Raw genomic sequence first — 144,179 nt, forward strand, 5'->3', positions numbered from 1 at the left:
CGCAGGCACCGGCGCCCACCGCGGGAGGTTACGCTTCGCCCCTCGCCCTCCCCCTCGTGGCCATTGGGCTGCCCCGCGGCGCGCCCGCTGGACGGGGCGGGGCCCTCCCCTTTCCCCTCCGCTCCCCTCCCCTCCCCTATTTCCCGGGGTGGGAACGCCGGGAGGCGGGAGGCGAGGGGGCTGCTAGGGGCGTCCGGTTACATCCCCGCCTTCCTCTGCTCTGGCCGCGGGACCGGGTTTTGCGGGACCGCAGTTCGGGAACATGTTGGCCTCGAGCAGCCGGATCCGGGCTGCGTGGACGCGGGCGCTGCTGCTGCCGCTGCTGCTGGCGGGGCCTGGGGGCTGCCTGAGCCGCCAAGAGCTCTTCCCTTTCGGCCCCGGACAGGGGGACCTGGAGCTGGAGGACGGGGACGACCTCGTCTCCCCTGCCCTGGAGCTGAGTGGGGCGCTCCGCTTCTACGACAGATCCGACATCGACTCAGTCTACGTGAGTGAGCCCCGGGAGGGCGGGCGAGGGGCTGCAGGGCGCGGCTGGCCGGGGGCGCCCGTGGAGCCGGACGGACGTGGGCGTCGCAGGCGGGGACCGGGACCCACTGGCCACCAGGGCACCGGGCACGGCGCAGGGTCTCCCGCCTCTGCAGGGTCCACGAAGGTCTCCCCGACCCGGTCCCTGTCATCCGAAGAGCCGGTCGCGGGGGTCTGGGTGGCTCCGCGCGCCCCCGGCCGTGACCCCGGCACCTCGGTACCCCGCGGAGCTTCCTCCCCGGCGGCTGTGGGCTGCATCGCCGCAGGGAGGTCAGTCCACGACCCTCGGCTGTCCAGTGACTTCGGGGCTAGGACCCGGCCGGTCCCGGGTAGAGCCAGGTTCTCGCGCGGAGCCTCTGCAGGGCAACAGCCGGAGCTGGGTCGCAGCCTGCGCGCGGGCCCCGGGACTCTTGTGGCTGCGGGAGAGTTTCGCCGGCAGCCTCCTGTGTTTGTGTGCGGACTCCGGATGTGTCTTGGCAGTGATGCTGCTTTCCAGTTGGGCTCGTTTCAGAGTCCAGAGTCCAGAGCGGGAAACACAGGGCTCCCAGTGATCCAATTTCCTGTGGCCAGGCATTGTCACCACGGAGGCCCCAAACGAGGAGCGGGGCCAGATGACCTGCAGCTCCCTGGAGCCTCCCCAGGACTGGCCGGGCCTGGGGACGCTGTCAACTTGTTGAAGTCCTTTCGTGCCGCTGCCTTCCTCCGCTGCGCACCATGTGGATTTCATATAAGGCTTGTGTGCATTCCAGAAGTGCGGGGGGTTGGTGGGGGGGAAGGGGGTTGGAACTGCAAACGCGGCGGCTGCAGCCTGTCCTGCCCGTGAAATGGCTGTGCTCCCGGTCTGGCCTGGGCACACTGCGCCTTAGACAACACTCACGTGGAACTTGTAGGCTTTACCTAAAACGAATGAGCCCTTCAAGTCTGGATCCACAAAGAGCCCTCACCCTTGTTGGTTGACTGCCCTGGCCTCTTTGGACACTGATGAAGCCTGTAGATCCCTTTTCAGTATAACGCTTTTATTTCAGTTTTTAGAGAGACGAGGTCTTGCTCTGTTGCCCAGGCTGGGTGCAGTGGCGCCATCTTGGGTCACTGCAGCCTCCAACTCCTTGGCTCAAGCTGTCCTCTGGTCTCAGTCTCCTGACTAGCTGGGACCACAGGTGAGTGCCACCACGCTGGGCAGTATAAAGTTTTAAATGCATAAAATAAAATCCACAAGATGACCAAGGAAGGCACTTACGTTGAAATACAGATCAAAATATTAAAAAACACACATCTTATGTTCTTATGTACTATATATGCTTATATGCATTTTTTTTTTTTTTTTTTTGAGACAGAATCTTTCTCTATCCCCCAGGCTGGAGTAGTTCAGTGGCACAGTCTCAGCTCACTGCACCCTCCATCTCCTGGGTTCAAGTGATTCTCCTGCCTCAGCCTCCTGAGTAGCTGGGATTACAGGTGCCTACCACCACGCTTGGCTAATTTTTGTATTTTAAGTAGAGACATGGTTTCACCATGTGGGCCAGGCTAGTCTTGAACTCCTGACCTCAGATGATCTGCCTGCCTCAGCCTCCCAAAGTGCTGGGATTACAGGTGTGAGCCACCATTCCTGGCCCAATATATGCTTACCTTTTTTTTTTGTTTGTTTTTGTTTTTGAGACGAAGTCTCACTCTGTTGCCCAGGCTGGAGTGCAGTGTGAGATCTCAGCTCACTGTAACCTCCACCTCCCAGGTTCAAGTGATTCTCTTGCCTCAGCCTCTTGAGTAGCTGGGACTACAGGTACGCACCACCATGCCTGGCTAATTGTTGTATTTTCAATATAGATGGGGTTTCACCATGTTGGCCAGGCTGTTCTTGAACTCCTGACCTCGTGATCCACCCACGTCGGCCTCCCCAAGTGCTGGGATAACGGCGTGAGCCACCACACCTGGCCTATATGCTTACTTTTAACAACATTAAATAACAAGGTATAGCAGTGGATCCAAGGGCAGTTCAGGTAACGACTGAACTTTGAAGATCAATAGCAATATTCCAAGACACATGCAGCAACTATGATATGATACGAAAAGATCTGTGACTTCTATTAGTGACTGCTTTGTTGCCTGCATTCATAATTAAAGGAAATGCTAAATACCAGTTTTTGGTTTTTTGTTTTTGTTTTTTTTTTGAGACAGAGTCTCGCTCTGTTGCCCGGACTGGAGTGCAGTGGCTCAATCTTGGCTCACTGCAACTCGCACCTCCTGGTTTCAAGAGATTGTCCTGCCTCAGCCTCCTGAGTAGCTGGGATTACGGCACTCACCACCATGCCTGGCTAATTTTTGTATTGTTTAGTAGAGATGGGATTTCACCATGTTGGCCAGGCTAAGTCTTTAACTCCTGACCTCAGGTGATCTGCCCACCTTGGCCTCCTAAAGTACTGGGATTATAGGCATGAGCCACCGTGCCCGGCCAGTTTATGGTTTTTCTCATGTAGAGACCCACTGAATAAGAACCTCTTTTTTTGTTTTCTTTTGAGACACAGTCTTACTCTGTCGCCCAGGATGGAGTACAGTGGCTTGATCGTGGCTCGCTGCGAACTTTGCCTCCCGGGTTCAAGCGATTCTTGTGCCTCAGTCTCCCGAGTAGCTGGGATTACAGACGCTAGCCACCACACCCGGCTAATTTTTGTATTTTTAGTAGGGATGGGGTTTCATCATCTGTAGACAGGTTGGTCTTGAACTCCTGACCCCAGGTGATCCACCCGCCTTGGCCTCCCAAAGTGCTAGGATTACAGGCCCGCCTAAGAACCCTTTTGTTAAATTGAGACCTGCTCTCTTCCTTTACTTGTGACATCAGACTAACCGCACTAAATTCTAAAGGTCTAGAAAATCTGTTTTTTTTTTTGAGATGGAGTCTCGCCCTGTTGCCCAGGCTGGAGTGCAGTGGCGCAATCTCAGCTCACTGCAAGCTCCGCCTCCCAGGTTCATGCCATTCTCCTGCCTCAGCCTCCCGAGTAGCTGGGACTACAGGCACCTGCCACCAGGCCCGGCTAATTTTTTTGTATTTTTAGTAGAGACGGGGTTTCACCGTGTTAGCCAGGATGGTCTCGATTGCCTGACCTCATGATCCGCCCACCTCGGCCTCCCAAAATGATAGGATTACAGGCGTGAGCCACCGCGCCTGGCCTAGAAAATCTATTCTTACAAAACAATTCCTGTCAAAGACTTTCCTGTCTATTTGGGTTTGATCTGCGCTTCCATGAGAAAGGATCCCAGAGGTCTCTTTGCATCTTCTATCTGTCCTGTAGGTTGGGTTCCCAGGAAGCTGACTTTGACTATGCTGGAGATTGGGAGGCAGATTATTTCATTAGGGTGCTCCTTGGGTCCACACCTGTGGAAGGGTGGGAAATGAGGAAGGATTGAGCAGAGGAGAAGCCCAACTGCAGGGCAGTCCCAGCGAAGGTCTCCGCCAGCCCCTGGGGGAGCTCTGGAGCTGGGATGGCCTTGCAGAGTTGTCTCAAGCCTTGAGGGGACTGGGCCCCTGTGCCCTTGCATGGATCAGTGAGTCAGTGAATCACTAGATAAGAGCTGTCCTGGATGGAGATACACCCGGGGGTAAGGCAGGTTTCTCCCTGGAAGTAACCCTCAAAGCTGACAGTGGAGGGCTACATTTCCAGGAGCTGAAGGGGGAGCTGGTGACACACTGCAGTGTCCACCCCTATCTACAGCTGTGCAGATACTCTTTGCATATTGATGGAAGAAGGTGAATTGATAGGAAGTGTAGGCACGAAGGGATGGTCTTCACCATTCTAGGCATTAGGAAAGTGTAAGAGACACCCACTAAGAAAGAAAACAGTTATTGGTTGGGTATACCTCTGTATGTTAGAGAGATTTGCTAGTTTTATATGATGTAATCCTCAAAACATTCCTCCCTTTCTTCAGATGAAGAAACAACAATAATATCAATAATTAGTGATATACCCAAGGGCATGTGACCAGTCAAATACCAAAGCTTGAATGCTAACCCAAGTCTGTGTCTGACTCATAGTACTTTCAAGCATTAAGCCTAAAACATGTAGCAATGGATGTGAGGGATTGCTGTGAGCAAGAGTAGTAAGAGAAGACTTCACAGAGGAGGTGACATTTAAGATTTCGAAGACAGGTCCAATTGCAGTAGGTGGACAGGAAATGGAGAGGCCATTCCAGATGTACTGCAGGAGTAAATGCATGAGGATGGGAAGAAGTTTGGGAAAATGATGAGTATCATCTGATGAAAGCAGGTAGTTCTATTGGAATAGGAGGTTTCTGTCTGGACAGGCATGTGGGGGTCAAAAGATAGAATGCATCAGTTAGCTTTTGCTGTGTAACAAACAATCTTGGCTGGGCACAGTGGCTCACGCCTATAATCCCAGACTTTGGGAGGCCAAGGTGGGAGGACTGCTTGAGCCCAGGAGTTCCAGACCAGCCTGGGTGACATAGTGACACCCTGTCTCTAAGAAAAAAAATTAAAAAGAAACCAACCTCAAAAACCTGGGGCATGTAATAATAAGCATTTATTGCTCACATGTCTGCAATCCAGCTGTCAGTGGGCTGATCTAGGGTGACCTTGATGGGGTATTTGAGATGATTTTGTTCTGCTCCACAGGTCTTTCATCCTCCAAGCCCATTTTGGCTAATATGGTAGCCACTAGCCCTATGTAGATATCTAAATTTGTTTTTATTACAATTAAATACTATGAAAATTTCAGTCTTTCAGTCACACTAGCTGCATTCCAAGTGCTCAATACCCTCATCTCTAAAGTCCAATTTATCTTGGATCTCTAATATTTTATTTTATTTTATTTTATTTTATTTTATTTTAATTTGAGATGGAGTCTCACTCTGTCGCACAGGCTGGAGTGCTGTGGCGCAATCTCTGCTCACAGCAACCTCCGCCTCTCAGGTTCAAGCGATTCTCCTGCCTCCGCCTCCTGAGTAACTGGGACTACAGGCGTCTGCCACCATACCCTAATTTTTGTGTTTTTAGTAGGGATGGGGTTTTGCCAAGTTGGCCAGGCTGGTCTCGAACTTCTGACCCCAGGTGATCTGCCTGCCTTGGCCTCCCAAAGTGCTGGGATTACAGGCATGAGCCACCGAGCCTGGCCTCTAATATTTTTTTGATTGACTGAGTACATTAATTTTTTCAGGACATTGGGTATTATTTTTTGTAAATTGCAGTGCAGTGTTAACATCTGTCATATATTCATTCCACAGATGTTCAACTTCTTGCCTAACAGTGCTAGGCTTTGGGGATAGAGATTGAAAACACCATCAGTGTTGCCACTGCCCTCATAGAGTGTAAGGTCTAGTGACGAAGACAGACATTAAATCAATGATTATGCCTACATTGTGATGAGTTCAGGGCGGGGATATATTGGGGTGAAAGCTGAACTGATTGGAGAGATAGGTGAGCCTCCCCCAGGAGAGCTGAGATCAGGGGGTGAGTGGAGTTTCACTATGAGGAAAGGGGAGGAGGCAGGAGGATGGTTCCAAGGAGGAGGAGGAGGAAGCATGACCACATGTGAGACCCTGTCCCTTGAAAGGAACAGGAGCTTGGTGTGTCCTAGGAATGGAAAAGTGGATGGGAGCGCAAGGCAGTGGCGTCAGATGAACTTGGAGAGCTCAACAGGGGTGGATCCCGTAGCACCTGGTAACTCAGACCTTGCCACTCCCAGCCTAAAGCCCTCTAAGTGTTTCCTTTGTGCTTAATGAAATCCAAACTCCTCACGCTGCATGGTCCGCAAAGCCTCAAATGGCCCAGCCTCGCTGGTCGCTCCGCCCACATGGCTTCCCATGTCCGCCTCATGTGCCAGGCTGCAGCCACCCTGGCCTTCTTTCTCTTCCTTGACCATGGCCAGCTCATCCCATCCGGGTCAGGGCACCTCTCCTCTCCTTTCTGCCGGGGACACCCGCCCCCAGCTCCCTGGGGCTGCGCCCTCCTGTGGTCAGGCCTCTGCTCACATGCAGCCTCTTCAGGGCGCCCTTCCCCATCCACCCCCTCGCTGTCTCCTTCCCCTCATAGCATGTCTAATCACCTAACATTAGTTTGTTTGCTTTTTGTGTTTTTGAGATAGAGCCTCACTATGTTACCCAGGCTGGTCTCAAACTTCTGGGCCCAAGTGATCCTCCCACCTCAGCCTGGCTGATTCTTTAACATTTCATTTGTTTGTTGCCGGTCTCCCCCGTTAGAGTCTGAGCCCCATGAGTGCATGCCCACCATGTTCACCACCATCTGCTGGGTACTAAGGATCGTGCCCGTGGTGAGTGCTCTGTTATGATCTGTTGAATGAATGAATGAATGAAAGCCTGTTAGGATTTCAAAAATTTTATTCTATGAAGCAATGAGGAGCCATTAGACATTTCTTTCTTTCTTTTTTTTTTTTCTGAGATGGCGTTTCGCTCTTATTGCCCAGGCTGGAGTGCAATGGCGCGATCTCAGCTCACCACAACCTCCGCCTCCCAGGTTCAAGAAGAGATTCTCCTGCCTCAGCCTCCTGAGTAGCTGTGATTACAAGCATGTGTCACCACGCCCGACTAATTTTGTATTTTTAGTAGAGACAGGGCATGTTGGTCAGGCTGGTCTTGAACTCCTGACCTCAAGTGATCCGCCCACCTCGGCCTTCCAGTGTTGGAATTACAGGCATGAGCCACCGTGCCCGGCCATTAGAGATTTCTAAGTAGATGGCTGACACGATTTAACTTTAAAAGATTATCATTTTCTTCAACAAATAAATGGCATGGTGGGGAAGAAGGAGGAGACCTGGTGTGGGTTAAAGGAGACTTCAGAGACTTGTTGACCAAATGCAAGTGAGGACTTTGTTTCAGTCTGATTAAGACAAATCGGCCGTAAAAAGGTATCTTTGAGACAAACTGCATTTCCAGAAGAGGTATGCATGCAAATGTGTAGATTTCGTTTCTCTTGGGTACATACCTAGGACTGGAATTCCTGGGTCATATGGTAACTCTGTGTTTAATATTTTAAGGAACCGTCGAAGTGTTTTCCAAAGTGACAGCACCATCTGACATTCCCACCAAAAATATATGAGGGTTCTGATTTCTCGACATCCTCACCAACATTTCTTATTTCTGACTTTTTGATTTATAGCCATCCCAGTGGGTGTGAAGTGCTGTGTTGTGAATCTGATTTGCATTTCTCTGATGGCTAATGATGTCGAGAATCTTTTCATGCACTCATTGGCCATTTGTGTATCTTCTTTGGAGAAATGCCTGTTCAAATCCTTTGGTCATTTAAAAAAGTTGTTTTTTTTTTTAATGGTTGAGTAGGGCATCTTTCAACAAAAATACTTCATAAATGAGACCAGCCTGGTCAACAGGGTGGAACCCCATCTCTACTAAAAATACAAAAATCAGCTAGGTATGGTGCCACGCACCTGTAACCTCAGCTACTCAGGAGGCTGAAGCAGGAGAATCTCTTGAACCTGGGAGGCAGAAGTTGCAGTGAGCTGAGATCATGCCACTGCACTCCAGCCTGGGTGACAGAGTGAGACTGAGACTCTGTCTCAAAAAAAAAAAAAAAAAAAAGAAAAGAAAAAAGAGAGAGAGAGAGAGAAGAATCCTTCATAAATGAAGCTGTATTTTTCACATTGGGTAACAGCAGGCAAGTGATGTCTGATTATTGCTTGGCTTGCCATGCTAAGATTAATACCTGGTGTTAAGGAGATTACAGTGAGATCATGCCTGTCAAGTTATATTTTTCCCCACATGAGCAGCAACTGAGTTATGGGGTGACACTCACTTTGGCCTTATCATCTATTTCCTTGCCCACCAACCTTTCACCTAATAGTTTTAGCATCCATTGATGATCTTTGCCTGAAACAGTAATTAAATTAAAGGTTGCAGGATGCTGTTTTATTTTGTGTTGCTGGTTGCTTGTTTCTGTCATTCTTTCTGCATTTATTAGCTGGCATATTCTGTAAAGAGGTTTTCCTCATCAACCGTGACTTTTGGGTAACACTGATATACTGTTCCTTCTGGAAAGACAGATAAATACTTAACTCTTTTCCTGTAATTTTTTATGTTTAAGTTAAGGAATTTGTGTAATACAGTACTAGGCTCCAATTGCCACAGGTAAACTTCTGATATCTATATTCAGGTTGTTAAGGAGAAACGTGTCTCCCCAGAGATTGGGGGTCTCACACCCCAAGGCCCTTGGTGTGGCATCCTCAAGGGCTACTTCTTTGATAGACACACGAGTAGTTAAAATTTAAAGAACCCAACAATTTTTTTTTTCCCAGTCAAATTTAGCCTGGGGGGTTGTATATCAACTTTAAGGATACTAATACTAATGAGTTCTGATAACCCACTACCATCGGACAAGCCCCAATCATTTTTAAATGTTGGAAAGTAATCTCAGGTAGAAATTTTCTGCAGAAGAGAGGGGTAACTGATCCAAAGTCACTTGGACATTCACTGGATTAAGCTGAAAATGTTGACTCATCTCTATTACTCTTATGTCAGAGGCATGTGAACAAGAGCAACTCCATCTTGAACAGGGGCTGGGTAAAATGAGGCTGAGACCTATTGGACTGCATTCCCTGATGGTTAAGGCATTCTAAGTCAAAGGATGAGGTAGGAGGTCATCACAAGATACAGGTCATGAAGACCTTCCTGATAAGACAGGTTGCAGTAAAGAAGCCCGCCAAAATCTATCAAAACCAAGATAGCGATGAGAGTGACCTCTGGTCGTCCTCACTGCTACACTCCCACCATCGTCATGACAGTTTACAAATGCCGTGGCAATATCAGGAAGCTACCCTATATGGTCTAAAAAGGGAGGTATGAATAATCCACCCCTTGTTTAGCATATCATCAAGAAATAGCCATAAAAACGGGCTACTAGCAGCCCGTGGGGCCGCTCTGTCTATGGCGTAACAATTCTTTTTTTTTTTTTGAGACTGAGTCTCACTCTGTTGCCCAGGCTGGAGTGCAGGGGGACGATCTCAGCTCTCTGCAACCTCCACCTCCCAGGTTCACACCATTCTCCTACCTCAGCCTCCTGAGTAGCTGGGACTACAGGCACCCGCCACCTCGCCCAGCTAATTTTTGTATTTTTAGTAGAGACGGGGTTTCACCATGTTGGCCAGGATGGTCTCGATCTCTTGGGCCTTGTGATCTGCTCGCCTCGGCCTCCCAGAGTGCTGGGATTACTGGCGTGAGCCATGGCACCCAGCTGCTGTTCTTTATTCCTTTACTTTCTTAATAAACTTGCTTTCACTTTATGGACTTGCCCTGAATTCTTTCTTGTGTAAGATCCAAGAACCCTTTCTGAGGGTCTGGATCGGGACCCCTTTCTGGTAACCCTTAGATTGTTCCTCAGCTTTATTTACTAATCCTTTTGCTTCTATTTCTGTTTCATGCCAGAGTCATTTCTTCTGTGGAGTTAATGGGAATCACTTGCAATTTGTACTTGGAATTTTGTTCTGGCACTTATAGTGTTTGATCTTAGGCAAGTTACATAAACTGAAACTCACTTTTTCTCAAAGAGTGAAAATGATATTAATCTTTACTAGGTTTAATGAGATAACTACAGTAAAAATGCTTTGTAAACTGTAAAGTGCCTTGCAAATGGATTAGGCTCCAGGTCCACTTGTGGGCTCTAGGCTGAAATTAATCAGTCTCCACTTTGATTGTGTCCCGGATTTGCCTATTTTCTGGACTTCCTTTTTGTGTTTTACGTTTTTTTGGATTCATTTTGTTTTCCAGCTTTTCGTAGCTGCCCAGTCACTAACTTTGAAGCCATCCCAAAAAACATTGCAACTTGCATGACTTTTGCCCCCAGTGTGTCTAAACTAGGCAGCCAAGTGTAACAGAAAGAACATGGGTTATGGACTCCAGCAGATGTGGGTTCCGATCTTGGTTCCATCACTTGCTGGCTGTGTGACATTAAAGCTAAATTAAAATCTCTTGTCATTTCCTTGTCTGTTTCAAGTATGTGAAAACAGGGATGATTGTACTAAATGCCTGTTGTATGATATTTAAAAGATAAAAAGAGCCTTAGTAAAGGACCTCAACATTAGGTGACAGCCAATGTTTGCTGGTTTCCACTCTTTATGTTAAATTATTTTAAGTTCCCGTTGCCTCCCACCCATGGAGTTTGCTTTTGCAAGTTTCACTGTCTTCTCAGTACAGCGATTTGCATTTGTAAAAGGACGGTGTTTTTTTCTTATTTGTTTCTACCTCAAGTATTCTCTAAACACACGTTTTGGAGAAGGCTCCCCCCAAACTATTGCAGGCCGCTTTCTGCCCTGGGGACTGTTACTAGGCTCATTTAAGCCCCCCCAAAATGGCTGTTGTTTCACTTTTTCAGGGTGTATTTGGACATAAGAAATCTAACATAAATTATAAATTTTTTGAGCATCTGCATATAGACTTTCTCCAGTGATTCTTACTGTCTGAAAGTTCACGTGAAAGAAGAAATGAGACAGGAAATGCTTTCTAAGATGGCAAACGCCCTCCCATTATAAGTTAGGTGCTCTGTCCATCCCCTTCTTGTCAGTTGGGTTGAAACAATTGTACATAAGTGGTTCCAGCTGTTACCCATGTGGTGCTTGGCATTTTCACCCTGGGTTTTTTGTGATCTAATTGACATGCTCTGCCCTAGGGCAGCTGGATGAAAAGTCGTATTGTTTTCTGTGTTTTTTGGGGTGAGTGGGAAGACATGGTTCTGTAAAGGGGCATTAGTTTTACTAGCCGCATAGTGAGCTGAAGTTTTACTTTGCTAAAGGAACTTTTTCCCAGTGTGAACTGATATTGTAAGCAGTATTTCAGGGAAATATTTACATTGCTCAACATGTTGGAAATAGCTGTTTTTCAGTAAAGAAGTTTTTACTCCTTAATGCAAATTCACAAAGAGCCTCACCTCGGCAATATTTGGTTACCTTAAGTTACCTTAAGATGATAGTATTACATTATTATTATCAGCAGCACTCTCAGTGACTCAGACGGGCTTTCTCAGAAATGCATTCACCCCATGAGGGTTTTGCAATATGATCAATATAGCAAGGAATGTGCTGCTGCCATTGGGAGTCAGGGGTCTAAGATGCCAAGTGCAAACTTAGAGAGAGAGGCAGACAGAAAGAAACATGTGATAAACCCTGGTTGGGAGGTCAGAAAGCCTTCACAAGGGAAAATGAGACTTTGCCAAGCACATGAGCTGAGGATTATCAAGAAGGCTTTTCCCTTCCCTTCCCTTCCCTTCCCTTCCCTTCCCTTCCCTTCCCTTCCCTTCCCTTCCCTTCCCTTCCCTTCCCTTCCCTTCCCTCCCCTCCCCTCCCCTCCCCTCCCCTCCCCTCCCCTTTCTTTCCTTCTTTCCTTTCTTTCTTTCCTTCTGTCTTACTCTGTTGCCCAGGCTGGAGTGCAGTGGCGAGATTTCAGCTCATTGCACCTTCAGCCTCCCGAGTAGCTGGGATTACTGGTGTGCATGATCACGCATGGCTAATTTTTGTATTTTTAGTAGAGACAGGGTTTCACCATGTTGGTCAGGCTGGGCTCAAACTCCCGACCTCAGGTGATCCGCCCACCTCAGCCTCCCAAAGTGCTGGGATTACAAGCGTGAGCCACCACACTCAGCTGAGGAGGTTTTCAAGAAGGAGGGAATCGTAGATCCAAAAGCATGTAGTGTTAACTAGGAGAGACACCATGGAGAGTTTGGAGAATCAAAAGCAATCTAAAATTTTTTTTCTGGCACATTTCTCCTCTAGCCTTTTACTCACTAACATTCATAAAAACTAAATCGTGGTCTCATAATCCATGTACTTTTTTGAGACAGAGTCTTTCTCTGTCACCCAGGCTGGAGTGCAGTGGTGCAATCTCAGCTCACTGCAACCTCTGCCTCCCGGGTTCAGGCGATTCTCCTGCCTCAGCCTCCAGAGTAGCTGAGATTACAGGTGCCCACCACCACGCCTGGCTAATTTTTGTATTTTTAGTAGAGATGAGATTTCACTATATTGGTCAGGCTGGTCTCAAACTCCTGACCTCAGGTGATCCACCTGCCTTGGCCTCCCAAAGTGCTGGGATTATAAGCATGAGCCACTGTGCCCGGCCTGGTGTACTTTTTAAACTAGTACAAATGTAGTGAACAGAAAGTAATACTGGTGACTGCTGTGTAATAATTAGGTTTCATAATTTCTTTTTTCTGGACTCAGGGCACTGTATGGGGTCCCTCAGGCTCTGTAACTTTTGATTAGTTTTAATGACAAAATCTGCTTTCACCAGCACCATCTTCTGCTCATTAATGTGGTCTAATGTGCCCAGTGCAACTAACACTCCTGTGTCCCTGGGAGGGGAGTGGCAGTGGTAGGAAAGTCTGGGGAAGGAAGAAATTCAAAGATCATGAGGGATGGAGGTAGAGAGTGGAATGATGGTTACCAGATGCTGGGAAGGGTAGGGTAGGGGATGAAAAGAGGTTGGTTAATGGGTACAAACATCCAGTTCAATAGAAGGAGTAAGTTCTAGTGTTTGATAGCATAGTAGAGTGACTACAGTTAACAAATATTGTATATTTCAAAATGGCTAGAAAGGAAGCTCTGAAATGTTCCCAATGCAAAGAAATGATAAATGTTTGGGGTGGTTAATTTCCTAATTATCCTGATTTGATCATTACACATTGTATGCATGTATCACAATATATACTCCACATGCACCCCATAAATATGTACAAATATGATGCATCAGTACAAATAAAATAATAAAGTGGATCTTCACCGACACAAAAAGGACAGTGAAGGGGTCCCGCTTCTTCATTTTAGCTTTGTTGCTTGTGCTTTTGGTGTCATGTCCAAAATGTTATTGTCAAGATCAATATCAAGGGGCTTTTTCCTTAATGTTTTCTTCCAGGAGTTTTATAGTTTCAGGTCTTACATTTAATTCTCCAATCCACTGTGGGTTAATTTCTGTGAGTGCTATAAAATAGGGGTCCATTTTCATTCTTTTGCAGGAGGATATCCAATTTTCCCAGCACTGTTTATTGGAGAGACTGCCTTTTCTCATTGTGTGTTCCTGGTGACCTTGTCAAATGCTAGTTGACTGTAAATATGTGGGTTCACCTCTGGGCTCTCAGTTCTGTCCTGTTGATCTATCACGGCTATCTGTGATAGCTTTGCTAGCCAACTTGATTGTGGTATTCATTTCACAACATATACCTGTATCAAATCACGTTGTACACCCTAAACTTATACACGTTTGTTTGTCAGTTATACTTCAATAAACCTGGAAAAACAAAACCAAACAAAAACAAGGACAATGAGCCACAGGCCCCACTGACAGAGAATGTTAGTCTTGGCTTATCTATTAGAACCATTTGCCCTTCTTTGCTGAATTTCAGATCAATCAGGTTTGTTATATATATATATTTTTTTTAACTCTATTTTTGTTTTTTGAGATGGAGTCTCACTCTGTTACCCAGGCTGGAGTGCAGTGGCGTGATCTTGACTCATTGCAACCTCCACCCCCTGGATTCAAGTGATTCTCATGCCTCAGCCTTCCCAGTAGCTAGAATTACAGGTGTGGTTAGCCACCGCACCAGGCCTGTTATATGGTTTTTAAAAATAAACTTTTATTATGAAAAATTTCAAATATACTAAAAAAATATAATGAACTCCCCTGTATTCATTACCAGCTCCAACAAGTAGCAATTTGAGACTAATCTTCTTTCATTGATGTCCTCACTTATTCCTAATGTTCCCTCCCCATCCCAAACTGAATTATTTTTAAGCAAATTCCAAATACTTTATCTTTTTGTAAATGTTTCAGAATGTACCTCAAAAGAAAAGACTCTTTAGGCCAAGCCCAGTGGCTCATACCTATAATCCCAGCACTTTGGGAGGCCAAGGTGGGTGGATCGCTTGAGCTCAGGAGTTCCAGACTAGCCTGGCCAACATGGTGAAACACTGTCTCCACTAAAAATAGACAAATTAGCCAGGTGTGGTGACACACACCTGTAATCCCAGCTACTTGGGAGGCTGAGGCAGAAGAATCGCTTGAACCTAGGAGGTGGAGGTTGCAGTGAGCCGAGACTGCACCACTGCACTCCAGCCTGGGTGACAGAGTGAGATTGTCTCAAAAAAAGAAGATTCTTTAAAAAAACAAAATAGTAAAATCATGATCATACTTTAAGAAATGATAATAATTCCTTAATATTGTCTAATGGTGCAAATATTGTCTAATATTGTGCAAATGGTTTCATGAAATGTTTTATTTTGCTTTTCAGTTGATTGGTTTAAATCAGGGCCCAGACAAAGCCTACATATTGCATTTGGTAGATGTGTCTCTTAGGACTTTTGTTTTGAGATGAGGTTTTGCTCTTGTAGCCCAGACTGGAGTGCAATGACATGGTCTTGGCTCACTGCAACCTCCGCCTCCCAGGTTCAAGTGATTCTCCTGCCTCAGCTTCCTAAGTAGCTGGGATTACAGGCACCTGCTACCATGCCCAGCTAATTTTTGTATTTTTAGTAGAGACGGGGTTTCACCATGTTGGCCAGGCTGCTCTCCAACTCCTGACCACAGGTGATCTGCCCGCCTTCACCTCCCAAAATACTGGGATTATAGGAGCAAGTCACCTTGCCTAGCTATCTCTTAGAACTTTTAAAATCTACAGGTCCTCCCCCAATCCCCAGCTCTTTTTTTTTTCTTTAAAATTTATTTTTCAAGAAACTAGGTATTTCTCCATTTTAGTGCTTTATATTCTGGATTTTGCTGATTGCATCCCATTGTGTCCATTAGCATGTTCTTCTGTCTCCTATATTTCCTGTAAACTGGCGTTTAGATCTGGAGACATGACTGAATTCAAGTTGTGCACTTTTTATTTTAGTAATTGGCATTTTACTCCAGTGGCAAGAACGGCAGTAATGCATAGTTCTCTGACCCTTCTTATCACCTACAACTGAGCTCACCCTCAGGCCTTATTTCTAAAATAACCTGGGTACACAGGTCTTATCCTGCTTTGAACCTACCTGTCCCCTATGTTGGAGGAAGTCAAGAAGTGGGGAGACTCGTATATATCAGACCATGTGTAAGCTCTGGAACTACCGTGGTGACCAAGACAAATAGAGTGCCTGACCCTGAAGAAATGACCACATAGTGGGGAGAACAGCCGGAACCTACCAATAGGCAGGAAGAAGACATATCAGGGGCTGGGGGTGTGAGGGAAGGGAGAAAGGAGTGAGTGGAAGGAGCTTCCACTGGAGGGGATGCCAGGAAGCTCTGAGAAGGCACTATTTCAGCTGAGGAATAAGGATAAGAAGGGCCAGTCATGTGACTAAGGAGGTGGTGGGGTTGGGCGGGGGCGTGCTGGTGGTAGCTGAGATGGAGAAAGTGCCATATACAGTAACTTCTCACTTACCATTGTGGATAGGTTCTTGGATACTGTGGCTTTAAGCTAAAAATGCATAACTAAACCGATTTGACTGTAGGGTAATTGACAGAAACAACATTTAAGTTCCTATGGCTTATTTCTGGTCAGGAACACATCACCAAAATTCCCATAAAGCCCAAAACACTTCTAGTATTAAACATTGAAATAAATAAATGTGAGCTATACATACATTTAAGATGAATAAAAACAACCAAGATATTATTTACCCAATTTTTGATGAATCAGTGAATAATGGAGGTCATGGTGGTAGTGGGATCAGACAAGGAAGAAATGTTTGCAAAGCAACATTGTCAGCACTTCTGATCCATGAAGTTCAAAAACAAACAATCACAAATCCGACAGCTTGCTGAGTGCTTTTGTACAGCATAATTTATTGGTGTGCATTTGGGTGATTATTTGTACTTGATGCATTTTCATTCTGTGATAATTTGTATTCATTCATTCATTTTCCAGCTGCTTATTCCAGTTCAGAGTGGAGGGTGGCCGGAGCCCATCCCAGCAGCTCAGTGTGCCAGGCAGGAGCCACCCTGGACAGGATGCTGTCCTATCGCAAGAGGGCTCCCACACACCCACACTCATTCACCATCGGACAGTTTAGACGCGCCAGTTCACCCAGCTTTGGCATAGCTTTGGGATGGGGAAGGAAGCCAGAGTACCCAGAGAAAACCTACGCAGACATGGGGAGAACACGGACACACAGATGGTGGCTCCAGCCGGGAATAGATTTTTTTTTTTTTTTTCTCATCAATGTTATAACAAAACAAGGTTGAATGCAATGAAGTTATTTGAGGACCTGCTGTAGTTGGAGATAGGACATGCAGCGTGAGTGGTGAGAAAGCGGAAGGAACCAGGACCCACTTCCAGGTTCCCTGGCTTCACCAACTAAGCGAATGTTGGTGATGGCCTGGGCATCAGTGGCCGCACGGGCCTGAGGACTCCCCAGCCCAGTCCCCTTGGGGATTGTGCTCGAGTCTGTGCCTCCTTCCGCCTGAGTGCCTGTGTCCCTTCCCTTTTTGCTCCCTGCCCTTCTGCTGTTGAGTTGCCCAATGTTACTTTCAAAAGATGGAGAAAAGGAACAAGGCTGATAGGAGCATCACGCATTTGACAGACTTTGCAAAATGAGACTTGCACCCAAGTAGACGGGAATATTGTTCATCAACTTTGCTATTAACTGTTACTTCCAGGAAAAAGAAGTTTACAGGGTAGAAGGTTAAAGCTAAGAATTCAGTGAAACTTCTGGACATTCTGCATGTTATATTTATCTTTGAAGTCATCTTTCTTCATTATCACAGACGATTGAGCTGAATGTTCAGTAAAACCAGCTGAAAAATAATTTTCCAATGCAAATACTAATGAGAGTTACATGACCGTTGTCCAAAGCATTTGCAGTGCTGCAAGACATTTGTCTAAAAACCTGACTCTTAAAACACTCCTTGTGAAAACAGAAATATTCCCATGCCTAGAAGACACTGAGAGTGTTTTCAAAATTATTGGACTGATTTAAATTTCTTTCTTTCTTTTTTTTTTTTTTGAGACGGAGCTTCGCTCTGTCACCCAGGCTGGAGTGCAGTGGCGTGATCTCGGCTCACTGCAAGCTCCACCTCCCGGGTTCACGCCATTTTCCTGCCTCAGCCTCCCGAGTAGCCGGGACTACAAGCGCCCGCCACCTCGCCCGGCTAATTTTTTATATTTTTAGTAGAGATGGGGTTTCACTGTGTTAGCCAGGACAGTCTCCATCTCCTGACCTCGCGATCTGCCCACCTCGGCCTCCCAAAGTGCTTGGATTACAGGCATGAGCCACTACGCCCGGCCTGGACTGATTTAAATTTCACTGGAAAACAGCTTTGTAAAACTAAATTGTCTGGATGTGGCCTCCCTGTGATCACTTCCCACCAGCAGCTGCTCACTGCCAACTTCTGGCGGCTCAAGAGAGTGAGCCGTTTCCCACGCTCCCACACGGCAGCTCCCTGGGATGCTTGTGCTAGGAGATGTTTGGGTCCCTGGAAGGGAGACAGAGGAACCAGCTGGGAGAAGCCCCTTGTCTGACTCCCTTCTCCGCAGCCTGCCAGTATCTTCTAGAAAAGCTTTGCTGGTGCCTGGTGATGATGGAAAATATGTCACCCAAAGAGTTAATAACCCATAACATGTGGTTAAAAGAGAAGGTTTTGTTAAGTCTGCATTTCACTCTCAGAGCTCTGGTTCCAATCCTCACCTGGGAGCCAATCGGTTCTGTACATTGAACCTTTTTATTAATAACAAGTTTTTGGCATATTGAGAGTTTGCTCTTTAGTTCCTCTCTCTTTTTCTGCCCCTGCCCTCTCCTCTAGTAATGAGGTGTGAAGAGACTGAGGGATAAGACTCTGGGAGGAGGAGGAGGAAAGGAAGGGGGAGGGGGAGGGGGAGGGGGAGGGAAACAAGTGGCCTGGAAAATCCACTGGCCTTCTAACAACTGAGGGTTGCTATTCTGGACTCGTGTTTTTCCAATCTGTAGCTCTTAAAGTGTAAAATAAAGTACAGTTTGCAAAATCTCTCCCTTTTGATTAGGGAATCTTTTTCTTTCTCTTTTCCCTCCCTCCCTCCCTCCCTCCCTTCCTTCCTTCCTTCCTTCTTTCCTTCCTTCCTTCTTTCCTTCCTTCCTTCTTTCCTTCCTTCCTTTCCCTCCTTCCCTCCTTCCTTCCTTCCTTCCTTCCTTCTTTTTTTCCTTCTTTCTTTCCTTTTTTTTTTTTTGAGACAGTCTTGCTCTGTTGCCCAGGCTGGAATGCATCAGTGCGATCTCGGCTCACTGCAGCCTCCGCCTCCTGGGCTCAAGCGATTCTCCTGCCTCAGTCTCCCAAGTAACTGGGACTGCAGGCGCTCGCCACCATGCCTGGCCAATTTTTTTTTTGTATTTTTAATAGAGACAGGGTTTTGCCATGTTGGCCAGGCTGGTCTCGAACTCTTGCCCTCAGGTGATCCACCCATCTCCACTTCCCAAAGTGTTGGGATTACAGGCGTGAGCCACAGCGCCCAGCTAGGGGTTTTTTCTTTCAGTTCACAGATTATCTAAGGAAAATTATCACTGGCTTGGTCCTCCATGTCATCAGTGGATTGTGTACTAACAAGAAAGTGAGGGGTGTTAGACCTCGTTGGTGAGCCTGAGTGCCCCCACACCAAGGGGCGGTTTGCCATAATATCTCAGGGGCCCTTTTCCCATTTTCCCAAGGAGAATGGGTTTTAGCTGAGTATGAACACTGATATCGTTTTTTTTTTTTTTTTTTGAAACGGAATTTCTCTCGTTGCCCAGGCTGGAGTGCAATGGCGCTATCTTGGCTCACTGCAACCCCCACCTCCCAGGCTCAAGTGATTCTCCTACCTCAGTCTCCCGAGTACCTGGGATTACAGGCATGTGCCACCATGCCTAGCTAATTTTGTATTTTTATTAGACATGGGGTTTCACCATGTTGGTCAGGCTGGTCTCAAACTCCTGACCTCAGGTAATCCACCCGCCTCGGCCTCCCAAAGTGCTGAGATTACAGGTATGAGCCACCACACCCGGCCACTGATATCTTTTAATAGGCAGTTATAACTGATTTCAAGGAGGCAGTTCATGAAGTAATTAAAAGGACCAGTTTTGGAAAAGGACCAATTTTGCAGTCAGACTCCGTGGGTTCAAATCCCAGTGTTGCCACTTGTTACTTGGTAACTTTGGACACATTGATGAATTTGCCTAATTTTCCCCATCAGAAAAATATGGATATTAGTAGTTCTTAGTCTTTGTTTTTTTTTTTTTTTTTTTTTTTTTTTTTTTTCCTGAGACGGAGTCTTGCTCTGTTGCCCAAGCTGGAATGCAGTGGCACGGTCTCGGCTCATTGCAACCTCTGCCTTCTGGGTTCAAGTGATTCTCCTGCCTCAGCCTACCGAGTAGCTGGGATTACAGGTGCCTGCCACCACACACCCGGCTAATTTTTGAATTTTTAGTAGAGATGGTGTTTCACCATGTTGGCCAGGCTGGTCTTAAACTCCCGACCTCGTGATCTGCCCACCTCGGCCTCCCAAAGTGCTGGGATTACAGGCGTAAGCCACCACGCCCGGCCAGTAGTACCTAGTCTTAAGTTCTTCTGAGCATTAGATATTAGTAAAATGCCTGGAACATGGTGAGTATTCAGTAAATATTAGCTATTATCCTGACACATTAAAGTATTCAAAATAATTAGTGATACCATAATGCCCCATACAGATTTGCTTCTTGACACTATATTGTGTCGTCATCTCTTTGTGTCAGTCCTTTCTCTTATCCTTCTGGATTGTGGGTTTCTTAAAAGGTGGGGGCTGGACCTTAACCATTTTTTTCTTTCTTTTTTTTTTTTTTTTTTGAGACAAGGGTTCACTCTGTCACCCAGGCTGGCGTGCAGTGGCATGATCATGGCTCACTGCAGCCTTGATTGCCCAGGGCTTAAGCAATCCTCCCAGCTCAGCCTCCCAGTTAGCTGGGACTGCAGGCCCGTGCTACCAAGCCTGGCTAATTTTTGGTATTTTTGTGTAGAGATGGGATCTCACTTTGATGCCCAGGCTCCCAACCATTTTTGTACGCACACCAATTAGCAGTCCTGGTAGGGAGTGATTACTCCCTTTTTCGAGTAAATTCACTGGGATTTGAATAATGACTCTTGTTCTCTTTTCACACAGCCTGTTTTGCCTAGAAAAGAATGCTGGGATCTGCAGTTCAGGCTCATATCTCTCTCAGATTCTGTTGTATTTTACATAGCATGGGTACTGGTGACAGTATTCTGGGAGTGGGCACTCAGTCTTACTGAGAAAGGACCCGTTTCTGCATATTCCTTTTAACCACACTTGGTTTTCTACAGGTCACCACAAATGGCATCATTGCTACGAGTGAACCCCCGGCCAAAGAATCCCATCCTGGGCTCTTCCCACCAACATTTGGTGCAATCGGCCCTTTCCTGGCAGACTTGGACACGACGGATGGCCTGGGGAAGGTTTATTATCGAGAAGACTTATCCCCCTCCATCACTCAGCGGGCAGCAGAGTGTGTCCACAGAGGGTTCCCAGAGATCTCTTTCCAACCTAGTAGCGCGGTGGTTGTCACTTGGGAATCCGTGGCCCCCTACCAAGGGCCCAGCAGGGAGCCGGAGCAGGAAGGCAAGGTAAGCACTCCTCCAGGTCCAAATTGCAGGTGAGCAGACACACTGGCTCCATACACTTTGGTTTCACGGTTTGTGCTGCTTGGACATACATTATACACCACTGATAAAGACAGGAAATCCAAAGCGAAATCTAGTAGGCTGGTTCCTGCAGGTCCTAAACCTCCAAAAGCTTATCTGCAAGGTTGTATAACTATGTTTCAATGACAAGTAGACATAAAGAAAGCCAGCTCCTGGTAAGACAGCTACGTGGCAAAAATGGCATTGATAAATGGCATCCCCTGGCTGCTCTTACCTCAGGTGGCAGACAGTGGAAGGATAGTTTCTTTCCTTTCCCCTTTCCCCTCCCCTCCCCTCCCCTTTCCTTTCCTTTCTTTTACTTTCCTTTTTCTTTCTCCTTCTTTCCTTCCTTCCCTCTCTCTCTCTTTCTTCTTTCTTTTTCTTTTTTTTTTTGAGATGAAGTCTCTCTCTGTCACCCAGGTTGGAGTGCAGTGACACGATCTCAGCTCATTGCAGCTTCCATCTCCCAGGTTCAAGCAATTCTTGTGCCTCAGCCTCCCTAGTAGCTGGGATTATAGGCATGCGCCACCACACTGGCTAATTTTTGTATTTTTAGTAGAGACGGGGTTTCACCACATTGGCCAGGCTGGTCTCAAACTGCTGACCTCAAATGATCCACCCACCTTGGCCTCCCAAAGTTCTGGGATTACAGGTGTGAGCCACGGAGCCTGGCTAGAAGGATAGTTTCTGATTAGAGAAATTATTAATATGAAACAAAAGGTGAAAATAGCAAAGTACTCCTGAGGTATGCAAAGATAGAAAGGTAAAGCCCAGACTCTAGTTGGGGAGATAAGGATCATTTGGACCAGGTGAGTGGTTCAAAACCCAAGTATTATCATAACCCAGGGTTGGCACCTCCGTGGGCACAGTCATCAGGGAGGGCTTGAAGGACCAGGCTGTAGAGCACCGGCTTGCCCTTGAAGGAAGTAGGGCCTTTTAGTAGGTCAGGAACTCATTGCTAGACCTGAAGTGACTTTTTAGGGCGGCCTCAATTTTCCCTTGGAAAAATAATTTCTCTCTATCATAACTTCACTTTTATAGGATAATGAGGAAGAGAGAAACCTAATGGGTCCCAGAGCACTTCATATAAATGGGAGGTATTTCGGGCTGGTGGTTCTTAAAGTGTCTACCGCAAAACACCAGTCCTATAAGATAGTCCTTGAGGAAAAGGCCTTCTAGTTTGGGAAATGCTAAAACTGTATCTCCCTCTTGGTGATTCACCCTGAAAAGTCCTGCAGTCAGGAAACTTGCAACCTGCCTGATGCTGTTTTTTTTTTTTTTTTTTGAGACAGAGTCTTGCTCTGTCACCCAGGCTGGAGTGCAGTGGTGCCATCTTGGCTCACGGCAATCTCCATCTCCCGGGTTCAAGCGATTCTCCCGCCTCAGCCTCCCAAGTAGCTGGGACTAAGGGCGTGAGCCACCATTCCAGCCTTGCCGAATATTGTTTAACTGAGCAGTCTCCAAACCTGTGACCATACCTCTTCCCTTCCCCTGCTCCATAAAGGTTGCATTACATCCCACAGAGCACACTTTGGGAAAGTCTGTTATGGGCCTGCATGACACATTTTGCTTGCCAACTGTTATCTGTCTGAGTGCCAAATTTCAAAACAGCTTAAATGTTAAATGTCTCAACTGCCTCCCTTTCACTTGGGGATAAACGCCCAGCCCCTTGGTATGGAGCCCTTGCCTGCCTCTTGGGCCTAATCTGTTCCACCTCCACATACCCTTTGTGGCCGCTGTACCAGATTACATGTAATTCCCTGACCTTGCCCTCGCTCTTTTTTTTAAATCCACAGTATCTTGCACAGGCTGTCCTCTCTGCTTGGGACATCCCCTCTGTGACCCCCCTACAAGTGGCAGCTTCCTCCTGCTTGTTCATTCAGACTGGGCCCTCCCGTGAGGCCTTGACCAACCACAGCCTCCTGGCATGGGACGCACTCCCACCCCTCCTGGCATGGGACGCTTCCTCTTACAGCTCCTGCAGCGCTTTGCAAATGTTTCGATTACAGACTGCAACCTCAGGTTTTACAATGTTTTGTTCAAATGTCAGCCTTCCCATCTAGACCGTAGATTCTTGAGTGCAGGGACCACATATTTTTTTCTTCACATCCACAGAGCTCAGGACGATGCCTGGCATGTCGGAAAGGTACTAATATTTAAAGAATACTTTCTCTGTGTCTGATCTTTCTTTCTTTCTTATTCTTTTTTTGAGATGAAGTTTCACTCTTGTCGCCCAGGCTGGAGTACAATGGCATGATCTCAGCTCACCATAACCTCCACCTCCCGGGTTCAAGCGATTCTTCTGCCTCAGCCTGCCAAGTAGCTGGGATTACAGGCATGCGCCACCACGCCCGGTTAATTTTTTGTATCTTTAGTAGAGATGGGGTTTCACCATGTTGGCCAGGCTGGTCTTGAACTCCTGACCTCATGATCCGCCCGCCTTGGCCTCCCAAAGTGCTGAGATTTCAGGCATGAGCTACCGGCATGTGCCTGCTCTTTCATATGTGACCTCATGTAGTCTTCCTCATTTCTGTGAAGGAGGTGGTTTTATCTCCATTTTACAGATGCAAACATTGAGGCTTAGGGAACTCAAGTATCATGCCCAAGGTCACATAATAATGAGTAGAGCAAAGATTTGGATCCAAGTCTGTTTTCTCCCAAATCTCATGTTTTTCTTTTTTTTCCTACTGTATGATGCTTGGGTTCAATAAATGTTTGTTAAATGATGAATGTGGTTGAATATGTTAACAGCCATGGAAACAAATTCTGTGGGTAAAAATTTCCTAAATTGCATGAGATTTTAGGCCACCATCTGGAGGTACCATCTGTATAATTTTTCGTTAACCTTAGGGCCACAGTTACACAGAAGATATTTATGAATTAATCAGAAAATGTCATGTTGACCTAGTCTTAGGGATATTTCAGTGGAACTATCCCGGAATTTTTGGTTCTTGCTACAAAAGTTCTTCTTTTAGAATAAGGTGAAAATATTGCCATCTCTTTACAGCACTGTACACTTTATAGATAGTCTGGCGAATAACACATTTTAAGATCTATAGATATTTTTCCGAGTAACTGAATTTTAACTCATCTTCACAGAGAAACACGTTCCAGGCTGTTCTAGCCTCCTCTGATTCCAGCTCCTATGCCATTTTCCTTTATCCTGAAGATGGTCTGCAGTTCCATACGACATTCTCAAAGAAGGAAAACAACCAAGTTCCTGCCATGGTTGCATTCAGTCAAGGTTCGGTGGGATTCTTATGGAAGAGCAACGGAGCTTTTAATATATTTGCTAATGACAGAGAATCAATTGAAAATTTGGCCAAGTATGCTTTCTTTGTTCTTCAGTGGATTCTCCTCTTAATAATATTTTTTAATGTGGATAATGTAATGTGTATTATAGATCATTACCTAAAAATGTTCCTATGGATTTAAGTTTTACATATGTTTTGCATATAGTTTTTATATTATGAAATACTCTTTTTCTGATGAACTTAAGGAAATATATTTTTAGAATGAACAGATATCCTATTTTTTAGATATCATCCTCATTTAAAATAGTTTTTTTTTTTTTTTTGAGACAGAGCCTTACTCTGTTGCCCAAGCTGGAGTGCAATGGCGCGATCTCGACTCACTGCAACTTCCACCTCCCAGGTTCAAGTGATTCTCTTGCCTCAGCTTCCCAAGTAGCTGGGATTACAGGTGCACGCCACCATGCCCAGCTAATTTTTGTATTTTTAGTAGAGACAGGGTTTCACCGTGTTGGCCAGGCTGGTCTCAAACTCCTGCCCTCAGGTGATCTGCCCGCCTCAGCCTCCCAAAGTGCTGGGATTACAGGCATGAGACACCGTGCCCAGCCTTATAAGAGTTTTCACCATTTTGTCTGTAAATACAGTTAGAAATAAGGGTTATTCAAACCTATCTCCTTCTTTGACCTCAAGGCTGAGAAAACCTTTTCCTTCACATTGACTACAGGGAAAATTCTTACAAAAGAAATAGTGCTCTCAGGTTATGTTGCAGAATTTGACAAAAGGGGGAAAAGCCCAAATTGGTTTTTGAAAATTAAAACCTTTCCTTTCCCTTTATTCTTTGAAAACCAAGAGTGAATCCCCTAAAACCACCTTTTAACTTTATATCATCAAATCTAGCTTGAATTCCTCTGCCCTTCACTTAGTGGTGTGCTGTTAAATGCTTAACAACTGGTTTTATGAGGGCAGGGGGAGCCCTGATTTATAGCATTTGCCTATTTCTGTGATGTAAATACTCCTACTCTGGTCAATTTCAAGTTATTAACATCATGTCACTCAATGAAGAGTTCAGAAAACATGCACCATTATATATATTCTCACCATAAAGATACAATAGGCTTAATATATATAATTTCAAGAGCATGGATAGCAGTATAAGAATTAGAATATGACGAGTTTTGAATATTTTTTCCTTTTAAAAAATATAAATTGTTTAATTGGAAGTTCATATAATTTAATCGTTTAGAATGGCTGTGTTTAATAACTGGCTTGCAAGATTCCTAAAATTTTAACAGCCAGCTCTCACAAGTTAGTACAAATAAGCTCCCACACACCACTGTCTTTACTTGAATCCCAGGCAGATAAATTGATTAGACGTCCTAGTTATGCAGGACTTTGGTGATTTCTCATCCCCACCCCACCTCATTGTTTTGCTCAGTATTTTCCACTGAGTAATGTATGTCCCCTCTGTCCATTGTATAATATAATCATTTAATGTGATTTCTGATAGGAGCACTTCCAATTACAGACACAGAAGAATGGTAAAAATGGTGGAGGAAGAAGTAGAGATCAGGGATATTCTGCTATATTTTATAATTATAAAATGCTTTTGGATTTTGTATCTCATTTGCTTTTCACCACTTCCTTTAAGCACCAAAGGTAAACTGAGACTAGTCCAAGATCCCACAGCCAATGGAGATGGGATTTTTTTTGTTGTTGTTTTTGTTCTTTTTGTTTTGAGACGGAGTCTCGCTCTGTCCCCCAGGCTGGAGTGCAGTGGCGTGATCTCAGCTCACTGCAAGCTCTGCCTCCTGGGTTCACGCCATTCTCCTGCCTCAGCCTCCCGAGTAGCTGGGACTACAAGTGCCCGCTACCATGCCCGGCTAATTTTTTGTATTTTTAGTAGAGATGGGGTTTCACCATGTTGGCCAGGATGGTCTTGATCTCCTGATCTCGTGATCCACCTGCCTCAGCCTCCCAAAGTGCTGGGATTATAGGCCTGAGCCACGGTGCCCAGCCCTGGAGTTGGGATTTCTAAAAAACCATGTCTGCAATGTTTTCATTCACACTTCTGACACCAAATGGGTGGGTTTTTTCCCCCCCACACCAACCAATTCTCTGCCCACCAGCTGGGTGTCCTACACTTCAGTTCAATTCTAGCACTGGTGATAGTGCAGACCCCACAGGTTAAGGGCTCAGTCCCACAGGACTGCCCCCACTTCAGATGCCAGTCCCAAGTCCTGTGTTTCCACCTGTACTTCTGACCAACCAGCTATAAATGGAGGGTTTTCATGACATGCTCCTCAGATTTGATAATTTGCTAGAATGGCTCATGTAACACAGAAAAATGCTTTACTATTACCAGTTAATTCTAAAGGATACAATTCGGGAACGACCAAATGGAAGACAGGCATAGGACGAGGTATGGGGAAGGGGTCAGGGTTTCCATGCCCTCTCTGAGTATACCACCCTTCCAGCACCTTGATGTATTCAACCCAGAAGCTCTCTGAACCTCATCATTTTAGGGTTTTTATGGTGGTTTGCATAGGCATGGTTGATTAAATCACTGATCATTGGTGACTGACTCAGTCTCCAGCCCATCTCCCCTCCCTGGAGGCAGTGGGGAGAGCTGTACATTCCAACCCTTTAATCATGCCTTGGTCTTTCTGGCCACCAGCCCCCATCCTGAAACTGTCTAGGAGCTCCCAGCCATCAGTCGACTCATTAGCCTACAAAGTACACTCTTATCGCTCCAGAAATTCCAAAGGCTGTAGGAGCCCTTGTTTCAGAATGTGAGGACAGAGACCAAAATTGTATCATACCATGCCATGGAAAGAGACAGTGGAGAGCATGAATGACTTCAGTCGTAAAGCCACTGTCAGTCCTGTGAGCCACCTTAGCTCATAACATAGAGCATGTAACCAGCAATTAGGATGAGTAAGTTGAATTTTAAGTCCTTACAATGTCCCTGGAGCACACCTCTGGAATGGCTGGGACTGAGCTTGTGCTAATATTGTGCCCATTTGGACACAGTCTCACCAGTCAGCCCTAGACTGTCTCAGCTACGTGACGCCCAGACGTGACGGCCAGTGCCCTTCCACTCTCCAGTCCTAGCTGCAGGTGATGGCTTGCAGACCAACACAGATCCCCAGGCCTCCCTCTGCTTGGGTAGTGGTGGCTGTTTGTGGTTGCTGGCCTGTTTCTAAGAAGCCTGTCCTTCCTCCTAGGAGTAGCAACTCTGGGCAGCAGGGTGTCTGGGTGTTTGAGATCGGGAGTCCAGCCACCACCAATGGCGTGGTGTCTGCGGACGTGATCCTCGGAACTGAAGAGGGGGCAGAGTATGATGATGAGGATGAAGATTATGACCTGGTGACGACTCGTCTGGGCCTGGAGGATGTGGGCACCACACCCTTCTCCTACAAGGCTCTGAGAAGGGGAGGTGCTGACACATACAGTGTGCCCAGCGTCCTCTCGCCGCGCCGGGCAGCTACTGAAAGGCCCCTTGGACCTCCCACAGAGAGAACCAGGTCTTTCCAGTTGGCAGTGGAGACTTTTCACCAGCAGCACCCTCAGGTCATAGATGTGGATGAAGTTGAGGAAACAGGAGTTGGTAAGACCATTTAAGTTGCAGTCGGTAAGGTCTTGCATGTGTGGACTTCCAGACAGGCATACTGCTGGGGAGATGTCAGTTGTGAGCATTACGTGGTGGTTTGTAAGGATAAGAGCTTGGGAAAGTACAGGCTGAACTCTCACAGCCGTGGAGCCTTGGTGTTATATGCCCAGTGGCTTCAGAGATGCTCAGTGATCTTTTGGGATTAGGACCATGGTTTTGGAGACTGTTGAGTGTGTCTTCTTTCAAGTTTCCCAGTATTCCATTCCGTCCGTTTTAAAGAGAAAACGTCCATTAGAATTATTTTGAAAGTCAGATTTTCTTGTGATTTCTCAGATCAGAAATGTATTCATCCACCTGAAAAAACATTTTAGAAGTTCTTTTGGCTGTTTATGAAGCTTATCTTTGACATTTATTTCCTCTTGGTTTTGGAATTAGAATTGTTGATTATTTTTCTTCCCAGGTCCCGTCAGTTTCAGAGTTGGTTTGTGAAGATCGAAAAAAAAAAAAAAAAAGTAGATACTCTTAAAAAAAAAAAATAGGGCTGGGTGCGGTGGCTCACGCCTGTAATCCCAGCACTTTGGGAGGCCGAGACAGGCAGATCACAAGGTCAAGAGATTGAGACCATCCTGGCCAACATGGTGAAACCCCATCTCTACTAAAAATACAAAAATTAGCTGGGCGTGGTGGCGCACACCTGTAGTCTCAGCTACTCGGGAGACTGAGGCAGGAGAATTACTTGAACCCAAGAGGCAGAGGTTGCAGTGAGTCGAGATTGTGCCACTGCACTCCAGCCTGGCAACAGAGTGAGACTCTGTCTCAAAAAAAAAAAAAGTTTTACAGTACATTTTCTGGTCAACTATGTTATATCAGATTTTTGCTACATTTTGAGGGAAAATAGAACTCCTGGATGCTTTCATTTGTCTTATTAAAAGATGTTCCAGCCGGGCACGGTGGCTCATGCCTGTAATCCCAGCACTTTGGGAGGCCAAGGCGGGTGTATCACCTGAGGTCAGGAGTTGGAGACCAGCCTGGACAACATGGTGAAACCCTGCCTCTACTAAAAATACAAAACATTAGCCAGGCATGGTGGCACACGCCTTTAATCCCAGCCAATCTGGAGGCTGAGGCCAGAGAATCGCTTGAACCTGGGAGGTGGAGGTTGCAGTGAGCCAAGATGGCGCCATTGCACTCCAGCCTGGTTGACAAGAGTGAGACTCTGTCTCAAGAAAAAAAAAAAAAAAGATTTTCCAACTAAACTGTCCTCATTATTTTTTTTCACATTAGTTTGATACAGAATCCACTAAGACTCATATAAATGGGATAGTCCAAGCCTTTAGATAAGCTTATTGCGACTCTCTAATGCTTTTCTACTAAGGAATGATCAGAAAACCCTTAGAAAAGCCTGGCCCATTCCACACTGTTCCCTCATTTTCATTTGCCCTTACTTGTTCTGATTTATCTCACAGTAGTAGCCATACAATCTGGTTCTCACGAGTATCCCAAACCGTGGACGAGATGGGGTGCTTACTGGCTGGCGTGCTCACTTACTTCTGAGGCCCAGAAATGGAGAAGCTGCCGTTTGGTGGCAGGACAAGGACAGGGGCTCATGTCTTAGGGTTCTTCTACTGCACCCTGGGTTCCCGGGGTGATGCTCACATTGCTCAGCACATGCCACTCTGCCATGGGTTTTGGAGTCATCTCCCCCAGATGTGTTGGGTGTGTTTCCTTGCAGATGTTGGGTTTTGAGTCCCACCCTTTCTAGGTATCTCTGAAATTCTCATTTGTGAAGTCATCACATTTCAATGAGACCATATCTAGCCCAACAACTTGGGGCAGTGTATTACTTAAGACTGAAGAAAGCCTAGATTTGAACACAGATTGTGTCTAAAACAGATGTTTTCCTGTCCCTCTACCCCAGTTATTTCCCTATGTTTATGAGAAAGGTCAGTCTTCTGTGGCCGGTAGTGCATTCCTGGTGTTATTTGAATAGTTCACATACACACAGGCCATAATGACCCCTGAGAGCTCTGCCCACAGCTGGAGTTTAAGTAATCAGTAGCATCACGTGTTCAGTTCGGGGCTCAAGTGTGCTCGGCTCCAAACGCTGTCTTTATAAAGCCAGAAATTCCCTTCGGAGTATGTAGGACTCACAGAGTCTACCTGGGTTTAAACTTTGCTTTTCTCTTCACTCATAACAGTCAATTATGAATGGGATCATTATCCTCTCTAAAAGTTTACCCCTCTTGTGCTTTTGAATTTCATTCCAAATTAATTTGCTCTGGATTATTAAATATAATGAGCTAGTTCATGATTCTAATAAAATGAACGTGGAATGTGGAAATTTAAAATAGGGAGACATTCTTTTTGTTTCTTAGGTCAAAGGCTTTTTAGCCCAGGTGTGACTAGGGCATTATTTTTGTTCAGCTTTTGAGCGTAAGTGCTTCCAAATTACTCCTCAGGGAAAAGTGTAAGTTGGGGTGCGGTGGGGGGTGATTGAAAATTAAAAAGAATATAAGCCAGGCATGATGGCACCCACCTGCAGTCCCTGCCACTTGGGAGGTTGAGGAAGGAGGATAAAATATATGTACATATTTTAAGGTTGTTAAAATGGCAAATTTTATGTTATATATATTTTACCACAATAAAAAAAGTAAAAAAATTATATCGTATAATTATATGTAGTATATACTGTATTATACATACTATTATATAATATATAAATATATCTTATCTGTTATAATGTAATATAATGTAATATATTGTATATAATATAATGTAAATATATATTATATATAATTTATATATTATTATATTATAATTATATAGTACATATAATATACATTTACATATATGTACATATTTATAATTTATGTTATATATTTATATTTAATATATATTACATATATGTAATATATTTGTTACATGTCGTATATAACATAGATAATATATATTATATGTTTATATATATATATATATTTTAAGAGTCCCCCCCCAAACATGAAGCTCATTCTTCTCACTAGTTTAGATGGACACTGTCCTAAGATTGCTATTGGATAGCACTAATCTAATATTGATGCCAAGTACACTAGATTCTAGCAGTTTTCAATAATTAATAATCACCTTGTGATTTATCAACTCCTTTTAGACCTATTTGCCTCAGTGATGTGAGTTGGGGAGCCACATTACTATTATTATTATTATTATTTTCCTTTTTGAGACAGGGTCTGGCTCTGTTGCCCAGGCTGGAGCACAGTGGTGCAATCATGGCTCACTGCAGCCCCAAACTCCTAGGCTCAAGTGATCCTCCCACCTCAGCCTCCTCCAGTAGCTGGGACTACAGGTGCATGCTACAGTGCTCTGCTAATTTTTGTATTTTTTTGTGGAGATGGGGTTTCACCATGTTGCCCAGGCTCACATAACTATTTAAAGGCTACATGTAGGGGATTGTAATCTTCTGTAGTAAGCCTGGTCCCTTGAATTGCCCATGCAGGTGTGAGTCCCTGCAGTGCTTCAGGGTGCCTGGATGAGACAGCCCACTGGGCTAGAGCTGCGTGAAATGCTTACAGGTGTGCACTTGTTTTCTTGGACCAGTTTTCAGCTACAACACAGATTCCCGCCAGACGTGTGCCAACAACAGACACCAGTGCTCGGTGCATGCAGAGTGCAGGGACTACGCCACGGGCTTCTGCTGCAGCTGTGTCGCTGGCTATACAGGCAATGGCAGGCAATGTGTTGCAGAAGGTAATTTGCTTTTCTATGTTCATTTCATGCGGGAGAAGGCGGAGCGGAGTTTTTGTTTTGGTGCTCGTTTTCCATGTTGCCTTTACCCACATCTCCGGAGGTGTGTAGTGTTAGGGCAGCCATACGTGGTCTCTCTTTCCTCATTTTCTCACATATTCTCTACAGGCATCCCCCAGGAAGGCCCACTTTTCAAATATGGCAAAGTCTTTCTTTCCTGTGCTATTTCTCCATCTCAGGGGACAGCCACTGGGAGCCCATCTTCACAACTGCCTGGCGCGTGGCCACAAAGGCCGTGGTGTTAAAATTATGCAGCCTGGACAAAGAATTGTTTATACCCCTCACTTTCCTCCATTTCTTTGAAACCTCTTTCATGTCTTTTTCTCTTAGAGTCTCTCTAATTTTATGTGGTGTTGCTCACAGAACCATCTTTGTTTTTTCTTGAGACACAGTCTCACTCTGTCACCCAGGCTGGAGTGCAGTGGCGCAACCTTGGCTCACGGCAGCCCTTCATCTCCTGGGTTCAAGTGATTCTCCTGCCTCAGCCTCCTGAGTAGCTGGAATTACAGGTGTGCACCACCACACCCAGCTAATTTTTGTATTTTTTGTAGAGACGGGGTTTCTCCATGTTGGCTAGACTGGTCTCGAACTCTTGACCTCAAATGATCTGCCTGCCTCGGCCTTCCAAAATGTTGGGATTACAGGTGTGAGCCACTGCGCCAGGCCAGACCTATCTTAATGGTTGTTAAGCCCCAGCAGGGCCACAGAAGGCTGGCTTAGACCAAAGTCTATGGCAGGTAAAGTTTATTCCATCATCCTCTCCCTCCTGTCCCTTTCCTGGTGCTCCCGAAGTCATAGCGTGGTTATGATTGAGCATCAGAGATGCACCATGGTTAATGCTGGGGTGCCAATCCCATTGTGTGGCCAAATGGATTCGGCTACGGGCCAATGTCCGTTCTAAACTCTGCCCTCAAAAGGATCAACTGGTTTGGATGCTTGCAGATGGTCACGAGAATCCTTTCTGTGCAAATCTGGGGATCCTGGTAACATTCACTCAGTGCACCATCTGGGAGGCCGGAATTGGTTTTAATTCCAGAATTAACACAAAAACGGCAAAAACCCCACCATGTTAAACGCTCATCCCTTCAGATGCCGTCTTAGTCACTTTTCTGATGCTTCTAATAGAATACCTGAAACTGAGTAATTTATAAAGAAAAAGAATTTATTTCTTACAGTGATGGAGGCTGAGAAGTCCAAGATCAGGGAGCCACATTTGGTGATGGCCTTGTTTCTGGTGGGGCTCTCTGCAGAGGTGGCACAGGGAACTGAGCATCCTAGCTCAGGTCTCTCTTCCTCTTCCTATAAAGCCATCAGTCCCATTCCCGTGATAACCCATTCATCCATTAATCCACGACTGGATTAATTCATTCTTCAGGGCAGAGCCCTCATGACCCAATCAGCTCTGAAAGGCCCCATTTCTAAATGCTATCACATTGGGGATTAAGTTTCAGTATGAGTTTTGGAGGGGACATTTAAGCCGTAGAGATGCCAGCAAATTATCTCATTTGTCAGGGGTCATTTTCCTTGTGTGTTTAATGTGGAACTTCAATTGCTTTGCAAAATTTGACTAAGTAAAACTCAGCTGGAAGAATGGTTTCTGTTCTTCAGACCCCCTGCCTGCCATAGTTACAGTTAAATTCGTTATCATTTTAAGTTGCTAAAAACAAAAAATCATTTCCTTCTGTGTCCCCATTAGATAAAGTGAGGTTTTAAAAAAATACTACCTTCAGTGATGAAAGAAAATTGAGTATGCTTTACTTATTAATTTTAGGGGATGTTTTTAACTTCTAAACTGTTTTTGATTTTCTTCTAAATCCCATCACCCCAGGGGTGGTGTGCCTTTGCTTCTTTGTTTCAGGCTTGGCTTTTGTACCTTCCCCACCCCAGGAGAAGCTTCCAAAATCCACAATAAGAGCTTATTCTTAAAGAGCAACCCCTTAGCCTTTTCTACCCCAAATATCAGAGCTTGAAATGCTGAACAGTTTGTGTTTGGCAGCAAGCTCAGATATGACAAACTGTTCAGCCACATATTTTGACATTATATACACACTCTGAAATAGATTTGTGGTTTAAATATTTGTTGGATTCCTGCTACTTAAAAAAAAGAAGTTTCTAGCTCAAAGTTTGGTGGAAAAAAATTTGTTTGGTTTCTTAACTTGGCTTTCTCGCTTGTTTTCCTAATTGTTCTTGGGATGCCTTTTTGCGCTGTTGGCCAGCTAACTTCACAGCATTCCCCAGTGTAATGAGACAACATGTGTGCAGGATGACTCTGTTGGATATGCCCTGGCTGATCAGAGAACCTGTTGAGCCGTTTGGGCATATGGAACCCAACGAAAGGTCATCGGAACGCAGCTGATCCCCAGGTGCCAGCCCCTGCCTAGGGATATTTAACAACATTCACTGAGAACTTACTACATAAAGAAAACCCTGCCGACCACCTGTGAGGGGCTGGGAGTGAAAATCCTGACCCTATGATGGTCATAATCTAGGAACAGAAATAAGATATGTACAATCAATAACTGAAAGCAGTACCACATCAAACCTGAACAATGCAACGTAACTTCCGTTTTCCCTCTTCCTTCAGTTTTTGTTTGAGATATAATTCACGTACCTTTTTACAGTATACAATTTGGTGGGTTTTAATATGTTCACAAAGTTGTCCAACTATTATCTCTAATTCTAGAACATTTTCATCACCCCCAAAAGAAACACTGTATCCATTAGCAGTCACTTTTGATTTCTCAAAATCCCCCCAGCCCTTGCCAAGCCCTCGCCTACTTTCTGTCTTTATAGGTGTTCCTATTTCGGATGTTTCATACACATAGAATCGTACAATATGTGACCTTTTGTGTCTGACTTCTTCCCCTTAGCATGATGATTTCAAGATTCATGCATGTTTTAGCCTGTATCAGTATTTTATGCCTTTTTCTTTTCCTTATCTTTTTCGAGATGGAGTTTCGCTCTTATTGCCCAGGGTGGAGTGCAATGGTAAAATCTCAGCTCACAGTAACCTCTGCCTCCTGGGTTCAAGCAATTCTCCTGCTTCAGCCTCCCGAGTAGCTGGGATTATAGGTGCCCACCACCATGCCTAGATAATTTTTTGTATTTTTAGTAGAGACGGGGTTTCACCATGATGGCCAGGCTGGTCTTAAACTCCTGACCTCAGGTGATCCGCCTGCCTCAGCCTCCCAAAGTGGGATTACAGGCATGAGCCACCGTGCCCAGCCTCCTTTTACTCTCAAATGTGATAAATTCTATGGTCCCCCTAGTTCTAGATCACCCCTGATATTGTTCTTCTTCTGAAATTCTATTTTTTTGTTCCTGCAGTTCCTCAATGGCTGTCCATGGAGCCACCTTTTGTGCTATCCATTTTCAGTCACAGGAGGAGAGGCAGGGGCATTGGAATTTTGAAGGCTCACAGCATACTGTTGTGGATAGTCTCAGGAAGAACAACTACTTTTGCTTACCCAAAGCCATTTACCCCAGTGCTATTTTGTTTCTTTGCTTTCTTCATCAATAGGTACAGGTCCTACATATTACTCGTGTTTGAAAGGCTGGCTTGGAAGTGATCTCTATATTCTTTCTTTGTTTTCTTGCTCAGGTTCTCCCCAGCGAGTCAATGGCAAGGTGAAAGGAAGGATCTTTGTGGGGAGCAGCCAGATCCCCATTGTCTTTGAGAACACTGACCTCCACTCTTACGTAGTAATGAACCACGGGCGGTCCTACACGGCCATCAGCACCATTCCCGAGACCGTTGGATATTCTCTGCTTCCGCTGGCCCCAGTTGGAGGCATCATTGGATGGATGTTTGCAGTGGAGCAGGATGGATTCAAGAATGGGTTCAGCATCACCGGTAATTTATATCCCACATTAAACTTAATGGGACCCACAGTAGTGCCTAGGGGGAGGCCTGGGAATGGATGGAAGGAGAACTCCAAGTCTGCAGACAACTTAGAAGCATGTTGTTGCTCCTTTTTGTCTGTAGACAGGGCATCCTGTAGTTCTGTCCTGGAAATAAAATGATGAGGTAAAATGAACATGTAATATTATCATTAATATATAGCAATTGAGACTGCCTAGAATTGGCTTTTGATTGAGGAGCAATTTAATGGTGGAGATTTAGGCGTTTCTGGCAGAACAAGTAATATCAGCTTGTAGAACCGCACAACCAAAACTGCAGGGCTCACAGTTTGCCTCATTCTATCAGCCTGCCTCTGAATTCCAAAGCAACATGAAACTGTTCTCAAGCCTGCCTCTGAATTCCAAACCAACCTGGAACTGATCTTCGATATTTCCTAGGATCTGCTCAGAGAGAAGGAACCTGCCATTTCCAGCTAGTTACTTAAGCCGCATAAACATAATCCTAAGAAGTCTTAGGAAGCCCAAATATCCTTGGAGTTTTCTAGAGACTGCGCCCTACTGAGGAAGTTCAGTCTTTATTGGACGCGTGGGCAGATGGCTTGAGGGATGTTTCCTTGGTGTGGTGGCCTTCTCCTTGCTCTGCCAAGTCCAGCCCAATCTTTGCGTGCTGGAGACCCATTCCTGGGAACAGCTGGGTTGGAGGAGTCTGTGTCCTTCATCACTGGTCACTTCCAGGACCTGGAGCTTGTTGTGCCTGGGCACAGGTACCCAGCCACTGCCTCCGACGCCCTGGACCTGCCTTCTCCCTGACTGCCTGAGCCAAACTGGAGCCTTAGCCAAGGCTTTATTAGAGGAAACGCTGCTGGGAGCAGGGTCCCCATCCAGGCTGCATGCTGGTAACCCTCCAAAAGTTATGGCATAGAAATACATAAAGTGTGGCCGTCTTAAGAAAGGAGAGGCTGTGTATTAGAAAAGGAGCAAGGCTGGGTGCGGTGGCTCATGCCTGTAATCCCAGGACTTTGGGAGGCCAAGGCACGTGGATCACAAGGTCAGGAGATTGAGATCATTCGGGCTAACACAGTGAAACCCCATCTCTATGAAAAATACAAAAAAATTAGCCAGGTGTGGTGGCAGGCACCTGTAGTCCTAGCTATTCAAGAGGCTGAGGCAGGAGAATCGCTTGAACCCAGGAGGCAGAGTTTGCAGAGACCCGAAATCATGCCACTGCACTCCAGCCTGGGCAACAGAGCGAGACTCTGTATTTAAAAAAAAAAAAAAAAGAAAGAAAGAAAGAAAGAAAGAAAGAAAAGGATTGAACCTGCTCAAAAGATTTGCTACTTTTTGGCCTAATGTTTTTTCTCCCTAATCCACAGGCATATATATTCTGAGTGTTATAACCATATTGATGCCCTCATGCAAACCAGATGCCCTTTTCTTTGCAAATATAATTGAGCTGCAGCCAAACTCACAGACCCCACTCTTTCCCTGCACAGCTTTTCACACTGTTTTTTTTTAATATGAGTTAATTTATATTGGTGCTATTTTGTAATATACATGGACTTCAGCTGGGCTGAGGAAGAGGGAGTCTTTGCAAATTCCCAACAACAGCAAATCTCTTGACTACAATGATCCTTCTGAATTTCTCCTGGTCCTGTGTTATCAGTGAGATATTTGCCTGGGACTTGTTTAACTATAAAGCTGAGGTTGTCAAACTTTTTCGGCAAAGGGCCAGATAGTAAATATTTTAAGTTATGCCTAATTATTTTAGGCCATATGGTCTCTGTTGCAACAGCTCAACTCTGTCACTGTGGAGTGAAAAGCAGCCACAGACAGTATATAAATGAATGAGCATGGCTGTGTTCCAATACAACTTTTTGAATGGGCACTGAAATTTAAATTTTATATAATTTTCACATACCATGAAATACTATTCTTCTTTTGATTTTTTTTAACCATTAAAAAATGTAAAGACCTTTCTTTACATTTGTAGAAAATGTAGAAAAATAGGCAGCTGGCAAGATTTAGCCCTGAGGCCATAGTTTGTCAACCCCTGCTGTCATGGGGCAGGTCATTGTGGAAAAGGGAGAAGTACTTTTCCTGCCTGTCTGGGGCTGCCGCCTTGCACAGACCAAGAGGAGTTCCCAAGCCGTCACGGTAGCAGGTGATCCTAGGATGGTTTCTGGTACTGGGAATGGTTTGCGCCCTGAGCAACTCACCCATCCGACCAGGAATTAGCTATTTCAATATTCATCACTGTAACTGGCATTATGGAGCAATTGACAATTTGCAGAACATAGATTGTATCCTTTACAACATAGATTGTATCCTTTCTTTTAATCATCAGGAAATGGAGGCTCACAGCAGTTAAGTAGCTTACTCAGATTCACCCAGACAGAGCCTAGCACAGCTGGGAGTCAAACCCCTGTCCTCCACTATTTCCAGCACAACCCTTGAGCCAACCCAACAGATGCTGGGCTGTGGCTGGGAAGCCTCTTCTCTCCTCTGTGCGTGGCTCAGTTGGGCCACAGGGATGTCTGAGTTCTGTCTTCAGCGTCACCAGCTCTATGTTCTACCTGCCAAACCAAAGCACCTGCAGACGGTTCGCACCAACCCCACTCCACACTGTGAGCCTGGGGCGGGCAGAAGGGCGCACTCCCCAGTCATCAAAGTGACAGTCTCATCTTGTTTTTCAGGGGGTGAGTTCACTCGCCAGGCTGAGGTGACCTTCGTAGGGCACCCGGGCAAGCTGGTCATTAAGCAGCGGTTCAGCGGCATCGATGAGCATGGGCACCTGACCATCGACACGGAGCTGGAGGGCCACGTGCCGCAGATTCCGTTCGGCTCCTCCGTGCACATTGAGCCCTACACGGAGCTGTACCACTACTCCACCTCAGGTGAGCCCCAGCCGTGTCCCAGGGCCAGCCCCGGACCGGCCACCAGCCTCGTGCTCTTGACCCACCACGGCAGCCGTGAGCTGGGGCTGTCTCTGGGATCTTGAGAGGGAAATACACTGGGCCTTACAGTCACCTTCCCCCCAATTATAGATGTAGGACGCACTCCTTGTAGAGAATTTTGTGCAAAAAAGACAATATGCATAAGTTAGAATTATAAAACCTGGACATAATTATTATGACATTTAAGTGTATTTCCTTTCAGCCTTTTCTCCAGCATCTATCTATTTACATGTATATCAAATATCCCAACACATAATTTCAAGCTAAAGTAATTTTATTATACATCTATATGTACTTTTTTTTTTTTGAGACAGGTTTCCAGCCCAGGCTGGAGTTCAGTGGCGCAACCTCAGGGCACTACAACCTCTGCCTCCTGGGCTCGAGCAATCCTCCTGCCTCAGCTTCCTGAGTAGCTGGGCCTACAGGTGCATGCCACCATGCCTGGCTAACTTTTGCATTTTTAGCAGAGATGGGCTTTCACTGTGTTGGCCGGGCTGGCCTGGAACTCCTGACCTCAAGTGATCCACCTGCCTCGGCCTCCCTAAGTGCTGGGATTACAGGCATGTGCCACTGCGCCCAGCCACATCTATATGTACTTTTAAAAACTACATTTATTCTCCATTTGGTGCCTGGTTTTAAATAATTTCAAACTTACATGAAAACTGAAAATAACCCAAAAAATGTTCACATACTATTTATCTAGCTTCACCAATTGTTAACATTTTGCCACATTTACTTTACCTTTCTTTCTTTTCTTTTTTCTCTCTCTCTCCTTTCTTTCTCTCTCTCTGTATATATATATATGTGTGTGTGTGTGTGTATATATGTTTACTGACCATTTGAGAATAAGCTGTATGTATTATGATAGATCATTCTTTAAACACTTCATTTGTTTTTCCTAAGAACAAGGACATTCTTTTAGAAGGCCACAGTACAGTTATCAAAATTGAGAAATTTAACATGGATACACAGTGATATGTATAGTTTTTTTGTTGCTGTTTGTTTGTTTGTATTGAGACAAGCTTTCACCCTGTCACCCAAGCTGGAGTGCAGCCTCAACCTCCTGGGCTCAAGCGATCCTCCCACCTCAGCCTCCTAAGTAGCTAGGACTACAGGCACACCACCACGCCTGGCTAATTTTTAAATTTTTTGTACAGATGAGGTTTCGCCATGTTACCCAGGCTTATAGTTTTTATTTAAATAAAATTGCAATCATACCACGCTGTTGTATCTTCGCCTTTTCAGTTAATGTCACATCATGAATGTTTGATAGTCTCATTAAGCAGTCTTTGAAACACTTTTTAAGGAATCTGTATGATTCTACTGGATGGCTGTTAATTCAAACCATTCTTCTACTTTCTAAAGCTTGGGTTGCTTCCATTTTCCCCTCTTATTATGAGTTGAAATGATCATCTTAATCATAAATCTTGGCCACATTGATTCTTTCTAAGACTCAATTCCTAGAAATAGAAGTGCTGAGTCAAACAACAGGAGTTTTTAATTTTTTTATTTTATTTTATTTTTGAGACAGTGTCTTGCTCACATAGAGACCCACTGAATATTCATGAATGTGAACTCCTACGGGGGTCATTGAATCCCAGGTTAAGAACACCTTTGTTTTTTGTTTTGTTTTGTTTTGGTTTTGGTTGCTGTTGTTTTGAGACAGGGTCTTGCTCTGTCACCCAGGTTGTGGTGCAGTGGTGTGATCTCAGCTCACTGCAACCTCCGCTTCCCAGGTTCAAGTGATTCTCCTGCCTCCGCCTCTGAAATAGCTGGGATTATAGGAGCCCACCACCAGGCATGGCTAACTTTTTGTATTTTTAGTAGAGACAGGGTTTCTCCATGTTGCCCAGGCTGGTCTGAAACTGCTGACCTCCAGTGATCCTCTCGCCTCGGCCTCCCAAAGTGCTGTGATTACAGGCATGAGCCATAGTGCCTGGCCACCTTTTTAAAGGCTCTCATTAAATTGCTGTTCAGAAAGGTTGAAGCAATTACTGGAGTTTTGTGGTTTGGTTGAGTTCTCCGGGGGAGCTGGGAGACAGTGGAGAAGAGGAGGAATGAGCAACAGGACCACAGTCGCAACCGGCTTGCAGCTGAATGGCCTTTCTGGCGTGTGGGAGCTGGATAGGAGGCAGCTTACACTGATCTTTTATTTATCCTCTGGCTTTTATCCTTCTATTATGGAGAAAACTGCAGCAGAGCACAAAAATATAAAGAGTCTTTTATGCTTCTTTTTTTTAAAAAAAACAGGAAGTTGAGGGTTTTGTCATATGGGCCATAGCAGGCCCTCTTCTGAGTGGGGAAGACTGTCTCTCCTCTCCTCTGTTCAGGCTTGCTCACTGTGCTTTAGTAATTTTTCCAAACCTGGCTACTGAAACTCATTTAATATCTCATTTTTTTGGTATTGCAGAACGGCTTGGTCTAGAGCAGTATGTAGAAATCACCATTTATTGGCCAGACGTGGTACCTCACACCTGTAATCCCAGCACTTTGGAAGGCCAAGGCAGGCAGACCACTTGAGGTCAGGAGTTCAAGACCAGCCTGGCCAACACGGTGGAACCGCGTCTCTACTTAAAATACAAAAAAATGAGCTAAGCGTGATAGCACATGCCTGTACTCCCAGCTACTCAGGAGGCTGAGGTGGGAGAATCGCTTGAACCCAGGGAGCAGAGGTTGCAGTGAGCCATGATTGTGCCATTGCACTCCAGCCTGGGTGACAAGGCAAGATTCTGTGTCAAAAAATAAAATAAAATAAAATAAGAAAAAGAAATCACCATTTATTGAATCATAATTGAGATAGCCTATCTAAAGCAGTTAGCACGTCGTGACAGAGTAAATGCTCAGTAAATGGTAGCTTATCTTATTAACACTATTAGTCTGCTTGATTCCAGAAATTTTACATACATTACCTGGTCTGATCCTCACCTTGACCTATTTTGTATTAGAAATTGAGATCAGGCCGGGCGTGGTGGCTCAAGCCTGTAATCCCAGCACTTTGGGAGGCCGAGACAGGCGGATCATGAGGTCAGGAGTTCGAGACCATCCTGGCTAACCTGGTGAAACCCCGTCTCTACTAAAAAATACAAAAAACTAGCCGGGTGAGGTAGCGGGCGCCTGTAGTCCCAGCTGCTCAGGAGGCTGAGGCAGGAGAATGGCATAAACCGGGAGGCGGAGCTTGCAGTGAGCCGAGATCCGGCCACTGCACTCCAGCCCGGGCGACAGAGCGAGACTCCGTCTCAAAAAAAAAAAAAAAAAAAAAAAAAGAAATTGAGACCAAAGATGTTGAGTCACCAGCCAGTGGCCACACAGCTTGTGAGTGGTACTAAGTGTGAATTCAGGGGCATCTCTTTCCAGGTGTGTGTCCTCTCCACCTGACCTTCATCTCTAGTTCTGGGAGTTTTCAAAACTTACTGAGAACCAATTGATGAGAAAAGCAACAAATATACATAATATGAATGATGCCAGTGATCATTTGGGAAATCCAGGTATTTCATAGACTCAGACCGAGTACAAACAAATGGTCTTATTTAAGCTGTTCTGTCTGATCTGTCGTCTGGTAGCCTTATGGGCAGGGAATGCCATTGGTGCTTTCAAAGCCCTTGATTCAGCTTCTTGCATCCTTAACCATCTTCCCTTTGTCTTCCTGCCTTGTCCCCTCCCTCCTTCCCACTCTGCAGTGATCACTTCCTCCTCCACCCGGGAGTACACAGTGACCGAGCCGGAGCGAGAGGGGGCAGCTCCTTCCCGCGTCTACACTTACCAGTGGCGCCAGACAATCACCTTCCAGGAATGCGTCCACGATGACTCCCGCCCAGCCCTGCCCAGCACCCAGCAGCTCTCGGTGGACAGCGTGTTCGTCCTGTACAACCAGGAGGAGAGGATCCTGCGCTATGCTCTCAGCAACTCCATTGGGCCTGTGAGGGGTAAGGGGACACAGCTCATGCTGGGCACAGGTGCTCATGCATTTTTTAAAACCCCACTCTTTGACATTATTTTTGGTCTCTTACTTGCAGTCTATAGAAGAAAATTATGCTAAAATATTTTCTGGCAGGAAAAAAAAATGTCTTGTTATTTGTGATTCTTCGAAAAGCTGCCTGTCTGTTCTTCCAACCAAAGGCCTATTCATGATCCTATTTAGAGTAAAGTGCAGAATGCTAACCTGTTGAGGTGCCTTACAGAGTGGACCCTCTTAAGGCTACTGCTGGCATTGGCAGGGCTTTTAAAACCCTTTAATATTCAACCTTGAAAGAAATTGTAGGCCAGGTGCAGTGGCTCACGCCTGTCTTCCCAGCACTTTGGGAGGCTGAGGTGGGTGGATCACTTGAGGTCAGGAGTTCGAGACCAGCCTGGCCAACATGGTGAAACCCCATATCTACTAAAAATACAAAAATTAGCCAGGCATGGTGGCACGTGCCTGTAATCCCAGCTACTTGGGAGGCTGAGGCAGGAGAATCGCTTGAACCCGGAGGCAGAGGTTGCAGTCAGCTGAGATTGCGCCACTGCACTCCAGCCTGGGCAATGGAGTGAGACTGTGGCTCAAAAAAAAAAAAAAAAAGAAAAAGAAAAAAAGAAATTGTAGGGCCAGGTGCAATAGCAAAAAGAAATTGTAGGGCCGAGCGTGGTGGCTCACGCTTGTAATCCCAGCACTTTGGGAGGCCAAGCTGGATGGATCACCTGAGGCCAGGACTTTGAGACCAGCCTGGCCAACATGGAGAAACCCTATCTCTACTAAAAATACAAAATTTAGCCGGGCGTGGTGGTGTGTGGCTGTAATCCCAGCTACTCGGGGAGGCTGAGGCGGGAAAATCGCTTGAACCTGGGAGGCGAAGGTTGCAGTGAACCAAGATCACACCACTGCACTCCAGCCTGGGCAACAGAGCGGGGCTGTCTCAAAAAAAAAAAAAAAAAAAAAGCAACTGAATTGTGTGGTTAGTGCCCGAGGAAATTAAATAAAATTAGGGAGGGAGCCTAAAACAAACGCTTGCCCTGTGACTGCACACCCCTGGCGCTGTGGTCCGGTCTCTGGGCGTTTCCGGCTTGCGCGGTGGTCCGGTCCGTGGGCGTTCCCGGCTGGCGCCGTGGTCCGGTCTCTGCGCGTTTCCGGCTGGCACCCAGGTCCGGTCTCTGGGCCTTCCCGGCTGGCGCCGTGGTCCGGTCTCTGGGCCTTCCCGGGTGGCGCCGTGGTCCGGTCTGTGGGCGTTCCCGGGTGGCGCCGTGGTCCGGTCTGTGGGCGTTCCCGGGTGGCGCCGTGGTCCGGTCTGTGGGCGTTCCCGGCTGGCGCCGTGGTCCGGTCTCTGCGCGTTCCCGGCTGGGGCCTTGGTCCGGTCTCTGCGCGTTCCCGGCTGGCGCTGTGGTCAGGTCTCTGCCCGTTCCCGGCTGTCGGGAAGGAGCTGAGGTTTAGTGAGCTTTTGTGACATACCGGTGTCAGACTTCACATTTGTCCATATCTTTAAGCCTCGGGGGTCCCGTATAATTGGGTCTGGTCTGGGCCTTAAAATCTTTCCTTTTTTTCAGTTGTCTTTGATTCTTCCTCTATATCCAAATCATTTCTCCAGCTAATTAATTCGTCCTCGCTTTAACTTTATGAAGCAGAAAGAAGGTAGGCGTTCTCCCTCCTGTAGCACCTGTGGCTCCAGGCATCAGGAGTCGGTGCATTTTTGGTGAAGGACCAGATAGTAGATATTTTAGGTTTTGCTGGCTATACAGCCTCTATCACGACATGTCAGCTCTGCCATGGTAGCACAAATGCAGCCATAGACCACACATTAACAAATGGACGTGGCTGGTTCCTAATAAAACTTTATTTACAAAAACGGGGGGCGGGGGCCATGCTGGTCCTGCCCCAGGGCAACACAGGAATTGGCTGGTGTCCCATTCCACTCTGCTCTTCTGTGATCACCTTCTTGCTCCCCAGTTGTGGTTGACTTTCTGTGGAAGAAGGAAACCTGCAAGAGCTCCTGAAGACTCACTTGGTTCCAATGTCTCTGCCCTCACAGAAGGCTCCCCTGATGCTCTTCAGAATCCCTGCTACATCGGCACTCATGGGTGTGACACCAACGCGGCCTGTCGCCCTGGTCCCAGGACACAGTTCACCTGCGAGTGCTCCATCGGATTCCGAGGAGACGGGCGGACCTGCTACGGTACAGCCTTTGATTCTGACTTGTTGGGGCTGGGAAATCAGGCGAGGAGGAGGCATCCAGATTCAGTAAGCCAGAGAACTGGGTGCAGCAAGGAAGCACGGATGAGATAAATACTGGTGGATATGCCAGGCCTGAATCATTTATGCTTCACATTCACTGTTCTCGTGGGTAGACTCAGGAGTACTGGCCCATTCTTTCATCTGATCTAAGCAGCAGAGTAGAATTCCTAAGGCCACACTCCACTCCATCTTTTTTTTTTGAGACCGAGTCTCGCTCTGCTGCCCAGGCTGTTGTGCGGTGGCGCGATCTCGCGATCTCGGCTCACTGCAAGCTCCACCTTCCGGGTTCACGCCATTCTCCTGCCTCAGCCTCCCGAGTAGCTGGGACTACAGGCGCCTGCCACCACGCCTGGCTAATTTTTTTGTATTTTTAGTAGAGAAGGGATTTCATTGTGTTAGCCGGGATGGTCTCGATCTCCTGACCTCGTGATCCGCCAGCCTCGGCCTCCCAAAGTGCTGGGATTACAGGCGTGAGCCACCGCACCCAGCACTCCACTCCATCTTAAGAATGCACAGTTTTAAAGGAAGTTGTAAGTCAGCTGTTAATGATAACATCAGTAATATAACGATAGCTATAATTTACCCAGGCGCTGTTTGAACTAAGTGCTTCACAAACATCATCTCATTTAATTCTTCAACAACTCTAATGAAATTGATTTTTTGTTCCTTTATTTAAAAAAAAAATTGTTTGATTGTGGTAAAATATACGTAACATAAAATATACCATTTTAACACTTTTTAAGTGTACAGTTCAGTAGCATTACATGCATTCGTTTTATTGTGTAACCATCACCACTGTCCATGTCCAGAACTCTCCATCTTGCAAAACGAACTCTGTACCCATTAAACAACAACTCGCATTTCCCCCTTCCTTTAGTCCTTGGCAATCACCATTCTACTTCCTGTCTCTATACATTTGATTATTCTAACGATTGCATATGTGGAATCATATTGTATTTGTTCTTCTGTGACTGGCTTATTTCACATAGCATAATGTCTTCAAGCCTCACCTATGTTGTCACATGTGTCAGAATTTTTTTCCTTTTTAAGATTAGATAATATTCCATTGCATGTACGTGTTACGTTTTGTTTAGCCATCCATCAGTGGGCGCATGGGTTGCTTCCGCCTTCCGGCTATTGCAAATAATGTTGTTATGAACGTGGGTGTGCAAATGTCTGTTGAAGTTCCTGCTTTCCGTTCTTTTGGGTATACATTCAAAAGTGGGATTGCTGAATCATGTGGTAATTCTATCTTTAATTTTTTTTTTTTTGAGATGGAGTCTTGCTCTGTCGCTCAGGCTGGAGTGCAGTGGTGTGATCTTGGCTCACTGCAGCCTCTGCCTCCCAGGCTCAAGTGATTCTCCTGCCTCAGCCTCCCGCGTAGCTGGGACTACAAGTGCTCGCCACCATGCCTGGCTAATTTTTGTATTTTTAGTAGATTCGGGGTTTCACCATGTTGGCCAGGCTGGTCTCGAACTCCTGACCTCAAGTGATCCGCCCTCCTCAGCCTCCCAAAGTGCTGGGATTACAGGCGTGAGCTGCCATGCCTAGCCTTTCCATCTTTAATTTTTTGAGGAACCACCACAACGTTTTCCATAGTGGCTGCAACATTTTATGTTCCCACCTACAGTGCACAAGTGTTTCCATTTCTCCATCTCCTTGAAAACGCTTGTTTTCTGTGCTTTTTAAAATAGGAGGCCAGGCGCAGTGGCTCATGCCTGTAATCCCAGCACTTTGGGTGGCCGAGGCGTATGGATCATGAGGTCAGGAGTTCAAGACCAGCCTGGCCAAGATGGTGAAACCCCGTCTCTACTAAAATGCAAAAATTAGCCAGGCGTGGTAGCGAGTGTCTGCAGTCCCAGCTACTTGGGAGGCTGAGGCAGGAGAATTGCTTGAGCCCGGGAGGCAGAGATTTCAGTGAGCGGAGATCACACCACTGCACTGCAGCCTGGGTGATAGTGAGACTCCGTCTCCAGAAAAAAAAAAAAAAATAGGGGCCATCCTAATGGGTGTGAGTTTCATTCTATTTATTTATTTATTTATTTATTTTATTTTTTTTTTATTGTTTTTGAGACAGGGTCTCACTCTGTTGCCCAGGCTGAAGTGCAGTGGCACGATCTTGGCTCACTCCAGCCTCAACGTCCTGGGCTCAGGTGATCCTCCCACCTCAGTCTCCTGAATAGCTGGGACTACAGGTGTGCCACCACGCCTGGCTAATTTTGTATTTTTTGTAGAGATGGGGTTTCTCCATGTTGCCCAGGCTGGTCTCAAACTCCTGGGTTCAAGTGATCCACTTGCCTTGGCCTCCCAACACTCTTTTCTTATAGACGAGAAAACTGAGGCTCATTAAAGTGAGCTGTGACAAATAGTATTTGAACACAAGTCTCTGACTCAAGCATCTGTATTACTCCATCTTCTAGTTGCAGTTATTTTATTATTTATAACTTAAGTTCAAATACTTTCATGTAGGCAGCTTGATATTTGTTTGTTACTAAATTTTAATCTACTGCCAAGGGGAAGTCAGTCCACTACCAAGGGCAAGAATGCCAAGTGCTTCAAGCAGTGCTATTTAAGCCTGCAATTAGTGACAGGGCTCACTAATGAGCATAAGGAACGCTAGAAGGAAGCTTCCCTAGTGGGATGAATAGTGTGTTCACATATGGTTGGCCAGAAAAATGAACAGTTCCCTCTACCCCTGCTTGACCGAGGTATAAGAATCTGGCAAACCCAGCAGTCTCAGAATTTGGGAATCATGCCTGAGGTCTGGAATCCAGCAGCTGCAGCTAATGGCAGATTTGGTGTGCTGATGTAACATGAAGGTTAGAAGATCCTGCTGTCAGGGCCTTGCGGTGTTTGCTTCATAGTGAACCTACCATGCAAGGTGCCTGTCAGGATGTCTGAAATACTGGAGGTCAGGAACTTGTGCGCATAGTACAGGCTGTATGTTTGGCCAGCTTGCTGATAGCTTCGTAAGTGGTAGAATTCAGTCTGAGACTCACCTTCCTGGTAATGTATCGCTAGGGAGGGGACATAGTGCCTACTCACCTACAATCGTCAGTTTCCCAGTATATCCTGCAAAGAGCCTGACAGCCTTGAATGGCTAAATTGGCTCTGGCCAGTTCAAAGCAGCATGATGCCGTGGTGTGTGTGTGTGTGTGTGTGTGTGTGTGTGTGTGTGTGTGTGAGAACAGGGGCCCTCCCAGGCTGCGAAGACGGTCAGTGTGCGGGGGTGGGGCTCCTTCACCGATCCACGCCTCCTCGTTACACAGCCATGCTTCAACTTCGTAAGCCTCCTGGATAGTAAAGTGTGGAAGTAACCCGGTCTGCCAATGTTGAACTGTGACCTCCTGGCTAATTCTGCCCTTGGTGCCTGAGCTTGCCACAGTGGGAATGCTTCACTTCAGAAGGCACAACCAGCCATCCCTTATGTAGTCTGCACCATCCTAGAAAATCCTCTAATATCCTTGTCCAGGAAGACAGGTGGTTGCATGTAGACTTGCTTTTGTCCCGTGGTGAGTGTTCGTTCTGACTTATTACCTCCGTGGAATGCGAGCGTATTCCCAGTCAGGACACTTATTGTTCTGGGTCACTAGAACATGCCTTGAAGTGTTAATGCATCGAGACATGAGGCTTAAAATAGGAAATTGCATTAAGCAGATCACTTCATGTGTTATTTTGACCTGGGAAGTGCGTTAGAGGAGAATGAGGATGAGCCTTTGTGATTCGGTGTGCAGCGCTGACATAATGGTATATGACACCCCAAACAAGGGTGGTTTTGGTGAGACGTCGCACAGTGAACCTCCACAGTAATTTGGAGACGATTTCACAGAGCTCTGTGATTCTCTCTGGTCCATGGCAGGATGGCTCCCACTGTTTCTCAATTTAGAGCCTGTAGAGATAGTTTTGGCTCATCTCTCATTGAGTAATCGTTGAGTATGTAGAAGGCATTTAGCAAATTGGCAATGAGACTCTTCTCCTGTAAGAGCCTGGCCTTTGTGAAAGGGAAAAATTGGAGAAACTTACAGTTGTTGAAAATATGTGAAAAGTAGCCACTCTGAAAAAAGTCAAAAAGGAGGCAGCAATGACAAGAAGGATCCAGGATTTTCCTATTGAGTTAGAAAGTTATCCTGTGAAAGGAAATCTCTTTCCAGAGAAGAGGTTGACCAGATGCTAAATAATAGGAATCATCATTTTCCAGCAGATACTGTGGTATGTTATGAGAGACAGTTGACACTTTACAATTTCCACTGAAGAAAGGGTTAAGGACCTGGCTTCAATTTATAGAAAAGAAGATTTTTTTTTTTTTTTTGAGACAGAGTCTTGCTCTGTCACCCAGGCAGGAGTGCAATGATGCAATCTCGGCTCACTGCAACTTCCACCCGCTGGGTTCAAGCGATTCTCCTGCCTCAGCCTCCCAGGTAGCTGGGATTACAGGCACATGCCACCACGCCCGGCTAATGTTTGTATTTTTAGTGGAGATGGGGTTTCACCATGTTGATCAGGCTGGTCTCGAACTCCTGACCTCAGGTGGTCCGTCTGCTTCAGCCTCCCAGAGTGATGGGATTACAGGTATGAGCCACCTCGCCTGGCCCTAGAAGAGAAGATTTAAATTAGGAAGAATTTCCAAACTACGAAGACCATGAACTAATTTCCAAACTACGAAGACCATGAGCTGGGAAATTGAATTGCTAGGGTCTTGTCCCTTAAGAAAGGGTGTTATCTAGTCCAGCATGTGTGTGTAAGCCTGCATGGAGGAGGAGGCTGTGTTAGGGAACCATCGCCTCCATCATCTCAGCAGCCCTGAGGTCTTATTTGTTGATAGCTTTTCAGGTAGGGCGAGAGAGAAGAGCCTGGTCAACATAGAAGCCTTTTTCAAAACACAGCTTCCCCTTGCATAAATGTTCCCAGTCAGGAACAGAGCTTGAAGAGGATCCCCTGTGATTTTGCTCTGTCTTCTTGATTGAAAACTGCTGCTCTGTGCTCTCGTGCTTTGGCAATAGAGTCTAAGTCACTGAGCCCTGCAATGTGTACAGTGTTTCCAGACATCTGTGCTGGGAGTGTCCTCTGAGAGTTGCAGCACAGAGGCAGTGGACACAGGAAGCCCCTTTTTTCTCCCATGTTGGAGCGGCAGCTGATGGATGGAGCTGTGAAGTCCACACGTGCTGGGTGCACTCCTCCCCCACGGCCATCCCCAGCTTCAGCTTGCGTAAGAGCCTGCTTTGGGAGGGGCTTTGTTCCAGAACCTTCTGGCTGTGCCTGGTTCAGTACTGAGACCTTGTGTCTTAAACACGTCACAGAACACACACGTATCAGTATAATCTCTAAAAGTTGAGTAGCATTTGGTTTGGTTATTTGCCTGGGTACAGGACAAACTATGGGGCTGATGTGGCAAGAATGCTTGTCTTGTGCAATGTTGACCAATAGGCCAGCAGGACATTTCTCTCACCAACAAAGGCCTGGCTAGACTGGCCATTGAAGGTGGACATAGGAGGCTTTGACTCCCATGTGTCAAAGATTCACATGAAAGCATTGGGGAAGAGATTTATGAGTGGTGGAAGAGTTGTGTGGTCTCAGCCATTATGAGAAACATGTCTTATTTGTTTTAGGTCTAAAACATGTCTAAATTTGTTTTAGACTAAGAGCTGTGGCTCATGCCTGTAATCCCAGCACTTTGGGAGGCCCTCCTCATGCACATCTCAGGGTTTTAGAAATGCCAGAAGTAGCTGTCTACACTCTGAGTATGAGGTTGACAGGTTGACGTGGGAAGAACCTTGTGTAACTGTTCATTTCAGCCCCCATCAGTGGCCACGTAACCAGGGGGATGACAGGTTAGCTCAGTTTCTTGCCTGGGCTAACCAGCCTTACATGAGTGGTAGCCACAGCCTGGCACCCAAAGCCTGGCGGCCATCTGAGGGCCGTGTTCCCAGAGTCAGCTGAATTCATCACCATGGCTGGGGTGTTGGATGAATCCCTGGTTAGTATAATCATAGCTGGCTGTCTGGAGCATTGCTGGGGCCTCCATCTATTTTCTGTAATCTGCAGAAGATAAGTAGTATTATACTTATATAACCCTCAAGATAAGTAGTATTATACTTATTTACCAAAGGGGGAACTGAGGCTGAGTAGTTGGATAACTTGCCCAAGACCACACAAGTTAGTAGCTAAAGGAAGCAGGATTTGAACCTAGCTAGGTCCAACTCCAAAGCCTATGTTTGTTTACTCCATGTTACCCCATGATGGTGGCTGTGGTATTGTCATAGAAAAGGACATCACTCTCCTAGTTCATTTATAGTCTTATGAGTGAATGACTTCCCTTTTAGTCCATTAAGCCCTAGATAATATTCAAAAATTCACAATTAAGCTGTAAATTGTTCAACTTTCCTTTGTAACAGTAATGGAGAAAGTAATATTTTTGAATAACAGCATATTTAAATATACTCTCAAGTTTAGGACTTAAATATAGGACTTGAAATTGTCAAGTTTAGGACTTGAGAATATATTTAATATTCAGAGACTCTCAGTATTCAGAGTCCAGAGATGTGTCTCTGTGTCCTTGTAACACGTATTTGGCAATCTAATGGGAGAGACTCATGTTCAGGGGTCCCAAGCTCAGCAGTTAACTCCAGGAGAGGTGGGGGAAGCACACGTTTCTTTGGGAGAAGGGTGTGGGGATCACTCTCTCCAGTTATGCACAAAAATTGTATTTAACACTACTTTTGGTATATAGAAAATTTGTTTTAGGCTGGGGCAGCGGCTCACACCTGTAATCCCAGCACTTTGGGAGGCCGAGCCGGGTGGATCACGAGGTCAGGAGTTTGAGACCAGCCTGGCCAACATGTTGAAACCTCGTCTCTACTAAAAATACAAAAATTGGCCAGGCGTGGTGGTGCGCACATGTAATCCCAGCTACGGGGGAGGCTGAGGCAGGAGAATCACTTGAACCCTGGAGGCAGAGGTCGCAGTGAACTGAGATCGCACCATTGCATTCCAGCACTGGGCGACAGAGCAAGACTCCTTCTCGGGAAAAAAAAAAAAAAAGAAAAATTTGTTTTAAAATTGATCTATTGTTAGGTGAAAATGCTATTTTATTATAGTCAGTAATGTTTGAAGAGGTTTAAAAAAAGCCTGCATTAAAAAAAAATTTGCTGCAGATATTGATGAATGTTCAGAACAACCCTCAGTGTGTGGGAGCCACGCAGTCTGCAATAATCACCCAGGAACCTTCCGCTGTGAGTGTGTGGAGGGCTACCAGTTTTCAGATGAGGGAACGTGTGTGGGTAAGTTCTCCAGGTAACTTCTCAAAACATTATTCACATGGTGTGCATTAGCTCTTGTGCAAAAGGTCTGGTTCCAGGTAAAAATGAGTCTGGTCAAGTTGGAAGGAGCTGGGAAGGGTAATTTACAAAGATGAATCAGCTTAGCCCCTGCCCTCCAACTATCTGAAGAGTCACAAGTACAGTGAGTAAGCAACGTTATTGCCTACACTAGTAATACCATCGCCTCTCCTGTTGCCAGCTTTTGCATTACATTTGCCTCTTATAAACTTCTTTTAATCATTTTTATTATGCTTTTAATAACTATAAAGCTATTAGACATGTTTCTTCCAGTAATCAGTAGCCTTGGAATTCATATTGAGGAACCACCTTATAGGTACTTTTGTATCATTACCTATCTTAGATTGAATTCTACCTGAGTTACATCTGAAATTCCAATTGGGGTCATTCTATTTATGGATTTTAATTTTACCAACCGCGAGCAGCAGCATAATTTCTTAGCCTTATTGAAGTAAGTTGCAGCTGTTAATTAGGCTAATTATGCTCTTGCTGAATGATGATTTTGGTGGTGATGAGGATGGGCCAGCCACAAACAGCCAGATTGTTTAAATTCTTTATCTTTTTCCTCTTGGTGCACTTTGACCTGGTCATTCAAGATTCTTGAACGACCAAGGCCAGCATGTTCCCAGGTCTGGAGGGTGACATGTCAAACGGGCATCTGAACTCAACATGTCTCCCCAATTTAAAACAGATTCCTCCTGTACCATGTCAGCAAACCATCTTCTTGCCTTTCCCTCACTGTTCACCAAACCCTAGAATATTTTCTTTTTGCTCTGTCTCAAAGCTTGGGTAAGGCTGCCAAGGTCCTGGGGTGAGGTGGTGTCTTGAGGGTGGGAGGGAACAGGCAGTTCTCATATTTTGAGTGTGACCCAAACATCTGTGAGCTCAGGGAGGCCAGTCCCCTCTGCACAGTTGAGATTTTCACTCTGCTAAAGTTACTGCTGCTTGTTTTTTTTTTCCTCAGTAAAGAACATCAGTTTCTGTGTATTTGGCATGATTTCTTTCTCTGCTGCTTGAGGCTAAGGAGATTCAAAAGTTTAGTTTTAATGACCATACCGTTTACATTACACTTCAGCTCAAGCTTGGGCAGTGGATACTTTATCCCCTGGGTGATGATGTGCACAGTAACTGAGATCTATCCTGGGACACCTGTGTGGAGCATGGTGACCTAGGTTTCTGGATCTAGTCATTCCTGATGTCCACACTCACTGAAGGGGCAGGGTGGGGTGCAAGACAGGTGCTGGGCAAATGTCTGCTTCAGACATTTACTTCTGAGGAAGGCACCCTCTCTGGGGCTCAGTTCCTCGTCTGTAAAATGAGGTGATTAGACCGGATCATTGGTTTCCTGTGACCCATGGAGCTCTTGGAGGTGCCTCCAGAGCTGTCAAGGAGGACACAGGCCAGCTGCGGGCAGGCTCTCATCCTCTCCCCTGATCTCTAGCCTCCTTTTTTTTTTTTTTTTTTGAGATAGAGTTTTGCTCTTGTCACCCAGGCTGGAGTGCAATGGCGCGATCTTTGCTCACTGCAACCTCTGACTCCAGGGTTCAAGCAATTCTCCTGCCTCAGCCTCCTGAGTAGCTGGAATTACAGGCATGCACCACCACGCCCAGCTAATTTTGTATTTTTAGTAGAGACGGGGTTTCACCATGTTGGCCAGGCTGGTCTCGAACTCCTGACCTCAGGTGATCTGCCTGCCTCAGCCTCCCAATGTGCTGGGATTACAGGTGTAAGTCACCACGCCCGGCCTATATATTTGAGGGAGAACATCTTCACCCCTTTTAATTGGCTCCTTTGAGACTCACTGTGCAGAGAGAAGGCTCACTGTAGAACCAAGTCTGCCTACATGCATTCAAAGAAATAACTCTGGCTTGTGACTGAGTAATTGAGTGGTCATTCTATCTCTCTTAGAATTCCTTGTTAAAACAGTGTTGTAGGTTGGAAGCCAGCACTGGGAAGGTTACCCTGCAGGTCAGAAAGGAGCAAGGTGAAGAAATAGACAGGGCAAGGTGTGCTCTGCCAACTGTGAGGGGCTGGCGGCTCAGGCAGGGTTGTGGGCTGGCCAAGGGGAGTTATCTTTTCATGAGGATTGGTATCCATTATCGGGGAAGGGATGTTTGTGGACTTCCATCTTTGGCATTTTCTGTAAACTCATGACTCTCTTTGCCCCCGGGTACCAACTTTGTGGTTAATTGAAATGTGCAAAACATGTTTTTGTGAAGGAAAGATGGGCCTCAGCTTGCCTGTAAGTCACCTTGATGTGAAGACGCAGACACCCCTCTGAATGGACATAGCCCTGTGACACTGGGCTGGCATATGGAGTGTGGTGAACTTGAGGTTCTACTTCACCTGCCCTGGGCATCTTGGTGCAGGGCACGATGGCATGCATCAGCTCTTCTCTTGAGGCAAGAACAGGGCCAGGCTTAGGCAAAAAGCTGCAGCAGTTAACTTCCAGTATGCCAAGCACAGAGAGGCCCGTAGATGGGACTGTGATTCTCTTAAGAGTCCTGATGATAGAACTCATGGAAGGAGGGCTGAGGAGTAGATGAGTGTCACAGAGGCTAGGTGACAATGCCCCATCTTGTGCTGCTACCTCAAGGTGGAAGGCAAGGGTTGAGGTCTACAGAGTGATTTTTAACAGCTGGTTCAGTTACTCTGGGGTTCCTAAGGCACCATTGCATTTTGCTTCTGATTTTCTAAAAGCATTCAGAGCCAGGACAAAGCCCCATCCTCCCAATGTCAGAACACACATCTTTCCCTCCCAGCAGGTCTTGGGTAGCTGGATTATCCCAGATGAAGGAGGACTCATGTTTCTCCTCCATGAGTCTTCCTAAGATTGATTTCAGTTTGTCCTGCCTTAAGTGCAGACAGACAGAGAAAGAGAGAGAGAGAGAGAGAGAGGGAGAGAAAGAGAGAGAGAGAGAGAGTTGGGAGTGGGGGGAAGAACATAAACCCCTGAGAATTACACAATTTGTCTAAGGCCGTGTGGTTGACCCGTGGTACCTGATATATACCAAGGCTGCCTACTCCAAAGGCTCACAGTCTTCTAACCATAACCATACCCATCTCCTTGGCTTGGAAACATTTATTTGTCCTTCCTTGGTGGCAAGTGGGTGACTGACTTGGGCATTTGTAGTGAATGTTCCACCTGTCCAGGGTGGGCCAAGGCTGAAGACACCACGTGAAAGTCTCAGCTCCTTCCCTCCAAGCGGTCTCGACAGAGTTGCCATCAGAAGTGTGGCATCAGCAGATGTCCCACCCCCACATCCAGATGAAGGGAAAGTTGGGTCCTGGGGACCCGTGATGGGGATCTGGTTTGGAGAGTGGCCTGAGACAGACTCACAGAGTGAAACTGAGGTCAAGCCAGGCGGAATGACCGACCGTGGTGTTAGTCAGTCAAGACCCATCAGAGGCAGAACCCAGGTGGGAGGAAACGGTGAAGGCAGTGGTACCAGCCCAGTGAGGAGTGGGGTGGGGATGAAGCTGTGGACGTGCCTAGGGGTCTAGGGTCCAGGCATGGTCCCTCTTTATAGAGCTGGGAGGGGCACGTGGCCTGCTCAGATGACTTTCTTCCTAAGACTGTGCATCAACCTTTTGTTCTGAAGCTGTCGTGGACCAGCGCCCCATCAACTACTGTGCAACTGGCCTGCATAACTGCGACATACCCCAGCGGGCCCGGTGTATCTACACAGGAGGGTCCTCCTACACCTGTTCCTGTTTGCCAGGCTTTTCTGGGGATGGCCAAGCCTGCCAAGGTATGTGGTTGCTCTGATTTTCCCCTGTGTGTAACCTGAGGAAGTTTCCTAGGTGGTACCTGGCATGTGCCAATCACCAACTCACTCCCAAATAAAAGGAAGAGTTCTTCTGTCATCTCCATTGAGTTAATGAGTTGCTTTTCATATCTCTCTAGTAGTTTGAACTATGCATTTTCTTTCGGGGGCTGTTCTCATTGGTGACTGTTTTGTTCTAGGTGACTAGTTCATTCAGGTGACAATTAGACACCTGCTCTCTGCTAGGAACTGGGGATATTTTCTGTCTTTCACGAAGAGACAAACTCTCCTTTTACCTGGAGGACATGCATGGAGCTTAAAGTCCATCCCTTTATTTAATAAGATGTATTAATATATAATAATTCAACTGGCTTGTTCTAACCTCCTTCAAAAAAGCAAAGTTGTCTGATTGAATAAATGACTGCAGGTCAAAGAGTAAATGACTCAGTGTAATTCCTTCAGACTTGAGCTTCTTGGCTGCCAGGGTGCTCTTACAGGTAATTTTAGGTAAGATAACCCATGAATAGAGTACCCTGAGTCTCTTGGTTTGCACAATCACTTGATATTATACCATAGAGTATTTCTAAGAAGTCCCAACTAAGGTGGAATTTCTGAGATACTTTCTCTTTGTTACTGAACATGTGGGTGTTTTCTCACTTTCTGTCAAGTAGTTAATAATCTGTTGGTCAACACTCAGACAGTTTTGAAGCTCTCATTTATGACAGGAGGGATAATTTTATAACGCAAATAGATCCTATCTTTTCCCCGTTGTAAGGTTGATACAAGCATTCTTTTCTTTCTTTCTTTCTTTCTTTTTTTTTTTTTTTGAGATGGAGTTTTGCTCTTGTTGCCCAAACTGGAGTGCGGTGGCGCGATCTCAGCTCACTGCAACCTCCACCTTTGTTGCCAAAGTGAAACACATTTGTAAGTGCAACAGATAGAAACTGGGGAGTCAGTGACTTGATAGTTAATGTTTAGTGAGTTTTGAAATACTCTTCCCGGATCAGAAGCAGGTTCCCATAGATTTGAGTAAGTGGCTTAAATTATTGTGTAAACTCCGAATTCCAGAATAAATCTCATTGTCCCCGGGCCTGGTGGCTGTTTTACAGATGTGGATGAATGCCAGCCAAGCCGGTGTCACCCTGACGCCTTCTGCTACAACACTCCAGGCTCTTTCACGTGCCAGTGCAAACCTGGTTATCAGGGAGACGGCTTCCGCTGCGTGCCCGGAGGTAAGGTGGTGGGACATCTGGAGTTGGCAGCCCATTGCCCTATCCATAAATCCAGAGCTCATGGCCCTGGGAGAGAAGGTGAGGTGGGAAAGTAGGAGGCTCCATGGAGAGTTCTAAGAGTTGTTGAGGTGGGAGATCAGAGCATGGACTGCAACACAGAGCATTCTTTGAAATGGTAGAACATCAGATGGGAACATTGCCTGTAATCCCAGTACTTTAGGAGGCCAAGGTGGGTGGATCACTTGAGGTCAGGAGTTCGAGATCAGCCTGGCCAACATGGCAAAACCCCCTCTCAACTAAAATTACAAAAATTAGTCAGGCATGGAGGCACGTGCCTGTAATCCCAGCTACTCCGGAGGCTGAGGCATGAGAATCGCTTGGACCTGGGAGGCAGAGGTTGCAGTGAGCTGCAATTGAGCCACTGTAGTCCATCTTGGGTGACAGAGTGAGACTGCCTCAAAAAAAAAAAGAAAAAAAAAAAAAGAAAAAAGAATATATTTGACACCTTAGACTGGAGTTAACCAATTGTGTTATTGATTTTTAATTACTGCTGATGTTGTTGGTCAGATACATTCATGCCACTATAAATGTTTTCAATTAGAGATAGGTAAACATGTTCATCTATCGCTTTTTAAGCAGTTAAAAACCATTTAAATAACCATCCCCTTCACTAGTCTGTGAGTGCATTGAAGACCTGTGAGCTCATTGAGGGTGGTGTAGCTCCACTTTATTTTTTTGTATGTTTCCAGCACCCAGTGGAGTATTTGGTATATAGTGGGGCTCACGGCTGTTTATAGCTGTTGAAGAAATAAGTGAATGAACCAGCTCCATTTCTCCAAAAGCATTTGGAAATCTTTGTTTATCTTCACTCTCAGTAAGACTAGTTTTTAGAGTAGCTGTATATCAAAAAAGAGAAAATGTCAGATTAAGATTTACATTTTAATGTATAGTAGCACAAATTGTTAGTCTAAATTATTTTCTTCTGCTTAAAATGGGGGTTAGCAAACTATGGCCCATGGGCCAAATCTGGCTGGCTGTTTTTGTAAATAAAGTTTTATTGGAACACATCCATGCTTATGTATAGTCTATGGCTGCTTTCATGTTACAAAGGCTGAGTTCAGTAGTTGTGACAGAGACTGTAAGCTCTGCAAAGCCTAAAAAGCATAAATAGGCCGGGTGCCATGGCTCTCACCTGTAATCCTAGCATTTTGGGAGGTCGAGGTGGACAGATTACTTGAGTCCAGGAGTTTGAGAGACCATGCTGGGCAACATAGTGAGACCCTGTTTCTACAAAAAATACAAAAATTAGCTGGGTGTGGTGTGGCACACCTATAGTGCTGGCTTCTCGGGGGGCTGAGGTGGGAAAATGGAGCCAGGGAGATTGAGGCTGCAGTGAGCCAAGATCACACTACACCCCAGCCTGGGTGACAGAGTGAGATCCTGTCTCAAAAAAAAAAAGTATAAATAGCCTACTATGTGGGCTCTTGACAGAAAAAGTTTGCTGACTCCTGGCTTCAATAAACCCAGGCAAGGCAACCTTTTGTTCCTGAAATTATGGGAACAAATACCACCACTCATAGATTTTAATGGGCGGGTTACATAGAGAAGAGTGTATAATCATTTGAGTCAAGACATTCCAGCCAGTATTAAAAATGACTAATATTCATTGGCCAAGCGCGGTGGCTCACACCTATAATCCCAGCACTTTGGGAGGCCGAGACGGGCGGATCACGAGGTCAGGAGATTGAGACCATCCTGGCTAACACGGAAACCCCGTCTCTACTAAAACACACAAAAAATTAGCTGTGTGTGGTAGTGGGCGCCTGTAGTCCCAGCTACTCAGGAGGCTGAGGCAGGAGAATGGCGTGAACCCGGGAGGCGGAGCTTGCGGTGAGCCGAGATTACGCCACTGCACCCCAGCCTGGGCGACAGAGCAAGACTCCGTCTCAAAAAAAAAAGTGACTAATATTCATTATTTCCTTAGGCTTGCTTCACATCTCCAGTTTAAAGAGAAGCAGATGTTTCCAATTTTGTTTTTTTGTTTTTTTAACCTGACTTTTTGTCCCCTCTTGAAAACTCTGTTGACTAAACAGAAACAGATCCAGACGTGTAGGCTGGGATCTAAAGATGGGACAAAGATAAAATTAATAAGGGCTGCTTGCCAGGATCGTTTATATATTGGATCTTGTTCCCTTAAGAAGTTTAACATTTGGTTATATACTGGAGAGAGTGTGCATTAGAAATGTGTAAGAGTGTTCATTGAGTATTGTTTGTAATAGAAAAAAATCTAAATGACTGCAAACAAGAGGAACAAACAGATGACTTTTGGTATAATCCATACAATGAAATAACATATAGCAGTTAAAATGAATGAACTAGAGTTCAGGGGTAAGTCTCAAAAACATAATGTCGAGCAAAAGAATTTATAAAAGGATATGTATAGCATGGCCCCATGTGTATAAAACATAAGCCTATGTGAAAATATACCTACATGTGTTATGTTATGTATATACATAAGAAAGCTACAACATGCACAGTGAATGAGAAATGAAAAGTTCGGGATAGATGTTACCTCTATAATGGGAGAGAGGGAATTGGGATTGGAGAGGGATACATGGTGTGTCTTAGTCTGTTGGGGCTGCTCTGGCAAAATACTGTAGACTGGGGGTTTATAAACAGCAGAAACTTGTTTCTCATAGTTCTGAAGGCCGGAAAGTCCGAGATCGATGTGCTGACAAGTTGTGTGTCTGGCGAAGGCCCACTGCCTAGTTCATAGACAGCCAGACATCTTTCTGCAATGTCCTTATATGGTAGAAAGGGCAAGGGGTCTCTTTGGGGACGCTATTATAAGGGCACCACTAAGGCCATTCATGAGGGCCCCCCTGTCATGACCTAGTCACCTCCTGGTGGCCTCACCCTCAATGCCATCACCTTGGGAGTTAGGATTTCAGTATATGAATGTGGGCGGGAACATAAACATTCAGACCGCAGCACAAGAGCTGCATTTGTGTTTCTAAAGTTTTATTTTTCAGTCAGAATATGAATACAGATATTTTCATCATATTATTCTAAATTGCATATGACTAAAATACTTTATGAAGGCCAGACACAGTGGCTCATGCCTCTAATCCCAGCACTTTGGGAGACCAAGGAGGGTGGATCACCTGAGGTCAGGAGTTCAAGACCACCCTGGCCAACATGGTGAAACCCTGTCTCTATTAAAAATACAAAAATTAGGCCAGGTGTGGTGGCTCATGCCTGTAATCCTAGCATTTTGGGAGGCCAAGGCGGGCGGATCACCTGAGGTTGAGAGTTCAAGACCAGCTTGACCAACACGGAGAAACCCCGTCTCTACTGAAAATACAAAATTAGTCGGGCGTGGTGGTGCATGCCTGTAATCCCAGCTACTCGGGAGCCTGAGGCAGGAGAATCACCTGAACCCGGGTGGCAGAGGTTGCGGTGAGTCGAGATCACACCATTGCACTCCAGCCTGGGCAACAAGAGTGAAACTCCTTCTCAAAAAAAAAAAAAAAAAAAAAAAAAAAAAATTAGCTGGGTGTGGTGGCACGTGCCTGTAATCCTAGCTAATCAGGAGGTTGAGGCAGGCGAATAACTTGAGCATAGGAGGTGGAGGACGCAGTAACCCAAGATTGCACCAGTGCACTCCAGCATGGGTGACAGAGAAAGACTCCATCTCTAAATAATAAATAAATAAATAAATACTTTATGAAACATTACAGGGAGAAAAATAATGCATAGTGTCATCTGGTCTCCTGGTGCCTATCATAGTAAAGGACAGGGATCATACAGCACTTATTTGGTACTTACTGTATACAGAAGGGGCTAGTTTCCAAAAGAAAACTAAACTGGCTTTGAAGGTAAGCCAGTTAAGATCATGGCTACTGTAACGTCAACTGATAACAGACAAACTACAAGAAATGGTGATTTGTTCCTCTTTGTCTTCTGCACGCTGCTCCACATCCTGTGTATGGATTGTAAAGTTAGTTTAGTGGCTTGCTGTTCTCACTTTCTTTTGAATGGAATGTTGAAATAGCAAACAATAATCTAGAAAATATCAGATTGAGAATACATGTAGTAGCAATAAGTATTGCTCCATGAAGCAATGCTTGTATGTATATTTGTGTATGTGCATGGGTAGTGCATGCCAGCAGGTGTGCGTGTGTGTGCGTGCACATGTGTATGCGTGTCTAAGTGTGCATGGGCTGGTGTACTGGGATGCTGAGTAAAATGTATTTCTTTCTGTGGATCATGGTTAGAAAGTTAGAAAGTCACCATATTAGTTCTCTATTGTTGCATAACAAATCATCACCAAAGCTAGCCACTTAAAACAATAAGCATTTATTTTCTCACAGTTTCTGTGGGTCAGGAGTTCAGGAACAGCTTTCCTGGGTGGTCCCTGGACCCAGGGACTCTCATGAGGTTGTTGCTGAGACATCAGTCGGGGCTGTGGTCTTCTGTGACGGCAAAGAAGGAACCCCGCTGAAGGACCCGCATGGTTGTCGGCAGGCCTCAGTTCCTCGAACATGGGTCTTTCTACAGGGATGGCTATGTGTCTTCAAGACCTAGCAGCTGGCTCCCTCCAGAGCAAGTCAAAGGAGAGAGAGAGAGAGAAAAAGAGAGACTGACCAAGATGGAAGCCACAGTCTTTTATAAACAGATCTTGGAAGTGACAAGTATCGCTTTTGTTGATACCATCAGTCTCGGGCCATCCCTCTTGCAGTGTGACAGGGGTCTGCCCAAGTATGGAAGACCAGGCAGTGGGGAAAATGAGGGCCATCTTGGAGGTTGGCCACCGTAGCCACTGGCCCTGACCTTGCCTGGACAACATCTGAGAGAATGTAACTGGCTAGGTTTTTGTAACATAAGGGAGTTTATTAGAGGATCAAAGAAAGGCATACAATGTCTTGGGCTAGAAATGTAAAACCTGGTTCTTAAGGGCAAATACCAAGCCTGGAGATGTTGGGTCACTTTGCTATACCCTTAGCACCAGCATTCTGCATCTAGATCTGGCGCCACACATCTGAGGCAGGAAGAAAATGAGATTTCAGGAAGCAGGGCTACAAGGAAAGATGAAAACATGCAGGAGGATACAGCTCAAAGGACAGAAAGCTGAGGAACAATGGAATGTGGCTTCTGTTGTTTATATTATAGTTTACACATGTTTCAAGCAAACCCAGTGTGGAAAAACTAGAATTTCCTAATTAGAGCTGGAAGGGACACTAGAAAATGTGTCATTTATCCTATTTGTTTTACAAATAAGGAACATGAGGCCTGAATAATTTCTTAGTTTACAAAAAAAGGTTTCTTGAATCTTCTTTTTTTTTTTTTTTAAGAGACAGGACCTTGCTCTGTCACCCAGGTGCAGTGCAGTCATAGCTCACTGCAGCCTTGACCTCCTGGGCTCAAGTGATCCTCCCTCCTCAGCCTCCTGAGTATCTGGAACTACAGGTGTGCACCACCATGCCCAGCTAACTTCTTTTTATTTTTTCTAGACACAGGGTCTCACTATGCCCAGGCTGATCTTGAACTCCTGGCCTCAAGTGATCCTCCCACTTTGGCCTCCCAAAGTGATGGGATTATAGGCGTGAGCCACTGTGCCCAGCCAAATTCTTTATATACATATACGTATCTTTGTGTTAGTCTGTTCTCGAGTTGCTATAAAGAAATACCTGAGGCTGGGTAATTTATAAAGAAAAGAGGTTTAATTGGCTCACAGTTCTGCAGGTTGTACAGGAAGCAGAGCCTGCACCGGCTTCCTGGGAGGCCTCAGGAAGCTTACAATCATGGTAGAAGGTGAAGAGGGAGCAGGCGTCTCATGTGGCAGGAGCAGGAGCAAGTGAAGGGGGAGGTACTACACACTTTTCAACAGCCAGATCTTATGGGAACTTACTCACTATGCTGAGGATGGCACCAATGGAATGGTGCTAAACCATTCATGAAAAAACCACCCCCATGATCCAATCATATTTCACTAGGCCCCGCAATGCAATCATATTCCACCAGGCCCCACCTCCAACGTTAGGGATTACAATTGAACATGAGATGTAGAGGGGACAAAAATCCAAACCTTATCCATTTTAAATGAAAACAATTCCTAAGCCCTCCACTGTTGGCTTACATTACTTTTATTATAGATAAATCTAGGTATCAACTTTTTTCCTAACTATAAGGTCAAAACAGATTTGCAAATTAAATAAAACAGTTATAAATCATAAATTTCCAAATCAACATTAGTTTAATGTGCTGATTGTTGTTTGAGATGAAATTGCCATTCCTGCTGTTGGCTCCCCGACCCTGGATGGACATTCTTTCTGTCTCTACTGGGTAATTCCAGTCAGCCTATGAAGAAGTTGTGATCGTTCTCACCTAAAAGACAAATAAAAATGGACAGATGTGGTGGCTCATGCCTGTAATCCTATGGCTTGAGGCCAGGAGTTTAAGAACACCCTGGACTACATAGCAAGAACCCATCTCTATCAAAAAATTTAAAACTTAGCTGGGCACAGTATTAGCTAATTGTTACAAAAAATTAAAAATTAGCTAGGCATGGCATTTAGAAATTAGCACACACCTGTAGTTCCAGCTGTTCACGAGGCTGAGGCAAGAGCCTCACTTGAGCCTGGGAGTTTAAGGCTGCAGTGAGCTATGATCGTGCCCCTGCACTTCAGCCTGGGGTGACAGAGCTAGACCCTTTCTCCAAAAAAATTTAAAAATAATAAACAAAATGAAGCTTTCCCTCAACCCTGCATCCGTCTCTCACTGCCATCCCCTCTCCCTCCTCCCTTTGTAGTTTAACTCCTCATCAAGGTCGTCTGGAATTGCTGCCTCTACTTCCTCCTCTCTCATCTTCCATTTTTGTCCTATCTTTATATTGTAAAAATAAAACAGATGCAGAAAGTCGAAGAAAGCAACAGGTAGTTCAAGGAGTTACTCTAAGGTGAGTCTGATTGTCACTACCACTCAGATCTTAAAATAGAGATTTACCAGCAGCCCCAGGAGCCCCACCTGCCCCGATCATAGCCTCCTCTCTCTCCTCAAAAGCAACCACTAACCTGACATTTGTAGTAATCTCTTCCTTGCATTTCTAATAGTTTTATCTCACTTGAGTGTATTCCTAGACGTTGTAGGTTTAGTGCTGCTCATTTTTCTATCTGTAGTTTTCTTCACTGTCCCTTTCTTTTCCTTGCATTTGGTCTGTTGAAGAACCCATGCCTTTTGATCTGTAGTTTCCCACAGTCTGGATCTTGCTGATTGCACACTCATTGTACAGCACAACAAGCTCCTTTGTCCTCTAAATTGCCTGCATATTGTCAGAGGCTTGATCAGACTTAGGTTCACTCCTTTTGGCAAGGTGGTGGTGTGATCTTTCATCAGGAGTGCATGTCTGCTTGTCTGACTTTTTGTGATGTTAGGAGCTATTGATGATTACTGCCTAGACCCATTAATTTCTAGGGAGGGACAAATGGTGATATTCAAATTTCATCATTACTTTCTCATTTATTAGTTGAAATTCATGCTCATTTCCTGGCTCCACTCATTTCTAATGGGGGGAGCAAAATGGTGATAGTCTAATTCTATTCATTGCAACAAAATAACAACTAAAACTGTATTTGTAATTTGGGAGCTGAGAGGTAACTTTATTCAGCATATGGGTGGAGAAGCAGAGGACAGTCAGTCTCCCAAGAGAAACGTAAAGCAAGTGAGTGACAAGGAGAGAGGAGCTCTTGGTTCCTGACAGTTGTCTAGTTCTGGTTCCAGTCTCTTTTTTGATTCACATGACATAACTATATTTTCATAATAAATTCCTCCTTTGGGTTTAGGTTAAGTGAGAGTGGTTCCTGTTACTTTAGTTAAAGAACTTTGGCCAGTGAGGGCACTGTGCACACTTACGATGATGTTATTACTATTAGAAAACGCAGGCTGGATAGTTAGTTACTGTGCTCGGTACGGAAGTTAGTTGATGTTTATGGATTTTTGTTCATTTTAAAATTCAGGTAAGCTGTTTCTTTACCACTTTTCCTTTCTGACGTGTCTTCATTAAATAATGCCTCCCTAAAATAATATGAATAGATATCTCCAACATCAAACAATAGTTTCAAAAAGTGAAATTTTTATCTAGTGGAAGGAATAATACTAAAGTAATAATAGCTAATACTTATATAGCACATAATTTTTGCCCAGTATTGTTTTAAAAATAGCAAAATGTAAGGTAAATTAGAAGAAATCTTTTTAGTAAATGAGATTTTATGTCAAAGTGTATGGCATTTGAATCATTTTGCAATCAGAAAAAACAGACAATTGGTTCAAATATCTTCAGAATTGTATCTTACAAAATTATGATCGTGTGTTGTTTATGCTTTCCAAAAGCATTACAATTTGCTTTTGAGATTTCCCAGCTCTCTCCCCATCCCCCGCCTATGTCTAGGCCTTCTCTTCCCTGGTCTCTGCTTACGTTTGTTTTTTTGTTTGTTTTTTGTTTTTTTGAGATGGAGTCTGTCTCTGTCACCCAGGCTGGAGTGCAGTGGTGCGATCTCGGCTCACTGCAACCTCCACCTCCCAGGTTCAAACAATTCTCCTGCCTCAGCCTTCCGAGTAGCTGAGACTATAGGCTCACGCCACCACGCCCAGCTAATTTTGTATTTTTTTTTTTTTTTTTGGAGTTGGAGTCTTGCTCTGTCCCCCAGGCTGGAGTGCAGTGGCATGATCTCAGCTCACTGCAACCTCCGCCTCGTGGGTTCACGCCATTCTCCTGCCTCAGCCTCCTGAGTAGCTGGGACTACAAGTGCCCGCCACCGCGCCTGGCTAGTTTTTTGTATTTTTAGTAGAGACAGGGTTTCACCGTGGTCTCGATCTGCTGACCTTGTGATCCGCCCGCCTCAGCCTCCCAAAGTGCTGGGATTACAGGCGTGAACCACAATTTTGTATTTTTCATAGACATGGGGTTTCACCGTGTTGGTCAGGCTGGTCTCAAACTCCCAACCTCACTGATTTGCCCACCTCAGCCTCCCAAAGTGTTGGGATTACAGGCATGAGCCACCGTGCCCGGCTCCATTCTTCTTATGTTTGATCCCACTCTCAGCACTGTCTTCCCAGCATGATGCCCTGACAGCCCGGTCAATTTCCTAGGGCCTAGCTCTTCCAGCACCTTTTAGTCTTTACCTTTTTTTTTTTTTTTTTTGAGACAGAGTCTTGCTCTGTCACCAAGGCTGGAGTGCAATGGCATGATCTCGGCCCACTGCAAGCTCCACCTCCTAGGTTCACGCCATTCTCCTGGCCTCAGTCTCCCGTGTAGCTGGGACTACAGGTGCCCACCACCACGCCCAGCTAATTTTTTCTATTTTTAGTAGAGACGAGGTTTCACCGTGTTAGCCAGGATGGTCTGGATCTCCTGACCTTGTGATCCACTGGCCTTGGCCTTCCAAAGTGCTGGGATTGCAGGGGCGAACCACCACACCTGGCCTGGTCTTTAACTTAAAGTAAGAAAAACCCTCCCAGTTTTGCTGCTGTTTTTACATTGGCCTGCAGTGCCTTCTAGAGTGCCTGTTAGCGCTGGGGCTTGCCTGTTCCCACACCGTGAGATGCTTGCCGCTTTCCTCTGCTGTCTTCCACACAAAGATAACGGTTGGTGGTGTGTCCCTTCACCATTCCTTATCACTGTGTTGCTTTGCAAATGTCACCCATGGGCTATGGATTTTGTTATCTAGTTAATCCATCTGGAACTGGACTGTAAACAGTAGGCTCCTGCATTCTTCCAGAGTCTCTCATTCCCTCTCTTACCGCTGCAGTCGGCTTCCTTCCCCACCACAGCACCCAGACTGCTCTCGTAAAAGTCAGCAACAACCCTCCCTCTGTTAGATCTGAGGCCTCATTTCTTTTTCTTTTTTCTTTTTCTTTTTTTTTTTTGGAACAGAATCTCACTTTGTCATTCAGGATGGAGTGCAGTGGTGCGATCTCTGCTCACTGCAACATCTGCCTCCAGGATTCTTGTGCCTCAGTCTCCTGAGTGGCTGGGATTACAGGTGTGTACCACCACACTTGGCTATTTTTGTCGTTGTTGTTTTTTGAGACAGGATCTCACTCTGTTGCCCAGGCTGGAGTGCAGTGGCGCCATCTCAGCTCACTGCAGCCTCTACCTCCCAGGTTCAAGCAATCCTCCTGCCTCAGCCTCCTGAGTAGCTGGGATTACAGGTGCTTGCCACCATGCCAGGCTAATTTTTGTATCTTTAGTAGAGGTGGGGTTTCACCATGTTGGCCAGGCTTGTCTCGAAATCCTGGCCTCAAGTGGTCTGCCCACCTCTGCCTCCCAAAGTTCTGGGATTATAGGCGTGAGCCATCGTGTCTGGCCTGAGGCCTCATTTCTTGATAGCGCTTGGCACAGTTGGTCTCACCCTCCTTCCTGAAACACTTTCTTCATTTGGTATCGAGGACAACACACCTCGGGGCTTCTGCAATTCCGGCTGGTGCATATCACTGCTGGTATGATCAGCCCCATCGAATGCATGAAGATATGTGGGTTAGAGAGACTAGATAATTTGTCCAAGGCATCCAACTAACTAGCAGCATAGTCAGGACCAATAGTTAAATGTTTCTTAAGCATCTCTTGTGTGCTTGTCACTGCACTTGACACGTGAACAGTAAAATGTCTCCACCCTGGACGAATCTGCACCGTAACTGGGCAGGAAAAGGGAATAATTGAAATTAGTAGTGAATAACTAGTAGTTATCACTAGGAGTGATAACTAGCAGTGGGAAGCAGAGATGCAGGTGGCCTAGAAAAGCTGTGGAGAGTGAGAGAGGGAGGATTCCCACTCAGCCTTTTCGGCGGGTGAGATTTGAATAGGAGGCAGGGAGGAATAAGGAGGAGGAGGCGCAGTCAGGCAAATGGGGGAGTTGAGGTTGAGGAGGTTCCAAACCAGGCCACCCAAAGGCTTGAAAAGCTCCCAGTCTTGATGCCTGTGCCGCGTCTGACCGCCACCTCCTTCCCTTGTGAGTCTCACATGGCCTCATTTCCAAATCCACGGAGTCATCGTTGAGCCTGTGGTTCCTCCAGCCGTTCTTTTTCTTGAAGTCCTCTCTAACCTAACCCCAGGGAGCATGAAGTCAACCATCCTCACCAATGCCTGGAATTTCTTGACTTCCTATCCCTCTTCACTCTCAGGCTACAAAGCTCTTGCCTTAAGTCTGTTCAGCCACTGTGCATAGGCTGCTGTGACTGGGTGTGTCGGAGACACTGCAGATGTATTGCCTTGTTTTTTTGTTTGTTTTTTTAGAGCCTCGCTCTGTTGCTCAGACTGCAGTGCAGTGGCGCGATCTCAGCTCACTGCAACCTCCGCCTGCCGGGTTCAAGTGATTCTCCCACCTCAGCCTCCCAAGTAGCTGGGATTACAGGCACATGCCACTGCGCCCAGCTGATTTTTGTATTTTTAGTAGATACAGGGTCTCACCATGTTAGCCAGGCTGTTCTCGAATGCCCTGCCTCAGGTGATCTGCCTGCCTCAGCTTCCCAGAGTGCTGGGATTACAGGCATGAACCACCGCGCCCAGCCTGATCTATCATCTTTAATGTCAGCCAAGCCCTTGACCAAGGCAGGTGTGTTGCTCTTCCTCTCTGTCCCATAGCAGCCTGTCCAGACCACGGCCAGCCACTTCTCCCACTGTGCCACTGACCAGGGCCCTCATCTTTCACCCTAGCCTGTACAGTCAAGGATTCTCCTATGTAGCCCTTGCAGGGCACCTGGCTGATGGCAGCTTTCACTAAATGCTTATAACACTAGTGAGTAAGTGCTTCACATGTCCATGGGACTCTTGACCTGAAGCGTATGATGACTACCATGATTTTAAAAGCCTGCAGTGGTAGAATTTCGGGAGAGGGAGGCAGCCGGGAGCCAAGAGCTACTCCAGGAAGCAGGTGTGACAAAACTCAACAATGCAGTTTCACATCACGACAGAGGAGACTGCACACAGAGGAGCACTGCGAGTTCTCTTCTGGTGCTGGTTTACGACCTTTCTGTTTTCCCTTCTTTGTTTGCCTTTTCCTAACTGTGAGTTCAGTGCCCCCCTGGCCATTCGTCTTCCTCTTCAGCCCTGTGAGAATGGGGGTAAATGTTGAGAAGGGACATGAAGAGAGTTCATAAGTAAAGAAGGCTGTCATCACCATTATTGTTATTGCTATCACTATTACTAGTGGTGTGGTTCTTAGTAGCCCTAGGAACATGAGGATGAAGACCATGTCAGATGGACATTGCCCCCTTGACTTGTAAATTCCCATTCTTGGAAATTTGGCACTCTTGCTTGGACTAACAAGTGTCTATTTGGCAGCAAATGAGATGGGGCTGTAAGCCAGCAAAATCTCAAAGCCAGGCTGGGCGCGGTGGCTCATGCCTGTAATCCCAGCACTTTGGGAGGCCAAGGCGGGCGAATCACGAGGTCAGGAGTTTGAGACCAGCCTGGTAAACATGGTGAAACCCCATCTTTACTAAAAATACAGAAAATTAGCTGGGCACAGTGGCAGGCGCCTGTAATCCCAGCTACTTGGGAGGCTGAGGCAGGAGAATTGCTTGAACCCGGGAGGTGGAGGTTGCAGTGAGCCAAGATTGCACCACTTCACTCCAGGCTGGGCGACAGTGAGATTCTGTCTCAAAAAAAAAAAAAAAAATCTCAAAGCCAGCAGAGACCAGGGACGGTTCACTGCACCCGAATGACCTTGTCCAGAGATGTGTGTCCCCGAAGTGCATGCTCAGAGTCTGTGCAGGCCCTGGGAGTAGCTGTCCCTGCAGCGGGGCACAGACTCTGTGCAGGAAGATGCTGAATAAACAGCGCCTTCCCGAACAAGTTCCATTCTCAGTAGCCCATGGGTTCTCCCGTGGTTACATGTCATCTCTTCCCAGAGAGTCTTGACATCTGTGAGCATCTCCCCTCCCTCCACTCTATTGAGTCGATGAGCAGCTACAATGGTCATTTATTTGAATGAACACAGAGAAATCAATTTAATCAAGCAAGGGAATGGAATGCAAATCCAAAGTCAAGAATGTACCTTCTTCTTAGTTCTCCTTGTAAACCAAAAAGTATCTGAGATAGATTTCAATCAATTTAACAATTTATTTTGCCCAAGTTTAGGACATGCCTGTGACACAGCCTCAGGAGGTCCTGATGTCACGTGCCCAAGGTGGTCAGGCTACAGCTTGGTTTTATAGATTTCAGGGAGACATAAGACATCAATCAATACAGGTAAGATGTATGTTGGTTTGGTCCAGAAAGGTGGGACAACTGGGAGCCGAGCATAGGGTGGAGAGCTTCCAGGTCATAGGCAGATTCAAAGATTTCCTGATTGGCAATTGGTTGAGTTGTTATCTAAAGGTTGGAATCAATAGAAAGGAATGTCTGGATTATGACAAGGGCTTGTGGAGACCAAGGTTTAATCATGCAGATGAAGCCTCCAGGTAGCCGGCTTCAGGCAGAACAGATTGTAGATGTTTCTTATCAGACTTAAAGAGTCTGTTCTGTCAGGGTTTTTATTATTATTATTATTTTTTATTGAGACAGAGTCTTGCTCTGTCGCCCAGGCTAGAGTGCAGTGGCGCAATCTCCACTCACTGCAAAGTCTACCCCCTGGGTTCAAGGGATTCTCGTGCCGCAGCCTCCCAAGTAGCTAGGATTACAGGTGCCCATCACCACGCCCAGCTAATTTTTGTATTTTTAGTAGAGATGGGGTCTCACCATGTTGGCCAGGCTGGTCTCGAAGTCCTGACCTCAAGTGATCCACTCGCCTTGGCCTCCCAAAGTGCTGGGATTACAGGCGAGAGCCACTGCATCTGGCCTGTTCTTTCAGTCTTAAGGTCCATGTTGACATTAATGGTAACGAGACATGGCCAACCCTCCCCCTCCTCTCATGGCCTGAAGTAGTTTCATAGGTTTACTTTGGGATGCCCTTGACTGAGAGGAGGGGTCCATTCAGATGGTTGGGGGACTTGGAATTTTATTTTTGGTTTACACTCTATTTCATTTTCCTCTCATTCTCTTTGTCCCCCCACCTTGAGAAAAGTCACCCCAGACTTCCTGCCATTCCGCAGATAAGTATCGGGTCTTGAATGCTTTCTTCCGTAGTAGCTCGAACTAGATGAGTAAGAAGCAGCTTGTCTGAGTCATCAATTTATCAACCAGAAACAAACTCAGGAAATGCGTCTTTAGCATCCCCACTACCCCCACCCCAACCACCAGGCCTTTCATGGAAAGTTTCCCATGGGCCCTCCCCCCCCACCAGAGACTCAGCAGGGGGCTCTCCCTAGAGGCCCTGGGCTGCTCCCACTGTCTGCTGGCCCAGGAAGTCCACCGAGATCACAGCTTTTTATAAACACACTTGAGATTCTGTTTCCTGAGTACAGTCGAGGTTCCCCCTCCTTTTTACAAGTTCAAGATACAGTACTTCGAAGTTCCACTGTAAATTCTAGATCCCTTGAGATTTTGTATGCTGGCCAAATACTTAGTTAGCACAACTCTGTCGGCCACATAAAGTGGAACAACCCTTACTGCCTGAAAAGGTTTGTTTGGTTGACAGCATACGGAATACCAGTTTTGTTTTCCAACTGGAAAAGCACCACCATATGCAGATGTGATTGGTAGGAAAATGGGTCTGTGGCTACACGGATAATTTTGGTGAATGTGCTAAGGTAATGTGCGTACATCGTTGTTCTTGTAACAGGTTCAGTGTGTGAGAGCTGTCCTGAGCACTGGCAATGTGGATGCCAGATGCCAGACCAGAATGGCAGGGGCTAGACCAGAAACCCAGAGACCTAGGTTCTCTTTAGAACTGAGCCACCAACCAGTGTTGTGGCCTGAAGGAGTCTCAACTTCTCTGAGTTTCAGTTTTCTCATTTGGTGTAAAAACTGCAGTTGCTTATCACGTAGTATTACTATGAGAATCAGATGAAATATATCTGTGAATGGAAACAGCTTATATGAAATCTCTAAAACCCTATGCCAACATAAAATTTTGTGCAAGTAAACACCTTTTACGTTCAAGAGTGAACAGAACCAGAAGTCTTTTTTTTTTTTTTTTTTTTTTTGAGACAGAGTTTTGCTCTTGTCACCCGGGCTAGAGTACAATGGCAAGATCTTGGGTCACTGCAACCTCCGCCTCCCGGGTTCAAGTGATTCTCCAGCCTCAGCCTCTGGAGTAGCTGGGATTACAGGCGGCCACCACCACACCCAGCTAATTTTTGTATTTTTAGTACAGAAGGGGTTTCTCCATGTTGGCCAGGCTGGTCTCAAACTCCTGACCTCAGGTGATCCACCTGCCTTAGCCTCCCAAAGTGCTGGGACTGCAGGCGTGAGCTACCATGCCTGGCCAGACATGTTTTATTCCAACCAGATGGCTTGCTTCTATCTTTGTTTGGTGCTTCCTACATCAAATGTTTTGTTTTGTTTTTTATATTAATTAGCCTCTGAGACAAAAGAAAAGCTTGCATGGTTTTCTCTTGCCGGGTTCAACAAATACTTTCCTGGCATGCTAACTGCTTGTCACCATGGGAGCAACTGCAATAAGCAAGCCAACATGAGAACTGGCAACACAGACAAAGGTCCTTCAAACATTCGCTGGCAACACACTTGTGGAATGTCACCGTGTCTGCCTTTCGGGGATCCAGTCGCAAATGAACATCTGGGTGCAGAGCTCGAAATATCTCTGTGCACGTGTCTTGTCACCTCCCACTGACTCCTCAAACAGTCCTGTGAGATCTGTTATTACTGCCATCCCTGTTCCCCAGCTGCAGGAAGCACAGCTTAATCTGTATCATTGACACGTGCAAGGTGACACCAGAAGTCATGGAACTCAGGCCAGGTGTGGTGGCTCATACCTGTAATCCCAGCACTTTGGAAGGCCGAGGGGGGTGGATCACCTGAGGTCAGGAGTTCTAGACCAGCCTGGCCAACATAGTGAGACCCCGTCTCTACCAGAAAAATACAAAATTAGCCGGATGTGGTGGTGGGCACCTGTAGTCTCAGTTATTCGGGAGACTGAAACAGGAGAATCTCTTGAGCCCAGGAGGCAGAGGTTGCAGTGAGCATTTCACTCCAGCCTGTACAAGACAGAGCGAGACTGTAACTTAAAAAAAAAAAAAAAGTAATGGAACTGAGAATCAAAAACATTCCCAGGTGCAAAATTCTGAGAAATATATAATATTCTAGTCTATGTGATTACAGCATGTTTTTATTATTAACATTTTAGCATATATTAATTAATGCACACATACATAAACATATATACAAATAAGTACATATTTCCCCTTAACATAACTAGTAATGCCCTAGAGCAGGGGTTGGCAACTACAGTCCCCATAGGCCAAATCTGGCCCACTGTTTGTTTTGTAAATAAAGTTTTATTGGGAAAGCCACACTCATTCATTGATGTATGAGACATGATTGCTTTCATGCTACAACCACAGAGTTGCATAGTTGTGACAGAGACCTCATGGCCCACAAAGCCAAAAATATTTATTCTTCCTCTTAACAGGAAAAGTCAGTTGAGCCCTACCCTAGACCTACTCAACCACTATCTTCTACTCATCAAAAAAAAGCACAGAGGAGGCTAGGCATGGTGGCTAATGCCTGTAGTCCCAGCACTTTGGGAGGCTGAGGCGGGCAGATCATCTGAGGTCAGGAGTTCAAGACCAGCCTGACCAACACGGTGAAACCCCATCTCTACTAAAAATACAAAATTAGCTGGGCATGGTGGCAAGCATCTGTAATCTCAGCTACTCAGGAGGCTGAGGTAGGAGAATTGCTTGAACCCAGGAAGCAGAGGTTGCAGTGAGCTGAGATCGTGCCACTACACTGTAGCTTGGGCAACAAGAGCAAAACTCCATCTCAAAAAAAAAAAAAAGCACAGAAGACTGAGACAGGAAGATGACTTTAGTCCAGGAGTTGGAGGCCAGCCTGGGCAACATAGCAAGACCCTGCCACTTAAAAAAATACATAAAGTGGCCAGGCGTGGTGGCTCACACCTGTAATCCCAGCACTTTGGGAGGTCAAGATGGGTGGATCACTTGAGCTCAGTAGTTCGAGACCAGTCTGGGCAACCTAGTGAGATCCCATCTCTACTAAAATTACAAAAAATTATCCAAATATGGTGATACATGCCTGTAGTTCCACCTACTTGGGAGGCTGAGGTGGGAGGATTGCTTGAGCCTGGGAGGTGAAGGTTGCAATAAGCTGAGATTACACTACCACACTCCAGCCTGGGTGACAGAGTGAAATCCTGTCTCAAAAAAGGAAAAAAAAACAAAACAGAACAAAACAAAAAAAACCATGGAGTGAAAATGGACAGAATTAAAAGGAGAAATACAAATTATATATTTAAAGAAAAAGCACCTGGGCATTCCTTGGCTCTCCATGCCTTGTGGACGATCTCTTCTGTGTATCTGCTGTCTCCTGGTCTCCTCTGTCAAGGCAGCCACTCACTGACTTGCAAATGTGTGTTCAGTTGTTGACTTCCCTCCAGACTGTGAGCTCCCTGAAGGCAGGTGCTATGGGTTATTCCTGTGTGCATTCCCCCAGCACAGTCAAGTAGGTACTTCTTGGTTTTTTGGGTTTTTGTTTTGTTTTTTGGGAGACAGGGTCTTGCTCTGTCACCTAGGCTGGAGTGTAGTGGCATGAACATGGCTCATCGCAGCCTCAAACTCCTGGGCTCTACAGATCCTCCTGCCTCACCCTCCCAGGTAGCTGGGACCACAGGTGCATGCCACCACACCCAGATAAGTTTTTTATTTTTTGTAGAGATGGGTCTTGCTGTGTTGCCCAGGCTAGTCTTGAACTCCTGGGCTCAAGTGGTCCTCTCTCCTTGGTCTCCCAACGTGCTAGAATTACAGGTGTGAGCCACTGTGCCTGACCGAGTAGATGATTTTTGTCAGGGAGATAGACAAGGAACAGCTCCTTAGAGTCAGTGAGATACAGGTATGGTGTGAGCAAGCCCAGATCACCCTGGGAGGTCATAGAGGGGATTGGACTCAGCCTTCGGGAGTTGAACAGGCTTCCTGAAGGGAGTTAAGTGCCTAAGCTGATTTCTGAAGGATTAACCAGACAGGGAGAAGGAGAGTCACAAAAAGAATATCACGTGGAAAGGCCTGGGAGGGAGAGGCAACAAGACATGGATGAAGTATAGCTCTTAGCAGTCAGTGATGTGGAGAATGGGTACCTCCTGCCAGTGTCTGGACGTTGCTTTGTGTGGTCAATACTGCAGAGGTTACAACTCTGGACTGGTGACTGAACTCTAACCAGTGTGGAGTGCACTATGACTTGGAAGTTGTTTATTCCAGGCCACAGCTGCTTATTAGCAATTCCACAGCTTCAGAAGTACAGCTGTCCCTCAGTATCCACGGGGCATTGGTTCCTGAAGATACAAATCCACCGGTACTCAAGTCCCTGATATAAAATGGTATAGTATTTGCATATAACCTATGCACACCCTCCCATATACTTTAAATCATCTCTAGATTATTTATAATTCCTAATACAATGTAAATGCCATGTAAGAAGCTGTTATATCGTATTGTTTAGGAAATGATGACAAAAAAAGAAATTTGTTCACGTTCAGTACAAATGCAACCATCCTTTTTATTTTTCCAAATATTTTCGATCTGTGGTTGGTTGAATCCACAAATGTGGAACCCATGGATATGGAGTGTTCACTGTATTTCCATGTCTTAAGATCTGAGTTGTACAGTTTAGAGGTCAATTTTCATGCCAAAAAGCAGGACATAAATAAAGGAAAACATACAAGTGTTGGTAAACGCACTTGGTGGTATCTGGTCCCTGAAATCTTTGGCCTTGACTTGTCGGTTATCAAGAAGCTTGAGATGCCAGCATGGCCAACATGGTGAAACCCCGTCTCTACTAAAAATATAAAAATCAGCCAGATGTGGTGGCACTTGCCTGTAATCCCAGCTATGCAGGAGCCTAGGGCAGGGCAATCGCTTGAACCTGGGAGGCACAGGTTGCAGTGAGTCGAGATCACGCCACTGCACTCCAGCCTGGGCAACAGAGTGAGACTCCATTTCAAAAAAAAAAAAAAGAAACTTGAGATGATAAAAATGACACATTTAGAAAAAACAGAACAAAAAAATTTCTTAAAATAAAACCCAGTGATGTTCATCACTGGGTAAGCAAAATATGATCTGTCCCTACAATACAATATTATTCAGCCATGAATATGAAGCAGGTTCTAATACATGCTACCACTTGGATAAAGCTTGAGAACATTCTGCTAAGTGAAAGACGCCAGACACAAATGTCACGTATTATATGATTTTGTGTATACGAAATGCCCAGGATAGGTAAATGTGCAGAGACAGACTGTAGATTGATGGTTGCCAGGGGCTGGGAAGAAGGGGGAAACGGGGATCAACTGCTTAATGCATATCGGCTTCCTTTTGGGGTGATGAAAATGTTTCAGAACTAGGTAGAGGTTGGTGGTTACTCAGCATGGTGAATGCACTAAATACCATTGAATTGTTTACTTAAAAATGGTTTACTCAGCAGGGTGCAGTGGCTCATGCCTGCAATCCCAGCACTTTGGGAGGCCGAGGCAGGTGGATCACCTGAGGCCAGGAGTTCAAGACCAGCCTGGCAACATGGTGAAACCCTGTCTCTACTAATAATACAAAATTAGCTGGGCGTGGTGGCAGGCGCCTGTAATCCCAGCTACTCAGGAAGCTGAGGCAGGATAATCACTTGAACCCAGGAGGTGGAGGTTTGAGTGAGCAGAGATCGTGCCGCTGCACTCCAGCCTGGGTAACAGGAGAGAAACTCTATCTCAAAAAAACAAAAAAAGGTTCACTTTATGTTCTATCAATTTGCTTCAATTCTTTTTGCCTCAATTAAAAAAAAAATGTTTTAAAAGGAACTACCTAGGAGTAAGAAGGAGATGTAAATATAATTTTGTTGACAGTTAAACCTATTCAATAATAATGATGTTTTTGCATTTTGAAAAATTGATGAAACAAAACCCAGTGATACACAGGCAGCCCTCGTGGTTCTGAGCGAGCTGCGGGGACTCCTGCAGCCCCGCCAGGGAGCACTGACGGATGACGCACCTGACAGCTTTCCTGTCTGTTTCTCTGATAGAGGTGGAGAAAACCCGGTGCCAGCATGAGCGAGAACACATTCTCGGGGCAGCGGGGGCGGCGGACCCACAGCGACCCATTCCTCCAGGGCTGTTCGTTCCTGAGTGCGATACGCACGGGCACTACGCGCCCACCCAGTGCCACGGCAGCACCGGCTACTGCTGGTGCGTGGATCGCGACGGCCGCGAGGTGGAGGGCACCAGGACCAGGCCCGGGATGACGCCCCCGTGTAAGTGGGTGCAGGCCGTGCTTGGGCGTGTGCCTAAGAAGGACCTCGGGGACCAGAATTGCTGAACACGCACTTGGCTCTTCTGCTGCGCTAAAGCTTGAACTGTTCCACTGGCTCCAGCCCCACCCCCTCCCTCTGCACCCCTCTTGCCTCTCACCCCGCTCCTCCCCATGCTTCCTCTCCTCCTCACACTCTCTGTCCTCTTACCCTCTTCTTTCTCTTTCCCCATCCAACACACACACATGTGTAGGGTGTAAATACCCAGTGGGGCCTGCCACAGCAGTACCCTTAATGGTAGCAGAGCGGCTGTGTGTGCTCCGGGCCTCCCAGAGGAACTCTTTGCCGAGGGAGGCTGGAGGTGGAATATTCCTGCTCTGGGATATGGCAGGGATGGTGGGGACCAACCTGAACGTCTTCCCCAGGGCTCGTGTCCTAGGCAGTGGGACCTGTTCAGACCCTTGCAACCCTTGCCTCCTTCAATCGTGCCCTAGGGCCTTTAGCTACTTGGGTTGATTTTTCAATCCAAGGAGCAAACAGCCACAAAGCTTTCTGCGTGAGCTGGTTTTAAGACCATCACCGGAGGCAGTGGGAAGTTGCTGTCCTAGGGGCCAGGGGCCCTGTGTGAGGCCCAGCCTGGTGGCTGTGTGACTCTGGACAGACACCTTCCCCAGCCTCAGCGTCCTCAGTCTCAGCCTAAGACATGAGGCAGAATAACCCTGAGAGTGATTCCCAGCTCTAAAATTCTGCTTCTGTTGCAAATGTAGAAACTGGTTATTGTCACAAATTATCAAAAACCAATATAATAAATCTTTGAATCTCCACTCACAATTTAGCTAAAAATCATAGATTGATCTCCTATCAGATATTTCCCCAAAGCTGCTAATAAACAGTAAAACAATTACTCAGAAACTTCACTCATTCACGCAGCCAACATTCACTGAGGGGCAGTGCTGTGGTGGGTGCTAGGATATCCAGAGGAAAGTCATGGTGCTGGGCGCCCAAGAAGCGGAAAGGACGGTGAATAAACAGGAACAGTGTAGGGAGATGAGCTTTAGGAGAGGGTGGACAGCGACCAGGGAGCCGAGGAGGAATCCTGGCTTGTGTGGGGCGATGGGCTCATGGGTGAGGCTTTCCAGAAGCAACACTACGTGAGCCACGTTTCTAAGCCTGCGTATTGGTCATGAGGGCAACGAGGAGCCTGGGATGGGTTTGGAGCAGGTGCCCATGTGAAGCAGGGTTTAGGTTTAGAGTATCACTGGCTGGGGGTAGAAGCTGAGAGGCAGGCATGACAGTCCCTGGCAGGGGGGAGGTGAAGGCTGTTGCACTAATGATGAATCCAGGTGAGAAACGGATGGATTTCAGAGATATGAAAGAGGTCAACCAGATTGGTTTATGTCACCGATTGGGTGTAATAGGCAAGACAGACAAGAGAAAGTGACCTTGGGGACAACCTTGTCCAGCTCTCACTGTAGAGAGCAGGAGACCAGGCCCTGGAAGATGCATGCCCTGTGCACACAGCGAGTGAGTGGGCGGGGCCAGGACAGGGCTCAGGTCTCCAGACACCCCGATCAGCCCTCTTAGCCCTCCTTACTCTGCAGCACAGCTGTGTGTCCCTCCTGGGACATTGTCTTGTCAAGTGAATCAAGAAGCTGGCCAGGGTTTGAGGTCAGCAGATGAAAAGGCAAGCCTGACTCTGAGGGAAAAGGAGCCCCTGGCCATGATTTTGTTCTTGAAAGCCCATAAACATCATGCTCTTGCTTGTCAGGCCCCAGTCTGTCCATCCCTGTGGCACCGGGACAGAGTGCACTGCATGGGGCAAGCTCATTCTGATAGGCTCCTCCAGCATGAAAAAGCTCAATAGCTTGCACTAGAGCATGGCTCCCTGTGGGCAGGGAGTTCAGGGATGCTGTTTTTGCTGTTGTGCTATCACTGGTGCTGCCGGTGCTGCTGGTGCTGCTGGTGCTGCTCTTACTTGCTTCACTCCTCTAGCACCAGTGCCCAAAGCAGAGCATACTGTAGCCAAGCTTTTCTATTACGAGGGAGGCCGGCCGGGCACGGTGGCTCACACCTGTAATCCCAGCACTTTGGGAGACCTAGGTGGGCAGATCACTTGAGGTCAGGAGTTTGAGACCAGCCTGGCTAACATGGTGAAACCCTGTCTCTACTAAAAACACAAAAATTAACTGGGTATGATGGTGCGTGGCTGTAATCCCAGCTACTCAGGAGGCTGAGGCACAAGAATCGCTTGAATCAGGCAGGCAGAGGTTGCACTGAGCCGAGATTGCACCACTGCACTCCAGCCTGAGTGACAGAGCAAGACTCCATCTCAAAAAAAAAAAAAAAAAAAAAAAAAAAAAAAAAAAAAGAGGGAGGCCAAGCCTTTTTTTTCACATGACCTTTAACGCTTTGTATTACCTTCTTCATCAGTGCCCTTTGACTGAGGGCTTTCTTCTGGTGCTTTCAGCTATAAAATGGGCAATGTGTGGCTGTGGCAGTTTGTGGTGCCATGAAGGTGATATGACCTGATGTGTGGGTGTGTGTATGTGTGTGCATGCTGCGTATGTGTGGGGGTGTGTGTGTGCATTTGTGGGTTTCTGGTGCACACGGGCCTCGCTCACTGACCCCCTCTGCCATGCAGGCCTGAGTACAGTGGCTCCCCCGATTCACCAAGGACCCGCAGTGCCTACCGCCGTGATCCCCTTGCCCCCCGGGACCCATTTACTCTTTGCCCAGACCGGGAAGATTGAGCGCCTGCCCCTGGAGGGAAATACCATGAGGAAGACAGAAGCAAAGGCATTCCTTCATGTCCCGGTGAGTGCTGGCTGATTGCACCTGGTGACGGCTCCTGCTTCAGTGACCTGGAGAAACAAGCAGGACGAGGTCAGACCAGAACCCCAGGCTCAACCCCTGGAACCATGGGTGCTCATTCCATGTGGGCCCAGGTGACCATCTCTAGATGGGGCCACTGTATTGCTGAGCTGCCCATGAGGCTCACAGTAAGATGGGCACAGATGTGGGAAGGCCTTCCAGAGCTACCCCTTGGTGGTGGCTTCACGCTAATTTCATACCTTGTTCGTGTGCATCTGCTGGCTTGATCTTTCCATTCCTGCCAAATTCATGGTGATTCATCTTTCAGCAGCTGCTCAATTCGAGAGCCTCATATCTGCCCTGAGGTAGCAACAAGCATTGGAGTTTTTAGAGGCTTTCAAAGCTTCAGGATGCATTTTGTGATTTAGGGACTTCTTTTCTCATTAGATAGAGGTTGGGCAATTCAGAAAAGTCATTCTGTTTTATCTGATCCTGACTCCTGCCAAGAAACCAAACCTGAGACCTGCAGGCTTCCACTACAAGGCTGAGTCAGAGTTGTTGGAGCAGTGGGAGGGGCTATGAGGGTCCCATGAGGAGTGAAGGAGAGGGAGGGTCTGAGATCATTGGCGCTTGTAAAAGAAAGTCCAGCAGAAAGCCCTATCATTCCTCACTGGGGGCACAAAGTCTGCTTGAAAATTCTTGGTAAAGATGCTACTTGGGCCATCTTGTCTGCCACAGGCCCAGCTTCCAGTTTTTCTTCTCTTCCTCCTTTCTCTACCCATTGTGTTTTCTTCTTTTTCTACTTACTCTTCCTGAATTGATCTCCACTTCATAGATGCCACACATAGCCACATCCCTTCTTTGGGACCAGGGAGGAAATATCAGCAAAAAAGTATCCAAAATAAAAATACTTCTCAAAAGCCTCTTGCAAAGAAGTCTTTATGAGATTCATGTCCTTTTCCTACACAAAGCCCTCAGATGGGTTCCCTCTTCACTCAGAATAAAATCCAGTCCTTTGCATGGCCCTCAAAGCTGTATAGGATCTGGCCTCTTGTTCTCTCTCCCACCCTGTTCCCTACCACTCTCACCTCACTCACTGACTTCAACCCTGTGGCCCTCTGGCTGGTCTTTGAACACACCAGGCACATCTCTGTCTCAGGGCCTTTGCACTTGCAGTTCCCCCGCCTGACAATTGCACAGTTCACTGCCTTACTTCATGCAAATTTCTGCCAAAGCATCATCTCTCAGAGAGGCCTGTCCTGATCCCCCTGTCCAGACAGCAGCCACCACTGCTCTCTAGCTCTTTATGCTGCTTTGTGTTTCATCAGAGCTCTTGGCACTATGTGATGCATTAAATACCCATATTTGTGTTGTGTATCTGACATGTATCTTTCTATTAAAATATCAGCACCACAAGAGAGGAACTGTTCATTTCTTTCATGGAGGTGTTGGTTTCATGTAGTATTTCTAGACTCAAAACTGTGCTTGGCATATAGGAAGCACTCAAAAAAATATTTGCCAAACAAATGCATACATGATCATTGTATTCATCTATTGCCTTGCTGAACATGTAAACCCCTTGAAGATCATCTGTGTCATTTCCATCTCCAGCACATGCTCTCAGGTAATAGGAATGGGTTAAATTCCCTGTGAAAGACAGTCTTTCCCAAGACCAAGGGGAGAGGCTAAATGTCATGTGAGGCAATAAAAAACAGATAATTTACAGCCTGGGCAACAGGGAGAAACCCCATCTCTACTAAAAATACAAAAATTACCTGGGCATGGTGGTGCATGCCTGTAATTCCAGCTACTTGGGAGGCTGAGGCACAAGAATTGCTTGAACCTGGGAGGCAGAGGTTGCAGTGAGCTGAGATCCTGGGCAACAGAACGAGATTCTTGTCTCAAAAAAACAAAACAAAACAAACAAAAAAAAAACCCCAGATAATTATTTAACTGGGATAGGTGGAAGGGGGAATGCTGAAATAACAGGATAAACATTCACCATCTTTTGGAAAACTGTTTAAAGTGGTATTAAGTATATAAACAATGTTATGCAACTATCACCTGCATTCATCTGCAGAACTTTCTCATCATCCCAAACTGAAGCTATTAAACAATACCTCCCATTCTCCCTCCACCCATGTCCTAGCCCCTGGCAGCCACCATTCTACTTACTGTCCCTATACATTTGACTTTTCTGAGTACCTCCTAGAAGCAGAATCATACAGTATTTGTCATTTGTGTCTGGCATATTTCACTTAGCACGATGTCCTCAGGTTCATCCATACTGTAGCATGTGTCAGAATTTCTTTTTTAAGACTGAAAAACATCGCATTGTATGGATGCCATATTTTGTTTATTTATTCATCTATCAGCAGTTGCTTCCACCTTCTGGCTTTTGCAAATAATGCTGCTATGAACACAGGTATACAAATATCTGTTCAAGTCCCTGCTTTAACTTATTTTCGATATATACACCAAAGTGGAATTGCTGGATCATACGGTAATTCTATATTTAATTTTTTGAGGAACAACCATACTGTTTTCCACAGTGGTTGTACCATTTTACATACCCACCAGCAGAGCACAAGGGTTTAAATTCCTCCATATCCTTACCAAAACTTGTTGGCTGTTTTTGTTTTTTAATGATAGCCGTTGTAACGGGTGTGAAGTGGTTTTGATTTGCATTTTCCTAATAATTTATAACATTGAACATCTTTTCACATACTTAATGGCCACTTGTATATCTTCTTTGGAGAAATGTCTACTTAAATCCTTTTGTCTGTTTTTTGATTTGTTCTTTTGTTGTTGTTGAGTTGTGGGAATTCTTTATATATTCTGGATATTAACTCTTTAAAAGATACATGATTTGCAATATTTTCTCACATTCCACGGTTGTCTTTTCAGTCTCTTGAGTATGTCCTATGATGCACAGAAATTTTTAATTTTGATGTAGTCCAATTTACCTATTTTTTCTTTTGTTGCCTGTGCTTTTGGTATCATATCCAAGAAATTGTTGCCAAATCCAATGTCATGAGGCTTTCCCCCTGGTTTTCGTCTAAGAGTTTTATAAGTTTGCTCTTACATTTAGGTCTTTGATTCATTTTGAGTAAATTTTTGTATGTGGTGTGAGGTAAGGGTCACTGTCCTTTTTGACTTGATCCCTTGAGGAGGAAGTAAGTGCTCATCCTCCTGATTTTCCCAGTAAAAGATCATCCTGGTCCACCACTTCCTTGTTCCTGAGACCTTCCCTGCTGAGTCCTTCCCTGGCTTCGTAATGCCTAATATTGTGACCACAACCAAGCACCCACTCCCAGTGTTTCTTGTAACTGAACAATTCAGTGTTTACAGGCTATTGATAGAATCAAACCTCACCACATGCTGAGATCATACAGCCCGGCAGCTTCTTCCTGAGCCTCTCATGGGCAGCATCCAAAGAAAGGAACTCCTCACTGTCTGATCAAGGGAAAAGTTTGTGCTTCTATTTTGTTTTTGAGTTTTTATTTTGAAGTAATCAGAGCCACAGGAAGTTGGAAAGGTATACAGAGAGGTCCTGTGTACCTTTCACCTGGTTTCTCCCAATGGCTAAATTTTACAGAAGTATGAATCCCTATTGTTTTAAAATATTTTAATTTGCAAAAGATCTCAACAAGGCTTTGCCAAATCAACCTATAGGCAGATGACTTGTTTTGAGCTGGTTGCTTTAAATAATTTAAGTAACTCAGTGTTCTTTCTAGGTTGGAGTCTTGTCTAAATATCACCATAGTTCTTCACACATAATGAGCACCTAATAAATACTCGTTAATGAGTTACTGGCAGGTAATTGATTTGCCTCTTCTGAGGAGAGGCTGGCTTACTCAGAGCTAACTGTCAGTGGCTTTTCAAACCGAAATATAGCCCAGTAGGTTTTCACGAAACTCAAATCACATGTAAAACGTTACTCAACTTCACTTCCTCTGGTCCTTTTCTGTCTCACTTTTGTAAGAACCAATGTGTGGAAAAGGATGCTGGGCATGTTTGCTGAAGGAAATGTTTTCTTTCCTTAATGCTGTGGAGGGCCAGAGAAGTTGATGAGCATGTTTGCTGAAGGAAATGTTCTCTTTCCTTAGTACCACGGAAGGCCAGAGAAGTTGATGGGCCTGGGATGCTGTGAAGGAGGTACCCATAGTTGGGGCCTGAGCATTTGGTTGCGATGGTTTGAGAGAGTGAATATCTTAAAAGTGCACAGCATTGTCTGGGCACACTGGCTTACGTCTATAATCTCAGGACTTTGGGAGGCCCAGGCAGGTGGATCAGTTGAGCCCAGGAGTTCGAGACCAGCCTGGGCAACATAGTGAGACCTTATCTCTACAAAAAATAGAAAAATTAACTAGGTGTGGTGGCACATGTCTGTAGTCCCAGCTACAATTTAAATGTATATTGTTTACATTTAACCTTATCTATCCCTTCATTTATTTGGATCTTTTATAGTTTCATGCTGCAATATTGTATAGTATTCAGTGTGGAATCTTGCATATTTAAAAATATTTATCCTTACATATTTTCTGTTTTTTTGATACTGTCACAATTATTAAGGTTTATTTTCTATATTTTGCTAGTATATAGAAAAACAATTTTGTATCGACTTTGTATCTTGCATCCTTGCTAGATTCCCTTATTGGTTATAGTAGTTTTTTAGATTCCGCATGACTTTCTACATAAATAACCATATTATCTTAGAATAGAGTAATTTTACTTCTTCAATATGTATGCCTTTTATTTCTTTTTCTTTGTCACCTTCAAGTAGGCAAAGATTTCTTAGTATTCAAAAAGCATTACCCATAAAAGGAAAAAATAATAAATTAGACTTACTAAACATTAAAAACTTTTGCTCTTCCAAACACTATTACGAAAATGAAAGAGCAAACTACATACTGAGAAGAAATAATAGGTGGGTGCAGTGGCTGGTGCCGGTAATCCCAGCACTTTGGGAGGCTGAGTCACATGGTTTGCTTGAGCCAGGAGTTTGAGACCAGAGTGGGCAAGACAGTGAGACTCTGTTTCTACAAAAAAATTTAAGAAATTAGTGAGGCATGGTGGCACATGCCTATAGTCCCAGCTACTCGAGAGACTGAGGGTGAGGATCACTTGAGTTCAGGAGGTTGAGGCTGCAGTGAGCAGTAATCATGCCACTACACTCCAGCCTGGGCAACAGAGACCCTGTCTCAAAAAATACATATTTATGCATGTATACACACACACACACACAAATTCCTGCACATATAGATGTGCATATATATGTATGTGACAAGAGTTTTATCTGAAATATATGAACAACTCCTGCAACTCAATGATAAAAATGTTTAAATAGACAAAACACTTGGCACTTCATAACAAAAGATATCCAAATGCCTGTAGGCATGCAAAAAGATTCTCACTATCAGATGCTTGTAGATGGACCATTCTAACCACTGGTCTTCACTTCCAGGCTAAAGTCATCATTGGATTGGCCTTTGACTGTGTGGACAAGATGGTTTACTGGACGGACATCACTGAGCCTTCCATCGGGAGAGCCAGTCTGCATGGCGGAGAGCCAACCACCATCGTTAGGCAAGGTAAGCAAGCAAACATCATTTTTCCTTTTTGGTTTTACTTGTAGCAGCCCAGTGGCCACGTATGCCAGAGAAGAACAGCAAATGAAGCTGAACTTTCACAAACATTTCTCAGTCTGTTGTTGCATTACTGTGATAAAGTACATAAAGTTTAGGCACAACCTGCTTTTCAGTGTTCAACCTCAATTCCTCAAGGGAGCAAATTCCTCATTAAGGATGCCAAGTTCAACCAACGACTCTGTGCATTGTTTTTCATGCCTACATTCAACAAATCAAGACTATTTTACATGGGTATGATTTATCTAGTTCAATGACCATTACAACAAAAATCCAAGGACCTCTAAAAATTCCACTGTGCTGAAATGGTCAAGTATTACACGTTGCTTGATTCAGTGACTCATCAACTGACTTGGGAATATTTTTGCTCATATGACATTGTCATGCTGATGATATTTGTTCTGTGGAGTCATCTTGCATTCTCTGCAAAATATTCACATCAAAGATACATCTTTAAAATAGAGCAACCTCATTTTGTATTTCTTTTTACTTGGCACTGAATGTAGTTTTTTCTATTTTCAGTGGAATGTTTCCCTAACAATTGATATTCTAGACGATTTCCTGTGCCTGTGGAATAACTCCTGAAGCATTTTTTTCCCTTCTTTGTTGCCTTCAGTAGAGATGATGCAGCAGGAATGAAGCTGAGGTTGAATTAACTATGTCTGGCTTTGGACATAGGCCCTGAATCCTTTTCTGGAAGCCAACAGGCTATTTAAATCATGTCTTCTAGTTTTCACACTTTGGTTTAGTGAAAAACAGTTTGAAAAAGCCTATCTCTCTGTGTTAAACATGTTTTTGTTATTCTCTACGATTTCATTTTAAAACCCAGTGGAAGAGGGGAATAGGTCATTGTTTGCTATTTCCTGTTGCTTTTGGAGCTTGTAGTCATCCAAGAACGCTGTAAGCACAGTAAGAAACATTCCAAGCAAAAGCCTACTTACTGTGAAAACACAGAATTCAACCAAAATGTGATCTTTGTAGAAGAAAGATCACTGGGAATAATTTTCTTTTTTTTAAGAGAGAAAGAAGCTTCCAGTTATCTCCTTAGCATGGTACAGGTTGGTGCTTGCCTAGTGAGTAAGAGTGACAGTTAGATATCATTTTCTTTTCTTCCTTATTTCATAACAGCCCGGATCCCAGGTTTTTCTTTCTTTCCTTAAGTTATGGTCCCAACCAAGTATCTTTAAAAAGTATCATATCTTTGAGGTAAGCAGTAAGGAATACTTCCTCAGACTGCACATTGAAGGATAAGATTTTCCAGACCTTTCCCTTGGAAGAGTAGCTCATAAAGAAGTATTTTGAGTTGAGGGAGAGGGGGATTGGTTGCTTTTGGGTTTGAGATCGGGACCAGGGCTGGTTCTAAGGAGACGATATGCATGGAACTTCCTCCAGGTGTCTCGCAGAGATACTCTCACAGAGCAGCCTGTTTTCTTTGCGTATATCTGAGTGGCTCTTGTCTCTCACACAGGATGTGCTCGTTCCAAATATACTCCAGAATAACTTATTCTGGTTCTATCTGAAAGCCAGAAGGGACCTTTGGAGGTCAGTCTCACTGTCCCTGTTCGTCTAGGGACATGGGAAATATTTTAGTACTTTATAAATCTCTACTTTGGGTTTAGATAATAAAGACTTTGTTTAAGTGGTGTTTCTAATTTTCAATAAACTTCCTCTGGTGGGCTTTCTTTCTGGGGGCTCTGATGTGTTCAGCATCCAAGGTCACCATCATATTAGGGCTCTGGCGAAGGCTAATGCAAAGGGGGCTGAGGGTCTGTATTGCTTGCATATTGACAAAAGAACCCAGTATTGGAGCCAGGCGCGGTGGCTCATGTCTGTAATCCCAACACTTTGGGAGGCCGAGGCGGTGGATCACTTGAGGTCAGGAGTTTGAGACCAGCCTGGCCAACATGGTGAAACCCTGTCTCTACTAAAAATACAAAAATTAGCCGGGCATGGTGGGGCGCACCTGTAATCCCAGCTACTCGGGAGGCTGAGGTAGAAGAATCATTTGAACCTGGGAGGTAGAGGTTTGCAGTGAGCCGAGCACTTCAGCCTGGGCAACAGAATGAGACTCTGTCTCAAAACAAAACAAAACAAAACAAAACAAAAAAGGAACACAGTATTGGAATGGTTTCCTCATAGCCCAGATCCCTCAGGTAGGGTAGCCCCTTCTCCTTCCTGCTTATACTCCAGTCATACTAAGTGACCTTCACTCCTTCAATCAGTAGAAGGGAAAGATAGCCTAAGTGATATCAATAAAGCACAAATTGCTATTATTAATTTTAAAAAACTGTATAATAAAACACCAATGCAATCTTGAGCTTCCAGTAAAGTTAGATGGGTGCTGAGGGTTTGCAGGGAAGGTTCATGTTACCCGGTGGCAACTCCTGGCTTGAAAATCAGTTACTATAACCCAGTAAAGACTGGGGTGTTATTTGTAATCACTGACACCCCTTCTTTGTACTCCTTGTGCTTGTATGAAAGTAATAACAGCTATGGTTTCTTGAAAGTATTATTTCTGTGAAATGACCTTTATCTCCCATAATTAATGAACAAGATAGAACTATTTTTCCATTCCCCATCTTAAGATCTTCCACTGCCTCCCCTCTGCCTAAGCTCTAAGTTCATTAACATGTCATCCTACCTTCATCTCTGACCACTCCCCCACCCTCATGGTCTCCAACCACATATAATGACATCCTGTTCACTTCAAGCCACCGTCCAGCCTTCCTTTATACCTATGTGCCAGTTCCGCTACCTAAAAAGCTCTCATCCAGGATCTTTGTCTGACCAACTGCTATTGGTCCTTCAGGTGCCAGCTTCCAGCAATGTCACCTCCCCTAGGAACCCCTCCCTGGTCTCCCCAGGCTGGGGTTCCTCCTCCAGGCTCCCATGGGACCTGGAACTCAGTCTCAACTGTGGTTGGCTGTGGGCTCATGGAAAACTGGGCCTCGGCTTAGTCATTGTTACTGTCCTGGTTCCCAGTGTGCTGCATGATGGATATCCACAGAGTGAGTAAATGGCATTTTTGAATTTGTCACTTTGAGTGTTGTTTATCTTATAAACAACAGGCATTTCACATTCTCATTTGGTTTCTCAAAGTGCAGGGATTGGACACCACGTGAAGTAACATTGAGTATTCAGAAAAACCTTATCTCACCTGCTTAGAAAACAAAACAAAACAAAAATTAGAGGAGCTCTGTGTTTACTTCTAGATCTTGGAAGTCCAGAAGGCATTGCTGTTGATCACCTTGGCCGCAACATCTTCTGGACAGACTCTAACCTGGATCGAATAGAAGTGGCGAAGCTGGATGGCACGCAGCGCCGGGTTCTCTTTGAGACCGACCTGGTGAATCCCAGAGGCATTGTAACGGATTCCGTGAGAGGGTATCTTTGTGTAAATATGTGTGTGCATCTCTTTGATTTGCATCTGCCCTTTTAGAGATTCTCAGATGTGAGGCTTTAACTCCAGCATTGCTCTCCTGAAATCAAAAGGTACAGGACGAAAGAGTCTACGGTTGGTGACTTGTAGATATCCATGGTACAATGCCAGAACATGTATTACAGTGTGGACTTGATACCATGTCCCACTTTCAAATCTTTTGCTAAGAGACTTTACAAGTTGGCATGCTCAGAAATTGGATATTTTCCATATGGCTTCAATGTGGATCAACACTTAGGTTGTATCAACTCCAGAAGAGTAGCAGGGCGGCATAGATGGACCCCTGAGGCTGCTTCCTGGGGCAGACCCAGCCTGAACACGCTGGAGACCCCTTCCTGTGGGTTTCTTCGGCACATCCATGCTTTCTCTTCCTACTTATTGCAAGGTCTACCTGTTACACAACAGGCTTTTAGCTCCTCGGCACTGATTCTTTCCCTTTGAGACCACATCTCTTATTCTGTGGCCACTCAGCCACCTCCTTGAAGGCAGCCCCTGCCAACATCTGCTTCGTGCCCTAGTCTGGTCCCCTGGGTCTGCTGTGCTGTCCTCCATGTGGGCCCCATACAGGGAATTCCATGTATTTATGCCAGCTGTAAACTTTCACTTTGTTTTCTTTTGCTAACAGCTTCATTGAAATATAATATGTCAGTTACGTTAAAGGGAACCAAATTTGTTAGTAACAGAATCACCAAATTGAAGTGAGGAACCAAATCCAAGTGTCCTTGCAAAAGAAAATGTGTTTTGTCACCTCTCGATCCTTTCAGGCGTTGTTTTCATGTCTGCCAATCACTTCATGTAATTCTTTTCAAGTGCTTTTCATAAACTTTTTCTCATGCATCCTTATTATTTCTTTTCCTCTTTCCCCTGCTTTTCCTCCTCCAGGAACCTTTACTGGACAGACTGGAACAGAGATAACCCCAAGATTGAAACTTCCTACATGGATGGCACGAACCGGAGGATCCTGGTGCAGGATGACCTGGGCTTGCCCAATGGACTGACCTTCGACGCGTTCTCATCTCAGCTCTGCTGGGTGGATGCAGGTGATGGAAAGCTGGACACTGTCCAGGGCGGGTCTCAATCTCCTGTCAGGGGTGGGCAAACTAGGGCCCTGAGGCCAAATCTAACCAGCCACCTGTTTTTATATAACCCAGAAGCTATGAATGAGTTTTACATTTTTAACTGGTACATTAAATGTATACTGGTGCAAAATTGTATAGATACCTGTGAACTGTCCTTGGTTTTCCCTCTTGGCCTGCAAAACCTGAAATAATTTACTGTCTGGTGCTTTAAGAAAAAGTTGGCCACCCTCATGTTGTAAGTGGCACTGCACAGAGCCTAGAGTCACCCTGATACTGATAAGCAATTCACGACTTACATTACTCTGCCCTGGCTCGTGCCTCCCCAGCAGAAGCAACACAGGAGGAAGAGACAACTTCCCAGTTTTTAAGAGCAAGCCCCATGTGTTCTCTGGGATTTGTCATTGTAATGCTTAATTTCTCCCACTCTTGCCCTTATTATTCTTGTTTTTTCGGCACAAAGGGGCCATTTCTCGCATGAACGATGAATGACTTGTTTCCACTCCACACAGGCACCAATCGGGCGGAATGCCTGAACCCTAGTCAGCCCAGCAGACGCAAGGTTCTCGAAGGGCTCCAGTATCCTTTCGCTGTGACGAGCTACGGGAAGAATCTGTATTACACAGACTGGAAGATGTACGTCAGCTGTAGCCGTGGGGGCTGCGTGGGGGCTGCTTGGGCCTGCACCTCCACCCACTGTCTCTGGGAGGCCAGGCCCTTCCCATCTGGCCTCTTGGCTTGACTTTTGAGCCTCCAGAAATGTCCCCTCTAGGGATGTCTCCTCTCCCTCATCCTTCTGGCTGTGAGGAGCCAAGAGAGGAGCGTGAAGAAGGAGGGAGGACGAGGCCCTAGAGTACAGGAGGTGCCATTTATCATCCAGATGCTCCTGACTGTGTGGTTTCAAGTCTTCAAACCTGGACTTCCTCAGCACGGCTGCTCTTTCCCGGGGAGCTGGCCCAGGGTCACATGGCCAGTGGGCTCCATGTCCACTTCATGTCCCTGCTTCATTATAGTTGTCAAACTGCAATATTCCCACAGCCTCTTCTTGACCACCCCTTCCTGCCAAAGGAGGGATTCAGCTAAGAAGACAACTGGCCAGAGGCGTCTGTCTAGAAAGCTCATTTCCTGCCTGGGATTTAGAGTGGAGGGAAGACCTAGCTGGTCTTTATCCTTTTGTAAAAAGCCAGAGAAATGCAGGCTTGGCCCACCCCAGGAGAAAGAAGGGATGTCTAGGAAGCAAGCCTATCATGTCTGTTCATGGCCTCCAGTTTATCCTTAAAATGACAAGAGGCTGCCTTGTAGATACAAGTTCAAGCCATCAGATGTGTTTTCACCTTCTGCCCTTTGGTACTTTGTAGGAATTCCGTGGTTGCTCTCGATCTTGCAATTTCCAAGGAGACGGATGCTTTCCAACCCCACAAGCAGACCCGGCTGTATGGCATCACCACGGCCCTGTCTCAGTGTCCCCAAGGTAACTCTCCTGTGCCGTTACTGTTGGGGTACTGGGGGCACCTGGAGGCTCAGAGCCCACACTCTGGCTGCTACCCGTATGGCCACTAGTAGCCTTGATTATGCTGTAAGAGAGATCCAGTCCTTTGCATCCAGGGTCTTCATTAGAAGGTGGACCAGTTAAATAAACAGAAAATATTAGGTCATGAAGTTGTCAGGATGAGGAAAAGCATTGAGTTTTGGGCTGGATATAAAAGTATAGGGTCCTCAGGTTCCAAATAGTCATGTTAGGATATTACAATGTTAGGATCTCTGCTGCTTTAAAAGTCCATCCATTTGGCCTAACAGCAATAACAATAATTAATAAGAAGAATTGCAAACATATGTGCGGCACTTACTGTGAGCTATGAACTTTACGTATACCAATTCACTTAGAGTTCTAAATATTTTGTATTCATTAGTTCATGTAATCCTCATAGCAACCCTATGAGGTAGGTACTATTATTATGTTCATTTCATAAATAAGCAAACTGAAGCAACTTGCTCCAAGTCATGCAGCTCACAGAGGCGAGTCCAGGCAGCCTGGCCCTGGAGTCTGTGCTATGCTGCCTCTTGAAGGCCTCTCCCCTCACCCACTTTCCTTCTCAGCTTCCCTCATCTTCTCCTGTCAGTGTGAAGCTGGGAGTGCAAGCTACATAAAAAGAACTTCTCACTTTAAAATTCCAACTCCATGTTATAATCGGAGCTGGAGAACTTCCCCTGAGATCTGTTTAATAGCCTTAGTAGAAAATCTGCATAACCCCCAAGTTGGGAATCAGTGTTTGTGTCTGTCTGGTTTAATACTGATAAAACAAACAATGGATCAGCTCAGCTGATTGCCTAGCACAGTGTCCCCACTCTCCTGAAGTCTCCCTAGCATGGCTTCAAGGAAACCAAACTTGGGATCACACACAAGAAAGAGCCCACTGTCTTAACTGGCTATGGAGTCAAGTCAGGGAGAGGGCTACTGAACTGATTTCTGCCTTTTCCAGGCCATAACTACTGCTCAGTGAATAATGGCGGCTGCACCCACCTCTGCTTGGCCACCCCAGGGAGCAGGACCTGCCGTTGCCCTGACAACACCCTGGGAGTTGACTGTATCGAACGGAAATGAAGACAAGAGTGCCTTATTTCCTTTCCAAGTATTTCACAGCAACACTCTACTTGAAGCAACTTGGTCCAGATTGAAAAGTGTCCTCTGGCTGAGTGGCCACTAGGCCCAGACCCAGCCCAGCCTGAGCCCCAACAACTTTTTCCTCATTGTTCCCCAAAACATGCACCCTGGACTTCTCTAACAGAAAAGTCTCCACCCCTACACAAGGACAGAACCTTCCACCCCTCCCCCAACCCTCAGACAGACTTATACATCCCTGAGTGAGGATTACATGCCCATTCAGTGTCCTAGGACCTTTTCCCAATACTAGCCCCCAGTGGTGAACAGAACCTCCCAAATTTGAGTTGCACCCTTCCCTGTGGCCTTATGAGCTCAGCCTCACTTTGAGGTACCCACCATCCTGTCAGCTCCTTGACATATGAGCCAGGGCCTGACTAGGAAAAGTTGGGAGTTAAGGAGGGAATTAGCATTCCTTAATATTTTGTTTTGGTGCTCTGAATTTCTTCTTTATTACAGTCCTATATTTTTACTCCTCAGTTCCTCACCATCATCATCTTATCTAAGACCCCCATTATAATGTTCACACTCTGCTTTTTGATCAAAACCTACCCTGTCCTAGAGATATATGGGCATTTGGTGGATGATAATAAACAGCCCCTCCCAGATAGAATGTCAATATTTGAGCAGTAGGATATTGGCATTTGTTAGTTAAAGGCTTAAATCAAAAGAATGTCCAATGGTAGGAATTTCAAGGTGTAGTCAGATATTTGAGAATAGGGGATTGTTTTGATGTGCCTTAAATTATACCAAAGATTACTAATTATTCCTCTTTGCCCAAAATACTTGCATCCAAGGTTCTAGTCTCTGTTGCTGTGTTGGTTTTCAGTCCCGCTGCTGGCACCAATGTCCCTCCTTTTCATGGAGACCTATTTGAGGCACAGGATGGGGCTGGCACCAGATGATTTCCCACCACAGTCCCTCACCTCTGGCCTCCACGCTAGAGAACCAATTTACACTCAACAATGACCTCACCCCTCCTTGGTTTCTCCTTCTATCTGTGGCCATTGTTGGATGTATTCTCATCTAACAACACAATCTGGAAAGACTGAATTGAATATTTATACTAGTGGTTCATATCCTTTATTGCTCAATGATCTAATTAAAAGGATCATTGCCACATTTCATATTTATATTTCTACAATTTGTTTAGAAAACATCTCCTGACCATATCAGTAGCTGGTGTTATCTTTTTATCAACTGCTTCCCAGAGTCCTAAAACAATACAAATTTTGGATTGAAAAGTTCAGCATAAGGAGTTTGAGTGAGTAAAGGATGGGATAAAGAAGTCAAGAAGATTCAATGAAAAGTATCACAAAAAAGAGTTTGATCAACAAGAGAAATAAAAAAGCCCAAGAGGAAATGGGAGGGGAAGGAATTTAAGAACAGCAGTAAGTAAAACTCTTAAGTAACTCCAGAAAGAAAATGGTACATTTTGCCAAAGACCACTTATACTTGAGAACATGGAAGAATTTGCCTGATCCTCTCTTTGGGGAAGAGAGTCTCTCCTCTTTTCCTCAAACCCCGTTACCCTCAGCCTCTCCACCCCACCTTCTCCTGACTTTGTCCTCACTTGCTTCTGCAGTACATTGGAACCTGAATTGAAATAAAGTCTTCCCTTGAATAATTGGAGTTTGTCTTGAGAGGCAAATGTAGCCCCAAGAATCACAAGATTCAAGGACCATGTAGGTCTTTTACACATAGCCCAACTCCATAAATCAGTTTCGCTTTCTTTTTGTATTTATCGTTTCATATTAAACCCTCTATATCAAATGTTCATCATGATTTTGTATGATTTTTATAACTATTTTATTCATTTTATTAGATTTATTCTAAAATTTTTAAATGGTAAATTCTTAAACTGTGGAAACCACTAAAGGTGCTTATTAACTGTTCTCCCAGATTTGTACAAGTATTGGAAGATTCCTTGAGTTTACAGCTGTACAAATAGTGTGGAAAATAAATTTTTTTTGTTAAAAAGAAAATCTTCCTTTATCTTTTTTGAATGAAGAGATTTAATGTTGGGAGGCTGATTCACAATAGACAGACAGACAACCACTTAATAATCTGCAAAACCTGTGGAATCCAGAAACTCTTATCCCAGTATTATAAGAGCTAGTGTGTTTCTCAACCACAAAAAAACTTAGGGGTTGTACTTTACTTACAAATGAGTAGGCTGGGTGCAGTGTCTCATACCTGTAATCCCAACACTTTGGGAGGCCAAGGTGGGTGAATCACTTGAGGCCAGGAGTTTGAGACCAGTTTGGGCAATACAGGGAGACTCCATCTCTACAAAACATCAAAAAAAAAAAAAAAAAAAAAAAAAAGCTGGGCATAGTGGCACACACCTGTCGTCCCAGATACTCAGGAGGCCGAGGTGGGAGGATTGTTTGAATCTGGGAGGCTGAGGCTGCAGTGAGCTATGATTGTGCCACTGCACTCCAACCTGGGCAACAGAGTGAGACCCTATCTCAAAAATGTAAAAAATAAAATAAAAAATAAATTATAGTTTTCAAGCCAGTCTTTTTGATACTGTTTTCATTGAGAAAATATATTCTACAAGCAGGCAATAGAAAACGTTTTCTGATTCAGCTCTGGGGATAAACTGTGTTTTAATTCTCTTTTTACCTCCAGGAAGGAAGAAAGATGCTTTCCTGGCACTGGCTATGGAGTGAGACCCCTGGTCTGTTCTAAGCTGCCACCAATAGGCAGTGCCACTCATGCTAGCCCCTGGGTGGGATGAGAATGGCCTCTGACTTGGACAGAGTGAAGGAGCTCAGAAGTTACAGGAATGAGGTGTCCAGAGCTCAGTTGCTGCAGAGAAGGGAATTGGTACCATCAATGGAGCCAATATACAGCCTGCCAGTGTGAATTTCTTGAAAGAGACAACTTACATATGTTAGGGCTAAAACTTCTAGTGTTTTATTCTGGCTATAAAATCTGATTACTCAAAGATGATATCAAGCTCCATGGTGGAGATAAGAAGCTCCAGGAATCTATCCCTCCATTAAAACAATAGGACTGGCAAGAGCTGTCTGATGCAACTATTTTGGAATTCGGGATCTTAGGGAACACTTGCCGCACCCAGGAGGAAGCTCGATGAGGAGGCTGGCAAGTTTTGGTCAAGTTCAGCTCTTCACTTAGTGGTGGCTACCACCCGCCTTGATCAGCCCAGGGCAGTCAGTTGTGGGGACAGCAGCTCAGGTTCTCAGTGTGGCTCGCTGGCGCCAGGTTGGACGATAAAGACCCCGTTTTCCAAAAACCAGGGCTGTGGGTTCTGATTACTGATTGCTGCTTTTGATCCTTGAGGGGCTAGCATATAGGGAACATTTTTCATGACCCTGGGTTTGTCAATCATTTCTTGGATAGGATATCAAAAGCACCAGCAACAAAAGAAAAAAACAGGTAAGCCGGACTTCGTCAAAATTAACATTTTTAACTCAAAGGATACTATCAAGAGAGTAAAAAGACAACCCGTGGAATGGGAGAAAATATTTGCAAATTCTATATGTGATAAGGAATTAATATTCAGAATATAACTATATTTCAACAACAAAACAAACAATTTCAAAATGAGTAAAGGATTTGAGTAAACATTTATATGAAGAAGATATACAAATGGCCAATAAGCATATGAAAAGATGCTCAATATCATTAGTCATTAGGTAAATGCAAACAAAAACCGCAATTTGACACCACGTTACAGCATTAGGATGGCTTTTATCAAAAACAAAAAAAACCAAACCAGACAAGTGCTGGAGAGCATGTGGAAACCTAGAAACCTTGTCCATTGCTGATGGGAATGAAAAAAGACAGCTTGGTGGTTCCCCAAGAAGTGTGAATATAGAATTACTATATGATCCAGCAGTTCCACTCCTAGGAATATACCCAAAATAATCAAAAACAAGGGCTAGAACAGATGCTTGTGTGTTGCTGTTCATTGCAATGTCATTCACTATAGCCAAAAGTTACGGAAACAACCGAAGTGTCCATCAACAGATGAATGAATCAACAAAATATGTTATGTACATTTAATGGAATATTATTGAGCCTAACAAATGAAATCCTCATACATGCTACAACATAGATGAACCTTCAGGACATTATGCTGTGGGAAATAAGCCAGACACAAACTATCAAGCAATATATATGCTTCTATGTATATGAGGTATCTAGAATGGACCAATTCATAGAGACTGAAAGTAGATCAAAGGTTGCCAGGGACTGTGGGGAGGTGGAATGGAGAATTACTGCTCAATGGCTACAGAATTCTTATTTGGGAAAATGAAAAGTACTGGAAATAGATAGTAGTGATGGTTGCACAATATTGTGAATGTAATAAATGTCAGTGACTTGTACACTTAAAAATTATTAATGACCGGGTGTCGTGGCTTACACCTGTAATCCCAGCACTTTGGGAGGCCACAAGGTCAGGAGATCAAGACCATCCTGGCCCACATGGTGAAACCTTGTCTCTACTAAAATGTAAAAAATTAGCCGGTTGTGGTGGCACGTGCTTGTAGTCCCAGCTACTCGGGAGGCTGAGGTAGAGGAATCGCTTGAACCTGGGAGGCCGAGATCGTGCCACTGTACTCCAGCCTAGCAACAGAGCAAGATTCTGTCTCAAAAAAAAAAAAAAAAAAAAATTATGGCAAATTTCATGATACATACATATTTTACAATTTTTAAAATTAATAATGTAATATACCCAAAACCACTGCAGGTACACTTTGGGTGAATTACATAGCATGTGAATTGCTCACATGTGAATATCTCAATAAAGCTGTTTTGGGTGGGCACAGTGGCTCACATCTGCAATCTCAGCACTTTAGAGGCTGAGGCAGGAGGACAACTTGAGGCCAGTAATTTGAGACCAGCCTGGATAATATAGTGAGACCCCCATCTCTACAAAAAACTTTTAAAAATTAGCCGAGTGTGGTGGCAAGTGCCTGTAGTCCCAGCTACTCGGGAGGCTGAGGCAGGAGGATTGCTTGAGCCCAGGAGTTTGAGGTTAGAGTGAGCTGTGATCATGCCGCTGTACTCCAGCCTGGGCCACAGAGCAGGACTCTGTCAAATAAATAAGCGGTTTTTTTTTTTTTTTGAGACGGAGCCTCGCTCTGCCGCCCAGGCTGGAGTGAGTGGCCGGATCTCCGCTCACTGCAAGCTCCGCCTTCCGGGTTCACGCCATTCTCCTGCCTCAGCCTCCTGTGTAGCTGGGACTACAGGCGCCTGCCACCTCGCCCGGCTAATGTTTTTTGTGTTTTAGTAGAGACAGGGTTTCCATGTTAGCCAGGATGGTCTCGATCTCCTGACCTCGTGATCCGCCCGTCTCGGCCTCCCAAAGTGCTGGGATTACAGGCTTGAGCCACCGCGCCGGGCCAAATAAGCTGGTTTTTTAAAATCACTGTAATTAAAAACAAAAACTCGGATGCTCCTGGTTGGCAAAATGCTGATCCCTGTTGTGGCTGGCTGAATTCTAAAGATTTCAGGATTCTAATTTAGTACTGCTCTGAAGGGACTTTGCAGATGGAATTTAGATGACTAAGTAGCTGACGTTAAAACAGGGAAATTATCCTGGGTTATCCAGGCAGGCCCTTAAAAACAGAGGAGGGAGGCAGAAGAGTCAGCGAGATAAGGCAGAAACAGCAGGAGAGGAGAGGGTGAAGGGGGAGAAGGACTGTTCACACTTCCCTTTAGGTTATAGTTCACTAGGCACAGAGAAACCTTTAGGCTGAACTTAAAAATACGTACGAGCAGCTTTAGGCTAAACTTGATTTAACAGGGAAAAACATGACTTTGCAAAAATTCTTTCAGGGAGTGTTCTATCGACACATTTGAAGACCACAGTTCTGGAAAGCGAGGAACACGGGGCCCAGAGCCCTCCCCAGCAGTGTCACTGCCCAGCTCTGGTTCTCCAGTTCCCTCCCCAGCAGTGTCACTGCCCAGCCCAAGGGTCACAAAGGCTTGAAAACAGGCTCGAAGAGCGGCTTCCTGGTAGCTAGAAGCTCACGTGGGGACAGATGAGCTTAAATGGCAAGCCAGCCGAAGTGCTCTCCAGCCCCACCGATTCAGTTTAAATCTGGGCGGGTCTTCTCAAAGACAGTTCCAGAAGAGGCCACGTGAGGGCAGTAACAGCCTCTCAATGCCTGTTTCTGGGGAAAGAGAGAAGTAGGGGCGGAGCGCGGGGAGTGTCCCAGGCCTGGCTACCCAGATAACTTCCCCAAAAGAAGCCACGCTCAGGCCTTCCCATCGTCCCACTCAAGAGCTTTCTTCATATTGGTCAGTTGCCTAACCTGTTACGAAAAGAACTTCCCAATTATAGTCAAGACTCTTCGTCTAAATTCAGATTTCCACCAAACAGCCCAGCACTTTTCCTCCCCAAGTCGTCTCCTTACTCAGTAAACATTTGCAGACATTGATCACACGAGATCCCCAGCCGTGGGCTCAGCATCGTACACCGAAGCAGGAATACACAGACGTATTCCTGAGTGTATTCTGTGTATGCAAAAGTGCCTACGTCTCTTCATGGACCAGGTTCTGAGTGAATCTAAGAGGAGAACACGGCATAGCAGGCTAATTCCAGACAATGCAGGGCCTTTGCAAGGAAGTGGGCGTCTAGTCACTAAGCAGATAGTAATAACAGGTGGTGCTAAATGACTGCTTCAAACCACTTTGTTAAGTGGATCGGAGAAGGGAGAAGGCTCAGAAGAGACAGGGCAGCACGAGGCTTTTATTAGCTAGATGCAAATGGGAAATGGGAAACTAACTCAGGATAACCTTACGCAATAGAATTTTTTGTGCCCATTGAGTAAGTCAGGAAACTGAGGGTTAGGGAGGTGAGGTAACTTGGCAAAGGTCACGCCGTCAGAGCAAAGTCCAGCTCCAGATTTGGTTTACTCTAAATACCCTTCCTCACCCCCCTTTTTAAGAAACACCTTAAATAAAAATTTATTTGTACTTGATCTTACATTATTATTTATTTGTATTCAGCACATTTTCATTTAGAAAGTTGGAAAATAAAGGCACAAAAACAAAGTAACAGTAATTTCATTACTCAAGAATAGCCTCATCAATACAATCTTGTCCCAGAAATGTTGTAAACACACACACACACACAAATACTGTTACATATATTTTTGTAAGAGACATATAACAAAAAATGTGATCCTGTTATACTTTTCAGTATTTTTGTTTTCCATTTAAATAAATGTGCATATGAACATTACTTTGAACAACTACATAATAGTATCATACTCTATTATATGGACAATAAACTCTCACCAATTCGTTTACTCATGAACATTTAGGGTGTTTCTATGTGTTTTTTTGATGTGATAAATAACAATAATCACCTGCAGACTGATATCAGTGTCTCAGTGTCCTTTTTTTTTTTTTTTTTTTGAGAGTCGTGCTCTGTCGCCCAGGCTGGAGTGCAGCGGCGTGATCTCGGCTCACTGCAACCTCCACCTCCCGGATTCAAGTGATTCTCCTGCCTCAGCCTCCCGAGTAGCTGCGACCACAGGCGTGTGCCACCACGCCCAGCTAATTTTTTATATTTTTAGTACGGACGGGGTTTCACCACATTAGCCAGGATGGTCTCCATCTCCTGACCTTGTGATTCGCCCACCTCAGCCTCCCAAAGTGCTGGGATTACAGGCATGAGCCACCGCGCCTGACCCTCAGTGTCCTTATTAATATCTTTAGGATAAATTTCAACTCACAATTATTTAAAAATTTAAGACTTTCAATAGATCCTCCCCAACTGCCTTGCAGAAAGTTTGTACCAGTTTATACTCCCACCAGCAGGAGTGTTGGAGAGGGCCCGTTTCCCCGTACTTTTGCCTTTGCGTAGTTAATTTTTTCATTTTTGCCAAATACATAGGTGGTGTTTGTTTATTAAAATTTACATCATTGGCTGGTTGTAGTGACTCACGCCTGTAATCCCAGCACTTTGGGAGGCCAACATGGGAGGATTGCTTGAAGCCAGGAGTTTGAGGCCCAGCCTGGGCAACAGAGTGAGGCTCAGTCTCTAAAAAGAAAAAAAAAAAAATACACTCTTTAAGTTGTGGTAAACTTTTGAAATGCACACTAGCCACTTACAGTTCTTTTGTCAATTGTCCTTTTTCCTAATTGGGAGAATCTTACTGATGTATAAGGGCCCTTTACATTTTAAAGCTAATTAACCTTTTGTTGTCTATTTTGCAAATAATATTCCCCAAGGGTTTTTTGTTGTTGTTTGTTTGTTTGTTTTTTGAGACAGGGTTTTGCTCTGTCGCCCAGGCTGGAGTGCAGTGGCACGATCTTGGCTCACTGCAATGTTGGCTTACTGCAACCTCCGTCTCCTAGGTTCAAGCTCTTCTCCTGCCTCAGCCTCTCCAGCAGCTGGGATTACAGGCATGTGCCACCACACCTGGCTAAGTTTTGTATTTTTAGTAGAGATGGGGTTTCACCATGTCAGCCAGGCTGGTCTTGAACTCCTGACTTCATGATCCACCTGCCTTAACCTCCCAAAGTGCTGGTGACAGGCATGAGCCACCCCATCCAGCTTTTTTGTTGGTTTTTTGTTCTGGGGTATTTGGGGATGTACAGAAGGTTTTAATCTACATGTAGTCAATTCCTGCTCAGTGTGAATTAGAACAAAAGTACCAGCCAAGAAATCACGAGGCCGAGAATGTCCAGGCTCCACCCTGTGGCAGATGGTATTTTCCAAAATGGCCTCAACACAATCTCCCATCCCACATATTCTTACAATGGCATGTCGATGTGATGTTGACATTCCTCTCATCAAGAACTAGGGCCTATGTCCCCTCTTCTTGAATCTGGATGGGCCTATGACTATAGCGGAGGGAATAACATGTGGGTTCGGAGGCTGGGTCATACAAGGTGAAACGGCTTCCGCCCAGTCTTCTTGGGATTCTCTCTCTCCGGTTCTGTGATAGGAAGAAGAAGCCACATGAAGAGGGCATGTGCCTGGGATGGCAGCTCCAGCTGTAGTCTCAGCCTACAGCAGACATCAGTCTCTAGACACGCAAACAAAGAGACCTCCTGGGTGACTCCAGCCCAAGCCACTGTCTGACAGCAATCTCACAAGAACGGTCCAGGAGGCCCCAGTCAATTTCAGACCATGAGAGATAAAACAGGCTGAGCAGCCCTAATCCAAAACTTATAAAATCTGAAAGACTCCACATTTCAAAACTCTTCGAGTGCTGACGTGATGCTCAAAGGTCATGCTCAAAGGAAATGAATATTGGCGCATTTTGGATTTCTGATTTTTGGATCAGGGATGCTCAACTGGCGAATACAACGCAAATATTCCAAAATTTTTTTAAAAATCCAAAATCCAAAACATTTCTGTTTCCAAGCGTTTTGGCTGTTTTTTTTTTATAGGTAATTGGGGTACAGGTGGTATTTGGTTACATGAGTAAGTGATTTAGTGGTGATTTGTGGGATTTTGGTGCACTCATCACCCAAGCAGTATATACTGTGCCCTATTTGTAGTCTCTTATCCCTCACCCCTCTCCCACCCTTCCTCCCAAGTCCCCACACCCATTGTATCATTCTTACGCCTTTGAATCCTCATAGCTTAGCTCCTACATATCAGTGAGAACATATGATGTTTGGTTTCCCATTCCTGAGTTACTTCACTTAGAGTAATCGTCTCCAATCTCATCCAGATCACTGTGAATGCCATTAATTCATTCCTTTTTTTGGCTGAGTAGTATTCCATCAGAGAGATAGATAGACAGAGAGACGGATGGACAGAAAGATAGATAGATAGATAGAGATAGAAAGATAGATAGATAGATAGATAGATAGATACATAGATACATAAATACATAGATATCTCAGTTTCTTTATCCACTTGATTGGTGAGTATTTGGGTCGCCTCCCAAGTTCAAGCAATTCTCCTGCCTTGGCCTCCCGAATAGCTGGGATTACAGGCCTGCACCATCATGCCTGGCTAATTTTCATATTTTTAGTAGAGACGGGGTTTCACCATGTTGGCCAGGCTGGTTTCGAACTCCTGACCTCAGGTCATCCACCTGTCTCGGCCTCCCAAAGTGCTTGGATTACAGGCTTGTGCCACTGCACCCAGCCCCAGTTCTTACATGAACAACAACAAAAAAATCTATATGCTAGAGAAGCAAGGATTCATGGAAAACAAAATAAAATGCATCAGCTTTTTTAACTCATTGAAAACCTTAGACTATGAAAATCTTAGACTATGAAATCATATCATCAGGCAATGTGAGTAAAAGGATTTATACATCATTAGGTAATCTCCTGAAGTCAAACATCCTCTCTGAGTTTCAAACATATGCACCCATCCGTGACAAGCTGTGGACATTAATGGGTATTTCCATCTGCGATAAATTGTTCCAATTGTTTGAACAATTCCTTTGTTTGAACAAAGTTATTTCATGAGATTGTTACAATAGGTAGCTAGTCAGACACAAGCAGGGCAGGAGAGGGCCCCCTACACACACCAGGAATGTCAGGCTAGCATCGGGTGATAGTCAGGCAGTTGTTAACTGTCTAAAATAATAATTGGTTGTAGCCAGTGCCAGGGAAATGTTGTCTCCCAATAGATAGCAAATACCTGAAACTGGGGGTCAGCAGCTTCCCGATAAGATCTCAGGAACTGGGTGAGTAGGCTAAGCTTGCACACTAAGAGGCAAATCGGTGGAGTTTAACTCGTATATGACCTTCCTCTAGAAACACTTGACTGGTAAGGAAAGAGGGCCTCAAGTGAGCTTGTGCACAATTCTGGTAAACGCACTGCACATGAGGCCCCTCCCAAGCACTGGCAGGCCACTGCGCATGCGGACAGCCCAACCAAGGGAAGAATCAGGGGAGAAGGACCACAAGCCCCTGGAAGCATGCAGAAGTATTAAACCCCAAGTCAAAGGCCAAACAATGCACTTGGTCTCTCAAGTTGCCCTCTCGGCCGTCTTCCAAGTGTACTTAACTTCCCTTCACTCCTATCCTAAAACTTTTCAAGAAATTTTCACTCCAGCTCTAAACTTGCCTTGGTCTCTCCTTCTGCCTTATGTCCCTTGGTCAAATTCTCTCTTCTGAAGAGGCAAGAATCGAGGTTGCTGCCGACCTGTATGGATTCGCCACCAGTAACAAGATCTCAGAACACTGGAAAAATCGATGCAAAAACAAAAGGCTAGCATGACCACAACTCTCTAAAATAATGACCACCGTTTAGTCTTCGGTAACATTAAAGATATCTCATTTATAGATACATTTTTTAAAGTAAATAATCTCTTGAAGGATAACGTACATACTGAAAAGCGCACAACTCTTAAGAGTACCTACAGCTCAAGGCATTTTACCAAAGTCAATGCCACTGTAGAGAGTCACTTTTGGCGGTAAACAAGAATTTGGGGGAGAAAGAGGTTGTCAGCAATAAAGTGACATCCAACTCATCAGGGACTTTTCTCACTGTGATTACCAGCAAGACCAGTGGTGCCAACAGACGCAATTGCAGAGGAGCTTTTGGGGACATAGCATCAGGTGCACTTGGTGGTGTCTGATAACCACAACTTTGCTGTTCTGAATAAGGCAAATGGGCCAAGGGTCAAAAAGATAGATGGGTTATGCTCCTTTGATGTCACTTGTATTAATATAGTGCCAGTCTTAGTATTTGATAGGGTGCTGAGGGAATGGGGAGGAATCTTAATAAGGATTCTAAATGTGATTAGCTCTTAGAAACCTGGAGTTACATTTTGTTGGTTGCTTTGGTCAAGCAAAATAAAGGATAATATATAACTTTTGTAGGTACCCTCTTGCCCCTCCTCCCAGCCTGTTTCCACCCCTCTTTCCCCACCTCCTCATCCCCCATGAAATAAACATCATAGTAGCACCCAGCTGTGAGGACATCTCAAACTTTCCATCCAAATGCTCTTTAGGGCAGAAGAGCTGAATTGTACCCCCTTAGTGAGGGGACAGGGGAGGGGAGGTGTAGGAGGGTACCTGTGGAAGCTGTGGGGACATATCAAAAGCTAGATATGCTTGTGACATGTTGTGGTTTATCTTTTAAAAATCTCCACGAATCTTGCATTAAACTCTGTAGTAATATAAAGTTTCAGATGTCCCATTTTAACTCCTTAACTATCTGTTATGGTGAAACCTCCAGCTTTGTTGCTTTTGCTGAAGATTGCTTTGGCTATCCAGGATATTTGCATTTCCGCATGAATTTTAAGTTTGTTTACTCCCACTTCTGTGGAGAACATCACTGGTATTTTGATAGGGATTGCATTGACTCTCTAGACCTCTGGGTAATATGGACATTTAAACAATATTAATACTTCCAATCCATGAATATGGGATAGCTTTCCATTTATTTGTGTTAATTCTCTGTTATGGGTTGACTTGTGTTCCCCCAAAAAGATATTTTGAAGCCCTAACCCCAGTACCTCAGAATGTCATATTTGGAATTAAGATGTTTGCAGATGTAGCTGAGTTAAGATGAGGTCATTAGGATGGACCTTAATACAATATGACAGGTGTCCTTATTAAAAGGGGAAATTTGGACACAGACACACATGCATACACACACACAAAGAGAGAGAGAGAGAACGTCATATGATGATAAAGGCAGAGATCAGGGTAATGCAATCACAAGCCAAGGAACACCAAAGATTGCCAGCAAACCACCAGAAGCCAAGAGAGAGAATGGAATAGATTCTGCCCCCAGCCCTCGGAAGGAATCAACCCTGCCAACACCTTGATCTTAGACTTCTAGTCTCAGAACCGTGAGACAACAAACTTCTGTTGTTTAAGCCACCCAGTTTGTGGTACTTTGTTATGGAGGCCCTAAAAGCCTAATGTACTATTCAATAAAATTGACCCTTAAGGAAGATGCACCACAGTTTGATGTCCCTCCATTCCTACTCCAGCTGATCGGGCACCCCAGGAGACCAGAGTGGAGCTGCACAGATTTTCAAGAGGTTGAGCAAATGCACATGAAGGCACTTTACAAATTCTTAAATAACACAAGAATGCCAGTCGTTGCTATAAAGTGGAAAGGAAGGCAAAGGGGCTTCCGGGACATGGTAATGTCAACTGAGTCAAGAAGACTGATTTAGAAATCTATCAGGGTGCTCAGAGAGATTAATCAACGTCTCAATCAGTTCGTAGGTGTAGAAAGTGTAGATAATTGCTTCTTTAATTGTTCCTAGTAAATGGGTTCAAAATGCAGAACGTTTCCAGGTGTAATTCATATAGATGCAGTTTAGAAGAACTTTGATTGAAACCACCTTTGAAAAATTATAACTGAGGAAATTATGACTGTCAGAGAGATCAGACCTAACCGACTTCATCTTGCTTCTAACCTTTATGCTGTCCTTGTTCATTCCTGGGCATAGACCAAAGTAACTTTGGTAATGAATTCAGTTCTTGGTTTGACCCTGAAACAAAATTGATAATAGCCTTTTCCTAATAAGATCCCCTTCTTGCCTGGGGACTAGTCTGCCTTTGCAGGACTAACAGATTAGCTACAAGAGTAGAAATTACGGTTTAGGGGTCATGCAGCCTCTGGTTCCAGGAGTCTGAACCTCCCCAAATTGCTTCTGGGGTTTTAACTTCTCTATTGTAAAACTTTAGATCAATGCTTGAGATATTTTGCAGACCCTGCAAAATCACCCAGCTGACACCACCTAGATCTGTAATCTGGCTCAACCAGTTCTGCCATCCCACCCAGGAACAGAAGACAGGAAGAAAAACTCGCTTCAACCCCCCATGATTCCATCTCCAACCTGAGCAATCCGCACTCCTCACTTCCAAGCCCCTTCCCGCCAAATTCATCTTTAAAAACTCCAATCCCCGAATGCCCGGGGAGACTGATGTGAGTAATAATTAAACCCCAGTCTCCTGCACAGCTGGCTCAGCCTGAATTAGTCTTTCTCCATTGGATTTCCCTGTCTTGATAAATCAGCTCTGTATAGGCAGTGTGCAAGGTGAACCCCTTGGACATTACACTAGCATTTTATTCTATTTCATTCTATTCTAATCTAAGGTCATTATTGATTTTCCAAGCCCACCATAGTACTTGGACACCGTGTCTCCATGGTGCTACTCTTCTAAATGTAATCCTGGTGTATCAATTTTAAAGAAAACGTTTGGGATGAAAATAGAATACCTGGAAATTCTAACACTGTCAACCACCAGAGGCCCATAATAAGCAGAGGGTACCTGTTAGGCAAAACAGTTAGCACTTATGTTTAAATGGCAAGCAGGCTGGGCGCAGTGGCTCATGCCTGTAATCCCAGCACTTTGGGAGGCCGAGACGGGAGGATCATGAGGTCAGGAGATCGAGACCGTTCTGCCTAACACGGTGAAACCCTGTCTCTACTAAAAATACCAAAAAAAAAAAAAATTAGCTGGACGTAGTGGCAGGTGCCTGCAGTCCCAGCTACTCGGGAGGCTGAGGCAGGAGAATGGCGTGAACCCGGGAGGCGGAGCTTGCAGTGAGCTGAGATTGTGTCACTGCACTCCAGCCTGGGCGACAGAGCAAGAATCCTTCGAAAAAAAAAAAAAAAATATATATATATATATATATATATATATATATATGTATATGTATGGCAAGCGGAAGATAATGAATGAGTTTATTTTGTTTTGTTTCCTTGCTTCCGGTTTTCAGTCTTCACTGTCCGTGTAAATGCTGGGGAAGGCAAGTTCAGAGCAGCGGTTTCCAATACTTTCAAGTCGATTTTCTTTTTTACGTTTTAATTAATATGTAATAGCTGTATATTGATTTCCTTTTTAATTTCAAAATGTGTTTCAGGATCCTCTTAAAATAATTGTATTTTGAGGACATTCTCATTGAGAAGAGAGATAGTAATGAAACGGTAACTATGAATTAAATAGCTCTTCTAAAGAAAGTTCCCTATTATCAAACAGAACAGCTTCTAGAGTTACTGCAAAAGGGTTATGCACATAACTGCCTGACATGCGACGCAGTCATTATAGGCAAGACTTGGTGAACATGCGAGGTCCAAGTCCCCTTGCAATAGCATCAAAGAAGAGCCCAAGATTGAGGACCCTTCACCAAGGAAACTGAATTGGTCAGAGCAGGCTTTTATTACAGCCCTGACAGTAGCAGCCGTGGATCTAATGAAGAGAGCCTTGGACAGGGCCTCTTGACTTGGCCACTTCCTAGCAGCATGTCTAATCTCATGCGGCCTCACTTTCCTCTTCTGAAGAGCACCTCACAGGGCAGTCATCTAAAGGAGGTGAGGGTCATACACAATACTGGACAGACGAGAAATAGGTGGCTCATGCCTGTAATCCCACACCTTGGGAGGTTGAGGCGGGAGGATCGTTTGAGCCCAGGAGTTTGAGACCAGCCTGGGCAACATAGTGAGACCCTGTCTCTACAAAAAATCTAAAAATTAGCAAGGCATGGTGACTTATGTCTATAGTCCTAGCTACTAGGGAGGCTGAGGTAAGAGGATGGCTTAATCAGAGGCTGAGGTGGGAGAATGACTTGAGCCTAGCAATTTGAGGCTGCAGCAAGCTATGATTGTGCCACTGCACTCTAGCCTGGGTGCAAAAGAAAACAAACAAACAAACAAAAAATATATATATGCATGCATTTCCCCTTTACACAGGAGTATCCAATCTTTTGGCTTCCCTGGGCCACATCGGAAGAAGAATCATCTTGGGCCACACATAAAATACGCTAACACTAATGATACTGATGTATTGCAAAACAATCTTATAATGTTTTAAGAAAGTTTATGAATTTGCATTGGGCCACACTCAAAGCCATCCTGGGCCACACGTGGCCTGCAGGTGACAGGTTGGACAAGCTTGCATTGAAAGAATCTAGTTGGGTGGTAAGGGGTAAGATTTCCCCATATTGCCAATTGTAGAACCTCGAAAATGGGAAGTTGCTTGGTTCAGCTTCACAACTGTAGTGACTATGGAGTAACTGCATCCTCCTGAGGATGCATCGTGCAGGAATGAGGGCAGAGGAGGAAGTTGCACACGAGCACACGCACACATGCACCTGATGAAACACACCTGTATCTGTCATTCCCCAGGGCTGAGTGGAGCTGCTGCCCAAGACTAGGCTGCAAGCTGTTCCTCTGGGGTACATGGAACCACTTACCCCATCTCCAGAGCCACTCACCCATGACTGCTGCAGGCCCTGCAGCAGTTCCTGTTTGGGGATGAAGGTAGCCTGTGAAAGTGACAAAGAGGAAGCTGTGGCTGCAACAGTGAGAGCATGGTGTGGGGGTCCCCCTGCCCTTTGCCATCTGGTAATGGGATTCTCCTGGGCACCCATGCAATTGGTTCAGCAGGAGACAGAATGCTCCCTAGGGGAGACCATGGAGTGGGTGAGATCTTCATGCTGATTCTCCTCCCTTCTCCTGTTTTTGTCCCTTACCCAACAACTTTCCCCGTCCCCTCCACAGCCCACCCTTCCCTCCACTGGGGTGCTTGCTTTTGAGTTGGAGTCTTGCTTTGTTACCCAGGCTGGAGTGCAGTGGCGTGATCATAGCTTACTGCAGCCTTGAATTCCTGGGCTCAAACAATCCTCCAACCTCATTCCCTTGAGTCACTGAGACTACAGGCACAGACCAGTATGCCTAAGTATTTTTTTTTTTCTAACTTTTGTAGAGAGAGGGTCTCCCTATGTTGCCCACACTGGAGATTGGGGCATTTTCACACTGCATTGAAATGACCACCTCCCAAACTGGCCTGTGAGTGTTTTGAAGGTAGGGACTCTTCTCACTGATCTTTGCTTTCCTGATACCTAGAATCATACTGGGTACATAGCAGGCACCTCATAAATATCGGTTGGATGAGTAGAAGGATGGAGCTAAAGCAATGAAGGCTGACATACTTCCACCCAAAACAAATGTTCCTCCAGCCCAGACTCTCTCCCATTGCCTAGATGTGGCCTCACATCTCAGTCTGCTTTCCAGTGAGTGTGTTCCTTTGCACACACACAAGCACACTGTGGGAGACACCACTGTTGTCCTCACTGGTCCTCCTAAACATCCAAATGCATAGCAACCTATGAGAACAAGACAAGCCACAGGCCAGGAGAAAATATTTGCAAAACATATATCTGATGACTGATGTCCAAAATATGCAAAGACCTCTTACACTCAACAATAAGAAAAGAGATGGCCTAATTAGAAAATGAGTAAAAGATCTGAACAGATACCTCACCAAAAAAGATGTACAGATGGCAAATAAGCATAGGTAAAGAGGCTTAACATCAAATGTCATTCGGAAATTATGAATTAAGTCAACAGTGAGATACAACTACATACCTATTAGAATAGCTCAAATTCAAAACACTGAGAATGCCGAACATGTGAGAAAGCGCGAACCCTGAGAACATGCTGGTTAGGATGGGAGCCACAGAAACGTTCATTCGTTGCTGATGGGAACGCAGCATGGTGCAGCCGCTTTGGAGCACAGGGTGACCATTTCCTGCAAAGCTGAATGCTATCTTGCCATAAGATCCAGCAAGCATACTCCTTGGTATTTACTCAAATGAGTTAAAAACTTACATCTACACAAAAACCTGCACGCAGATGTTTATAGCAGCTTTATTCATAATTACCAAAACCTGGAAACAACCACGATGTCTTCAAGCAGGTGAATGGGTAAATAAACTAGGGAACACCCAGACAATGGCATGTTGTTCAGGGCTAAGACGAAATGAGCTATTGAGCTCTGAAAAGACATGGAAGAAACTTACATGTGTATTTCTAAGTGAAAGAAGCCGATCTGAAAAGGCTACATGCTATATAATTCCACTCTATGACACTGGAAAAGGCAAAACAATAGAGACAGTTAAAAAAAAAATCTGCGGTTTGGGGGTGAGGTGGTGTGGGGAAGGGATGACTAGTGAAGCAGAGGGGATTTTTCGGGCAGTGAAACGATCCTGTGTGATACTTCAGTGGTGGCTGCATGCCATGATGCATTTGTCTAAACCCATAGAATGTGTAACACCAAGGGGGAGCCCTAATGTAAACTACGGACATTAGTTAATAATAATGTATCAATATGGGCTCATTGATTTGAAAATATATACCACACAAATGTAAGATAATAATAGGGGCTGAGGAGTATATGGAGAACTCTCTGTACTTCCTGCTTGATTTTTTCTGTCAGCACAAAATAGTTCAAAAAATAAAGTCTGGGCTGGGAGCGGTGGCTCATGCCTGTAATCCTAGCACTTTGGGAGGCCAAGGTGGGCAGATCACCTGAGCTCAGGAGTTCAAGACCAGCCTGGCCATATTGGTGAAACCCCACCTCTACTCAAATACAAAAATTAGCCGGACATGATGGCAGGTGCCTGTAATCCCAGCTACTCAGAAAGCTGAGACAGGAAAATCTCAGTGGCCGAGATCATGCCACCGCACTCCAGCCTGGGTGGCTAAGCGAGACTCTGTCTCAAAAAAGTAAATAAATACAAATAAATAAATAAAGTCTGTTAAAGAGAAAGAGCGAGCAGCTCCTGTCAACTTATTATTTGGCCTATAAACACATCAGGTTATTCACAATAACATGTTGCTGCTGTGATTGTTAGCATCAAATATTTGCACGTCAAGGGTCTTCTCTGTGCCCTGGGACACACAGGGGTGAGAGCAGAGAGATGCAGCAGGTTAGTCTGGTGGGACCTTCGTTTCCAACCCACTCTCTTCAGTCTGGTCAGCTCGGGGTCTGCTCCTGGTCCTGTCGTTGCCCCCGACAAGGAGGCTACAGGAACACCATGGACTTACCAGTCCCATTCAAAAGCACTTGAATCTCTTAGCAAACCAGGTGATTGTTTACAGCAGCTCCTGCCCCCGCCTGAATGTGTCTCCTTCGCCTTCTCTGGGGCTGTCAAGCCCTGCTCTTGGTGAGGAAGCTCTGGGAACAGAGGACGAGTGTACTTTGCTCCACCCGGAGCCCTTGAACTGACTTTTTAAACTACGCACATATAACTTATAACTGTCTCTTTTTTTATTTTTTTTGAGATGGAGTTTCACTCTTGTCGCCCAGGCTGGAGTGCAATGGCGCTTTCTCAGCTCACCACAACCTCCACCTCCCGGGTTCAAGTGATTCTTCTACCTCAGCCTCTCAAGTAGCTGGGATTATAGGATTGTGCCACCACACCCGGCTAATTTTGTATGTTTTAGCAGAAACAGGGTTTCTCCATGTTGGTCAGGCTGGTCTTAAACTCCTGACCTCAGCTAATCCACCTGCCTTGGCCTCCCAAGTTTCTGGGATTATAGGCATGAGCCACTGCACTTGGCCAACTGTCCTTAAATATTTAAAACACAGTGAAATAAAACACAAAATCAAAGGTTTTGTTTTGGGGCTGGAGATAAAAGAGCTGGAATTACTGAAGAAGCAGGATGGAGCTGGTCCCCAGGGTCCCCAGACCATGCAGAGGACTGCACCAGCCATGTTAGTTCACTCAGGCTGCCATAACAAAGTACCACTGACTGGGAAGCTGAAACAACAGAAATGTATTCTCCCACAGCCGTGAGGCTGGAAGTCAAAAATCGAGGTGTCTGCAGGGTCGGCTCCTCCTGAGGGTGTGATGGGGAATCTCTTCCAGGCCTCTGTCCTTGGTGGGTCGATGGCCGTCTTTATCTTCACATGATATTCTCCTTGTATGCTGTTTGTTTCCAAATTTCACCCCCGCTTTTAAAATAGGGTACCAGTCATATTGGATTAAGGTCCACCCTTAAGAGTTCATTTCAACTTGATTATCTCTACAAAGACCATATCTCCAAAGAAGGTCACATTCTGAGGTCCTGGGGGTTGGGACTTCAATATGGGAATTTGGGGTGGGGGAGCAACGTAATTCAACCCCTAACACCCAAGCATCCAACGGCTGCTGGGAGAAGCTCTTACAGGGAAGGAAACACCAAGTCGCCAGCATCCTGGGAACTGCAAAGAGCACAGAACCTCTCTGGTAACCTCAAGAAAAGGGTTGTGGGAGTTCCAGTAAAGTCAGGAGAGCAGAGCTCAGGGCCACTGGCTCAGAAGGCTCCTGGCTCTTGACAATGGGCGGGGCTCGCTCTGCCTCCAGCCACTCAGCTCTCCTTCCCTCTTCTTCTGCACTGCCCGGCTCCCCACTGGTTTCTGCCCCAAGTCTTACCTCCTTGAGTCAGCTGTCCATCCCCTTGGCCCGCTGCACAATGGCTGGGGTTGGGAGGGAAGCAGGAGGAGAGTTATGGAACAAAGCGTGGCTGCTCCGGCCAAGGGGGCCACAGTGGGCAACACGTGGCAGCCAGACAATTGGCCAGTGTGGCCAGCGTCCCCGACAGACATACTAAAGCCGCTCCCAGGGGCAGCCCTGGGGAGGTTGGTAATGGCTATTGTAAATCCGTTGCTTTGAAGTGATTGACTGCATGGTACATCAGTGGGAATTGCGGATTTAATTGGCCAACACCTGCCATGCAAAAGCCATCTTAGAATAAGTCATTTTCCTTGTGAGTGTGAGTGTGGGTCTCTGAGAAGAAACCCCATTCCTGCATCAAGCCTTCACACTCCTGCCGAGAGCCAGTTTGGGGACCCAGGGGTGGTGGCAGTGTTGGCCACTGTTTCCAGGGCTTCTTTAAAAGGAAAACAGGCTGGGAGTGGTGACACACACTTGTAATCTCAGCACATTGGGAGGCTGAGGCAGGCAGATCGCTTGAGCCCGGGAGTTTAAGACTAGCTTGGGCAACATGGCAAAATCCCATTTCTACCAAACAAACAAACAAAAACACAAAAATTAGCCAGGCGTAGTGGTGTACACCTGTAGTCCCAACTACTCAGGGGGATGAGGAAGGAGGATTGCCTGAGCCCAGGAGGTCAAGGCTGCAGTGAGCTGATGGTGCCACTGCACTCCAGCCTGGGTGACAGAGTGAGACACTGTCTCAAAATAGAAAAAGGGAAAGCAGATGGGCCACAGGTCTAGGTGTATCCACCCAGCAGGGTGAGAGTCCTCAGTGCTGCTGGTAGGTTCCTGAATCACATCTACATTATCACTGAATAGAGCTAAATAAATGAAATGACACTGAGGGCCTGAAAGAAAGCCTGGCTGAGGCCTGGCACAGTGGCTCAAGGCCGGGCATGGTGGCTTACGCCTGTAATCCCAGCACTTTGGGAGGCCGTGGCAGGTGGATCACCTGAGGGCAGGAGTTTGAGACCAGTCTGGACAACATGGAGAAACCCCATCTCTACTGAAAACACAAAAATTAGCTGGTCATGGTGGCACACACCTGTAATCTGCTACTTGGGACACTGAGGCAGAAGAATCACCTGAACGCAGGAGGCGGAGGTTACAGTGAGCCGTTATCACACCATTTGCATTCCAACCTGGGTGACAAAAGCAAAATTCTGTCTTAAAAAAAAAGAAAGAAAGAAAGAAAGAAAGAAAGAAAGAAAGAAAGTAAGTCTGACCGATCTTTGGATTTAAGAACTTGCTCTGGTGAGTGGGCACAGAGGGAACAGCGTGGCTCACGAAGGGGTTTATTTTGCTTGGCAGACATGATGGCCCTGGGTATCAACAGGTGGGTGTGCTCATTTGCAAATGAGACTTCCTGCCCAGGGGTACGTCAACTTATGTTATTTTAGGATAATTCTATTTAATTAATGTAAATATTGTATACCTCACCTCTTTCCAAAATGAATTCCAGATAGCAACCCATATCTGAAAGGAACTTGATGTTCTGTATGATAAGGAGGTCTGTGTTCTGGAACACTTGACCAAAAGAGTTTGAAACATTTTCACATTAGGTTCCTTTGACCCTGGCCTGAAAGGGAAAGTGGTAAATGAAAGGAAACAGGCTTAAGCAAAACAAACTCAGAGAGAGGACTTGGAGAGCCTGAAGAGTTGGGGAGGGAAGGGCTGCGCTGGGCATCTCTCCCAGGTGGACTGCGTGACTCCAAAGGAAGATGAGATCACGGAACTCCCCCTGTACAGGCCAGAAGCTGGACATCAGTGTCAAAGTCCATTGTTTAGCAGTGTTTTTTACCTGTTTTTTGTGATCATCCTAGCTACGAGCTTAGTGGTTTAGGACTCCGAGTCCTAGGCTCTTCCCGCCATTGCTATGCCCCAGTGATACCACTGCAGAATAATACCTCTATTTGAAAAAGCAAGCAGTTGTCAGTCCTGCATTTCATTTTTATAGAATGTTTTCACACAAGTGAAGAAGAAACTGATATCCTCCCCCAGGGCCAATGTATCATCAGCTCACTTGTTAACAAGTCCTTTAAAAATGTAAAAAGACTACCTTCTTAGTGAGTTGGCAATTTTAGCAGGTGCTTGACTAGTGATTAGACTCCCTTTGCCATGTTGTTTTATTCATTTGCTACTCAAAGATTCACCCAGGGCTTAGACAGGACTGACACAACTTTCCAGCTATTAAATTCCCCATAAGTTGTATTGTTAACTTTACAAGAATACAAGAATGCACCCACGTGTCCTCGTTGTGCAGAGCCGGTGGAATCTGACTCCATAGGTCTACAGGACCCACTTAGGGGAGAGCCACAGCCCCTACTTGGCAAACACAGCATCAGTGGGAAGGTTCACAAAGTCAGGGAGGAAGATCAATCATCTCTTGCTGTAAAGTTCTCCATGGACTAGGTGCTGGTGGCTCACACTTGTAATCCCAGCACTTTGGGAGACCAAGGCAGGGGGATCGCTTAAGGCAAGGAATTGAGACAAACCTGGGCAACATAGAGACATTCCGTCTCTTAAAAAAAAAAAAAATTTTTTTTAATTAGCCAAGTGTGGTGGCACGTGCTTGTAGTCCCAGCTACTTGAGAGGCTAAAGCAGGAGGATCACTGGAGCCCAGGACTTCGAGTCTGCAGTGAGCTATGAGTCCACCACTGCACTCCAGCCTGGGTGACAGAGCAAGACACCGTGTCTAAAAAAAGAAAATTCTTGGCCAGGTGCAGTAGCTCACGCCTTTAATCCCAGCACTTTGGGAGGCCAAAGAGGGCGGATCATGAGGTCAGGAGTTCGAGATCAGCCTGACCAACATGGTGAAATCTTGTCTCTACTAAAAATACAAAATTATCCAGGCATGGTGGCACATGCCTGTAATCCCAGCTACTCAGGAGGCTGAGGCAGGAGAATCACTTGAACCCGGGAGGCAGAGGTTGTGGTGAGCCAAGATTGAACCATTGCACTCTAGCCTGGGCAACAGAGTGAGACTCTGTCTCAAAAAAAAAAAAAAGAAAAAAAAGAAAAAGAAAAAGAAAAAGAAAATCCCCTATTGAGCAACCTCTCTGTTCCAGACACTGTGTCAGGTATCATGGAGGATGCAGAGAATGCAACTTGGTCCCTGTCTACTTAGGACAAGGAGGAAAGCATGAGGACTTAAATGTAAACACGAGGCAGAGGAGCGTGCTAACCGTAGGGCTCTGCCAACACTGAGAAAAATCCGTCACTTTTCCAAGGTTGAATTCCAGTAAGGTAGTTTGTCCAGCAACTGTACATTGTCATCTTTTGTTTGTTTGTTTTTGTTTGTTTGTTTGAGAAAGAGTCTCACTCTGTCACCAAGGCTGGAGTGTAGCGGTGCGATCATAGCTCACTGCAGCTCTCAACCTCCCAGGCTCAGGTGGTCCCTCTTACCTCAGCCTCCCAGGTAGCTGGGACTACAGGCATGCATCACCATCCCCAGCTAATTTTTTGTATATTTAGTAGAGACAGGGTTTCACCATGTTGCCCAGGCTGGTCTCAAACTCCTGGGCTCAAGCAATCCTCCCACCTCGGCCTCCCTAAGTGCTGGGATTGCAGATGTGAACCACCATGCTTGGCCTACATTGTCGTTTATAATGCACATTCCAGCCCTGGCTCTTCATCCCTTCTCTATAAACAGCAAACCACAGCCCTGTTGGAAGTTCTCACGGGAAAGCAGCTAGCAGAGTGTGGGGCCTCAATTGTGTGCCCTTTAAAGAACCTCCACTTATTAACCTCAAACATGAGGTTATTATTGAAAAGGAGAAGACGGACTGCCTGCTTTAACCGAGGGTTTTGTTTGCAGGACTCTCGTCTGGCAGCTGCAATCAGTAACCAAGACCTGGTTCTAGAGGGCAGTAGTGACACACTCATTCCAAATTGCAGACAGTTGAAAATGACCAAACCCAGGGCTCAGCCCTTTCAGAAGGACACAGTGGGCGGCATAGAAATAGAAGATGAGTTGAGCCCACTCTGCCGATTGCTGGTCACGAAATTACCAGATGATGCACTGAAATGGAGCGTCAAACCCAGGCGAACAGGGGGAACTTGGAGTAGGAGACTTCATGCTTCACCTGGTCATAGAAGGCGGGGAGTCCCTAGCCTGGCCATGGGGTAATGAAAGCTTGTGCAAGGAACACTGTGTGAAACGTTATGCAAAACTCTTCCCCTAAATGAAATGCTGCAAAGGACTTCTCTCCAGACAGAAAATGGAACTAAACCTAGTATCGCTTAGGGTGGACGGTCCAGTTCACAAAACTCCCTTGGCGCTCTTCTGGACACTACCAAATTAGCCCCGCCCACAAGGCAACCCTACAACTGGGTCTGAGTCCAGACTCACAGGCAAGTTCAAGCATGTGGGGCCATCTTTGCCCAAATCAGTGCCCTTTTCGCACTCAGTGCAAACAATAGTTTTTGGAAGTAGATCTCCTCCAAAGTTTGAAAACCATTCATCATCAGGTCTTAGGCCAGACTTCCAATTTAGGGCACTTTTCCTTCAGCCTCTGTGTGGTTTCTTTTTTTCACAGGCCTCAGCTGTGAGAAGATCTGTTCTTACCACCCCTCAGTCCCTCTGAGCTTTGCTCTTGTCCCAACAGCACCCTTCCTCTGCCAAGGATGCCCCTCCCCACTTCCTTACTCTCCCCCAGCCTCTCTGCCGGCCCCAGAACATGAGTACACGTGTGAGTGAGCACGTGCATGTGTGCCTGAGTGCGCGTGCGTGTGCGTGCATGTGCATGAGTGTGTGTGCTCGTGCGTGTGTGTGTGTGTGTGAAGCTGCTCCTGAGGTAGAATCTGTAGATGGGGCAAGAATTCATTTATTCAACTCAATTGATTAGGCACTTACTGTGTGGGGGACTAGAGATACAACGGTAAAAAGACAAAAATCAGGCCAGGTGCAGTGGCTCATGCCTGAAATCCCAGCACTTTGGGAGGCCGAGGTGGGCAGATCATGAGGTCAGGAGTTTGAGACCAGCCTGACCAACATGGTGAAACCCCCATCTCTACTAAAAATAAAAAATTAGCTGGGCGTGGTGGCACACGCCTGTAGTCCCAGCTACTCAGGAGACTGAGGGGAGGAGAATCGCTTGAACCCGGGAGGCAGAGCTTGCAGTAAGCCGAGATCGTGCCACTGCACTCCAGCCTGGGTGAGAGTGAGACTCTGTCTCAAAAAAAAAAAAAAAAAAAAAAAAAAAGAAGACAAAAGTCCCTGCCCTCCCAGTGGGTGGTGGCCCCTAGGAGCAGTGCGTGGCTCAGCAGGCCAGGGAGACAGCTCTAGGCTACCAGCAAGGGCCGCCTCACCAAACCAGACAGAGGCCAGTGTGTATGCCTCTGGGCGGTGCTGCCGCCCCACTCCCATCCCACCCCAGTGAGGTGATCCCGGTGAGGCGCTCTCCTTCCCCTCGGCGCTCCTCTATGGAAACATTCTTTCTCCCGTGGACATTTGCACTCTGTGAGGACCAAAGCCTGTGGCAGTCTCAACATCACCTGTAGGAAGGTTTTCTTTTAGCAGGGGGTTGTAGCGGGAGGTTGTGGAGGGACAGAGTACATCTTCTAGGCCATCACAGGTCCTGAACTTAGGATTGGCCTCTTTCCTTCAGTAGCTACATTGGCTCTGTGTCCAGGAGGACAGTCACTGTAGATCCACAGAATGGCTGTCATGTGTCTCTGTTCACTCCCGTGGAACGCAGGGGGACCCGGGAAGGTGAGAAAGCCAGGGCTGGGTGTCCGGCTGAGCACGGAGGAAGGAAGAGAGCCGGAAGTTGCTGTCAATCGGGTAGGGCAGTGAAGGAGACTGGCAAAGCTGATTAAGGTAGGAGGAGCAGGTACTCAAAGGTCACAGAATCACCGGAAAATGATATTCATGGAGCTCACTTCTCACTGTGGCTGCTCATGGGAGGTAGTAAAGAGAGCACTTCCCATTCAAGATGGCTTCCCATTCAAATCCCCCTCCTAATCATCTCCAGCTGTGTGTCTCCTGATGAATTATTTAGCCTCTCCGGGCTTCCTTTTGCTCATTTGGAAAATACTTTTAATTGATACTTATTTTAGAAGGAGGTTGTAGAGATAATGAATAGGAAGGGCAGGGAACATTGAATAAGTTTCATAAATGATACGCACCATAATCATGGCACTTAATTCTTACAGCAAGTCTTGAAGCTTTATCTCCTAGCAGGAATTTTAGAGATCTTCCAGGTCAGCGGTTTTCGAACTTTGACCTGCATCAGAACCTCCTAGATAGCATGTGTGCTAAAACACAGATTTCTGGGACCCACTCCCAGAGGCACCGGTTCAGTAGGTCTGGGTTGGGACCTGAGAATGTGCATTTCTAACGAGTTCCAGGGTGATGCTGAGGTTGCTGGTCTGGGGACCACGCTTTGAGAACCACTGTGCTAGTCTAAATTCCTCAATTTGCAGAGGATGGTCCCGAGGTTCAATCCTGTTAGCCCCTTCCCCACGGTCAATAGAGTCAGCCTCCCAGATCCAGGTCCGGGCCAAGGTCAGGAGATCCAAGCTGGGAGACAGGAGAACAAAGTATAGCATTCAGGAAATGTCAGGATGCAAAAAGCCAGACTCCGGGCAATGAGCCCCAGGGACAGACTCAAGGTTCCAGTGAGAGGAATGAGCTTAACAGACAGTAAACCATTGCTGTGCCCAGGAAGAGAACTGGCCTCAGAGAGGTCCCGAGCCACAACAGTCCACATGTCTGGCCTCAGGGAGCTTGTGTGTGTCAGGGGTGGGGAGATAAGGATTGTGTGGGTGACATGGGAGGGTGGGAACTGAGTGTAAGTGCATCTGTGTGTGTGAGTGCATCTGTGTGTCAGTGTTTTCGTGTGAGGGTGTGTACGTGTGTGAGTATGTGAGCTTGTGTGAGTGTCTATGTTAGTCTGCTTGGGCTATCATCACAATGCATCATGGACAGGGTGGCTTAAACAACAGAAATTTATTAGTTTACAGTCTGGAGGCTGGAAGGCAAAGATCATGGTATTGAAATGGTAAGGATGGTAAGTTATATATGTATATTTTATCTTGACTAAAAGGACTAACAATTTTTTTAAAAGATCATGGTGTTGGCAGGGTTGGTTTCTCCTGAGGCCTGTCTCCTGGGCTTGCAGATGGCTGTCTTCCATGTCCTCACATGGCCTTCTCTTTGTGCGTGTTCATGTCCTGATCTCCTCTTTGCATAAGGATGCCAGTTAGATTGGATTAAGACTCACCCTCAAGATCTCATTTTGATTCAATTACCTCTTTAAGAATCTATTTCCAAATAAGGTTGCATTCTGAAGGATTAGGGATTAGAGACTCAGCATATACATTTGGGAGGGGGATGAGATTCAGCCCATAACAGCACATGTATACGTGTGCACATGTGCGTGTATGTGTACGTGTGTATATGTATATGCATGTGTACATGTATGTGCATGTGTGTGATGAGCCCGGGAGCATGAAGGAGGTGCTTTACAGAAAGCCTGGCAATGTTGGAGAATACCTTGAGTGACATCTTTCCCAGCAAGGGTTCTGGCACATAAGAAATCTGACTTTCTTCTAGCCTCATCTTGGGTTTGTGAGTTTATGAAGAAGCTGAAGAGCTCCATCATTTCCCAGCTAAACGTAGTTCTTCAGGTCTCAGGGTTTAAGATGAATTCCTCCTAAGTCCACCAGCATTTTGCCTCCATTCAAGCAACCCCTTCTTCCAAGCATTGTGATGTGACAGTGCAGCGTTCACAGGCGCACCCCAGCTGATCTGCCCTATGGCACAAGAATAACAATTGGAAAAACTTGGCTTCCCTCCGAGAGCAATGCCAGCTTTGCCCAGGCCAGCCCTCTCTGGCATAACTCTGTTCCTTCGAGCTTTCCTCATGTATGACCATCCTTGTGTGACCTCGAGGCCAGAGTCCCCATTTCTTAAAGCTAGGAAAGACATTTTTGAGGCTCCAGTTTGTTCTTTCACAGTGAAAGAACTGTTTGTGGGCTCAAAGGGGGATGTGGCAATAGGTTATTTCAGGCTTTCGAAAGGCCTGTCTTCCATCTGGAATGGATGTATTACCTAATAGGCCATCCTTTATAGGAACTGAACAAAGACTCACTGACACAATCTCAACGGTTGGCCATCCTTGGGACAGCTAGACAATTATTTTGCTTCTGGATGCAGCAGGCACAAAAGAAGGTGCCAAGGTACACACAGACCTTAGTGTGAGCTGGAGAAGGCCTGAGGGATAAACCGTCAGGAAAGTTCATGAGTTTTCAGAAGGTTCTGGGGCCGTCAGGTTCATACCAGGGTGGATGCCCCAGGCTGAGGGCCGATGAACACCACAGGGCAGTAAATACAGGGCCCAGCCCAGGGCCTAGGCATAGTTCACACCCATTAAATGCTTGTTGATCAAATGACTGATTGGAGGAATGAAAAATATTGTTTAAAGGAAGGCAAGTGTGTTTTCCAGGCAGGAAAGAGAGGGCTGGACGTGATGGAGAGAGGTTTATAACCAGCTTCCTCTGGAAGGCTCATTGCAACAACCACATGGTCTTTGAGAAAAGCTTTTCATCAGGAGATGCCTCAGTCTGCGTAAAATTATGTATTAAGTGTCCATCGTATGCAAAACAGTGGGAGGTAAATAAAAGAAGTCCTTTAGAAAATTTCCGTTTCCTGCTTGTATTTCATATGGAAAAACGTAACTAAAACTATAGACATAAGGAAAAAGACTGAAAGAAAAATGGAAAAATAATAGTAATTGTACCACGGTCGTGGGATGATGGCTAAATTTGTTTTCTCTTCCTGACTTTCTATAATGCTCTTTTTTGGCTTTAACATCAAAATAGGGATTCAAAGAATCATGATTGTCTGCAGTTGTGACCACTGCAGTCAGCTCAGGACAGGGTGCCTTTCCTGGAAACTGAAGCTCAGTGCAGAGGATGGGGGTTTGGAACAGTGGGCCAAAGACCCCAGCAAGGCAAACCTGAGCCATTCTTGGGACAGAGTTGGTCTTGATGGGGCCACATCTCCACATGGTATCCCCTACTTAATTTGCTCTAATACCCCCAAAACTTGGCTTCATTTTTTTCACTCCTCTTTCTCCTTTTTCCCTTGCTCATTCATTCATCAAACAAGTATTAAACTCCTTCCTATGAAAAATGAGTCCCATCAAGCCCTGGGAATACATAGAATGAGAGGTAGGTTCTGGGCTCACCACTTGCAGAGGAAGCAGATATTTAAACAAATGGAGCCAGGCACAGCAACTCACGCCTGTAATCCCAGCACTTTGGGAGGCCAAGGTGGGCAGATCACCTGAGATCAGGAGTTCGAGACCAGCCTGGCCTACATGGTGAAACCCCATCTGTACTAAAAATACAAAAATTAGCTGGGCATGGTGGTGGGCACCTATAATCCCAGCTACTCAGGAGGCTGAGGCAGGAGAATTGCTTGAACCCAGGAGGTGGTGGGTGCAGTGAGCTGAGACCATGCCACTGCACTCCAGTCTGGGCAACAGAGTGAGACTCTGTCTCAAAAATAAGTAAATAATAAAAAACAAGTGAAGACAGAACAGGAACAATGGAATAGCCAACAGGCTCTCAGTGCCAGGAATCTGAGCATCAAGGAAGGGAGGCTTCCTGAAGGTAGCGGATGTGTTTGATGATAGATGGTAGATGATATGTTTGAAGTGAGTCCCAAAGAAAAGGTAGGAAGACAAATAGGTAAAGACTTTCTGCAAAGAAGGAAATCTGTTTGCAAAGGTACAGCTCCAGAAATGCACGGCAGGTCATACGCATTGTTTTTACGAGGAGCTGTGAGGTCATCAGTCTGGAGCCAAGGCTGCAAGATGAGAGGGGAACGTGAGTAGGCATAGCCAGGCTTTGAAGGGCCTCATCTAACCCTACAAAGGTGTCTGGACTTATCCTACAGACATTGGGTTGCCTGAGTCTTAAAGTAGCATGGTTTTATAGCCAGAGAATTCTGGTAGCCAGAAATAGGGTAGGGAAGGGGGACCAAGGGCCGGAAGAGTGATGATGAAAACAGGCTGGGTGTGGGGGTAGTGAAAGCCTAAGCTCCGTACCCAGCAGTGGGTGTTGACATGACTTGCAGGTCTGCTGGGAGGAGAATGAGGGTGGGGAAGCAACAGGCCCGATCTCTTCCCTCTGCCAGCATCAAGTTCTGGGTGCTCATCCACTCCCTGGCCGCCAGCTGTTTACTGTCTCATGTACTCAGAATCTTGCAGCCTAACCTTCCCCAGACAGTGTCATCTCATCCCTGTTCTCCCCAACCACCTTGTAGAGCATAATTGCCTAAAAGTTAAATTCCCCCTTCATTTTTTTTTTTTTTTTTTTTTTTTTTGAGACAGAGTCTTGCTCTGTCGCCCAGACTGGAGCACAGTGGCATGATCTTGGCTCACTGCAAGCTCTGTTTCCTGGGTTCACGTCATTCTCCTGCCTCAACTTCCCGAGTAGGTGGGACTACAGGTACCCACCACCACATCCGGCTAATTTTTTTTTTTTGTATTTTTAGTAGAGATGGGGTTTCACCATGTTAGCCAGGATAGTCTCTATCTCCTGACCTCGTGATCCACCTGCCTCGGCCTCCCAAAGTCCTGGGATTATAGGCATGAGCCACTACGCCTGGCCAAATTTCCCCTTCATTTTTAAAAATTTAAATTATTTATACCTTTTTAAAGTTATCTTTTGTTTTAGAGATAGAGGCTCACCCTGTCACACAGTCTTGAGAACAGTGACACAATCATGGCTCACGGCAGCCTTGACCTCCTGGGCTCAAGAGATCCTCCACTTCAGCCTCCCAAGTAGCTGGGACCACAGTGTTCACCACCATGACCAGATAATTTTTTAATTTTTTTGTAGAGATAGGGTCTTGCTATGTTGCCCAGATTGGTCTTGAACTCCCAGACTCACGTGATCCTCCAGCCTCAGCCTCTCAAAATGCTGGGATTACAGGGGTAAGCAACCACACCTGGCCAAAATCCTCTTTTAATGGCTACATTCCAAGTCCTCTATTCAGCCTTCACGCTCAGTATTTCCTAGTGTGAAATACCTCCACCCAAAACACTCTATTATGTCCTCACAGAACCTGCCATTTCCACAGCTGACACTCTGTCCTCATAGTGTCTCCAAGGGCTGCCCTCCTCCGCCTGTGTGAATGAAATACATCCTCCAAGGCTCACCTGCCCTGTGAAACCTCTCCCAACAGGGTTCCTCATAGAAAGCTCTCCCTCTGCTGATTCCTATGGCATTCTTTCCTGACACTCTACCACGCTTGTTTTGCACTGTTATTTACATGTTTTGAACATGTGTCATGGCTCACAGTATAGTGTAAGCTCTTTGTGGGAGAGAAGCCATGAGTCTCTCAGAAGCTGCCTACGTAGTAAGAGTTAGTAGATATTGACTGATTGTCAATTTGTCCATCCAGAGGCTTATCAACAGTACCTGTCACTCTGCTGCCATCAGTGTGACTGGTGTGCAGTACTGAGAACAGTCCCTGGTCCGAAGCCTCTGCCATTTATCATAAACTCATGACCTCAGACCAGTCACTTCACCTCTCTGGATCTTCATTTCCTTATCAGTAAGGTGGCAAAGTTAGAGTAATCAATGGTGGTTAATTCCTTTTCATTTTTTTTTTTTTTTTGATCATAGGACCTCCTTTCAAATGTGGACCTGCTTGTGTGCAGCACATGACAAGTCAAGCTGCTAGGAACCCAGCCTTCTCCTCCCTCCTTCTCCTCCTCTTCCTCCTTCCCTTCAATCCACTATAGACTTAGAAAAAAACCCGAAAACTCCCACACTGGGTGGTTCCTTCTAAGACTCAACACCTGCATGGTTACAGGATAGCGAAGATGTCCAGTCTCATGGCTCTAGGTCTGAGCGCTGCTATGTCTACATAGGACCACTGCAGGATCTAGGCTAAGACCTTGGTCAAACGCATGCTCACTAATTGTAGAGAAGTAGTTACTGCAAAATTTCCCGAGGAAACCAAAGCTAGGGTTTGGTTTCCACTTAAGATTGAGCAACTTCCTTCCAGGGCACTCAACCTTCTCAGCAAAACATTCTCTTTTAATACAGGCAGCCCAATAATACACAAGGGTTGTGATTGTGCATTTGACATAAACATACAAACGCACCTTCAGGAGGAAGCTGGGCCCCTGGTTATTGACTCTGGTGGTGGTGTTTACGTGAGTCATTGTCCACTTTAATCATCTTACAAATCCAGAACAGGTTGAGGTCACAGCTCACGGCCAGTATGGCGGCAAGGGACAGCTAAACATATACTGTGAGATTTGAAGTAAATAGGCGGCTCACACCTGTAATCCAGCACTTTGGGAAGTCCAAGCAGGAGGACTTCTTGAGGCCAGGAGTTTGAGAGCAGCCTGGGCAACACAGGGAGACCTTGTCTCTACCAAAAATATTTTAAAACTAGCCGGACATACTGGGGTGCTTCTGTAGTCCCAGCTACTCAAGTGACCGAAGTGGGAGGATGGCTTGAGCCCAGGAGGTTGAAGGTGCAGTGAACTATGATTATGCCACAGCACTCCAGCCTGGGTGACAGAATGAGACCCTGTCTCTAAGAAAAATTAAAAATAAAATAAAATAAAATAGAAATTAATAGTATTACCTCAAGTGACAGAGGATGTTTCACATTTCACTCGTAGTCACCTAAAAATAATTTAAAATCACACTAAAGGGATCTAAGACTTTCATTGCCTGAATCCTCCTTTTCAAAATTGTGTCTTCTCCGCAGGATATCTTAGGCCCCTCTCCTTCCTCCAGCCAACCGCAACCTGCGCCCAGCAGGCTGGGCAGGAAGCTCAGTGTCCTCATCCCAGCCAGTCTCTGAAGAGAAACTGGAAACATTCCCAGTTAACTAAGCCAGTTGCTCCAAAAAGTCCCCCATTCCTGGGTCACTTTCCTCTGACCTGTTCCTAAGTCAGGTTTGCACCGGTTTGGGGTGGATGGGCTGCAAGAACTGTTTACAGATTTCCCAGACCTCGCTCTCTCCTTTTTGTAAACACCTTGACCTAAATTTCCCATCCACTGCTTGCTGGTCAGCACTTCATTGACAATTTCCAACTTCAGCTGTTCCTAAAGGAACAATTGGGGTCCAAGATAGCCCACTGGACCTATCTGCCTTAAACAGTAGAGTTCCTGTTCTCTCCTCTGGGGTGCTTGTCACAGGAACTCACGGGAACCAGATCTTCCCCAACAGAGCAGCTTCTCAGAGTGGTGGGTGGTTATCGGGGCGACTCAGAGGCTGTGTTGTTATATATAGTGATACCTCTGGGGGATTCACAACGAAAGAACCATGAGTGGGTGCATGGGTGTGTGGAGAGAGAGAGAGAGAGAGAGAGACAAGACAGAGAGAGTGCCAAGAGATTTTTGTCACGGTAGCCAGGAATGGGCTGTTTTGGGTTATTCTGAGTTGGAATCTCACTCTGTCACCCAGGCTGGAGTGCAGTGGTGCCATCACAGCTTACCGTAGCCTCGAATTCCTGGGCTCAAGCAATCCTCTCACCGCAGCCTCCCAACTGACTAGGACTACAGGCTCGCAGCACAGGCGCAGTGGCTGTGCATCTGTGGAGTTCAAGACCAGCCTGAGCAACATAGTGAAAACCCATCTCTACAAAAAATACAAAAATTAGGTGTGGTGGCATGCACCTGTAGTCCCAGCTATTTGGGAGGTTGAGGCAGGCAGATAGCTTGAGCCCGGGAGGTGGAGGTTGCAGTGAACCAAGATGGCACCATTGGACTCCAGCCTAAGTGACAGAACTAGACCCTCTCATAAAAAAAAAAAAAGAAAAAAAATTCCAGCTCTTCCACTTTACTGGCTGTGAGATCTTGCTGGTTTAAGATACTCAACTTCTTGGAGCCGAAGTTTCCCCATCTGTAAAATGGGGATGACAATAATAATGCCTACCTGATAGGGTGGCTTTGATGATTACACATTGTAAAATGTATCAAGTGCCTGGCACATTGCAAAGCACTGTGTGTGTTAGCCATCGCTTTTATTACGCGACACCTGTCTCCTTGGTTTTACTCCTGACTTTAACACAAACAGATTTTCAAAAACTTATTTTGAAAGAATTTTAACCTTACAGAAAAGTTGCAAGAATAATACAATGAACTGCATACACTCTTTGGATTCACTGATTGTTAATATTTTGCCACATTTGCTTTATCTCCCTCTCTTTTTCTTTCTCTTACTCTATATATACCATCATTATAATTATTATTTTTGCTAACCTATTTAAGGGTGAAGTTGTGGGTATTTTGACCCTTTACCTCTAAGAACAAGGAGGTTCTCTCACATAACCACAGTAAAATGATCATATTCATGAAATGTACCGCTGATACAACACTATGATTACATATACAATCCATACTCAAATGTCCCCAGTTGACTCCACTATAATGCCTTTTAAAGAATTGTTCTTCCCTGTTCTGGGATCCAACCTAATCACATGTTGCTTGCAGTTGCCAGGTCACATGAGTCTCCTTTAATCTGGAATAGCTCCTCAGCCTTGCTTTGTCCTTCGCGTTGAGCTGTTTTTGAAGAATGCAGAGCGTGTAGATGCCGCTCATCTGGGCATGTCTGATTTACTCCTCGTGATTCCGTTCAGATTATGCACTTCTACAGAAGGCTACACAAGTCTTCCTCAGCGCATCATGCTGATAGTCACATGATGTTCATTTTTATCTGTGGGGAGATACTTTGAGACTATAAACATCCTGTTCCTCACACGCCTGCACCCAGCAACTTCTAGACAGATCGGTAAGCTGTGTACCCCACAGCACTGGTGCCAGGCACCTGGAGTTTGGCCGCCCACGCCCTCAGCCCCAAACCCTCCCGCCCTTCCTGTCCTTCCTCCCATTTTGCTGCACTCCTCCCTGACTTTCAGGACAGGGCCTCCTTCTCGTGCCCCTTCCCCACCAATCACAGGGGTTTACACACAGCAGGGACTCCGTAAATTGACATGTGAATGTCAGATTGAAATGAATAAAAGATGTGTGATCTAAGGTCTGCATATCTTTTCAAGGGTAAGTGCTTCAGCAGAAGTTTCTTTGACAAGGATTTTGTTTGTAGTTCACTAGGGTGGGGCCTCAAATAGCACACATGTTCTTTCTATCTGCCTAAGGGCAATTCAGACTGAAAAAAATAAAAATAAATGAAAAATAAAAAATAAACCCTGAAATGGTGTGGAGGAGGGAGGGAGAAAGGAGAATTAAATATGCATATACCTCACAAGCCCACCACTCTCCTCCATAGGGTGTGTATGGCAGCAGGCAGTAAAAGACAACCGCGTTAGTGAAAGCGATATGTAGAATATGGTGGACAGATACTCAGGCACTTATTCAATATTGATCAAGAACCTATCGTGGGCTGGTACTGCTCCTACTCTAAGAGCTGCGGTGATCTCAGTGAATAAAAGAAACTCCTTGTTCTCACGGAACATAGTGAGTGCTAACAGACAATGAACAAATATCATCCCCATATACCCCCCTACACACACAGACACCCATCAGGGGGTGGTAAGTGAAGGGGTATAGGAAGACAAGCAGGCGGGGAACACTTTGCACAGTCAGACGTAATAAACTAGGCTGGGCTCGGTGGCTCATGCCTGTAATCCCAGCAGTTTGGGAGGCTGAAGGGGAGGATCACTTGAGGCCAGGAATTTGAGACTGGCCCTGGGAAACATATCGAGACCCCATCTTTACAAAAAATAGAAAAACTAGCTGGGCATGGTGGTGCACACCTGTAGTGGAGGCTAATGAGGAAGGGTTGTTGAGCCCAGGATGTTTAGGCTGCTGTGAGCCATGGTGGCACCACTGCACTCCAGCCTGGGCGACAGAGCGAGACCCTGTCTCAAAAAAAAAAAAAAGAAATCATAAACGAGATTTACAAACAGGATATGAATAGACTTTAAAAACATAGTCAATTCGCTAATGATTAGCATTTATGATGCAAAGACAGAACAACTTTGTACAGAACTATATTCCTGAGTGCTCTTTCCACATGGGGACTTCCAGTTGTAGCAGAATATTAAACAAATAATAGAGAACCTTTGCACTTCACCTCTGGCTGAGTCACCCCACTTTGTTGAATGTATTAGAGCTGCCTTGATTTTATATATATATATATATATATACACACACACATATACATACACACACACACCCATCTCCAACTAACATACTGTTTCCTGGAAATAAAACTGTACTCCACACACAGTTTTATTTCCACACACACAAACACACACATACACACAAAAGAAGAAGACGGCTTCTGGGAAAAGACCTTTTCTCCAGGAAACTAAAAATTGGAATGACCAAAGACAGCACCTTTTCGGCCTAACACAGACCATTAGTGAGGCTGGCAAGAATCCAAATTTGGAATCTACCTCCATTGAATCTAAGGTCTCCTGTCTTAGTGTCCTTCAAGTGACTTTCAAAATGAAGTCTTATTTTGGCAAAGACAAAAAATACATAGTCAATTGAAAGAAGGGCAGAGAATAAAATTGATGGCATCATATTACCTATGGAACTGAAAAACATGCAAAATGCTGCTATACATAGTTCAGGTAAACACATGTCTAAGGACATGTGTAGAAACATGTTAGCATGTAAACCTAAAGGAAGTGAGAATGGAAGTTTGGAAGGGGAACAGGGGAAAAAATAAGGGATAAAACAAGAGAGGAGCTTTGTCTGCATGGATGATAGGGGGCCAGGAATTGAAGTGTAGAATTATTTATGTGAAAGTAAAAAGAAAGGTACTAGACACAATGGGGAAGGAAGGAGATTTTGCTGCCAAGAATGAGGAAATGAATCAACTTTTCCTTCCCCCCTACATTTGGGACTAGGTCTGCCAGTGAGCCTCCAAACTTTTCCCTCTGCCCTGTGAGGCTGTCTCAGGGCAGCACGGCCTGCACATCTGCCACTGCCAGGGGGCAGCAGGGGCAAGCATGGTGGCAAGAAGCAGTGGGAAGGCATGAGGCAGCCTTCACTAGCCTGTGGCCACCTTCTCGGGATCACACAGCTCTGGTTCCCAGTTCAGCTCCATTATCTACTACATATGTGACCTTTGGGCAAGTTGCTTAATTCCCTAAAGCTGTTTCCCCATCTGTGAAATGTGACTAATAATATCATAATAGCCCTTCACAGAGCGGTCGTGAGGATTCTGTGGGCCAGCACATGTAAAGCCTCCATTGCAAGGCTGGAACCAGAGGCCATTCTTGGAAATTCTTAGTTATTAACATTCTTCTCGTTTTTGCTTTACTGAAATGACTGCCAAACTCAACTTAGTCCCAGCACACCATTCTGCCTGTTCAGAACATGCCCAAGCAAACTACAGGCAGGCTATTGGCAACCTTTGTCAAAGGATACCTGTGGTTTTCACCATTTTTTTTTTTCCTGCTTTCTGAGATGGAGTTTTGCTCTGTTGCCCAGGCTGGAGTGCAGTGGTGCAATCTCAGCTCACTGCAATCTCCGTCTCCCGGGTTCAAGTGATTCTCCTCCTTCAGCCTCCCAAATAGGTGGGATTACAGGCCCCCGCTATCACACTGGCTAATTTTTGAATTTTTAGTAGAGATGGGGTTTCACCATGTTGACCAGGCTGGTTTCGAACTCCTGACCTCAAGTAACCCGCCCACCTCTGCCTCCCAAAGTGCTGGGACTACAGGCATGAGCCACTGCACCTGGTCGGCTTTCACTTTTTAAACACACCACACCTGACTCTTCCTGATCAGCCACCAGGATCAGGGGTTACAGAATGCTGTAGTACAAACTTCACCTGAGCATGTTTCCGTGCAAGAACAAGAGGAAACCCAGTGCTGTTCTATGGATCTCTTCTCTGCAAAGCCATTGAATTGCCGGTGTTTATTTTTCAATGTGCTGTGCTCAGGACAGCTTCTTTTTTCTACAAATTTGAGATAGAATCACATAAGGAACTGAGTCAAAACTCCAGGGAGAAAGGGTGTGTGCTCACTTGTGTGCGTGTGTGATTGTGTGTGTGTGTGTGTTGCAAGTGATCTTATTCTAGGTGGTTGCTGAGTTTCCATCTCCAGATTTCATGGCGCCTTTAGCTCAACTCAGCCCAGGCCGAGTAGGTTTGCCAATGTTTGTGCCTGATGTTGGCAGGATGGCTTTGGCAGGAATTGTGAGCACAGTTTTGAAACCTGTACTTATCAGATGGCACCGGATTGCAGTGTGGCAATAATTGCAGGACAATTTAGAGTTTTGCCAGGACAAAGGGTGGAGCAACTCTTTGTGTTTGAGATTGCAGAGCAGCCAAAACTGCCCCACCCGCGGTGTGGTGGGGAACAAGGGGAGGACGGGCCCCCGGGAAGAGCAGGGCGCACAGCTGCGAGTGTCTACCCTCGAATGCCTACCTCAAAAGCACAAGCAAAAAAGGGTAACCCTTGGGGCTGTCCCCACAGAGATCTATACAGGATGCTAAATTGTGAACCCCTTGCAATTAGGGACCATGCCTGATTCATCTTCTCCTAGAAACTGGCAGTAGGACCTGCCCAGAGTAGCCGTTCAATAAGTATTCATAAAATAAAATAAAATAAAAGCTTTCACATATTTTTGCAGTGCAGCCAGCTAAAATGAACGCAAGATCTTAAGCACTCTTCACTGCCACCTTATTGTTTTTTTTTGTTTGTTTTGTTTTTGTTTTTTGACAGAGTCTTACTCTGCAGCCCAGGCTGGAGTGCAGTGGCGCGATCTCAGCTCACTGCAACCTCCGCCTCCCGGGTTCAAGCCATTCTCCTGCCTCTGCCTCCCTAGTAGCTGGGACTACAGGCACCCACCACCATGCCTGGCTAACTTTTGTATTTTTAGTAGAGATGGGGTTTCACCGTGTTGGCCAGGTTGGTGTCAAACTCCTAACCTCAGGTGATCCACCCGCCTTGACCTCCCAAAGTGCTGGGATTACAGGTGTGAGCCACTGCACTAGCCCCTTACTGACCTCTGATATATATATATATTTTTCCCTTTAGGATTGTAAACTGCAGGGTCCTCCCAGATGCTATTTACACACGTTTTGCCAGCTTAGCACTGTGTTCCTATTTGCATCGGTGTAGCACTCACACACCTGCAAAATGCCTCTAACGATTCATTCTTCATCTAGTCTTCAAAGCAAGGTCGTTGGGGTATCTCTAGTCTCCACTGCAGGCTGCAGGTGGGAGTTAGAGAGAGTGTGAGAAAGTTCAGTTGTCTAGGGAGAAGAGCGAAGGGACCCATCTCTCTCTTGCCACCTGGGGTTCGGTCTTTCTTCACCCGCTGAGTCAAACTCTCTGAAGCTTAACAAAACAAGAACGATTCCTTCTGCTCTCTTTTGCATCTGGTCTTCTAGATCATTTGGTCTTCCAAGTAGCTGCTGACAAGCTGCAATTCATTTTAGGCAGATACAAGTTGCATGAAGCCCAGGTCCTGAGCCTTGCATCCCCAGCAAACTTTTCAAACCGAGTTTGACATTGACGCCTTTCTTTAGAATGATCACTTGTGTTTGCCACCTGAATCAAACATTATTACAAACATGTATTTACGCAGAGATAATTAATCTTAAAAACTCCCCCAAATATTTTATCTAGTTTGGAGCCAAAGAAGTTCATTCTCTGTGTGTGTTTCTGTCTCTGAATAAACTGCATTTATCAGAGGAAGTTTGTCGTTTTAGTCGTTGTCTTGCAAAATATAGTAACTGAGTGGCTATTCCTCTTATAAACTAAAAAAAAAAAAAAAAGAAAAAAAAATTCAAACACCACCTCCCCCCCTACCCCCAACAAATGACTGAATGGACCCTCCTCTTGGTCAAGGGGATCCAAGCAAACCTGCAAAACTAGCTCAGGCCATGGTGGGAAGGGAGGGTTGGACGTGCCCCATTTGCCCTCCTCCCGTTGGAGTTTAGGCACAGCTGACCAGTATTAACATGCCATTAACGCTCTTAAGACTGATAAAATAGACTCTTTGTAACAATAAGATATCAAATTCCAACCTGACTCTGGTATAACATCACATGACAGATAGCAGGCCTTGAAGGAAATTTGTTTACCCATATATAAATAAATAGATATATAGATATATAATATATATATATTTTAGCAACCTTGGGCAAATTACTTAGCCCATCTAGCCCTGATGACCTCTGTAGAATTGTTATGAGGACTGAATGACTCCATTTAAGTAAAGCTCACAGAATAATGCCAGAGACTATGGTAATCACTCAGAAAAAAAAAAAAAACAACAACACAACAAAAAAACAAGCTGGTGGCAGGGTGTGGTGGTTCATGCCTGTAATCCCAGCTCTTGGGGAGGCCAAGGCAGGTGGATCACGAGGTCAAGAGATCGAGACCATCCTGGGCAACATGATGAAACCCCATCTCTACTAAAAATACAAAAATTAGCTGGGCTTGGTGGCGTGCACCTGTAGCGTAAGCTACTCGGGAGGCTGAGGCAGAGAATGGCTTGAACCTGGGAGGCGGAGGTTGCAGTGAGCCTAGATCACGCCATTGCACTCTAGCCTGGGTGACAGAGCGAGACTCTGTCTCAAAAAAAAAAAAAAAAAAAAAAAAAGGCAAGCTAATATTACTTGAAAGATGAAGATGATAATGCCTACCTGATAGGAAAGTCGTGAGGAAGATTAACATTTAAATATCCAGCACATACTAACTCAGTAATGCTTCCATCTTTCCACTCTTGTGACTTGGATATACCTGAAACATTGACTTATCAGAAGTATCTACAGAAGCGGATAATGTGGGTGAGGGTTAGGGCACATGAAAGGTGTTGTCACTCACAGGAGCTATGGTCCCAGGTGCCCTCAGACCTCATTCTCTCTGGCTTCTCCTGGCAGTTTGCCTCCTGGCCTTGCAGTGCAGTGGAGCAGGCTCGTCTGGGGTGTGGGACTATATTCTCTCTCTTTGATGAACCTCTCTCTGTAGGGTGGCTTTATCAAGAAGTCCTAGCCTGGACCCCGAGTTCCTGGGATAGTCCAACTTCATCTATAAGTACTATCCATCCTCCAGAGCAGAGGTCAGCAAAATTCTCCTGACAGGGCCGCATATTAAATATCTTTGGCTTTGCAGGCCATATGGTCTCTGCTGCTATTACTCATCTCTGGCATTCTAGCTCTAAAGCAGCTATAGACGATCCCTAAATGAACAGGCATGGTTGTATTCTAGCAAAAGTGTATGCAGTGGCACTGAAATTTCAATTTCATTTCAGTTTTGTGTGTCATGATATAGTATGCTTCCCTTGATTTTTTTTCAAATAATTGAAAACATAAAAACCATTCTCAGCCTATAGGCCACACTAAAACAGGTGTGGAGCTAAATTTGGCCATTGGGCCACCATTTGCTAACCCCTTCAGATCCCCTCTTTCAGTGCAGAGGATTTCTTTTAAAAATGCGTTCATTGTTTATTTTTTATTCTCATTTGATGTCAAATGTAAGACTAGCTTTATAGGCTAACCATGTTGTATTCCCAGTGACAACTTCTCCTTGAGTAGACATGATTTTGACTGTGACATTTGTATATCTGTGAACTATGGTACTGACTCACGTGATAATGGACTTTAGTAACTTTGAGCTTTTTATTCTCTTTTTAAGGAATCCTTCTTAATTCATTTTATGAAGCCAATATCACTCTGATACCAAAACCAGGGAAAGATATAAGAAAAAAAAAAAAAAAAAAAAAAAAAAAAAAAAGAAAGCTACAGACCAATATCACTGATAAATGTAGATGCAAAAATCTTCAACAATATACCAGCTAACCAAATCCAACAGCCCATCAAAAAGATAATCCACTATGATCTAGTGGGTTTCATCCCATGGATGCAGGGATGGATTAACATATGCAAGTCAACAAATGTGATACATCACACAAACAGAATTGAAAACAAAAACCATATGATTATCTTAATAGATGCAGAAAAAGCATTTGATGAAATCAACATCCTTTATGATAAAAAAAAATCCTCATCAAACTAGGCACAGAAGGGACTTACCTCAAAATAATAAAAGCCACATATGACAAACCCACAGCCAACATCATACTGAATGGGGAAAAGTTGAAAGCATTTCCCTTGAGAACAGGAACAACATAAGGATGCCCACTTTCACCACTTCTATTCAACGTAGCACTGGAAGCCTTAGCCAGAGCAACCTGGCAAGAGAAGGAAATAAAGGACGTCCAAATTGGAAAAGAGGAAGTCCAACTATCGCTGTTCACTTATGATATGACCATATACTTAGAGAACCTTAAAGACTCCTCCAAAAGACTCCTAGATTTGATAAACCAATTCAGTAAAGTCTCAGGTTACAAAAATCAATGTACACAAATCAGTAGCACTGCTATACACAAAAATCACCAAGCTGAGAATCAAATTAAGAACTTAATTCCATTTGGCCGGGCGCGGTGGCTCAAGCCTATAATCCCAGCACTTTGGGAGGCCGAGACGGGCGGATCACGAGGCCAGGAGATCGAGAGACGATCCCGGCTAACACGGTGAAACCCCGTCTCTACTAAAAAATACAAAAAAACTAGCCGGGCGAGGTGGCGGGCGCCTGTAGTCCCAGCTACTCGGGAGGCTGAGGCAGGAGAACGGCGTAAACCCGGGAGGCGGAGCTTGCAGTGAGCTGAGATCCGGCCACTGCACTCCAGCCTGGGTGACAGAGCAAGACTCCGTCTCAAAAAAAAAAAAAAAAAAAAAGAACTTAATTCCATTTGCAACAGCTGCAAAAAAGAAAAAAAAAACACCCTAGGAATATACCCAATCAAGGAGGTGAAAGATCTCTACAAGGAGAACAACACAACACTGCTGAAAGAAATCATAGATGACATGAACAAATGGAAACACATTTCATGCTCATGGACTGGAAGAATCAATGTCATACCAATGACCATATTGCCCAAAGCAATCTATAAATTCAATGTAATTCCTGTCAAAATACCAACATTATTTCTCATAGAATTAGAAAAAACAATCCTAAAATTCATATGGAACCAAAAAAGAGCCTGAATAGCCAAAGCAACCCTAAGCAAAAAGAACAAATCTGGAGACATAAGATTACTGGACTTTAAATTATACTGCAAGGCCATAGTTACAAAAACAGCATAGTACTGGTATAAAAGTCAACACACAGACCATAGAGAACCCAGAAATAAAGCCAAATACTTACAGCCAACTGATCTTTGACAAAGCAAACAACACCACAAACTGGGGAAAGGACATCCTATTTAATAAATGGTGCTGGGAAAACTGGATAGCCATCTGTAGAAGAATAAGACTGGATTCCTCTCACCTTATACAAAAATCAACTCAAGATGAAACAAAGACTTAACTCTAAGACCTGAAACCATAAAAATTCTAGAAGATAACCTAGGAAAAATTCTTCTGAGAATTGACTTAGGCAAAGAGTTTATGAGTAAGACTCCAAAAGCAAACACAACAAAAACAAAAATAAATAAATGGCACCTAATTAAACTAAAAAGCTTCTGTACAGCAAAATAAATAATAATCAGAGTAAACAGACAGCCCACAGAATGGAAGAAAATATTTGCGAACTATGCATCCAACAAAAAACTAATATCCAGAATCTACAAGGAACTCAAGGAAATCAGCAAGAAAAAAACAAATAATCCCATCAAACAGTGGACAAATTATATGAATGGACATTTCTCAAAAGAAGATATGCAAATGCCCAACAAACATATGAAAAAATACTCTACTAATCATCAGGGAAATGCAAATTAAAACCAAAATGAGACACCACCTTACTCCTGCAAGAATGGTCATTATTAAAAAGTCAAAAAACAATAGATGCTGGCATGGATGTGGTGAAAAGGGAACACTTATACACTGCTGGTAGGAATGTAAATTAGTACTGCCTATATGGAAAGCAGTATGAAGATTTCTTTTTTTTCTTCTTCCTTTTTTCTTTTTCTTTTCTTTTCTTTTTTTTTCTTTTCTTTTTTTTTTTTGAGACGGGGTTTCGCTCTTGTTGCCCAGGCTAGAGTGCAATGGCACAATCTGGGCTCACCACAACCTCCGCCTCACGGGCTCAAGCGATTCTTCTGCCTCAGCCTGCTGAGCAGCTGGGATTACAGGCGCACACCACCACTCCCAGCTAATTTTGTACTTTTAGTAGACACGAGATTTCTCCATGTTGGTCAGGCTGGTCTCCAACTCCCGACCTGAGGTGGTCCTCCCACCTCGGCCTCCCAAAGTGCTGGGATTACAGGCGTGAGCCACCGCACCCAGCCTGAGATTTTTAAAGAACTAAAAGTAGATCTACCATTCTATCCAGCAATCCCACTACTGGGTATCTACCTAAAGGAAAATAAATCATTTTATGAAAAAGACACCTGCACACATATGTTTATTGCAGCACAATTCACAATTGCAAATATATGGAACCAACCTAAGTGCCTATCGACCAATGTGTGGATAAAGAAAATATGGTATATATACATCATGGAATACTACTCCATAATACAGCCATAAAAAGTAATAAAATAATGTCTTTTTCAGGAACTTGGACGGAACTGGAGGCCATTATTCTAAGTGAAGTAACTCAGGAATAGAAAACCAAACACCATATGTTCTCACGCGTAAGTGAGAGCTAAGCTATGGGTATGCAAAGGCAGACAGAGCAGTATAATGGACTTTGGAGACTCAAAAAGGGGAGGATGGGAGGGAAGTGCAAGATTAAAAATTACATATTGGGTACAGTGTACACTACTTAGGAGACAGGTGCACTAAAATATCAGACTTCACCACTATACAATTCATCCAGGTAATCCAAAACCACTTGTACCCCAAAACTGTTGAAATAAAAAATATTTTTAAAAAACAAAATATTAAATGTCTTGAAATATTACTGATGCTGTATCTATAAAAATCATTAACATTTCAATATATAAAATAACCCTTTGTTTAATACAAGGCAAAAACCTGACAGAGCCCTTTCACACTCTACAGTTGTCTCTTGTCTCAGTATCTGATTTATCTAACCTGGGCACTCACTGTCAGACAGACTCATGCAGAAACAGACTCTTTTTTTTTGGAGACAAGGTCTTACTCTGTTGCCCAGGCTGGAGTACAGTGGCATGTTCTTGGCTCACTGCAGCCTCTGCCTCCCGAGTTCAAGTGGTTCTCGTGCCTCAGCCTCTCGAGTAGCTGGGATTACGGGCATGCACCACCATGCCCGGCTAATCTTTTTTGTATTTTTAGTAGAGACAGGGTTTCGCCATGTTGGCCAGGCTGGTCTCAAACTCCTGACCTCAGGTGATCCACCCTCCTCAACCTCCCAAAATGCTGCTGGGATTACAGGCACGAGCTACCTCGCCCAGCCCAGAAAACGTTAAAGACACCCTGATCCTTACTTTGAAGTCAAAATCCCACTAGATTGTAAATAAAATTTTGGGTTGTAGCTCCGTTAATGCAGGGTTTCAAGACAGCTTGATGGAAAAACCTCCTTTTAGGTGGGTTTTTACCAATAGAGAGCTTTCAACTACCGATTTAAGCTCGTCAGGGAGGTGCTGAAAGGTCACACTCTTAGCATGCTTGATTGGTGGTCTCCCACCTAGCGTCCCAATTCCTCTCCCTGTGTGCATGAGGGAGAAATATGCTTTATGCATTTGATGACTTGGCAAATCTAGGCGAGAGGAGTGAGCTGATTTAGGTGACTTAGACCCTTGGTCTGGGGCAGACATATGGGGATCAATTTCCTCATTTAAGTTATATTCTTCTCAGAAATCATTACAGCATGTCTTTAACGCACTACTCTTCTCCAAAACAAATATTTACTGACTGAAGTTGTCTTCATAGCTACGGCAACTCTCACCAGTGTTTTATACACATACATATACATATATGTCTATATATGTATATATTGATACACACATACAGAGGCATACACATGTATGTGTGTATATATATGCAGGTAGCTGAAAGACTGATACCTGTGGGCTGCTAACCTCAACATTTTGGATCATCTTTTTTTCTCTCTCCAGAAAGAAAAGGGATAGCAAATTGTTTAGACTCTTGAGTGTAATTGAATAGTATATCTTCCCCCCATCTGTTCCCAGGCAGAAGTGTTGCAACATCAAAGCCTGAATCCAATTCCCGGGTTGTCACTCTTCGTGTTTTCTCCTGTCCACATTGTTCTATGTCACAGAAAGAAAATAGACCCTTCCAGAAAGACAAGTGGCCTGTGAGCTTTGGTGCCAAGAATGTATTGGAAACCTTAGAAAAGTAACGAATGCCGTGAGCCATACCCCTGTTCCCCACCTGCCCTGGACTGTTTGTACTATTCGTTGCTACTGTACTTGCTGTCCTGTTTAAATTGCAGCAGAACAATAGTCTTCGACTAGGGCTGGCTGCAGAATTTAATGCAGAGGTCGAGGGCAGTCTCCGTAACTGGGTTGTTAGACATGAGCCTGGAGGGTCCTTTGCTCTGTCTTTTCGGACCATGTAATGCCATCTACAAAATCCCAGGGTGTTTTCAGCTGGTAAAATGAAAGAATCTTAGCATTGGACTGGCCGTAGTGGGCATTTCCAGGGCTGTTTTGCCCAATGGCCAGCAGCTTCTGCTTCCATACATACAGCAGGAGCTCACTGCCTTCCTTCCCCACTGGCCAGCGCAGAGGGCTGGCCTCCTGGGCAAGCGCCCTGTACAGTTGCACAGGACTTGCACTCAGAAGGCTCCCACACTTGGTTTAATGATCTGCTGTTGTTGTCTTGAAATTCTTAATAATTCTTGAGCAAGGGGGCCCTGCATATTCATTTTGCACTGTGCCCCACAAATTATGTAGCTGGTGCTGCCAGCACATTTAAAGCTACCTTCACCCATCAGCCACATACAGGATGTTTGTACAAACGTTCAGTCATTACCTACCTCTAGACCCCACCCTGCCCTCACTTCCTGCTCTGCTCCAGGTGCTGACTTCCAACCCCGGGCCTTTCCACCTGCTTCTAGCTTCATTTGACTTAACCTGCCTTGACCCTTGAGATTTGAAGTCTGAACCTGGCTTCTCTAATTTGACCCTAAAAGGTCAAACACCTCAGTGGTTGTGGGCTGTAGTCTTGGTTTTTCCCACCTGTCACCACTTAGAATAAATTCAAAGCCCAACTCAGTTCTGATCTCCAGACTCTTAACAGAGATGGGCCTCAGCCCCAGGAGATTAGTCAGCTGATTACATATACAGAGAGTTATTTTGGGCTTTTGTTAAAAGTACACTGAGCCAAACATCTGCTTCCCTATAGTTCCTACACATTACCTGGCAAATGTGGTAGAATGCTAGTTATTGAGTCAGCAAGTAAACAGACGCAAAAAATAAACATACTGAAATTAAGCACGTTTGTTATAGATATTAAACCACCTCCCTCTCCAGTTAAAATATCCAAATGATTCTTCCGGTCATCCTTCACACATCCCTGCACAACCAGCTCAGCCTCAGACTCCCATATCAACTACCTCCATCACATATCCCAACACCCAGGCACCCTGTCCACCCACTTTCAGTCCAGCCCTGGCTTCCATTCAGACAGGTCTGCTCACGGCTCTTCGTCCCATCCTCTTCTCTGTCCCCATGACCCCTCCCAGATAGCCACCGGGCCTGCCATGTCATTTAACCGTGACAAGTCTTCCTAAGCATCTTCTGTTGCGGGGTTCTGCTTTCGTGCCTCTCCTGCCATCAGCATCCCCCGTGCCCCATGCTCTGAATTGTTCTGGGCTCCTGCACAGTGAGGTTTATTTTGACTATTGCTGCGCCTGCACCACCTCAGTTACAGTCCCCCCGAGACAGAACTGCAGCCACCTCCAGCACCGTCCTTGTCTCCTGGGTTATCTCTTGTGATTTTCCTAGACATGCTCATGCCAATTCTTAGACTCCTTGGTAGCACAATCCTTTAAATGGACACCTTTGAGTGTATGTGTGTGTGTGTGTGTGTGTTTACGTATGTGTGTTCATGTATGTGTATTTATGTGCATGGGTGAATGTGTGTATGTGAATTTGTGTGTGTGTGTGTGCAGATACGTGCATGTATGTACACAAGGGTCGTTTCACTCTTACTGAGAGTGTTTATTTCATTATGAGGAACTAGCCTTGTACATCAACACATACCTGACATCTGTGCTCTGAGGTCACTTTCAGCTCAATACTGTATGAGCTCAACGACAGCATCTCCAAACTGCCTTGTCTCATACCTGAACCCAAGCCCTTGGCCATTCTTGTTTTCCACAGCAGTGTGCAGTAACCTAGTGGTTGCCAAACCCAGCAGCCCAATAGAATCAGGTGGGGAGCATTTTTCAATGTCATTCCTATGGTAGCAACTCAGACCTGCAGAATCTGGGTCTCTGCAAAGGGGCCTGAAATCCTTATATTTCCAAAGCTCCACAGACTGGACCGAATTTGGAAAGGCTAACGCAAGCCACCTCCACCCAGATACAAAACTAATAAATGTACCTTAAATGGGCATCGGGTGCATTACCCTGCACTAGATAGGTAAGTATTATTATCTCAATTTCATAGTTGAAATAACCGAGACCCCAGGAGACCAAGTGACCTGTCCAAGAGAGAACGCAGCCAGGACTCTGCAAGTTCACCTCCATGAGGCCACTCTTCCCACCGTCCATGGGACTGCTCCTGCAGTGTGTGGGGTCAGATCGAGGGTCCTCCTTGTGTGCCACATCCTAAACCATAACCCTGGAAGCAGCTTGAGCACAAGGGCACATCCAGACAGCATCTCCTGGAATCCGCCTCTAAAATCCCCCGGCCCCCTTACCCTGCCTACTCTGTTTATTCTGCACAGACCCGTCATGGAACTACTGGGTGGGCATTTGCGCATGTGTCCATCACCTGCTACACGTGGTGCTCCCTGAGATGGTTGGGGTGCTGTGGAAAGTGCACTTGTCTCCGATGGATGTGGAACAGATCTGGGTGTGACTCTCAGTTTGGCCAGTCTATGAGTTTGCTAGAGCTACCTTAACAGAGAACCACCGACTGGATGGCTTAAATTACAGAATGATGTCTCACAGTTCTGGAGGCCAGAAGCCCCAGATCAAGGTGTGGGCGGGGTGAGCTCCTTCTGAGGGAGTGAGGGATTTGTTCTTCACTCCTCTCCTGGCCTCTGGTGGTTTGCTGGTCATCCTTGGCATTCCTTGATGACCTGGAGGGCATCACTCTGATTTCTGCCTTCATCTTCACATGGAATTCTCCCTGTGCACCTGTCTGTGTCCAAATTTCCTCTTTTCATAAGGACACCAAACATATTGGAGGGGGGCCACCCTAATGACCATGTTTTAACTTCATTACCTCTGTAAAGACCCTATCTCTTGATAAGGGCACTTTCTGAGGTACTGGGGGACCTCAATTTACCTTTGGGGGGTACAATTAAACTCATAAGAGCAAGTAACTCATTCTGTGAATTGGAGCAAGTCACTGAACCTCATAGAATCCGTTTATTCATCCATGAAACAGGGATTTAAAAATACCCACTGTGAAGGCTTCTTTCTTGATAACTGTTAGCAGATTAGACAAGGCACAAAAATGTTTTTTTAAAAGCAAGGTAGAGAACAGTGAGGTTAGTTATTGCAATCTAGGTTAAAAGAGGTGGGGCAACTCTCCATCCACTAACACCCAGTCCCGCCCCATGAGTGTGCGTGTGTGTGTGTGTGTGTGTGTGTGTGTGTGTACCATACACTGTGATTGTCCGGATCATCAGAGCCTCAGGCAGATTCTAACAGAAACCACATACCAAACAAACACGATTATTCCCGAATGCTGACTTCAAATTTTCACTCACATGAAGGGTATATCAGCACTCAAATCAAGAATGAGGCACCTTTGTTGCTGTTAAATAGGCCTTATCTTTAGTTCAGCATGTTTCCTAAACTCATCTCATCACAGACACTTTAAAAGCACAGATCCCCTCCCCAGGGATTCAGGTTCCCTTGGTCTGGGTAGGGCCTGAGGGATCTGCATTTGAACAAGCTCCTGGCGTGAGTTTTATTGGACAAGCCTGTAACAGGGCTGTCCTGATTTCTCACCCGGCCTCCTCTGCTGCTGATGAGCCAGGTTCAAGTCACTGGACCTGGGAGGGGCCTCCATTTCCTCACCTTTAACCCTATGCTTGATTTTGAGTCTTGAGCTCTCCAGGTCCTTTCCAGCCATAAAATGCCATCTCTTTGCTTGTGGATTTGGAATTCTCTGCATTATAATAAGCTCCTTGAACTACCTCTGACATCTTTTGCCATATACTTTCCCATCATCTGGAGGGTTGGGGCCTCTTGACTCAGTGGGTGTCCAGCCAAGCTGACCTGCCCACTGCGGTTGAGAGCATGTGTGGAGAAGAGCAGCGGACCAGGGGACCCAGCTCCAGAGCAGAGCCCCTTCAGTGCCGTCTTTTCTCTCTACACCAGGGAGGGATGGTCTTGCTCCTGGCCTCCAGGGTAAGTCTGCAGACCAACTGGGGGCCTGTTTGGCTTAGGCTTACCTTTTAACATGGCCGCTCTGTGAATCACTGCTGTGAAACAACTGGTCATTTAAATGCCTTGGCACGCTCAGCAGTCTAGGATGAACAAATTGTTTTGTTGATTTAGTTTTGTTAGAGAAAAGAGAGAGAGAGAGATAAAGAGAGAGAGAGACCCTAATACATTGCTGGTGGAAATGTAAAGTGGTGCAGCTACTAGGGAAAGCAGTCTGGCAATTCCTCAAAATGTGAAACATCCAGACATACGGCCCAGCATTTCCACTCCTAGTTCTGTCACTCAAGAGAAATGAAAGCGCATATCTACACAGAAACTTGTGCACTCATGTTTATAGCAGCATTATTCACAACGGTCAAAAGGAAG

At 45.3% G+C, this 144,179-nt stretch overlaps 1 protein-coding gene and 2 long non-coding RNA genes across 4 annotated transcripts; 1 reads left to right on the top strand and 2 right to left on the bottom strand.

Annotated features, from left to right (window-relative positions):
• Window positions 1-204: 204 nt before the first annotated feature.
• Window positions 205-94,907, top strand: LOC105474781 (nidogen 1). The gene is made up of 20 exons (XM_024790614.2): window positions 205-487; window positions 20,776-21,075; window positions 24,232-24,458; window positions 27,608-27,990; window positions 31,585-31,734; window positions 35,393-35,644; window positions 38,346-38,546; window positions 42,284-42,529; window positions 44,603-44,746; window positions 51,957-52,082; window positions 55,742-55,891; window positions 57,016-57,138; window positions 77,273-77,500; window positions 80,139-80,311; window positions 85,776-85,902; window positions 89,169-89,340; window positions 90,278-90,435; window positions 90,984-91,107; window positions 91,830-91,942; window positions 92,952-94,907. Exons 1-20 carry the CDS (start codon window positions 263-265, stop codon window positions 93,071-93,073), a joined length of 3,744 nt encoding a protein of 1,247 aa, XP_024646382.2. The 5' UTR covers window positions 205-262; the 3' UTR covers window positions 93,074-94,907.
• Window positions 35,614-43,944, bottom strand: LOC139357340 (uncharacterized). Of its 2 annotated transcripts, none has more exons than XR_011610334.1 (3): window positions 43,607-43,944; window positions 42,367-42,520; window positions 35,614-35,799 (listed from the first exon to the last, which is right to left on the bottom strand). It is a non-coding gene; the product is annotated as an uncharacterized lncRNA (long non-coding RNA). The 2 variants fall into 2 exon arrangements; XR_011610335.1 differs by lacking the exons at window positions 35,614-35,799; window positions 43,607-43,944 and adding exons at window positions 40,658-40,796; window positions 42,766-42,920.
• LOC139357342 (uncharacterized) lies at window positions 80,252-82,179 on the bottom strand. Its single transcript, XR_011610337.1, has 3 exons — window positions 82,084-82,179; window positions 80,569-80,668; window positions 80,252-80,358 (listed from the first exon to the last, which is right to left on the bottom strand). It is a non-coding gene; the product is annotated as an uncharacterized lncRNA (long non-coding RNA).
• Window positions 94,908-144,179: the final 49,272 nt, after the last annotated feature.

Source organism: Macaca nemestrina, chromosome 1 (genome assembly GCF_043159975.1).
Source record: "Macaca nemestrina isolate mMacNem1 chromosome 1, mMacNem.hap1, whole genome shotgun sequence".
NCBI lineage: Eukaryota > Metazoa > Chordata > Mammalia > Primates > Cercopithecidae > Macaca > Macaca nemestrina.

What these genes read in the sequence shown, in the direction of transcription:
- LOC105474781 (XM_024790614.2), top strand. Translation starts at nt 263, where the DNA reads ATGTTGGCCTCGAGCAGCCGGATCCGGGCTGCGTGGACGCGGGCGCTG. An exon ending in AGTTGAGGAAACAGGAGTTG is followed by an intron (nt 27,991 to 31,584) that starts GTAAGACCATTT and finishes TTCTTGGACCAG; the next exon opens with TTTTCAGCTACAACACAGAT. An exon ending in AGGCATTCCTTCATGTCCCG is followed by an intron (nt 80,312 to 85,775) that starts GTGAGTGCTGGC and finishes CTTCACTTCCAG; the next exon opens with GCTAAAGTCATCATTGGATT.